Source organism: Chlorocebus sabaeus, chromosome 9 (genome assembly GCF_047675955.1).
Source record: "Chlorocebus sabaeus isolate Y175 chromosome 9, mChlSab1.0.hap1, whole genome shotgun sequence".
NCBI lineage: Eukaryota > Metazoa > Chordata > Mammalia > Primates > Cercopithecidae > Chlorocebus > Chlorocebus sabaeus.
Window position 1 is genome coordinate 46572831 of NC_132912.1, and position 142795 is coordinate 46715625.

The 142795-nt window shown below is 51.4% G+C and overlaps 1 protein-coding gene, 1 long non-coding RNA gene and 1 pseudogene across 4 annotated transcripts; 2 read left to right on the forward strand and 1 right to left on the reverse strand.

The window, feature by feature from the left end:
* Positions 1 to 4236: 4236 nt before the first annotated feature.
* RASGEF1A (RasGEF domain family member 1A) lies at positions 4237 to 73962 on the reverse strand. Of its 3 annotated transcripts, none has more exons than XM_037986556.2 (13): positions 73743 to 73962; positions 15376 to 15579; positions 12731 to 12853; positions 11366 to 11503; positions 10345 to 10566; positions 9859 to 9933; positions 9363 to 9455; positions 8781 to 8883; positions 8623 to 8702; positions 7687 to 7878; positions 6646 to 6769; positions 6146 to 6218; positions 4237 to 5939 (listed from the first exon to the last, which is right to left on the reverse strand). In XM_037986556.2, the coding sequence occupies exons 2-13, from the start codon at positions 15571 to 15573 to the stop codon at positions 5915 to 5917; spliced, it is 1446 nt and encodes a 481-aa protein (XP_037842484.1). In that variant the 5' UTR covers positions 15574 to 15579; positions 73743 to 73962; the 3' UTR covers positions 4237 to 5914. The 3 variants fall into 3 exon arrangements, with proteins under 3 accessions (XP_037842484.1, XP_007960633.1, XP_007960632.1); XM_007962442.3 differs by lacking the exon at positions 73743 to 73962 and adding an exon at positions 39313 to 39571; XM_007962441.3 differs by lacking the exon at positions 73743 to 73962 and adding an exon at positions 38834 to 39111.
* LOC140712383 (uncharacterized) lies at positions 39477 to 50219 on the forward strand. The gene is made up of 2 exons (XR_012093956.1): positions 39477 to 40154; positions 40341 to 50219. It is a non-coding gene; the product is annotated as an uncharacterized lncRNA (long non-coding RNA).
* Positions 73963 to 139870: 65908 nt separating the features above from the next.
* LOC103215758 (ubiquitin-like protein NEDD8 pseudogene) lies at positions 139871 to 140309 on the forward strand (annotated as a pseudogene).
* Positions 140310 to 142795: the final 2486 nt, after the last annotated feature.

Sequence of the window (142795 nt, forward strand, 5' to 3'; positions counted from 1 at the left end):
TCATTGAGTTATTTTGGGTAAATCGTAATTTTCTAGGAATTTATACTGATAAATTTGAAAATTCAGATGAAATCAATATCCTCTTATTATCTCTGTGATATGTATAAGATCTATAGTGATATCCTTTTTTTCTCATTCCTGATATATTTATGCTTTCTATTTTTTCTTGATCAGTTTTGCCAGGAGTGGGCAGATTTTTTTCAATCCTTTTAAATAACCCTTACCAGCCATGTATGAGAGATCAGTTGCTTTACATCCTCCCCAACACAGTATTTCCAGTGTTTTTAATTTAAACTCTTTAATTATAATTTCTAATGGGTGTGTACAGTTCTTTTCATCTTAGTTTATAATCCAGGAATGATATCAAGTACCTCATCATATACTTATTGGCCATTTAGATATCTTCTTTTGTGAAATGCCTGTTGAAGTTTTTCTGCCTTTTTAAAAAAAAAAAAGTTTGATTTTTTTTTTTTAGTTGATTTGTAGGGGTTAATTCTGAATTCTGAATTTGAGTCCTTTGTCAGATTTGCATATTACACATACCTTCTCCTAGCAACGGCCTCTCTTTCAGTATGTTAATGTTATCTGTCAGTAAACAAAAGTTCTTAATTTCAATAAAAACCAATTTTCTTTTATGGCTACTGATTTTGGTGTCCAATTTAAGAAACCTTTCCTACTCCAGAATTTTTTAAATTCTTTTTTTGACACTTCATTGCATTGCCTTTCATATTTAGGTCTGTGATCCATCTGGAAATCGTTTTGTATATGGGTTGCAGTAAGAGTCAAGATCCATCCTTTAGTTTTTCTTTTAGGGAAGGTCTGTGGATAGCAAACGCCATTGAGTTGTCTGTAAATATCTTTATTATCTCTCATTTAATAAATAGTTTTAAAAAGTAGAGAATTCTAAATTGGCCATTATTTGTCTTTTTAGCACATTTGAGTTACTACTCCACTGTCTCTTGGCTTCAGTTATTTCTGCTGTGAATCATCAGCGTAACAGCCATCATCCATTGAAAGCAATCCACTCTCTTCTTTTCTGTTCTGTGTCACTATGATACATCTGTGTGTGGGTTTGTTTTTTTTCTGGTCCTGCTTAAGATTCTTTGGGTTCCTTGGATTGTTACTCTGAAAAATTCTCAGCTGTTTTCTTTTCAAAAATGATTTCTGCCTCATTCTCTCTTTGCTTCTCTAACTCTGATAACATGTTAAAACTGTTGTGCCCTCCATGTCTCAACCTGTTTCTTGTTTTCCAATGCTTTATGTGTTAGATTCTGGTAATTTCTTCAGAATTATGATCAGATTTGGAAAAGAACCAAATAGAGCATCTAGAAATGAAAACTACAATAATTGAATTTTTTAAATCCAACAGATGGGTTGAACAAAATTAGACACAGCTAAGGAGATTTTTTTTAAAAACTGGAATATAGGTCAGAATGTTTGTTTCTACTGGATGTTTACGGGCAGTACAGGTTCAGGGCCAGTTCAAAGAATTCTCAGCTTAAAGTTTGTTGGACCAGTGTTGATTTGTGCTGCAAAATTTTGTGAAGCTCACTGATTCATCGTTATCAATTATCAAGGTAAAATTTCCCTGCCTCCATTCAGTGCTGAGGTTCAAATCAGGGAGCTTTTCCTAGCTCCCTCGGTGGGGTTTGGGTGGAGCGCCTTATTTCAAGCTCACGGCTGCACTGAGGGGTGGCTCTTTGAGATGCCAGCTTTATGGGCTGGGGTCTCCTATTTGATTCTTCATCTTGAGGCAGGCCCTGGACGTTTTTCTCTACCCCTGTGGACTTGAAAACAGAAGTTCATGGTCCTTACCCTCAGGCAAAGCAGGCTCCAGAGCTTCCCTGACTTCTCTGGCTCCCTGCCTTCACTTGGATTTTTAAATTTGGTACAACTTTATCTATCATTTTCAGTGGGCACGCACTTCATCTCTCACACTGCCAGAAATGGACAAGTGATGCAGTTTACTTTCTTACACTCTTCCCTGCACTGTTGCTGAACCACTCGGCCCTGCTGCTGTAGAGCCGTACCTGAGCGTCTGCACCTGAGCATCCTGGTGCTGTGGGGTAGATACTTGTGAGGTGTTCGTCAGCCCCTCACCTTCCTCACAGTATCTTGACTTCCTTGTTGGGAGTAAAGATTGAAATTGTGTTAACATCATCTAAACTGGCCTGCAGATGGATTGTAAGTTTTGCCTCTTGAAGTTTTGAATGCAAATTTGTGGGAATTCTTTCCCATTTATATTTCTGTGCCGGTTGGATTGAACAGTGACTGTAGTGAATGCTAACATGCTTCGTATTGACCAGGACCCCAGGTGTTCCTTTGAGAAGGGAGCCTTTGCTTCACTTTTCCCAAACGGTGCTGTGGCCTTTTGCAGAAGTGCTGCTTGGCGTCCCCAGCACCAGGGCCAGTCCACAGACAGCACCGACTATGCTGACAGTGGACCAGGTGCCTGTTCTGTCTGCCTTTGCTTCTTTGAAGACTTTGCTTCACTTTTCCCAAAAGGTGCTGTGTCCTTTTGCAGAAGTGCTGCTTGGCGTCCCCAGCACCAGGGCCAGTCCACAGACAGCACTGATTGTGCTGACAGTGAACCGGGTGCCTGCTCTGTCTGCCACCACAGCCCTGCAAGGGAGATCAAATGAGAACATGGAGGCTATAAGGTGAACAGCTTGTCCAAGCTTCTCCAGCTGGGGGCTGAAGACCAGTGCTCACTCCAGGTTCCCCAGCTCCTTGTTCCCTCCCTGCTGCCTTGTGCCTCCCTGAGTAGCAGGGCCTATGTTCACGTATGGGCATAGTAGGTGTGTGTCACAAGCAACGTGTGTCACAGAAGTCTCCATGGCTTAGTACAGATCTTTAGCTTATTCTGCTACATCTGACACTCTGACATCCATTTGTTCCTGAAACGTGTGTGAAGGGTGACATTCAGCCATCACACAGGGATGTGCTGGTCACAAGGTATACAGACTGTCACCCACCAAGTGCTTCTCGCACGTACTGTGCGGCCCAAGGCTTGGACTAGGCCCCCACCATGTTGCCAGTTCAGGAGGTGTGTGGAGGGGCCTAAGAATGGACATTCAAACATGTTCCCAGGGACCCACACTTGAGAGCCACTGCCCATGGCAGAGGATGGCCCGCCCAGCTTGAGGTTGTATCCAAGGCAAGGGCAAATTATGCACTCCCCCTTCTTCAGAAGAGGCAGATGAACACTTCCAAAAATAACTTCACCAGGAAATTACAGATGCCATTGGATTTAAAGACCTAAAAAATATCATTCACTAAAAGCTCAAGCATCATATCCATGTCCCCATTTCCTCCACAGACACCTGAGCACCTGTCCTTTACTGCCCACTGCATGCGGTGGCAAGGCCCCAAGGCCCAGCTTCCGTCCAACACAGGGGCCCCTGGCTGTCCAAATTCATATCCCAAATTCAGCCCCTGGGTCACACTGGCCACATCCCAGTGGACAGGACCCACATGTGGTTGGCAGCTGCTGTACTGGACAGCACAGATACAGGACATTCCCTTACCCCAGAAAGGTTTCTGTTGGATGGTGCTCATCTCGTGGGAATGATGACACTCAGCGCATAGTGAAAGATGAGCTGAGTTATCCCTGGGGTGCAGTCCCCACCTAGTCCGGGCCTGAGAACCGCGGGAATGGGCAGGTTGGAGGAGCAGAAGGGAGTACCATGTCCTGGTTCTGAAGCCTTAGTTCTTTTCCTTCAATTCTCGAGCTCTCATGTGCCCCCCAGTGAACCCCTCTTCTCTGTTACTCTTGTGTATAACTCATGACACCAGAAGCAGCCCCTCCAGACCTGCTTTCTGCAGGCTGCCCCGCAGGACTGCGTCCAGGGGTTCCCCAACCTCCCCTGCCCCAGAGAGGCCATCTGACTCCTCTGCAGTAACACAGCCCATACAGCCTAGCTTAACTAGGTATCCTGAACTTACGTGACCATGCGACCATGCAATACAGCAGCCAGTGATATCTTTTTGGAGCTCACATTGAGGAAAGTAGGACTAAATGTGCCTCCTATAGCTTTTTTCGAGTCTTGCCTTATCCAGTGGAAAGCCCTTTGTTAGAAAGTGTTGCCAACTGGAGACAAAAGTCCCTTGCCCAGTCCCTCCTGGGAAGGCCACAGCAAGCCTGGCAGCCTCACCCTCCTCCCTGCCCCAGGGGACCCACGTCTCCAGCCAGCAGCAGGGCTGCTCCCTCACCATACACACATAGCAGGCAAGGGAGGGGAGTGACGTGTTCTTTTATTGAAGCAAGTATGTCCAGTCACACCAAAACTGACATCCTGCATTATGGTACAGCTTCATACTCAGAGTTCATCTTAAATACCAAAACATCAAATCAGGGTATGTATCAAATTGGGAAAATAAAGTAGCAAACATAGACACTGTTTCAAGTAGGTACTAGAACTGATCACCCGTGAAGTGCACGTGGATGTGTACAGAAACCATTCTAAGGCTGTATTCCAAATATATATTCTCAAGTTTTAAGCCTTTCTCATCTCAAAGACATAAACAAAGCAATATGTACTATCAATATACAATCTGTACTAGCTAGAACCTCAGAAAGTGCAAACACACTGTGACAATACAGTGGAACTATTCCTGCTCCACCCAGGACCAGAGGCATGGGCAGCGGGCCTAGGGCTGCCTCCTCCCCAGGCCCAGCCTCTCCCAGTGTCTTCAGGCTCTCCCAGGAGCTTTGGGAATTGGGACCTGGCCCATCCTCACCCAGGCTTCCCCATTAATCAAGGCTCCTGCAGAAGCCGGGAATGCAGAGAGGGACGAGGGTGCGGAATTCCTGCGAGGGAGACGGTCTGCGTGGATGGACCTCACGCTTTCTGAAGGACAGCTGTCCTGTGCCATGGTCAGTAGTGCCCAGGGCTCACACCAGGAAGTCAGACATGGGAAAATGGAGTGTGCTCCTCTAGCTGGGTGTAGAAAACACCTCTCAGTATTGGGCAGTTTTATCTGAATGAGCTCCAGCAGTATGGCCTGGCGAATTTTGTTTCTAATTCCAATTAGGGGCGCTGCCCACCCAGGTGGGAGGAGGGCTGTTGGCTCCCTCCCCTCTGTAGGTAGGTTTCAAGGCTAGCTCTAAATGTCACCACCCTGGAGTCAGCCGTGTATTTTTCTTCATCACAGCTCAGTGTGTCTTTCAGTCGCAGCCCAAAAAACTGACAACTCCATGCTTCCCTCCCTTATTTTAGATTTCCTGCTTTCTAAAATGTAGTTGAAGAATGATTTGCTGGACACATTGTCACAGAAAATATGCTGCCAGGTGCCCCCTGCCCCTCCCTGACCCCACAAATCCCTGAAAGGAAAATGAAAATGTAAACTTTGGACAGCCTGTACTCAAAGGCTCACTTCCAGAAGTGTGCGGACGTGACCTCCCAGCCACCAGCCCTCCTGAGGGCAGGCACCCAGATGGAGTGGGACTCACCGCAGCCCGAACCACAGAGCAGGAAGACCAGACCCCAGTACCCTCTAAGGCACTAACCCCGACGTCAGAGACACTGGCTGGAAAGGCGTCCGAGCAGGCAGGGCTCACGTTGGTTTTGGTTGGGTTTTTTAAAATATTTTTTTCATAAGATGTTAATAATCAAAAGTAGAAAATAAAAATCTACATTTCATTAGAATAAGATGTTATCATGGATGCCATCTCCCATGATACTCTCCCCTCTCCCTCCCCAAAGCAGGGCCCTGCCCTGTTATTTAAAATAAACAAAAAAACTTTGTAAGTGCCAAAGGTTGATGCATGAAATAATTACCATTTTTTTTCTCATAAAAGTTATATACAAAATGGACCCCAACCAGTGAGGCCTCCTCATCTCAACCCACATCAGTCGAAATTTAAACCCAGTTAGTGCGCGTGCTTCCTCTGGCGTCGCGGGCTGCATCCGCCTCAGGCTCTGTTCAGGAGGGTGGTCCTAGAGGGGGACAGGGGACAGGCAGCACTCAGGCCCGAGCAGGGCAGCGGGTCTAAGCCATCCTCAGCCTCCCACCAAACATGTCCGGCAGCCCCGCACTAGGGACACGGCAGTGCCCAGGCCCCCTTTCCAGGAGGGTGACCCTTGTGCCCACCCTGAGTCCTCCCTCTTCCTCACAGACTCCCATGTCGCTGGCACTCTCCTACCTGAGGGTCTTCCAGCTGTCTTTTTCCATGTGGTTCTCAGGACCCTCACTTTCAAAGGAGGCGACGAAGAGAGCTGAAAGACAGGAAAGTCCCTCAGAGTCTGCGTCCCCATGCAGTGTCTGCCTGAACCCAGCTGTCCCTTCAAGGGTGCAGCCCAGGACAAGGGGACAGTGACCTCTGGCTGGGCTGAACACAGTTCTCTGCTGTGTGGGGTGCTCAGGCTGCCTGCTGGGGACTCTAGGAAGGTTCCTCGTGTTGCAGCTCCTGCCCTAACCCCATGTGACCCTCTCCAGTGGCCACTGGAAACTGAGTCTCTTGTCCTTCTCTTCCATCCATCCCACGACCCACCCTCATGCACACTCACCCATGCGAGCAGAGCCAGGCCTGTGTGGCAGGGAGCAGCCAGCAGGCCACCTCCCAGGGCAACCCCAAAGGGCACCGGGCCTGGACAAGGAGTCAGGTGGGGAGGGAGGCATGCTGCATTGGGAGGCAGCCCTCACCTTCCTCGCTGTAGATGGGCGCCGTGAGCAGGTAACTCTGAATCTTCTTGTCCTTCTCAAAGGGACACTCTACCTGTGTCCATGTCATGAACTCATGGATCTGTCTGGAGATCTCCCAAAATTTCTGAAGGGAGCAAAACCAACTGATGTTCATCTGTCACCTTAAGCACCAAACACTCGGTCAGGGCAGGGGACGCAGGTTTTGGCCTCAGTCTCCTGCCCACTTCACTGGTTCCAGCGAGATGGGACAGTGGCCCTGCACGCTGACCCCGTGGCCATGGTGGCATGCCATGCAGCCTCAGAGCCAGCAGGTGTCCCCCAAGGCCACTCTATCTAGCCCTCCACCTGGGCCATCAGGCCGGCAGCAGGGTCTCTGCCTTTCTGTGCAGGGACCCAAAGAAGGCCCTACTGATGACTCCAGCCTGAGGCAGGCACCCCATCCACACCCAGCCCAGTGGCGCCAACCAGAACATGTCGTGATGTCCCTTCTCTGGGACCTTCAGAGGGATCCCTGCTCCTGCCCACCCCTCACCTGTGTGAGGTAGGCATCCGGCAGCCCAGAGCCGCCTACACCTGCCCTGCCACCTATGTCCCACCCTCCCACCCTCAGCAGGTACCTTCAGGCCCACCAGGCAGGCTCTTCACTTCCATCTGGAATTCTCTGCCGCCTCCTCTCTACTCAAGTCCCTTCCTACCTAAACCCCTCCTGAATTCCAATCCCACAGGGGTGGACAGGGCTGTCTCCCTGTTGGGGCCAGGCTGGAACCACGGGGTCCTGGATAAATAAAATTCCCTGTGACTCCAAGCTCTGCAACTAAGCCATCCACCCAGAAGTACAGACGGGCGCACCTCAAACCTCGCAGTCAAACAGCACCCCTGACCCACCATAAGGCTTTCGGTCTTGAAGGCCCTTGTGAACCTCAGGCAGGGCTCAGGAAACCCACAGACCCTGACCCAGGGCTACTGCCTGGCAGCTCCAGTAGCTCAAGACAGTTTCCACCTGGCCTGCCCTGTGCTGGGACCCCATGGAGCTGAGCTCACCTTGAAGTTAATGTGCCCGTTGGGTAGGTGGTTGGTGTGGATTTTGTGCAAGAAGTAGATGTCCTTAACGAAGAGGTTGAACACAGGGATGACAATCTTCTCACGGCTGCTGTTGGCCATCTGGGACCTCTGCGTGGCCCCCTGCAGGGCTGTGCGGTAGTTGCAGAAGTTGCTGGACGGGTCCATGTGATGCTGTGGGCACAGGGAGGACCTGGTGAGCATCGCAGCCCCATGCCCCTCTGACCTGCTCAAGACACCCCTCTGCAGAGTAGGAGGCAGCAGACAGAGAAGGCACCTGGCCCCTGGGCAGCCTGGGAGTTAGCACAGGAGAGGGGACGCCCAAGGTTGCCTGGCTGAGCTCTGGAGCCAGGGCTTCGGAGTTCAGGTCCCGGCATCCTCTGGAAAGCCATAAAGAAGTGTCATTGCCCTGCCTGCCAGGCCTGACTCCCTCGCCCTCCTTCCTTTGAGACTTCCCTTTGCTCCTCTACTTAGATCAACATCTCCCAGACCTGATCAGCTCTACAAGACACATGCTTTGCAAAAATGGACTCTGTGATCACACACATCTGAGGAAGGCTGCAGGTGATCCTGTCTGCCGGCCTCTGGGCCATCTAGACAAGCCAGGACCTGGAGACATTGACCAAGGAGGAAAAGGCAGTGTCTTCCAACACAACCCCACTCTTGTCAAATTCTTGCTTAACCGCCTTCCACTCTGGAACTCGCCTTAGGCGATGCCGGGTCCGCCTGAAGTAACCGAGGACACCTTAAGTCCCCACTGCTGGAGGATGAACACGCCAGGCCAACTCAGCCAGCAGGTAGGTACTGACCACAGGGAGAGGACAGCAGCCCCCCACCCCCACTGTCAGGGCCCCCTTCGAGCCATTGCGGGACAAAGTGGGTACGGCTCGCAGCTGTGACAGGGACTCAGGTGCCTACCTCCAAGACATCAAACTTGGCTGTCTTGACCTTGGACCAAGTTTTCTTCAGCCTCGCCACAGGACTGAGGTTCATGCCAGCTGCAGAGGACAGCAGGTAGGGTCAGGGCTGGGGGGCAGGCCACGCAGCAGTCCCACCCTGGGTGCCCAGTCACTCACAGATGATGGCCATCATGGAGTTGAAGTTCCCAATGTTGAAGCACTCCCGGGCCACATCAATGAAAAACTCCAACATGCGGGTCCGGTGTTTCTTCTTCACCACCTGGAAGGTGGCAGGTGACCTCAGCACGGCGCTGCCAGGGGACAGCAGGAGCTGGGGCCACCGGGCAGAGGAACAGAGGGGCAGGGAGGACCTTGGGACTTAGCTTCTGGCCACAGTGGGCTGGTCCAGGTCTATGGCTGCGTCTGGGAGGCCCAGACATGCGCACAGCCTATGCTCAGGCTCCTCAGTCATCAAAGGGAGGGCACCATCTGCCCCAGAGGGCTGTGAGGGCCGGCAAAGCTTCACACAGGCAAGAAAAATGGTGCTGGGCATGGGGAGCACTCCATGGACAGGGTGTCTGTTGTCATTGAAGGAATTGCTGTATGTTGGGGTTGGGGGACCACCAAGGCCCTGACAATGCAACCGGGACTTCGTGCGTTCACTCTTAAAGTTCCATCATCTAACTTCTGGGGCAGGATCAGGGCCTCGCTGGGTGTGGGCATGGCAGCCACCCCACCATGTCTGCCGTAGGCACTTACCCGGCACACCTCAGTGGCCACCAGCATGCTCAGGCAGTTGAACCAGTTGTCGTAGGCCTCCAGGCTGTAGGTCTTGGTCAGGTCCCCTCGGCACTGGAAAGGACACAGCAGGTCATAGGGGGCCTGGAGGACCCTGGCTGGACAACTCAGTCCCCACAGCTGGCCCTGGTCCCCAGCCATGGCTCAGCCTACACTGCAGCAGCCTCGATCATGCCTGCCTGCTCCTTGCTGCCCAGTGCAGGGCTGGCAGGCCAGGCTGGCTCCCCAGCCCAAGTCTGTGACCTTTCCCAGCACTCATCATCCATGACCAGCACAGCCATCTAAGGCCTCTTGGAGCAGGTGCTAGGAGGGCCAGTGCCATATCCATCAGGGCTCATGGCCCAGCACTCCAGAGGCACTCGGGGCATGCTAAGTGAGGCCCAAACCCACCCTGCATGGAGTGCAAGTGCCAGGCAGACAGGGCTGGCAGGGGTGCCACGGGCCTTGGCCCACTTACCCTGTGGTTGTCCAAGGAGTCCATGTGGCTGACGATCTGCATCAAGTCCTCAGGGTAAATGCTGCTGACCCTGTCCTGGGGTGGAAGACAGCAAAGGGAAGGTGACAAGCCTCCCCTGGAGAAGGGACAGCACTGCATAGGCGTGGGCACAGGGAGAGGAGGAGCTGCCCAGGGCATAGGACCTTCACCTCCTCCCAGGCCAGTCCTCCATCCTAGGGCCACTGCAGTCCCCACTGCAGGACGACGCTGCTCCAACTCCTCCCACTAACACAGCACTGCTGTGCTCCTGAGGATGTGAGTGCCAGGCACAGAGGTGCCCGCCACTCAGATGGACACACACCTGGCATGAAGTGTAGCAGTTGGGACTGGCAGGTGGGCTTCCCTGATGGCTCAGTGTGACTAGCAGGGGCCTGCAGTGCTGTGCTGAAAGAGGCACTGTGGTCCCGCAGCCCCCGCCCCCCAGTCAGGGCATGAAGCAGCACTGACCAGCTCAATGTGAGTCAGCTGCTGGGCCAGCACCAGGGGGTCGCAGCACACGCCCAGGATGTCCTTCTGGGCGGCTGGTGGCTTGGTCTTGAGGATGGGCCCCTTGTCTACAGCCGGTGGCCGAAGCTTCTCGCGCAGTTCCTGGAGCTGGCTCCGGGCGGCCAGGGACAGCAACAGGCTCTGCGTCATCTGGGCAATGGCCTTCTTCACTGTGCCATTCTCCTGTGGGGTTGAGGGCAATAAGGGTGCCAGCATGGGCTGGCAGCAAGGCCACCACCACTGTGGGTAGGATCCATCTCACCTCCAGGGATGTGCCTGACCAGATTGAGGCTAAGGGCAGAGACAGGCTCAAGGCTGAGCTTTTGGGTCTGAAAAGCATGACTTTTTCAGAGGCGGCCCACTGAGGTGCTTCCTGCAGCAGTAGCGGCCCATAGAACAGTTCAAGGCATGGGAAAGGCTTCTGCCAAAGCCAGGAGTCTCTGCCCCCTAGGTGGGGGCAGCCTGGGATCCCTGGCTCCTCCTGGAGTACTCTGGGTGAACAGGAGCTGCTAAGCACAGGGAATGCTTCTACTGTGGAGGCCCAGTTGGCCCAAGCATCTCCAGTTCTCTCTCCACCAAAGGCAAGGGTGAAGACATTTGAAAAATGGGAGGCCTATTTAAAGCCTTACCGCCACCTCCTCTCACTAATCCAGGACAGGCAGAACCTTACAAACTCTCAATAGGCTCCCACTCCAGGGACAAGAACAGCAAGGGCCAGGAGAGGGTCGAGGCAATGATCGCCAGGCCTGCAACTGGGCTGCAAGGTCCCTGTGTGCAGTATCATGAGTGACCCTGGCCCACTGCTGGACAGCTGAGCTGTCATCTGGGGGAAGGGAGGTTGAATGGGGCCACCCAGCAACTCTCCTGGGGGAGTAACATGGAAGGGGACCACATACAGAATTATCCCCGAAGCCCCCACCCTCCCAAGGGCAGACCCTGACACACACCCAAGGACCCTGACCAGAGCCCAGGGAGCACTCACCTCATCGCACTGGGTGACACGGTGTGTGATGGCTTTCAGCTCGGCCATGGCCTTCTCATCCTGGAAGTCATAGGGGAAGGCCTCCGTCCACTCCTTCAGGAGCTGCACAATCTTGGCTGAGAAGGACTTCAGCTTGGCCTGGGGCAGCAGAGGATACAGAGTGAGGCCCCACAGGGCAGAGCAGAGGACAAGATGGTAAATTGTGCAAGCTTCCCACATCCCGGAGCCACACCCCAGGGCCTGTGCTGGGCACAGCCCCCAACTGCGTGCCACCTGCAGTTTGGCCAGACCTGAACCACCACAGGACTCCTGTTTGGTTCCTTCTTCCTTTCCCTTAAGTTGGCTTTCTTTTCACTTAAATAAACTTACATTCAAAAAACCTACCCCATCTATAAGGTGACAAAAAACTAATTCCATTTGCTATAATGAGAAGTCACCCATAAAAACAATACAGTAAAATAACCCAAGCCAAGCCATCCACTTAGAGAGCTCCCGTCTGCCCCCCGCGGTTGAAAGTAGGGCGACAGCGCTGAAAGGGGTGTGACCCTGAGGAGAGGCGACGCGCCCCCGCGCCCTAGTCCACAGGCACGCACGACCCCACCCAGCACAGGGCCTAGAGCATGGGGACTGGCCCTCTTGGCTGAAACGACTTCGACCCTCTCGGAAGATGCCCGCGCTGCCTCAACCCCCATGGAGGGGCCTCAACCCCCATGGAGGAGGGACTGTGCCCGAGGCTCAGTCGCCGCGCCCCCAACCTCCAATCCCCCAGAACGCACCACAGGCCAAGCCCCTCCTGCGCCCACAAAGACTGCGCCAGCCCACACCAGCCCACTCAGACCGCTGGACCTCGCCCCCGGCCCCTGCACCACACAGTCCGCAGCCCTGCAGCTTTCTTCGCCCACGTCGCACAGCCTCCAAACCACGGGATTACGCCCACGTTGCCGGCTCCGGCCTCCCCCTCCCACCACGCCCCTAACCCAACCCACAGCTCCATTCCAGACCTCACCCCAGCCTGGTGTGGCGCCACTCCCCAACTCAGACCCGCCCCACAGCCCCAGCCAGGCCACGCCCCAACCCTAGCCCTGACCCCGCCCCCAGGCCCCGCCAGCCCAGCCAGGCCATGCCTAACCCTAGCCGTGACCCTGCCCCGAGACCACACCGCCCCAGTCAGGCCACGCCCCAACGCCAGCCATGACCCCACCCCCTGGTACTACCCTGGACCCCACCCTACAACCCCAGCTAGGCCACGCCCAACCCTAGCCCTGACCCCGCCCCCTGCCCCAACGAGGCCACGCCCCAGCCCCTAGCCTTGACCTCACCTCCGCCCCCTGCCCCCGCCCTTGCCCCAGCCAGGCCCCAGATCACCTTTTCAGGCCCGGCCTCCAGCTGCTGCTTCTGCTCCACACAGATCTGCCCCACACGGGCCAGCAGGTCATGAGGGGGCATAAAGACCCGGGAGCTCAGGAGAAAGGTGAAGATGTACGTCCTCTGAAGGCAGGAGACGGAGAGAGGGCGGAGGGAGGGTGAGGCTCGGCGGAAGCAGGCCCCCCGGGGGCTCACCGCGCTGCTTCACCTGGCCCGGCTGCTTCCCAGGCCCAGCACCGCCCCTCCGGCGGCCATGCCTTCGCCTGCCCGGTTCCCTTCGCCTTGCAGGCCCTTCCTCCTCTTACTGCTACCTCGGCCCTGCCTACCTAGGAGGCACAGCTCGAGCCCCGCCTCCCAGCAGCTCTCCTAGGGCTCCTAGCAGCCTTCCTCCACTGGGATTCTCCCCCTCTCTGCCCCAAGCCACCATAGGGCTAACCCCAGCCTAGGACGTTGGTAGGGCTCCATGGGGCTCGCTGCGCCAGGATGCAAGCCAGCTGCTTCTTCAGATCCTCGTGGGCCGGGCTGGAGGTCAGCGGTGGGGAGGGTGGGGTATGCAGGGAGGTTAGCACAGGAGCAGGGCCTATCGGGAGCAGGGCTGATCCATGGGGCGGGGCCTCATCGGCAGGGCCGAAGCCCCATCAGCAGGGGCGGGGCCTGAGAAGCAATGGTGGTGGGGGTCCCTGCACACTCTCTGACCAGCTCTGGGCCTAGACCCTGACTGCCGGAGCAGGGCCCCTCCATACCACATCCACATGCCCTCCATCGAGATCCTCATGGGCTGGATTCTTGGGCCTTTTGTCTAATGAGGGTCAGTGTCTGTGGGAACTTCACTTTGGCTCCTGCTTGTGGACAGGGTAGACTTGCAGGTCAGGGAGACTGCCTGGGACTCCCTAGAGGGACTCTGCCCCACGTGGCTGCTGCAGGCTGGGCTGCCCAGGAGCCTCTGCCCCTACTCCCAGCCCAAATAACCCGGTTTTTCTTGCCCTAGCCAGAAGCAAGCCAGGTTGTATTTGCTGAGAGTACAGGCCTCCTGGAGCAGGACTCAGGGGCCTGGGCTGGCACTGCCCACCGCAGCCCCCCCTAGAGCACCGGGGACTCCTCCAACATCCTGCAAACTTCCCATGCCCTGCCCCAGGCTGTGCAGCATGGGGACTTGGGGGGTCAGAGCCAGCACATCTCTCAGGGTCCACCTTCTAAGGAGACAACCCAGATGTGGAGGAAAGGCCCGCCATGGAGCTCTTGGCCAAGGGCAGGGCACCCAAGGGGAGAGCCTGTGCATCTCCAAGGAGGAGCAGGGAGACCGTGTGTGTGTGTGTGTGTGTGTGTGCATATGTGAGTGTGTTCAGCTACCCGTGCACATGGGGAACGGTGGGGTGGTGGGGGAGGGGTAGATGCTCAGCAGAGGAGCCAATGCCCAACTGGACTCTCCTGCCACTGCCATCCCTCTGTCCTCTCCTGGGAAGCTGGTCAGATCCCAGGGCACAGGGACCACACTGGGTGACTGCCAAGTTGGCTCCTCTGGGGTAGGCCTCTGAGAGGGGTGGCTTCTCCAGCTGCGGCATGAGGCCCATGTCCCACAGACGGTCCTGCCCTGGACTACTTCAGGGCCTTGGGCCTCTCCCCTGGCTCTGCCCTGTGAGCACTCACTAGCCTGTCTGCACTGCCGTCTCCAGCCCCAGCCAAACCCTGACAGGGCTTACAGGACGGACAGAAGGACAGATGGAGGAGGAGGAGAAGTGGGCAACAGAAAGGCAAGGCCCCCTCACCCAAAGCCCAGAAGGCAGAGGAAGCCTGGCAGGTGGTGAAGCCAGGCTGACTGCAGCCCCGTTCATTGGAAGCTAGAGGGCAGCATCCCTCCCGCCCACCTCCCTGCAAGCTGTCTAACTCCCAGGCTGACTAGCAGGGCAGGGAGGGAGAGGGGGTAGCATGACGTGGGCAGGACTGGCCCTCCCAGAGGGTAAATGCTCAGCTCACAAGAGGGAGCTGGCAGGCCCAGTGCCACTGCTGCTAAGAGACATCACCCTCCAGGGGGAGGGAAGCCACACTTGACAAGGGAACGCTTTCTGTTCCAAGACTGTATCATGCCACCTTGAGGTGAAAAGGGAGGATTAGGGTTGTTGCCTAGGAACAGTCCCCGAATCAGCCTGAACAGTGCTCTGCTGACAGGGCACGGCAAGCCGGGCCATCTCCTCTTCATTCTGGACCACCAGGGTTTATGTACAAACCAGCTTCCCAGCTCAGCCCTAGGCTCCAGAACCTGGGCTGGGCGTGCCCTCACCAGGACCCCAAGTGCTGGCTTTGCCCTTTAAAACTCCTCTTCCTCCTTGGAGGCCCTGCTCAGAACTCAGGGCCTTGCTCGGCCCTTGTGTGTTTCTGCTTCCCATGTCCCCAGAATCATCTCCTCCTGCCTGGGGCAGCAGCAGGGAAGTCACAGCAGGTTCCCCCAGGCCCCCTGCTAGCTGGGGGTGTATGCAGAGCAGAAGACAGGGAAGGCCCTGGAGGTGGGCCTGGGCCCTCCACTGCCCTGCCCCTCCTGCAGCCCCATCCAGCTCTACCACTCTGTGGGGGCCTCCCTCCCACACCTGACATCTGCTGGAGCCCAGGTCACCCCATTAGTCTCACTCCACAAGGCCCCACGTACTCACATCGGGGTAATAATCCACTGTGGGAACAAGGTGCTCCATCAGGGCCTCCAGGGACCCAGAGATGAGGCGTCCATCTTGGAAGATGAGGTCCCCGGAGCCACCACCGGCCCCGCCTCCACGCTCCCCCATGCCAGGCTGCACCTGTCCACTACAGCTGGGCCCAAGGATGCTGGAGAAGACAACGGACGTCTGGGGCATAGTTTCCTGGGAGAAAAGAGCAAGGACATGAGGCATCAAAGGCGCCTCCACAGCTCCACAGACCCTCCTGCCAGGCAGCCCGCAGCCTGCATGCATGTGCACAGGGGTGCGTGGCAGGGGCACAGCAGTACTGGCAGAGGGCACCCCCATCCCAGGGCAGGGGCAGGCGGGCTCCTCAGTGGTCCCCGAACTGCTGCACATCTGATCACTGTGTCTTCAGCTCCCTGCGGGCCAGGCCTCATTCCAGGGCCCTGGACACTCAGAGCCAGCAGAGAAGAGAAACTCTGGAGAAATCGTCTGAGGAGGGACAGGGAGCCCTCGGTGGGCAGTCAGGGCCGCCTGGGGTGAGACGGCTGTGAACAACTGATGGGGCTAGCCACGCAGCTCCCAGGATAAGAAAGGAACACCCTAGGCATGAGGGACAGCGGGTGCCGAGGTCCTGACCCAGAGATGTGTGCAGCCGGGAGCTGGGAGGGCAGTCTGAGGACTCAGGGCCGGACACACAGGCTGCATGTGCTGCTTCGTGAGGTGGGAGCCTGTGGCTCTGAGCACAGTGGTCTGACTTGTGGTGGCTGCCGCGTGGACGGTGGGTCTTGCCACAGCCCAGGGAGAGCTTGCTCAGGCAGGTGGTAGCAGGAGTGGTGAGCAGGGCCACTCCACATGGTGAAGGTCTGGGGCCGAGCGGCTGACCAATATGAGGTGGGCGGGGCTGGAGAGAGATCTGGAACTGGCTTTGAGTGAATCTGAATGCTCCTGAGATGCAGATGTCTGAGCAGCTGGGCCTCCTGGAGGACTCGGTGCCCACACTGGGACTGTCCTCCATGGCATGGCCCGCTGTGATGGGACTCAGGGTCTCACCACACCCTGCAGCTGGGAGTTCTTGTGAAGCCTAAGGGAGTCTGAAGCCCTCTGGGCCTGTTTCCCCAGTGTCCCAGACAGCCAACCATGCCTGGGAGAAGCCAAGTGGAGACTGGGCAATACAGCATTTGCCAGCCTGAGAGCCAGGGGTGGCCTGCCTATGGCCTTGTCTGCACACAGAGCCAGCCTCACCCTCCTGGCCCTCAAGGGAAGGCAGCACAGGTGCCAGCAGCTGAGGTCAGGTGGAGGAGCCAGGCCCTCCTGCCATTTTGGCCTTAGTTTCCCCTCTGGGCAGAGCATGTTGCCATGATTACTTCAGTGCCATGACAGGACCGTGGGCCCCTGCCCTGTAGGGACCTTACAAGCAGAGAGTGGACCACCTGCCCGCTGCCCGCCCCCCATACACACACACACAGCACGTCCCTGTCCCTGCCACCAGGGAAAAAAGGGCATCCGGCCCAGATGACACTGGTTTTCCCACCGAACGCCTAAAGGTTTCCTTGGAATTCTTAGAAAATCCTTAGCAAGGAGAGCAAGAACGCAACCAAAGGCCCCACAATGAGGCTGGGTGGAATCTCCAGGCCCCCAGGCTCAGTGCTGTCCCCACTCCAGGGCAGGGAGGTCATGGTTCAGACTCACACAATGCTCCCCTCAAACTCAGGCCAGCAGTGGTGCCTCACACAAGTTAGAATGCACATTCTCAGGCCTAGCCCCAGACCTGCTGGTCAGAAGCTCAGGGTGGCTGCTTCTGTACTCCAACACACCCTCTACTCCAGCCCAAGAACCACTGATGTGAGCCAATCCTTCATTTTTCAGATGGTGAAACTGAGGCACAGTGGGAAGGAACTCAATTAAGGAAACTCCAGGAGTTCCAAGTCCAGCCTAGGTGTCACCACCTCCAGGAAGACTCCCTGGGTTTAACCTAGACTGTTGACCCACAAAGCCAGAAGTGGCTGTATCATTCACCTGTGTGTCCTATTGCTGGCCCAGGGTGGCACTCAGTGACCATTTGTGCAATGAAGTCATGAAGGTGGGCTCACAGACTCCTTGTTGCCTACAGCTGCTCAGCACTATCTCAGGCATCTTACCTGAGGCCAATGCACTCTGAGACAACTTCCCCAAGATTACAGTTCTGGGTTCAAAAGGTGACCAGCAGGTGGTAACCTTGGTCAGTTGGGCCTCCTCACCCCAAGCTCTTGGAGTCATCAGAGAGGGCATTTGCCATGCCACTGGCCTCTCCCACTGCAGGCTGCTCTGATCAGGAGGTAGTATGTGGGGGATGCACTCTGACACCCCACAAACTCAGCCCCAGCCAATCCCCCACAGGGCAAGGCCACTCCACGTCCAGCCTTCAGAGAGACCTGCCTCAGAGCCGGGAGACCTGCCTAGGAGCTGAGGAACCAGCCTGGGGACCCAGCCCACTGGTCAGCAGCCAGAGAGGGGCTGGGAAGGCCACATGGGAGCAGGTCACCTTCGAGGGTGGGGGCCTGGACGAGGAGCATGCAGGGATGTCCCAGGCAAGCAGGGGTTCTGCACATGCTCACAATCCTTTCGGGGAGTCAGCAGAGCCTGAGGGGGCCCGTGTGGAGCCGCACTGACCTGAGAGGTGGGGTGCTCTGGGTTCCTTCTGTCCTGCCTACCTGGAGACCCACCTGGGGACATGGCCCAGTGCTAGGTCTCCTGCATTCAACAGTTTTAAACCAAGACCCTGCAGGTCTGGGGGATGCCCCATGAGCCTCTACCCCCGAAAGCTCAAGCCTAGCAGGGCCCACCCTGCCCAGCCATGGAGCACTTCGAGGAGGGTCTCCAGGGCTCAGTGCCAAGTGGAGAGGCAGGTTCACTACATGGCTTTTCCCGGGCAGGAATCCTGGCCCCGCAACAGGCCCACTCCTTGTTCCTGGGTGCTTCTGGCCAGCCCTCGACCTTCCCAGCTGTGAAATGGTGATGATGACAGCACTTCCCCTGCGGGGTCCCCTGCTGGCCACCCCCACGCAGTCCTGAGGTCACTTGTTCTTGCACCTGCTTCCTCCTCGCCCCAACAGCAGGGATAGGCACTTCGATGTGCAACTGCAAACCTGTGTATCTGAACAGCTGTGTCTACCCCCAGGCGGCCCATTCCCAGGGAAGAACTGCACACTGGGCCCTTGGCTCCAGTCACAGCAATAGCGATCATGATACAGTGATGGCCAGGGTGCTGAACACTGAAAACGGCAATGCTAGAGTTGAAGAATCCCAGTTACTCCTCACAATCACCCGCTATGCTCCCAGAGAACCCTTTATTCCCTTACGCAGATGAGGGCTCAGTAACTGCCCCAGGTCACAGCCAGAGGGCAGCAGTGCCAGGATTCACACCGAGCAAGCAGCAGGGGCAGGCAGGGAGCCCAAGTCTGAGCCTGGCTCCACCACCTGTCTTGGCTGTATCAAGATCCTCAAACCCTCGGAGCCTTAATTTCTTTGTCTATAAAATGGGCACAGGGAGCACTACTTTAGGGGTTTGCAGGGAGGATCAGAGGAGCCCCTGTGTAAGGTGCTGGGCACCAGGTGGCTCCTCGCCCCCTGGAGCTGACTCCCACCAGCATGATTGCTCAGCACCTCTCCAGCCCACACAGGAAGCACTGCTTATTCCAGACACACTGGCCCTTTGTGTCTGAGCACTGTGGAGAGCTCAGGAAGCCCCCCCAGGGCTAGGCAGAGACAGGGCTGTGGCGGGCCAGCTTGCTCAACCAGCATTTGTGGGAACCATCACCTCCACCCCAAGTCCAGCTGGGGCTGGCCTGGACAGAGCAGGCCACCCTGACCCCAGAGAACCAGACCCTGCAGGGATGCTCTAAGGCCAGGTGTGGTCCCCGAAGCAGGAGCAGCACCTTCTCCTGAGCCAGAAACTGGTGGGATTGGGCCCCGTGCTCCCCCTTCAGGTAGCTCAGCTGCACACTAGAGTTCTAGACCCTTCCCCTACAGCCTCTCAGTTCCAAGTGTGGCTGCTGGACCTGCAGCTACAGCATGACCTGTTGCTTGTCAAAGTGCAGATCTCAAGTTCCAGGCCAGGCCTGCTGGGTCACATCTGCTGCTGAGCAAGACACCAGATGAATCATGTGCAGGTGAATGGAAGGCCCGGGAAGCCCACCTGTGTGAGAGCCTCAGCCTCCAGGTAAGCTGCACTGGCTAACCCAGGGCAGGGGCCGGGTACAGAGGCTCATGCCTGTAATCCCAGCACTTTGGGAGGCCGAGGTGGGTGGATCGCTTGAACCCAGGAGTTGGAGACAAGCCTGGGTAACATAGAGACCCCTGTCTCTACTAAAATTCAAAAAACAGTTAGCTAGGTGTGGTGGCACATGTCTGTGGTTCCAGCTACTTGGGGAGCTGAGTCAGGAGGATCACTTGAGCCCAGGAGGTTGAGGCTACAGTGAGCCATGATCATACCACTGCACTCCAGCCTGGGCAACAGAACCAGAGCCTGCCTCAATCAATCAATCAATAAACAAACCAGGGCAGGCCCTCGGCTGTAGTACGTGCACACCAGCACCACGTGGCGACTTTTCAAAGACACCGTGCCTGACCCCCACCCCAACAACTCTAATTTAACTGGTCTCGGGGGCAGGAGAGGCACTGGCATCTTCCACAGACTTCCAGGAAGCACGGGGAGCCTGTCTCCTGCCTCAGCTGCTGCCGGCTGCATCAGACCCATCTCGAGGCAGCAGACCCTGTGAAGGGCTCAGGAAGCACCCGCCCCCTTCCCCGGGGATGTAGGCACAGACGGGGCTGGGGCCAGCCAGTGTGCCAGACCAACGTCTGTGGCAACCCCCACCTGGAAGAGCAGCAGCCCCTTGCAGGGAGTTGGGGACAGGCTTGCACCCTACACTAGCCCCTCTGACTCCTTGGAGCAGCAGCCCCTTGCAGGGAGTGGGGGACAGGCTTTCACCCAGCAGTCCCTCTGGCTCCTTGCAGCCCCTCCTCTGTTCAGGCAGGAAGGAAAGCGCCTCCTAATTATAGAGCTAATCAACGCAGAAGAAACGTGCTCACAGCGAGGCGGGGAAGAGTGACTCACTGTCTCCTGGAGGACGCGCCTCACTCCCTTCTCACCTCCCACGCAGGGCCGGTGGGCACAAGGGCAGTCCAGAGGCCCAGCCTGCTGGTGAGAGAGGGGCCCTCTTCCATCTCGGGAGAGAGCCAGTTTCCATACTTGGCTTTACTTGGCTCTCTGGGGGCAACATTTGAGAAGGGGGTCCTCCCTGTATCTGAGCCCAAGTCATCCTGGCTGGGCCTTGAGGGTCACACTCCTGCCCTGCATAGCCTCAGCAGCACTGTGGGAGGCCTGGAGTGGAGACTGCCTGAGAGAGGCTGAACCTAGAGGCCCCTTGCCACCTGCCTGCCGGGATGCGCTGCAGCAGGCCAGAGGGGAGGCGGCACACAACAAGGCACAGGGCTCTCCCCAGGCCTCCACTACTCCACCTGATTGTGGCTGTCCCAGCCTTTTCAGGCTTGACCCAAGGTGCCCCACTTGGCACATGTGCTGCTGTCCCTCAGAGGATGAAGTGACTCATGGGGTTCTGCTGCTGTCCCGCCTTGGTCTGCCACAGGTGATACTATCCTGAGAGGCCTCCACAGCTGCACCCCATTCTCTCATGCCCTTGTCTGCAGCCCCGCACACCTGAGTCCGTTCCCGCAGTTGCAGATCCTGGGCCTGGGACTGCAGAGCATGCCAGAGAACAGGCTCTGTCCCCACACCTGCGGGAAGCCTCTGGGTGGCCCTGAGCCTGCTTCCTCGGCTGGACACTGGGTGTGGAATGTCTTGTCCCGCCTCCCTGCAGGGTTGAAGTGAGGTTGAAGTGAGAGACGGAAGCTAGTGCGGTTGTGTGCCTGGAGTGGAACCAGATATGTGGTTCTGTGCCACCCACATCTAGGCCTTGCCTCAATGGTGCCCAGTGGCCCAGCACTGGGTGCCACTGCTTCTGACCTGTGGCCTCTGACCTAGGCCCTTAGGACCATGGGCACACACGACACCACCAGCCCTGGGAGAGGCTGGGGCTGGGGCAGGTTAACACCTTGTAGGAATCCTCACCCCAGAGGCACTGTTTTGAGACACAGAAGTTTCACAGAGCCTCCCTAGAGATGACTGGGACACCAGCTGATGTTGGAACACATCCCAGCATCTCTCCACTCACTCCCGGCCTCCCGCTGCCCCAGACTGTGCTTCCCAATAAAGCGAGCACAGGCAACATTTCCCTGAGCTCTGATCTCAGGTCTAAGATGGGCTCTGAGACCTTGCACCCCACCCCGTAGAGTGAGTAGGGTAGAGGAAGGGCTGTCATCTGGTTTCTCAATCCTCTCTGACTCTAGAACAGTCACATGCTGATGGCGCCAAAGTGCCAGGAGGGGAGAGGCCAGGAGCCTGCATCCACATGTGGGCCAGGCCTCCCATCAGCGGTCGGCCTGGGGCAGTTCCTCCGTCCGTGTAAGCCTTAGTGGCACTGGCACCTGAACCTCATGGTGGCTGTGGGGAGGGCAGGGGTGGCAGGGACACACGTGGAGTGCACGAGTGCTCACACGTGGGGCGTGCTTCAGTGCAAGTGAACGCTGCTTTCGGGGCTCTGCTCAGCCTGGGTGAGGGACTGCGGGAACACAGCCCTGGATCTCTGGGACCTTTTGCAGTGGTATGTTCTGGAGCTCGGCCTCAGTACAACTCAGGGGAGAGGCACTTTTAGGGGACATAGCCTAAAACTTTAGCTTCTGAATATTCACAGCTCCCCCCACAACACTCACACACACAGGCTCACACAGGTGCACACATGCACACACAGATGCACATGCCCCTTCACACCAAGGAATACACTGTGCCAAGCACACAGCACTGAGAGTGGAGGGCACTATGTTAAGTGGAGCAAGCCAGGTACGAAAGATCAACGCTGCATGTTCCCACTCAGGTGGGAGCTGAAAACCTTGCTATCATGGAGGTAGACAGTAGAATAATGGCTACCAGAGGGCAGGAGCAGGAAACAAAGATAGCTTAGGCAACCAGTACAGACTCACATTTAGATAGAAGAAGTAAGTTCTAATATTCCATAACAGACTCAGGTGGCTATAGTTTGCAGCAATGTATTATATACTTCCAAAGAGATAGAAGACTTGAAATGTTCCCAACACATAGAAATGATAAATGCTCAAGATTATGGACACCCCAAATACCCTTCCTTGATCATCACACACCCCATGCATGTAAAAAATACATGTACCCCATAACTATGTAAAATACTACATATGAATAAAAGAAAAGAATAGCTTGGGGAAAGGAAAAAAGCATAGAAAGCAAGAATAGAAGCGGCTAGACTAAGGGTCCAGGGTGAGAAGAGGGGAGGGGGCAGCCAGGATCTGAGAAACTCCAACCTTTTAAGAAAGTAAGAGGAGGGACCCTATGCAGCCCCAGTGCCATGAGAGATCCTGGGAGAGAGAGGAAAAGAGGGATATTTTTGCCAAAGAGTATGAATGACATTCCTTTTTGCAGCCTCTTCAAGAGACGTTGGAGAGTTTTTTGTTGTTTTTTTTGTTTTGAGACAGAGTCTTGCTCTGTGACTCAAGCTAGGAGTGCAGTGGCACAATTTTGGCTCACTGTAACCTCCACCTCACAGGTTCAAGCGATTCTCCTGCCTCAGCCTCCTGAGTAGCTGGGATTACAGGTGTACACCACCATGCCCAGCTAATGTTTGTATTTTTAGTAGAGACAGAGTTTCACGATGTTGGCCAGGCTGGTCTTGAACTCCTGGCCAGTCTCAAGTGATCTGCATGCCTCAACATCTCGAAGTGCTGGGATTACAGGGTTTAGCCACCACACCCAGCCTGCTACCCAGCTTTCTAATGTGGCCCATGCCTGCCCCCCAGGCAGCACACAGAGAGAGGCCATCTGCCTCCGGCCTCATGTGTGCAAAAGCTGGATGCACTCCTCAGGAGGGGCTGCCACACAGCATGTACACCTTTCCTGAGCTGATGCACAGTCCTTCCCTCCACCCAAACTCCAGCCATGGGCTCTGAGACCTTGCACCCTGCCCCATCACCCAGGAGCCCCTGAGAGTGGCAGCTACGATGGAGGCCCAGTGGCTCCCAGCCCAAACCTGTGGCCTCACTGCAGCCAGGCCCTGATGTGTGTGTTGTCTTCCCGTGCACCCACTCATGTGTCCAGGCCTGGGCAGCAGCTGGGTCCCTTCCCACTCCCGAGTGTTCTTTCTGTGTCCTGCACTAAGGATGCCCAGCAATGAGGAGACCCAACAGAGCCACGGGAGGCCTGACACCACTGTGGCCTCATAAAAGACCCCCGGGGAAGGGGGACGCAGGGGTCAATGAGTAATGACCCACCCTGCCCCCCTTCAGGGGTGTGTTTACAAAGTATGTCTGTCCAGCTCCCCAAAAGGGACTGTGGGAGGAGCATCAGAAGGTGGCCCCATGGGGTAACTGGCCATCCTCCAACACCGCCAGCCCCACCACAGCAGAGAGTGGGGACAACAGGGCAGGAGGGGACAAAGTCTCCTGCACAGCCAGACATGAACAGGGTCAGGCCTCCGTTCAATTTCAAAGGGAAGAGCAGTCTAGGGCAGGATTCTAGCACACTGTCGGAATCTAGCACACTGTCGGAATTCTAGGACCCCTTCTGGATCCAGAATTCTGCAGTTCTGGAAACTTCCAAAGCAGGGATTAGCCTTCACTTGACTAACCTTGCTTTGCTTTAAGTGTGCATCATTAGGAGTTAGAGTGAGCCGTGTGCTGCCATTCCATGACTCATCTCAATGCAATTCTCCCTCATCCAGGGAGGCAGCCCGGACAGGCCCGTTTCTCAGATGGGAACACTGAGGCTCAGCTCACAGGACCCACGAGGCCGTAATGTGCAGGTCTGCCCAGGTCTGCCCAGGTCTGCCCTGCTGTTACTCAGACCTCAGCATTGCCCCTGAGAGTGCCTGGTGGGGGCATGGCCCCCTGAGCATCAAGTGCAGGCTGAAGCCCTGGCCCAGACGTGTGGACAAGCACACATTCCCATGACCTTCTGCAGACGATTCTGGGGACCGATGAGCTCTCAGAAGCTCATCCGTGGACCTCAAATTAAGAAACTCAGCTTCCTGGAAAACTGGGACAAAAACAGCCCTCAGGGCCCATCATGCATGAGTCCCAGGGATCTGCCAGGAGGTGGAGGAGGGGCTCGAGCCAGCCCCCTGCCTCTGCCAGCCTTGGCAGGGGGGCTTCTTTCTGAGGCAGCACGTGGGCTTCTATTTTTTAACCTACTCAACAAAAACGGAGACTATTTTTAGCTCAGCAAGCTGCAGGGCATCACAATTAGCAACTGAAAATTACACATCTCGCCTGTCTCCCCTCTCTTGGCTGGCGGAGAAAGCGTGCTCCTGAAGGGAGCTGGGGGCAGCCCTGTGCCATGACACTGGTCGGCCTCAGGAGGGGAGGGACCCACGCACCTACCTGGGCTGGGCTGGATGCATGCCATGGACCCAACAGAATGGGCCCTTTGCCCTTCAAGGGATAACCGGCCAGTTCTCCGAAATTATCGGCACTGGGGTGGGGAAGGAGGTGGGTGTTCCCGGAGCCCTATTCTTTGCCCATTCATTCATTCATTCATTCACAAGTGGTAATGATCCCTACTGGAGACACACCAGGGAAAAAAAAAACGGGGCTCTCTGGCCCCAGAGAGCACCCCACAGAGCCTGTGTGGTGCCACACATAATGGCCACAGATGGCAACATGATATTATGGGTTAAGAGAGAATCAGTGCTCCAACAGAAGAGAGAGAAGGTCAGGAATATGAGTGGGAAAGCAGTAACCTCTGCCTGGACTGTGAGGTTGGCCTCCCTGTGGAGGTGAGGCCTCAGCCGACTGGAAGGAGCTTCTGGGAAAGGACTAGCGGAGTGAGTAGACAGAAGGGCTGGCGCCAAGGCCTGGGAGCTTTGGCCCATTAGTTCTCTGGCAAACGCTCCCTGGGGCACCTCCTGGCTGGCTCACTCGCTCCAAAACACGCACTGACTGATGATGTGTGTGTTGGCCCTGCTAAACCTGGACGTGTGATGTGCCAGGGTCAGGGTCCCCAGCAGTGCCAGGCTGCCCCCCAACCTGGCCTGGTCCCTACCCTGCCAGGAGCAGGGGCACTGGAGCCACCAGCACCCCAGGCACATCCCACCACCACCACCATTTTCATCTGTACTCAGGGTCTGTGCCTACAGTGGGTGGGCCGCCTGCCCCACTCTGCGAGGGTCTGGGCTCCTCCCACCAGGACATCGGGAATGAGGCTCCCCTCCCCAGGAGGCTCTCCCAGGATGTAGCAGGTGATTCCTGATTCCCTTGGGGGACCACCTTACATAGCGGGGAGGGCTCAGCAGGGAGTCAGGTGCAATTTGTAAGTGAAGTGCTTGTTTGAGTGTATGGGAGGCAGACAACACAGTTACAAGATTCCTCGTGCAAATGCACATCTTTTGCTAAACCTTCAGTGGGCCCTTTGCCTCAGTGAGGATTTTGACCCTCTCCTGGATAGGAGACAGTGCTAGGTAGCCGGCCCAGCGGCTGCCCCCACCCAGAGAAGGCCGTCGAGATGTGGCAGTAGGCCACATCACAGGGAAGAAGCTGCCCACCTTGGGGAAGGTAGAGGGCTGAGTGTGCCCACTTGGCTTGAAGGCTCAGTCACCCTCAGGGAGGAAAGAAAGCGGGGCACTGCTCCTGATGGGATAGGAACCTGCATGGGGTGTCAGAGGAGGGGAAGGACGTTAGGGGCCTCCTCCTTTCCACGCACCATGCAGCAAGGACAGACCTCACCCCATCTCCCTCCCGAGCTCCATCAGCATTGGTCAGATGGCGGAGGCAGCTGCACCTCCTTTGCCACTCACCCTTCCCAACTTACACACCCTTCCTCATCCTCTGACCCTGCCAGTCCAGAGCTGCATTCCCAGACCAGTAAAAAGAGGCCTCTGGGGTCCCACCTGCACTGAGAGGCACGGTGGAGGGAGAGAAATGAGGTAGGGGCCACCCTCACCTCCTGGATGTCACTCACCGGCAGGGGAGCCCAAGTGAGGAGAGCCGATGGCCCACAGACCCAGTGGGGCTGCTGCACCCTCAGCTGGCGGAGCGTGCTGGGACCCGGCCCATCCCAGCATGAGGCTGGGGGACCTGTATGGAGCTGAGAGGAGGGGTGCCTGCCCCAGGCAACTCCCAGCCCTTCCATCCCCCTTTGGCTCCCACTTCTCTATCACCCCTGTCCTGGTGACCTGTGTCCCTCGCTCATGCTCCCTCTTCCCACACCAGGGCTACGGTGCTCTCTCCAAACTGGCGCTGCAGTCCCAGGCGCTGGATGACCCATCTCAGCGCCTCCATCCCCACTGCATCTAGGCCCTCCCGGCTCTGTGGAAGAAGGCTGGGTGGCCAGCCACAGACCAGCCCCTCCACCACCCCCAGGTCCTCCCAGCTCTGTGGAAGAAGGCCAGGTGACCGGCCATTGCCCAACCCCTCTGGACATCATCTATCCACAATGTGCAGGTGAGTGACACCTGCCTGGGAGAGTCTGGGGCTTTGTCTCCACCATTTCTGAGATTCTAGTGCCTGCTAGAGGGACTAAAGCCAGGACTCTAGAAGCCACACCCTGACTCTGCCCAGGTTGGCCCCAGGCCTGCCCTCGACAGCAGGTGGGTCACATCAGAGCCCCTTCCCTCAACCGGGATGTATCCACCTCCTCCTCCCTGATCCAGGGCAGGAAGGGATCTCCCCCAACCACCCAGCCAACACTCTTATGTCCTCCCCACCCCCAAACCCCAGCTCTCAGACCGTCCTGACTGCGCTGAAACGTGTCTCCCTTGACTCCAGGGAGCCCTTGTCCAATCTGCTGAGGCCAGCACAGCAGATGGGCAGGGGCCGGCTGCAGGCCCAGGCTGGATCTAGGCATAGGCTGGGTGTCCAGTGGTAAGGGAGTGGGCCCCACTCCAGCTGGGAGCCGGCACCCTCCTCTGTGAGATGCCACCTCCAGCACCTTCTTTCCAGGTGACCGTGAGCACTAAGTGAAGCCATGAAGCTCAGGACAGGCTCAATACCTGGTGGGCTCTGATGGCATCGGCACTGCAGAGCACTAGCGGTCCTATAGGTTATCCAGCTGCCTCCCTAGACACACAGCTCTTGGGAGCTGGTGCCGCCCCCTCCCTCATCCCACTTCTGAGTCCTTCTCACCTCCCATGCAAGGGACAGCCAGTGCACCTGCTGCAGACAGCAACAAGCGAGCAGAAGCTGCCTCCTGCTTCTACGCAGGTGGACCCGTTGACCTGGTTGCACTGTCCCGTCCCAGGCATGGGGGACTCAGAGCTGGCTCTGGTCTAGCGGTGGGTGGCGTCGGGGGTGACACTCCCCTGCAAGTCACCTCTCCAGTCCTCACCCTCCTCTCTCTCAACTCCTGTGGCCTCTGCAGCAGCACAGTCCTTGGAAGCACATGCTGGTCCCATTCCTGCAGCAAGGCAAGGAGCTCCCTACAGCCCCTGCCTCTCCATCCTCCAGGCCAGGCAGGCATCAGAAGGCAGGAGCCACACTGTTTCACATAAGCCAAACTTCAAGTGCTGCGAAGAAGGGCTGGATTTACCTTGGTGAACCTTCCAGGCTGGCCAGGGCAGTCCTGGGACCTGGCCAAGGGCCGCAGGCCGGACTCCAACAAGGAGGCGGCTGCCATGGGAACCAGCAGGACAGCGCCTCGCAAGGGCGCCCGCTCCAGAGGCCCGGCCACAGGCGCGACGCAGATGATTAAAGCTTTGTTACAGACACATGATTCATTTTTTCCTTCTGAATTCCCTTCTATTACCCAATACAATTTGAATTGACTGAAGGAATCTGGCCATCTCCTCTTCACACTCCTCAGATTCTGCCCAGTCTCCCTTTTCCCTTTCTGTCTAGTCAGCTTCTTCTGGGCCTGCTCAGGGCACAGAATGTCATTGTCCATGAAGAACCATTCTATTCTTGAGACTCAAGAGGCCCACGGATGCAGCAGGTGGGACCTCAGAGAACCCCTGCCCTTTCCCGGCAGGCGCTGGCAGCCTGGCTTCCCACTCCGGCTGCCTGGGGGTCCCTGTACCCCTCCCCTTGGCCTCGCTCCCTCTTGGGTTGATACCATCAGATTCTGCAGGGGTAACAAGAGCCTCCTGCAGACGGGTGGGCAGCCCTGGGCCTCCCAGGGGCAGAGCTGGGCACAGGCTTGGATGGGGTCATGTGCAAACTCAGGCAACCTTGGTGGTCAGTTCTGTCCTTTCCAGGGAGACCCTCAGGGTGCCACGGAGGAGGGGGCTGGGAAGCAGTGTGCAGATTCCACCCCAAGTGAAATCAGCCCTCTGGGGTCCCTGTCCTAGATGGGTTGTCCACTGACGATGGCAAGACAGAGTAGGGTGTCCTGCTGCTCATCAGTTCTGGGCAGTGGCCGGGGCACCTGCCAGCTCCACTAGGAAGGCACCAGCAACCTGTCCTGCCCAGGCCCACCCAGGCACACTGCCCACATCCAGCCAGCCCTGGAGTCAGCCCCGAAGCAGCAGCCCATGACCAAGAGAGAGAGACAGTGAGCGGGCGGGGTCAGGGCTGAGGGCCTCCAGAGGTGGGAAGGGATGGCCAGCCACGCAGGTCACACACAGACCTGTTCCAGGTGAGCTGCAGCCTCTGCCCTCCACAGCCAACTAGGGTGCTGGAATATAGAATAAAAACCATATGGTTCTTTTAAATGATAACTAATTAGGCTGAGCAAAGATCTTTCCTTTGTGTTTCAAAACAAATAAAAATCCATTTCCCTCACTTGAATTGCCATCCTCCTGGCAGATGACTGTGGGAACAGGGAGCTCTCTCTGGGCCAGTCATGGGGGTAGTGGCAGGGGCACCCAGCTCCCTGCTGGGTCACAGAGCCATGGGCATGCTCAGCCCAGCAGCCTCTGGGAAACAGCACCCAGACACACGTCCTGACTGCCACCCCCACGCTGTGGACACAGGCAGCTCTCCTGTCACATGCTGTGTATCTGTCCCCTGGCCCTGGGGGCTGGTAACCGGTGGTTAGACACTGGCCAGACCAGTACACAGGAATGTGTAATAATGTGTTGTGGTCCTTAGGGTCTCAAAATAAATGGCCAGGCACAGTGGCTTACACTTGTAATCCCGGCACTTTAGGAAGCCGAGGTGGGAGGATTGCTTGAGCCCAGGAATTCAAGACCAGCCTGGGCAACACAGGGAGATCCCTGTCTCTACAAAAAAATTAACCAGGGACAGTGGCATGCACCTGTAGTCTCAGCTACTCAGGAGGCTGAGGTAGGGGGATTGCTTGAGCCCAGGAGGTAAAGGATGCAGTGTGCCAAGATCGTACCACTGCACCCCTGGGTGACAGAGCCTGGGCAACAGAGCAAGACCCTATCTCACCAGGTGTGGTGGCTCACTCCTGTAATCCCAACACGATGGGAGGCCGAGGCAGGTAGATCACTTGAAGTCAGGAGTTCGAGACCAGCCTAACCAATATGGTGAAACCCCATCTCTATTAAAAGTACAAAAAATTAGCCAGGCGTGGTGGTGCATGCCTATAATCTCAGCTGCTCCAGAGGCTGAGGCATGAGAACTGCTTGAACCCGGGAGGTGGAGGTTGCAGTGAGCTGAGATCACACCACTGCACTCCAGCCTAGATGACACAACAAGACTCTGTCTTTAAAAAAAAAAAAAAAAAAAAAAAGGAGTACTTATGACAAGCAACTCAGCTTAGAGTGAAGTTGCTGAGCCCTCAGCGTGCACAGTGACAAGCATAGGTGTGGTGGACTGCAATGATCAGGTGATATCTGCTGTGGCCAGGCACCCCTTTGCCAGACCCAACAAGAAAGTGATGCCAAAAGCCAAAAGGCAGCTGAAGATGATGGCCAGGGACACTCCTGCAGAGGGCCATAAATACAAAGAAGCTGCTCATGACCAACTCCTTTCCGGGGAGACCCTCAGGGTGCCATGGAGGAGGGGGCTGGGAAGCAGTGTGCAGTTCTGCGGAAGCACTGCCCTGGAGAACTCCAAGGCCTCTTTTCCTTTGGAGGCCACCAGATGCCCTGCTGGGAGAAGAGCAGAGATCCCATTGCTCCACCCGGGGGTCTACGCTCCCTCTGCTCTGAGGGAACACGGACCTCGGGCAGTCAGCAGCTGGTCTCCCCTCCCCCAACACTGTGGTTCGCTCCCGCCTCTCTTATGACTGCCTGGGTGTGTGGAATATATTTGCATGATTGTTGGTGTGTGAAAGCGTCCCAATAAACCGTGAATTTGTAAGCATTTAATTGGCTACTGAGTCATCCTGAAATCTCCCTGCATCAATTAGTGCCACTAGGCTGATTCGAACCTAAGGCAGACACAGCCACCTCCACGCCTCCCCAGGGTGGCTCTCCTGCTGCTCCCCCTTCTCAAGATGAAGGAACAGAGGCCCAAAGGGCCTCAGTCACCAGCGCCAGTCTGGGAAACTGGGATTGGAGGAGCTGGGATTGGAACCCTGTCTGACGTGCCACCCAGGGCAACCAGCGCAGGGCTCGAGGGGAGGGAGAATGGTGTGACACGGTGACAGCAGGGGGAGCCAGCCAGGCCTGTGGGATGGACAGGGCCTGATCCAGAAGGAGCTGCCCTTGCTGCATTTGCGAGCTAGGCTGCAAGCGCAGGGCAGCGAGGTGGGATGGGGGAAATCAGGTCGGGGTCCAAGGGGCCTGTGCTGGATTCCAGCCCCCACAAAACTGCCCACAAGCCTCACCACTAATGAGTGCCGTGGGCAGAGGGCCTCCCACCTGCTGGGCCCTGTGACACCTTCTGGGGGCTTCTGAGGCCCTGCTCACCACTTCCCAGATGAGATACAGGTGTGGGGCTGAGGACAGGGCAGAGCTGGAAGCAGCCCAGGCCTCCTGCCTGCAAGATGGCCCTTCCTGTCCGTGTGGCCCAGGCACAGGGAGGGGCCAGGATGCTGTGATTTATAAGAAGACATACAGTCATGCGTCCATTCGCGATGGGGATACCTCCTGAGAAATGCATCTTAGGCGATTTCGTCATTGTGCAAACCCCACAGAGTGACTTAACACAGACCAGGATGGGACAGCCCACTACATACCCAGGCTCCGTGGTACAGCCTATTGCTCCCGGGCTCCCAACCTGCATAGTGTGTGACCGCACTGAATACTGGAGGCAAATGTAACACAATGGTAAGGATTTCTACAGCTAAACATAGAAAAGGCCCAGTGACAATATTGTATTATGAATCTCAGGGGACCACTATGTGGTGCATGACGCTGTCTTTTTTCCCAGCACACTCTCCTAACACTAAAGTGGTAAATGTGTGCTGTGTGCTGATGGACTCCTGGACAGCCCGGCTGGGGGCTGGTTGTCAGGGGAACCAACCATGTGATGAGGACTTTCACTCCCACCCCAGCTCTAGGGAGGAGAGAGAGGCTGAAGGTTGGGTCCACCACCAACGGCCAATGATGCAGTCAGTCACACCCACGTAACCAGGCCTCCACAAAATCCCAAAAGGAGCGGGTTTGGAGCTTCTGGATAGGTGAGCAGGTGGAGGGCCCTGGAGTGCAGTGCCTGGGAGGATGGGGAAGCTCCACGCTCCTTCTCACATTCCTTGCCCTGAGCATCCCTTCCTCTGACTGTTCATCTGTGACCCCTGTAAAAACCTGTGTAGTAAGTGGGTAAATGGAAGCAAGTGCTTCCCTGAATTATGTGAGCCGCTCTAGCAAATTAATTGAATCTGAGAAGTGAGTCCTGGGAGTGCTGATTTGCTGGGTAAGTCAGAAGCATAGGCCACAACCTGACACTTGCAAATGGTATCTGAAGTCGAGGGAGGGGGGTAGCCTTGTGGGACCAAGTTCTCAACCTGTGGGATCTGACTCTGCCCCCAATATTGTCCAAATTGAATTACAGGGCACCCAGCTGCTGTCTTAATGTTAGAGAATCTGGTGTCAGAATGTTGTGCTGAATGGCTGAGAGTGGAGAGTAAGGAAAACACTTTATTTATTTATTTATTTTTTCTCTAACCCTATTGGAGGTAAACTCCCAAGAACACAAAGCTATGCCCAGGAAATACAGTGAGCACCTCTTCATGCTGGATTCACAACCAGAAATTGCCCAGCAAGTGGTAGATGCCCAAGGGATGAAAATACGGCAATGCACGCTCTCTGGATAGGGGACCAACATATGTGAAAAACTGTGTCTAGAAACAGAAAGGCACATTCTACTGTCCAGAGTCTCTACCACATGGTCATATGTTATACCACCAATGAAACCCCATAAAGTCCCCAAACAGAAGTGTGCAGGTGAGAGAATGACATGAGCACAATGTACTACAGTTGGATATTAATACATAACTGATAAGCCAAAAAAAAAATACGCACTTCATAAAAAAATTCCCTAAATCATGCCTGTGTTAAAGATTCAAGCTCCAATTAGAGATGTCAGAAAAATAACCTTTATAGGAAACTCTGGTTGGAATTTGATATGGCCAAAGCTGTACTCAGAGAAAAGATCATAGATTTCAATAACATACTGAAGTAAACACTAAGCACTTGATTCAAAAAACTTAAAAAAGAGCTTCTCAACAAAATAGCGAAACAAACTGGAAGAAAAAATTGCTAAAAGGCAAATTAGATGACTTAATCAAAAAATAAAGTAGAACTCCTTATAAACTTCAAGAGCTGATTCTTTGAAAACACAGATTTCAAGGATAACCCTCTTGCAATTCTAATCAACAAAAGGAAAGAAGAAAGGGAGGGAGGGCCAGGCACCCTGGATCATGCCTGTAATCCCAGGACTTTGGGGGGCTCTAGTGACACCCTGTCTCTATTTCTTTAAAAAAATTATAAAAATTTATTTAAGAAAAGAAAGGGAGGGAGAGAAGAAGGAAGAAAGGAAGGACATGAAAAATACATTGGGCATGAAAAAAGGAAATCTAACTCCAGATACGTAGAAGAAAGTTTAAAACAAACAACTACCTAAATCTGTGGTAAATGATCTGCAAGAACTTTGAATGGTTATATTATCTAGAAAATATAAGTAACCAAAAATAAACTAAAAATATTTAGAACCCAAAAAGACCAATAACCGTAGTACAAATTAAGTTGACAGCCAACTAAGCCTCTAGAAAAAATAAAAGCAAGCCCTGGCTGAAATAGTTTCTAAAATGAATTATTTCAAGTCTTTGACGATAAGATAATTTTATATGATATATAAACTATTTCGGCTACACAATTCATATTGAAAAGGCTTCCTATTCATTTTATAAAGCTAAAATAGTATGATTTATAAATGTGACAAATGTCTTCTAGTAGAAAAATATGCATAAATTCTTACTTCTGAAAATAGTGAAAAATACCCTCAGCAACATAGCAACACATCAGTAAAATGAACTCAGCAGCATTTTTAAGCACAACAGAGCCTGACCCAGTGCGCTTTATTCCAGGAACAAGAGGATGATTTAGTTCATAAGAGTTAATAAGTCAACACATTAATAAGTCCAAGGAGGAAAGGCATTTGATGATTTTGGTAGATACAGGAAAGCCTCTGATGAAACTGAATATCCATTCGTGGTGTGCACTCTTGGCAATTAATGTAGGATTCCAGCATACTGTCCATGATGGCAAATACCTATTGAAAATATAGGGCCAATTTCAGACTTAGTAAAACATGAACGGCCTCCTCATTAAATGAAGATCAAGCCAAGGACAACTGCTATTATTTAATGTTGCACCTTTTAGAAAACACAGTAAGATAGGAAAACTAAAGATACATTAGAAATAAAGAAGTTGGCTGTTCCTTATGTGCAAGTAATATAATTAATTTCTTGGGTTTTCCGGGAAGCCAAACTAAAAATCTGTTCAAACTAGTAAGGTAATCAATAATCAATTACCTAACATAAACTTAAAAAATCAATAGCTTACCTATCTACCTCCCCTGGGCATAGGTTTCTGCACATAAGTCTGTGTGGAGCTGGTATGGAGATGCCCACACCAGTGGCAGTAGGGGGAGGTGTGCCTGTGTGTCTCTGTATGTGTCTGTGTGTCTCTGTGTTAGTGTGTCTCTGTTTCTGTGTGTGTGTGCCTGCGTGTGTCTCTGTGTGTGTGCGTGTCTGTGTGTGGGGGTCTGTTGCGGGGGGGTCTCTGTGTCCGTTTCTCTCTGTGTCTGTGTCTTTGTGCATGTGTGTCTTTGTGTGTGTGTGTCTTTGTCTCTCTCTGTGTCTGTGTCTATGTGTGTGCCTGCATGTGTCTGTGTGTTTGTGTGTCTCTGTGTCTGTGTGTCTCTGTGTGTGGGTGTCTGTGTGTGGGTGTGTGTGTGTCCAGGAATCTCCCAGCTCTCTAAGCTCCATCGCCATCACCCAGGAACACGATGTCCACAGTGGGCCTGCTCTGCCAACCAGCTCAGCTACCCTGAAGCCACTTTTCCTGGTCACCCACCCAAAACACCCCACACCACTGCCCCCTCAGGCTGGGCACTCTAGGAACATGCCAGTCCCTGTTTTAAGGACATCTGTTGTATGTGGCCCCCGGGATGCCCCCAGGGAAGTCATACTTAGGTTGGGGCCAGAGTTGAAGGCTGAGCCTCCTCACCCACAGGGAGGGGGAGGGAGAGGAGGGCGGCACTGTGACGCACACTCACTGGCCCAAGGCCGGGAAGGGGTGGCTGGCGGCAGTCACAGTGACATTTGGGAAATGCCAGGGGCTGGGTTCTGGCCCAGAAGGCGGGTGTGGGCCATGACAGGGCGGGGGTGGGGTTATTCCCCAAGCCTGAGACCACAAGATACCAGCTTTGCCAACAAAACTCCACTGGGCCAGTGGTGCCAGGGGCCACAGGGCCAGGGCCCAGCCAGCAGCAGGGGCCAGAAGAAGAAACAGGAGGCCGGGTTCGGTGGCTCATGGCTGTAATCCCAGCACTTTGGGAGGCCAAGGTGAGCAGCTCATCTGAGGTCAGGAGTTCGAGACCAGCCTGACCAACATGGAGAAACCCCATCTCTACTAAAAATACAAAATTAGCCGGGCGTGGTGGCACATGCCTGTAATCCCAGCTATTCGGGGGGCTGAGGCAAGAGAATCACTTGAACCTGGGAGGTGGAGGTTGCGGTAAGATCATGTCATTGCACTTCAGCCTGGGCAACAGGAGCAAAACTCCATCTCAAAAAAAGAAAAGAAAAGAAAAAAAGAAACAGAGAAGCTGGGGGGGGTCTTGGCTGCCATCCTCCTCCAAGACCCACACGATCCATAGGCGCCCACCTGACTGTCCCCGGGTTCCCTCAGGAGCCCCCAGGCCTCGTGTTCCATCAGCCTCTGAACTCCCCTTGTCCTGGAACCCACAGGGACCCAGGCAGCCCAGAACCCACACAGTGGAGCCCTCATGACCCAGGAGCCAGCTCTGACTCCTGACCTCCTGGCTGACCTCAGGCAAGACACAGCCCCTCTGGACCTCAGTTTCCCCAGATGTAAAGCAAGAAGTAGAGAGCCTATACGGGCCACTTCCTGCCCTCATCTTTGTTCCTTCCTTTCTTCCTTCCTCCTTCCTTCCAGAACTTGTTCAGTCAAGTCAGCATCCCTTGAGGCCCTTGTGGCCTATGCCACACATTCAGAACGGAACAGCCCATGGACCTTAGTGTCTTTGGGGAAACAGACACAACTCCATGGCATGGCATGATCTCTTCAGGATTGGGGGTCCATGCTGGGTGTCAGGGAGGCACAGCGGTGGGGAACTAACTCTGTAGGGAGTAGTCACGAGGGCTTCATGGAGGAGGTGATTCTGAGACCAGCTTCCAAGGATAACCAGGGGTTTTCCAGTGGATTAAGGGGGAAAAGGGAGGTTGACATGACAGTTTGGTCTCCTTCCTCTGGTCATTCACCAGCAGTTCCCTGGAGGGCGAGGCCCAAAAGCCCAAAGGTGTGGGGGATGCAGGCAGCTTCCCCTGCACTAAGTCAATTCTCATGCATCCCACCAAAGCCAGTGTGATACTCTCTCCCCCAGGCAGCCCTTCCTGACTGCCCGCCCCTCCCCCTCCAATGGATGGCACTGCTGTGGCCCACGCATCTGTGAGTGTGTGACCCTGGGTTGTGCTGTCCCCAGTGCCCCCTGCATCCTGGCCAGGCCTGGACCCCCAACACACAGAGGGGGCGGGCTAACATAAGAGGCCATGGGGTTCTGCTCTCCTTCCCCTGGCCTATGACCCGCTGAGGGCTAAAGTCCTTATCCCACCTCGGCTGGGGGAGCTGAAAGAAGGTGGCTCAAGTTAGCAGGCCCAGCAAGATGGGCTTTGGGCCTGGGCAGGCTGTACTGTCCTGTACTGTACCCAGGGCTGTACTGTCCTGAGCCAGCAGATGCAGGCGTGGGCAGTGTGGCCAGGAGGCAGGGCAGCAAGGAGCCTGCAGGGTGGAGCAGGCCAGGCTCTGCAGGAGCACACGCAGCCTAGACCTCTCCCTAGACTCTAGACTGCCCACACCCCTGCCAGGCAACACCTCCGGGGTTGGAGGTGTTGAACTGTCCCCGCTCCCACCTGCTGCACCTGCCATCTTGCCCACCTCTAAGGGCAACACCCTCCTTCCTGCGCCAGCCTGACTCTTTCCCATCTCAATGAAAACAGCCTACCCAGCACGATCTCCAGGTTCTGCCTTCAGAATACCCCGAGGATCAGTCCTTCCCTTCTCCTCCTCCTCTGCCATCTCCCAAGGCTGGGACTCTCATATGTCCCCGGACCACTGGGGTGGGACCCTGCTAGCTTTACCCCTCCCAGCAGCAGTCAGCAGTGCCATGGTAGCCCCATGGGGAGCACACCCTGCTCTGCTACCTCCCACTGCAGCCCAGTCACCCCGCTGGCTCTCCCAGCCATGCCACCTCCCTGACCTCACTGTCCCACCTCCTCATGGGCTCTGCTCCTGATGTCCCAGTCTCCAATCTGGCCCCAACATGCAGGCAGCTTCCACTTCAAAGTTCTGCCCTGGCCTTTTCCTAGTATGCACCCCACATAGCTCCCTCCCTCCCCTCCTTCAGCAGGTCCTGTGCACATGTCTCCTCTAGCCACTGTACCTAAGGCACAGACAGCCCCCTCTTCACTGGTGGTCAGCACGCTGGGCACCAAGTGTATCAGACCCCTGGTTGCTGGGGAAGTAGCACTGTCATTGCAGGTCCGAATGAAACTGGGTGGGGCCGTGGGGTCCACCTGTCTCACAGCAGTGACTGGAGTACTGGTCTGGGGTATTTAAATGCCAGTGAAGGGCCCTCCCCCCTCCCCTACCATGTGACCCCGTCGGCCTAGGTCCCTGAATGAGGGTGGCCTGGACCAGGGCTGACACCAGTGAGTGGAAACTGCACCGTGTTGTTGTGAGCCGAGGGACTTGGGGCTGCTCTGTTGCTGCAGAATGACCTGAACTACCTTCACTGCTGAACTCCTCACAGGCCCTGCTGGCTCTCCTACATTGCTTTTTCTCTAACCCTCAGCACCAGGTGGCACTCCACCCATTTTACCTACCCATTGTGCTTGTTTCTTTCCTGTGTGGGCACCGTGAGGACAACACCCTCCTTCCTGTGGTGTTTGGTTCCCTGCTGAACCGCAGTGCCTACACACAGCAGAGGCCCAATAAATGCGTGCTAAGTGAAGGAAGGAAGGGACAGATGAGTCCTGCATCTTTCACGTGGCCAGGCCGGGGCTCAGCTCCATGCTGTGGGCGCTCAGAACCCAGGGGGCTGCCGCACCCGAATCACACCGCCTTGCGCCTCTGGGAGTGGGTCTCCATAAACAGCATGAGAAATGCCTATGCTCCACGCTCAGGTCCTCTCCAGGGCCAGTTCTCCACCTGCGCCCCACAGCGCCCTCGCACCTGGAGCGTACACTCCTCAAAGCCCCACGCTGGGCTCCACTCTCCCTAAACGCACAGGCGCGCCTGGGGCTCACAAGGCACAGGCACGGCCGCCTCCCTCCCACGTGCCATGAATAAGCGCGCCCGCGCTTCCGCAGCCCTCCCCCGCCACCACCTCACACAGACCACACACCGTGGACCACCCCTCGCCCGGCACAGCCTTCTCGGAGCAACAGGTGGTTCTGCGCCCCTCAAGTAGTCCGGGCTCTTATACACCCGAAAGTGCCCGTTACGGACAGACCCCTCTGGTGCCTGCTGCTGGGGCGCCTGTCCCCACCCCTTCCAGGCTCACAGGCTGTGCTCTCAGCGTCTGCGGGCCGCGCCGCGAAGGGCACGGCAGAAGGGGCAGGCTGGGCGCCGCCCACCGGGCAGCAGGTGCTCCAGCGGGGACGCACAGAGGGAGGAGCGTGGGTCCTCATGACGGGCTCCCTCCCGCGCGAGTCGGGATGCAGGGGACCGTCGCACCCCTCCCGAGCCCGATAACGCAAGAACCCTGCCCCGCGGTCCCGCACCTGGGCCCGCCACAGCCCTACCTGGGGCTCCAGGAACATTCTGGTCACCGCATCTAGCGAGCAGCGGTTCCTCTGACCGCGAGTTGAGCAAGCGCCCACTCCTGCGCCAGCCCCTGCCGCTGGGCGCCTCCGCTGGAGGGGTGGGACCCGGGACGCGGGGAACCGAGAGGCTGGGCTGGGGACCGCGGGGTCCGGGCAGCGCAGAGGGGCCGCGAGGCCAGCCAGGAACGCGGGGCGGGGCCGAGGCTAGGAGCATGGCGCGGAGGTGGGGCAGGGACCTGGGGCGGCCTGGAGTGCTGTCAGGGGGCGCCGCCTGGGCTGGGCGTGCGCCTGGCACTAAGTGTGGGGGCGTCGTAGGTGCCGGGGTGTGGGGCTGGGCGGGGCGTCCGGGGTCGGCCGTGCCGGGGGTCTGTGCTAGCGCGCGGAGCGGGCGAAGGGGCGCAGCGTGGGTCGGGGCTCGGCTCGAGGAGGGGACGCCTCTCACCCCGCCCCGGCCTCACCTGATCGTAGACATCCACTACGGAACTACAGCAGGTGCTCTGCCAGCATTTGGCTTGAATGCCTCCCCTGACGGGGCGCTCACTCCACACATCTCTGGCCTGAGACCGGCGTCGCACAGAACTCCCTGTCCTTCCATTTCCTTGGAACGCGGGGGCCACGGCAGCTGCTTTTGTGGGAGGACTGATCTGAGCCACGGCGAGGGGTGGGCCGGGCACATGGCACAGTGAGGCGCCTCCCGCCCCCAGAGCCCCAGCCTCAGAAGCAATCTGTCAGGTGACGGGGCTCCCCCTCCGCGAGTCCCTGCAGTGGACCCCACTCCCTCAGAGGATGTGGACGGGAAAGATTCGCGGAACCGAAGAGCGCCCTCTCCTGGGGCCTGGATTGGAGCATCCAGCACCTGAGCTGGGTGAGAGACCCATGGGTTCTGGGGGGGTCCAAGCTGGCCGGCGGGGCGGCCACTAGGGAAGAGCGGGGTATGCTCAGGTTGAACCTCACAGAGAGGCTCTTACAACCCCGGAGAGCTCGCAAGCCATGGGCTGATGGACAATCGTGACCCTGAAGACATCTGGCGGCCCCGGGACGCCCATACCCTCACCCCACCTCCACCCCACGGCTCTTGCCCAGGCCTTGCCAGAGGCCCTCTGCCTCCCAGCTTATTTGCCTGCTCACTTACTAGCAGCAAGAGTACCTACTAGGCTGGTTCGATGGGCAGTTGTCTCTGTCTTGGGAAAGTAGGGGCTGTGCTGGGTCCATTCACTGGCCTCCCTCAAGCCAGCTCAAGGGCCTGGAGACAGAAGTCCTTCTCCTGGAGCACTGCCCTCTCACCCGCCCTTCTCTACCAGTGAGTGTTGGCTTGGCCTGGAACTGCTTCCCACTGCTCAGAGCATGCACTATACATTACTGCCTGGTATGCAGTGCCTCTGGGTGGGCAGTGCGGGGAGTACGAGGCAACCAGGCAGAAATGGCATAGTGGCCCTCCAGCTTTCACAATGTCCTCCCCCACTTTTGCTTCTGCATCTTGTTTCAGGCCAGCCAGAAGATGCAAAGCTCATGGTGACCTTGGCAGGTGGACAGGTGGCATCAGGATGGTCTGGGCCTGCAGGGCCACCCTGTCCCTTCAGGTGGCTTCATGGAGAGCACCAAGAAGGTGAAGCCTGGTGTCTTGCTCCTGGGGAAGCCTTCCAGGCACCTGCCCCTGCCTTCCTCAGCCCTGTACCATGGCCCTGCAGAACATCTCGGCCCTGGGGTGAACCCAGTGTTGTCTCAGGAAGTCCGTGTGAGCAGTTGGCCCTGCTGCCTCCTGACCCCAGAGCGAGCATCCCCTCTGCCTCCCTGAATGTGACACTCTAGAGGAGGTGGCGGATGGGTGGGCAGTCCCACAAGCCTTCTTACACAGTCACAGGGTCGCTTCCCATCGTGCTCATCCCAGATTGCACCAGTGTCACCCAACGACCTTGATAAGGCAGACATTTCCCCAGAAGGAATGGGGCCCTTGCCCCCGTCTCTGGCTGACACAGATGGTGCTATCTCCTTTACCCACCAGTGTGACCTCAGCATTCATGTGTGACCTGACCCACATCCTTCCTGGTGCCTGAGGATGTGAGGAGGCTGCTGTGCTGGGGCTGAGCCCTGCCAGGCGTCCTGCTTTACATCCCTGCAGCTGGGACTGAGGCCGTCCTGCAGGGAGGGCCGGTGGGGCCTGAGGCAGAATCCCACTGCCACTTCAGAAAGCAGAGAAAAAGCCAGATGTGATGGGGCCAGTGGCCATCTGCTGGGGCTTCATGGAGACCAGACACACAGGAAGAGGCACTTTCTCCAGATGCCTCCTCTAGCTAGGGGCAGGGCACAAGGCCTGGAATGGGGCTGCCTCTGACCAGAGCAACAGATGCTGCTCTGAGGATGGCGAAGCCTAGAGCAGGCAAGCTGTCAAGGTTCTGAGTTGAGGGTCTCAGGACAGAAGCCTGGACTCCCCTTGATATGATTTGGGTGTGTGTCCCCACCCAAATCTCATGTTCAATTGTAATCCCCAGTGTTGGACTGGCGGGAGGCGATTGGATCATGGGGGCAGAGTTCTCATGAATGGGTTAGCACCATCCCCTCAGCGCTGTTCTCCTGTTAGTGAGTGAGTGAGTTCTGGAGGGATCTGACTGTTTGAAATTGTGGGGCACCTCCCCCTTCTCTCACTTGCTCCTGCCATGTCAGACCTGCCTGCTCCCACTCTGTCTTCCACCATGAGTGAAAGCTCCCTGAGGCCTTCCCAGAAGCAAATGCTGCCACGATTCCTATACAGTTCGCAGAGCCGTGATCCAATTAAACCTCTTTTCTTTATAAATTACCCAGTCTCTGGTTTGTTTGTTTGTTTGTTTGTTTGTTTTGGAGATGGAGTCTCCATCTATCGCCCAGGCTGGAGCGCAGTGACATGATCTCAGCTCACTGCAACTTCCACCTTCTGGGTTTAAGCGATTCTCTTGCCTCGGCCTCCTGAGTAGCTGGGATTACATTACAGGCGTACACCACCATGCCCGGCTAATTTTTGTATTTTTAGTAGAGACGGGGTTTCACCATGTTGGCCAGGCTGGTCTCAAACTCCTGACCCAAGTGATCTGCCCACCTTAGCTTCCCAAAGTGCTGAGATTACAGGCATGAGCCACCGCGCCTGACCAAGGCCCTTCTTTATAGCAGTGTGAGAACAGACTACTACACTCGCAAAGGCTCCCTCTCAGAGTCCACCCTTGCTGTCTCCACACAGCAGCCAGAGGGGATCTCTTAGAACCTGAGTTAGAAGCTCTCTGACTCCCACCTCAATCTCAATGAAGGCAGAGTCCTAACAAATAGCCCCATCAGGGACCTCAGTGCTCCCTGCTCAGCCTTGACATGCCCTGCCCACCCTCGCCTGAGTGGAATGTGCTCTGCAGTGTCTGTGCCCCCCACCCCAACAGGCCACCTTCCCACTAACACAGCTGCAATGCCACCCTCTGCCCCAGCACTTTCCCGCCATGGAACGGTTTTCCTCAAGGTTACTGGGTCCAGCAGAGCCTTTCCACCTCCTGGTTCGTTCGTCTGCTCTCCTGAGAATGCGACCTCCATGAGGGCAGGATCTTTGTTTTGTTCACTGCTACATCCCAGTGACTGTAACATGTCTGTGCACAGAGGCACTCAGAACCTATGTATGTGCACGTGTGTGTGTGTGTGTAGACAGATATAGAGACACAGGCGTGGATACGATTTGGTTGTATATATCCAGCACAGGACTCATAACGAAAATATATAAAGAACTCATGTAAATCAAAAAAGTCAGAAGACTCAATATTTTACAAATGGGCAAAAGACTTGAAGACATATTTCACTGAAAGGCGGCTATCCAAGGGGTGATAGGCCTAAGAGAGCACCCAGCTCCATGACTCATCTGGGGAGGGCACTAAACTGCAGTGTGGCACCCTGCACACCCGGCAGCATGGCTACTATCAAAAGCCAGAAAATGCCACATGCTGATGAGATGGCACAACCCAAACTCTCAGCTGCTGGTGGCACGGCAGAGTCAGCTGGTGCAGCCAGGCAGGAAAACAGCCCAGTCATGCCTATGAACACCGACCACACCAGGACCAGAAATTCCATCCTGGATGGAGGCCGGGCAGAAACACTAGAGACTCACACCGAAGGACACACACAGGAGTGTCTGCAGCAGCCCTACTCACAAGGGCTTCCAACTGAAAATGACCCAAGCACCCCCCACAGGGGACTGGGTTTCCACCAAGCTGCGGCATGTGTCACTCAATGGAACGCTCCAGGCTGAGGATAACCCGCCCAGACAACCACAGGCAAGGGCAGGGAGTCAAGGACACCATGCACAAAGAGCATCTCAGGTTGGCCCCACGCGGAGCCAGCTCAGGGCCAGTGAGGGCACCCTCACCCCCAGAGGTCTGGGGTACTGCCCTGGGGCAGGGGCTGAAAGGGGCTGGATCTGAGTGTCCCCGCGTAGTCACCCCATGAAAAATCACTAAGTGTACACTGTGGCTCTGGCTCAGGCATGTTTCTGTGTGTGTTACACTTCAATCGCATGAAGAAAACTGAAGGAGAGAAAAATAAGAGAGAATATCTGGGCCGGGACAGGCAGAAGCTGTCGGCACCTCAGGGCCTATCTAGGTCAGCTGTGGCCACACCTAAGGGAAGAAGGGATGTGGAGGAAGGGGCCTAAGCCTCCCTCCGCTCATCCCCCCAAGAACAAAGGCGGAGTTAGGGCAAAACCCTCTTCTAAAAGGCACAGCCTACAGGGTCAAGCAATGGCAAGTGAGAGGCATCCACTGGTTTTGGAGGATGGAAGGTGGCCTGAGGCAGGTGACAGACCTTGCAGAACAGAGAAGCAGGAGCCCAGTGCTCCACGCGGGCTGACGAGGACCACGCCGGTGCTGCAGAGGCCCTGATGAGGCTCAGCCCATGGGGCCTTGGGTTCCAGGAGGAGGGTTAAGGGACAGAAAGGCTCTAGCCCCCGACCCTGCCCTGCTGGTGCCACCTCATTACCGGACCACACCACATTGTCCAAGAGCTTCGGGTCCAAACCCTGAGGGTGATGGTGCCTACCTCTCTATCCTCTCCAGGACATGAAGTGGGACCCATGATGCCAATTCACAAGGGTGTTGGCAAAACATGAAGCAAAATGAAGCAAGCCCTCAGTGAGCTCCAGAGGCTCCTCAGACAGCCCCTGCCTCCAATGGGGTTTGAGGGCTCGCACTGTCCCCAGGCTCAGGCCTGATGTCTGCCAGACTCAAGCCTCCTGCACACACAGCTACAGTCTGCAGAAAGGCCTCTCCAGGCTCCTTCAAGGCTGGTCAGCACCCCTGGGCAGAGGCCACTGATGGCCCCAGTCAAACCCACACCCAAGCAGACCCACAGGCTCCAGGGAAGGTTGTCTGGCAGCCAGCCCCGTCCCTTGGGTCAGTGGAGAACCCCTAAGTCTTCTGGAATTTCCCTCAGGCTATACCATTAGTGCTCCCTTTTGGAGAATAATGTTCCATGCACTGAAACACTCATGGCTTTAGGCAGAAGGCATGAAGGAGGGGGTGAATGGGAGTCAGCTGAGCTTTCTGATGTGCAAGGCAGCATCCTTCCAGGCCCCAGCATACCTGGGAAGGAGCCCACTGGCCACAGTGTCAGGCACGCCTCTCCCCAGTCGTCTGAGTCAGAGCCTCCACCCTCACACATGGGCACCTTTGAGAAGCACATCAAGGTACCATAGTGGATTTAGCCCTTCCACATCCTCTTCTGCCTCCTGGGGTCCACGAGTCTTTCCTGAGGCTCTTCCTGGGGTCCTGTATCCATGTGCCTTGGCCACCCCTCCTCAGCCACACTCAGAGCATCCAGGGTTTCAGCAAGGCAGGAGTGCGGGAAAGGCAGGAATGCCAGGCTGGGAGGCTTCCTCCAGATGGGGCTCTCAAGCCTGACCACACTGCCCAGGAGCTTGCTAAAAAGGCAGTGCACAGGCGACGTCCTCAGAGATCCTTCCTGCCCCCATTGGTGTGTGGGACTCAGTGCTAAGGGAGGTGGCAGCAGTCAGAACTCAGCTTGGGACGCAGGGCCTCTGGTCCAGGGGAAGGGAGCCCACCACACTGAGCGCCAGCCTGCCACATGCACAGGGGACAGTGGAGAACGCATCTAGGGATCGGGGGGACATAATGCATGGGATGAGGACACAGCATCATGCCCAGCATAGTGGGACCCAACAAGGGAGGAGGCTGCAGCCATGCAGGCAGGACGGGTGAGGGCCCGGGAAGTCACTTCCCCAAGATGAAGCAGGTCATGACCAACAGGGACCCCTCCCGTCACAAGGCTCTGGATACCCACCCCACCATATGAGCAGAGACCTGCACAAAGTGAGACATAGAAAATACCAATGAGAAAGACAGAAGAGGGACAGCACATGGAAATAGGGCAGGCCCAACCAGGAGCAAACTACTTCATGGTGACAAAAAGCTTGCAAGTCAAAGCCTTGAGTCATCACTTGGCACCTGTGAAATCTGCAAAACTAATGTTAAAGGTAATACAGAGTGTGAGCTTAAGTGTCAGGGAAAAGCCAGGGTCACTGGCAGCAAAAGGAGAGAAATGGACAGCAGGTATCCCCAAGCACCTCCCCGGAGCAAAGACATGGCAGCAGGCATCGTCTAGGGCATCGTGCATCCATGTGTGTTTGTGTGACCTTGTGTGCGCACGTGTTCATGTGCTTGAGTGTACCTGTGTATCTTAGGAAGTGCGTATGCACATGTGTGCTTTGTGCATGTGTGCAACAGGCATGGGTGTGTGTGTACATAGTTGCACGTGTGCATTACGAGTGTACATGCCTGTGCACGTGTGCATGTCTGCACCTGCGCCTATAAAACAGACAAGCATCCACATACCAAAAGTCTAATCAGGGTGCCTCCCTCCACTGGCCGGCATACACCCTCTCTCCATCTCTCCTGCCCTCCCTCCTCCTCTTCTCTCCATTTAGCCTTGTCAAGTGCTTCCCAAGTTCTCTCCAATTACTATGAATGGCTTCATGATAGCATAACACAGTGCATGCTCATCTTCTAAAACCAGGACATGAGGCATCCCTGCTCCCACTAAGACTGCACAAAGTTAAGGCTGGAACAGCAGTGGCCCACTCAGGGCTTGCCCCTCCCTCGGAGCCCTTCACAGGCTCCTGGAGAAGGGAGACTCAGAGGAGACCCTGCCTGACAGCTCACACCTGAGATCCCCTGGTGTGTGGGGAACAAAGCAGGGATGCTTAGGACCACAGGGGGGTCTCAAGGCCAGCCTGGCCTTGTGGGAGGGGCCAGCCTAACCTTATGAGGGTCTTAAGACCAGGCTGGCCTTGTAGGAGGTCTTAGGACCAGCCTGGCCTTGTGGGGAGTCTCAGGACCAGTCTAACATTGTAGGGTGTCTCAGGACCAGTCTGGCCTTATAGAGGGTCTTGGAACCAGGCTAACCTTGCAGGGGATCTTGTGACCAGCCTGGCCTTATTGGGGGTCTCATGACCAGCCTAGTCTTATAGAGGATCTCAGGGTCAGTGTGGCCTTCTGAGGGGGTCTAGGGGGCCAGCCTGGCCTATGGGAACTGGAGGCACCAGGCAAGGAGAGAGGCTTCTGTCTCCCTGGGCCCTTGGTTTCCACCTATCCTTGGCCAGCACCCTTACTCCTCCCCGACCCCGGAGGTTCCTAGTCTGTTCTCCTGCCTCACCTGCCCTCCAAAGGAGCCTCCAGCCATCATGGGCCCAGGCCCCTGAGCTGATCCCTGACCCCACTGTTGTGCCCCTAACTCCCACTCTCCCCCTTCTCCCCTCCCTTCTACTCTTTGCCTCCATTTCCCCTCAGCCTCTGCCCTCTCCAGACCACAAACACAGTCTTCCTGACCCCGACTCCTCCTGAGCTGCCTCCCAACCTCTCTTTTCTTCTCACCTACATTTCTAGAAAGAGTTGCTGCATCTGCTACTTCCCAGCCAATTCAGCCCCCTCCCTCCAGTCCCTGCTGTGTTCATCGGAGGCACCAGGCTAACGCAGGGCATGGGTTCCAACCAAGCCCAGGCCTGAACGCACTCATGCCAGGATGCCTAGCTGGCTCTGCTCTCCCCAAACTCGGCTGCTACTCCTCAGGGACCCCATGACACCCAGCCCCATAGAAGTCCCAGGGACCCTCCCAGCATGGCCCCAGCACCTAGACCACAGAGCTTCTCTGCCTGAATGTCCCAGGACCGCCATGGGATGCCTCCTCTCCCACAGGGAATAGAGCCCTGTCCTGTAAACACTCAGGTACAGGCACAAGGAGACCCAGCCATTGTATCTGTGGGCAGGGATCTGGGCTCAGCACAGCCCCTGACCTGCCCATCAGGGGAGTGTGCCACACAGGCCAAGGTGGCCGGGCCTGACGCAGGTGTGCCTTTCAGGGGGATTAGCCATCACAGATTGAGACCCGCCTTCAGGAGGGCTGATGCTGTAGATTGAGACCGGCCTTCAGACGGTTTAGCCATCGCAGATTGCGACTCGCCCTCAGGAGGGTTAGCCACTGCAGACTGCCATCTGCCTTCAGGAGTGTTACAGTGCAGATTGAGACCTGTCTTCAGGGGGGTTAGCCATGCAAAGTCAGAACTGCCTTCAGCAGGGTTAGCCATTGCAGATTGTGTGGCTTCCTACCCTTGAGCTGCTCAGTGTACTTCACCGAACTGCAGTACTTTGGATAACTCTATGACTACTGTTTTTGACCGTTTACTTATATTTTATTTAAGTTTAGTGGAGAAAGCCTGGGTTCCTCTTCCAGCCTCCTCGTTCACTGCCCCAGACCCATGTCCACATATACTCCTGCAACTCTGCAAAGACACCAGGGTGCTGTGAGGGTCCCGTGGGTTTCCCCAACTCCTCTTTTGGCAGGTCCCTATAACACGTTGTAGGGCAGGGGAGAGGCTGTCTGTGATGGGCAGGGCCCCGACTGCCATTCAGGCAAGTGGGGATACTGGGGGACCCTGAAAGATATCAGAGTGAGGCTGGTCAGGCTGGTAGGGCATGTGGGCAGCAATGCATCTCAGGGAGTCCTGCCCCCTCCTCCATGGGAAGGGCCCACAGCTGCCATCCCCATGAGCCAGAGAGGATGACACTCTAGGCTGGTGGAAAGGGACCTGATATGAAATGGAAATGAGGCAACCCACGAATGCACAAGTCTGCACGTGCTTCTGTGCATGTGTCTATTCCTAGAGCAGACACAAATGTTCCAGAAGTTTCTTTCTTAGTCATTCCCAGAATCACAGGCTCTCAAAGAAGGAGTATTATTCATTCTAATCGGTGGTGCCTGGAATGATGCCCCTGTAGTTTCTTCCCTTGCCCCAGACACCTGCAGCTACCTGGACAGAGCCCCTCAGTTCCTGGAAACTCCACATGTTCTGTAGCAGCTGCAGGATATTCCGCTGGGTAGGTGGGCTGCCACACATGTAAGAGGTCCTGTAGCAAAAGACACCGAGGTGTTTTACAGTCTTTGGCAACTAAAAACACTCCTGCAATGGGCATTCTTGACTTGATGAAAAGTTTTTATTCAAACGTGTGACCATATATAAAAGATGAACTCCTAACACTTGATGTGCTGGGTCAAAGGTTATGAGCATGGTAAGTTTAAAGAGACATCACAGAAGTGCTTTCAGTAGAGTATGGCCAGGTAGTGAAAATGGTGGAGTAAGGACCTCTAAAAACCCTCTCTTCCAAAAAAGCGACAAGAAAACCAGCAAAAAACAAAAAGGTCAGAATCTACTTTTTTAGAACTTCCAAAATTAATTTCCAAAAGCTTGCAGAAATCTTAGGAGGATTTATTCAAAAAACAACCTAATCTCAGTAAGAACTGCAAACTTTGTAGCACTTGAACTTGCCCTAGTCCCATCCCTGACTCTGTATCCCAAGTGCCTTGAAAAGTAAGACCCCATATTCATCATGAAAACCACTAGCACAACAGCCCCTGGTGGGAGAACAGCAATAGAACTCTTTCAAAGCTTCATTCTCAGAAACTATCGTTATTCGACCTGTCCAGTAGTTCCCATGGAGACCCCACTTACAAGGATGTCTGTATTTGACCTGACTCAGAGGTCTCAAGCACAAAAACCATATTCCCCAAGGTTCATTGTCAAAAACAATTACTGGTATTTAATTTCACAGATGCCTGAAGCAATAGATAACAGTGAAGTAAGCAATAGACTAACCAGAAAGCTTAAAAGAAAAGTTCAGTAATGACATGATCATAGGGGTTTTGAAAAACTGCAGTGCATTCCTGAGAATCTAGAAGGTCAAGTGCATGCTCAGGGCTGTGCACATGCTCAGAAAAGTACTTGGGAAACTCTAAGCACTCACTTCTGGCTGACTTCAAGGCTCTGTGCAAGCAGGAAGAGAAGACTAAAGCAGAGTTATCAACTGCTTAGCTGAGAGCTGAAAGCATACCCAAGCACACAGAGCCCCTTAGCAAAGACTGAGAACTTACTGGCTCCAGGCACTTAAGAAAATTTCTTTCCAATCGTTATTTGACCACTAAGATAACTGAGCAGAGATTTCAGTGCCACACACAAAAGAATACAGGCTTTGCAGAAGTAATCCAGAAATGTCACAAAACAAATAACCATTACTACAATAAACAGCAGCAGCAACAAACCCCAAAGAGTGGGGAGAATCTGATTTCCAGACTTGACTTACTAAACAAAAACTTTCAATCAGCTACTTTAAGTATATTTTGTAAAGACTGAAGGAAATGATGTTTAAAGAACTAAAGGAATGTATGGAAGCAATATATCAAACAGAAAATATCAATAAAGGAATACAAATTTATAAAAAAGAACCAAGCAGAAATTCTGGTGTTGAAAACTAAGTAAACGAAATGAAACATGAGCAAGAGGGCTCAACAACAGGTTTGAACAGACAGAAGAAAGAATCAGTGACTTGAAAAAACATCCATTGAGATTATCCAGTCTGAGGCACAGAAAGAAAAAAGAAAGGAACAAATAAATAGAGCCACAGGCACCGTAATGGACACTGTCATATGTATAAGAAGAGTCTCAGAAAAAGAGGAGAGTGCAAAATAAGGCAGAAAAAAAATTAGAAGCAATAATGGCTAAAACTTTCTAAATTAGATGAAAATATTATCTCCATATCCTAAAAGTTCAACAAATTCCAGGTAGATTTCTTAACAGAAACCATGAAGGGCAGAAAGCAGTTGGGATGACATGTTCAAAATACTGAAAGAAAAGAGGTGTCAACCATGAATCCTTTACGCAGCAAAACTGTCATTCAAATATGAAAGGGAAATTACCTGACAAATAAAATAGAGAACTCATCAGTAGAAGACCTGCCTTATAAGAACTACTAAAGACAGTCCTTCAGGCTGAAACAATAGGACAATAAACAGCAACTTGAAATCATGTGAAAAAATAAAGAGGACCAGTAAAGGTAACTTTACTAGCTTTATATTTATTGTTATATATTAGTAAATATAAAAGATAGTATAAACACATTTTTATGCACTTAACTCTATTTTTCTACTATTTGAATTAAAAGACAACTGGTCTATGACCATACTACCCTGAATGAGCCTGAATTAAAAGACAACTGCATGAAACAATAATTTTAAATATAGACTGATAAGCACACAAGGTATTTGTAAATTTTATGACAATAACAGCACAAAGGAGAGGAGAGGAGCAAAGTTTTTGCATACTGTTGCAATTAAGTTTGTATTAATCTGAACATTGACATGTACATATAACATATACATAGCTATATGTTAAGATGTTAATTATAACCCTACAGGCAACAGGTAAGAATATGACTCAAAAATATATAATAAAGGAAAAGAAAGTAAAATAGTATACTAGATAATATCTAAATATCTAACACAAAAGAAGAAAATAATGAAGGAATAGAGGAACAAAAATGGCATAAGACATAAAAAACAAATAGCAAATCCTACCTTATTAGTATTTACATTAAATGTAAACGAATTAAACACTCCAGTTAAGAGTCAGAGATTATCAGCATTAAAAAAACATGATCCAACTATATGACTTTCTAAAACAGACCCACTTTAGAGAGAACACAAATAAGTTGAAAGTGAAAATATGGCCGGGCGTGGTGGCTCATGCCTATAATCCCAGCACTTTGGGAGGCCGAGATGGGCAGATCATGAGGTCAGCAGATCGAGACCATCCTGGCTAACACAGTGAAACTCCGTCTCTATTAAAAATACAAAAATTTAGCCGGGCGTGGTGGCGGGTGCCTGTAGTCCCAGCTACTCAAGAGGCTGAGGCAGGAGAATGGCGTGAACCCAGGAGGTAGAGCTTGCAGTGAGCCGAGATTGTGCCACTGCACTCCAGCACTCCAGCCTGGGTGACAGAGCAAGACTCCATCTCAAAAAAAAAAAAAAAAAAAAGAAAGTGAAAATATGAAAAAAGACATTCCATGCAAAAAGTAATCAAAAGAGAACCAGAATGGCTTTATTAACATTAGAGAAAATAGACTTTAGGACAAAAATTTTTACTAGAGACAAAGAAGGACATTTATAACGATTAAAGGGCTAATTAATCAACAAAATAACAATTACAAACAAATATGTACCTAACAACAGAGCCCCAAGATTCAAGAAGCAAAAACTGATAGAATTGAAGGAAGAAATAAGACAATTCAACAAAAATAGTTGGGGAATTCAATAGCCCCACTTTCAATAATGAACAAAAACACTAGACCATAGATCAGTTAAAAAAAAAATCAAAAGACTTGAACAACACCATAAGCCAACTAGACCTAACAGACATCAACAGAACACTCCACTTAACAACAGCAGAACACATACTCTTCTCAAGTGCACAGGAAATATTCTCCAGAATAGACCTTATGTTAGGCCATAAAGCAAATCTCAATAAATTTAAAATAACTGACATTATACAAAGTATGTTCTGTGACCACAATAAAATAACAGAAGTCAATAGCAAAAAGAATCTGGGAAATTTACAAATACATGGAAATTACACAACATATTCTTAAACAACCAATGGAAAAAGATGAAACCACAAGGGAATTCTCAAATTTACTTAAGTAAAAAATACTATGAAATAAATGGACATGAAAACATAACATGCCAAAACTTATGGAATGCAGCAAAAGCAGTGCTGAGATAAAAAATATATAAAACTATAAATGTCCATATTAAAAAACAGAAAGTTCTCAAATCAATAACCCAACATTCCACCTTGAGAAACTAGGAAAAGAGAAGCAAATTAAATTCAAAAATAACAGAAGAAAATACTATAGAGTGGAAGTAAATGAAATAAAGAGTAAAAAATTTTGAGAAAATTAATGAAAAATCAAAAACTGGTTCTTTGAAAAATAAAATTGACAAACCTCTAACTACACTGAACAAGAAAAAAATAGAGAGAAGACTCAAATTAGTAAAATCAGAGAGGATATTACCACCAGCTTTACAGACATAAAAAGCACTATAAGGGAATACTATGAACAGCTGTTTGCCAAGAAATTCTATAAACTAGATGAAAGGGGAAAATTCCTAGAGACACACAAACTCTCAGACTAAAACTTAGGTCAGAATAAACCTATAACTAGATACTGAATTAGTAATCAAAAAACTTCTCATCCACAAAGAAAAGCCCAGGGCCAAAGTCACTGGTGAATTCTGCCAAACATTTAAAGAAGAATTAACACCAATCCTTTACAATTTCCTTCAAAAAATAGAATACAGAGCACTAACCAACTCATTCTATGAGGTCACTATTTGCCTTAATACTCAAACCAGGAAACAAAATCACAAGGAAAAAAACTATAAATCAATAAAAACCATCTATAAATATAGATGTAAAATTCCTCAACAAAATATTAGCAAATCAGATCCAACAGCATATTTTGTAAGTATTCATCATGACTAAGCTGTAAGTATTCAAGGAATGTAAGGTTATATCAACATACAAAAATCAATGTAATATACCATATCAATAGACCACATAATCACAATAGATGCAGAAAAATCATTTAATAAAATCCAACATCCTTTGAAGATTTAAAAAAATGCTCAACAAACTAGCAATTGAGGGGAACTTCATCAATCCAATAAAGGGTATCTGTGAAAAATCCAGAACATCATACTTTTTTTTTTTTTTTTTTTTTTTTTTTTTTTGAGACGGAGTCTCGCTCTGTCGCCCAGGCTGCAGTGCAGTGGCCAGATCTCAGCTCACTGCAAGCTCCGCCTCCCGGGTTTATGCCATTCTCCTGCCTCAGCCTCCCGAGTAGCTGGGACTACGGGCGCCCGCCACCTTGCCCGGCTAGTTTTTTTGTATTTTTTAGTAGAGACCGGGTTTCACCGTGTTAGCCAGGATGGTCTCGATCTCCTGACCTCGTGATCCGCCCGTCTCGGCCTCCCAAAGCAGAACATCATACTTAATTGTAGAAGATCAAAAGCTTTCCTTCTAAGATCAAAAACAAAGCAAATATATCTGCTCTTGCCACTTCTATTTAACATTGCTCTGGAGGTTCTGGCCTAGGCAATCGGATAATAAAAAGATAAAAAAGACACCCATATTGAAAAGAAGAAGTAAGACTATCTCTATCTGCAGATGATCTCATATATAGGAAGTCCTAAGGAATGCACATACACACACAGATGCACTATTAGAACTAATAAATAAATTTAGCAAGGCTACAGGATACAAGATCAGTATATGAAAATCAATTGTAATTCTATATGGTAGTAATGAACAATCTGAAAATAAAATTAAGAAAACAATTTAATTCGTAACAGCATCAAAGAGTATAAAATAATTATAAATTTAACGAAAGTATAAGACTTGTACACTAAAAACTACAAAACATTGTTGGGAGAAATTAATGTAGACTTAAATAAGTGGAAGGACGTCCCATGTTCATGCATTCTAAGACAATATTCTTCAGATGGCAATACTCCCCAAATTGACCTACAGATTCAATGCAATCCCTATCAAAATTCTAGCTGGCTATTTTTGTTGTTGTTTCACAAATTGACAAGCTGTTCCTAAAATTCGTGTGAAAATGAAAGGGACCTGGAACAACCAAAACAGTCTTAAAAAGAAGTACAAAGTTGGAGGACTCAAATTTTCTGACTTCAAAACTTACTACAAAGCTACGGTAACTAACTGTGTGGTAATGGTATAACAACAGACCTATAAATCAACAGAATAAAGGTGAGAGCCCAGAAATAAACCCACACCTCCATGATCACTCAATTTTTGTCCAGAGTGTCGTAACAATCTAATGGGGAAAGAATACTCTCTTCAACAAATAGTGCTGGGACAACCAGAGAGCCTCACACAAAGGAACACATTTGGACTTGCACCTCATACCATATACAAAAATTAATTCCAATGGATCACAGAAATAAATGCAAGACCTAAAACTATAAAACTCTTAGAAGAAAACAGGTGTAAATCTTTGTGACCGTGGATTAGGCAACAGTTTCTTAAATATGACACCAAAAGCACGTGCAGTAAAATTTAAAAAGAGATAAATTGGACTTGATCCATTGAAAACCGTGTGCTTCAAAGGACACTATCAAGAAGAAATGGAAAACACTACCCTCGAAATGGGAGAAAATATTTGCATACCATATATATTATAGCGTCTAGTATCCAGAATATATGAAGAACTCTTACAATTCAATGATAAAAAGATAACCCAATTAAAAATGGGCAAAGGCCCTCATAGACATTTCTCTAAAGAAGATGTACAAATGGCCAATAGGCACACTAAAATTGCTCAAAATTATTAGTTAATAGGGAAATGCAAATCAAAACCACACTGAGACACTACCTAACACCTACTGGGGTGGATATAATAGAAAAGACAGTAATAACAAGTGGTACTGAGGATGCTGAGAAACTGAAACTCTCATACTTTGCTGGTAAGGATGTAAAATTGTGCAATCCATTCAGAAAATGATTTGGTATAGTTGCTTAAATTGTTAAACAGCGTTACCATAGGACCCAGCAATTCCACTCTTTGTATTCCACAAAATATTTAAAAACCTCTTTCGATTCAAAAACGTGTACACAAATGTTCGCAGCAGCATTCTTCATATTAGCCACAAAGTGGAAACAACCCAAATATCCATTAACTAATGAGTGCGGTTTATCCATAGGATGGAATATTACACAGCAATAGAAGGAATGAAATACCAACATGCTACAACATTGAAGAACTTGAGAACAGTATGCTAAGAGAAGGAAATCAGACAAAAAAGGCCATGTTGCATGATTCCACTTATTCAAATATCCAGAATAGGCAAATTTATAGAGTCATAAAATAGATTAGTGCTTACCAGAGGCTGGTGGGTTGGGGAAGGGGCAGTTTGGGGGATAATTAAAAAGTTCTGGGCTGGGCGTGGTGGCTCACGCCTGTAATCCCAGCACTTCGAGAGGTCTAGGCAGGCAGATCACCTGAGGTCCGGAGTTCAAGGCCAGTCTGGCCAACATGGTGAAACCTCGTCTCTACTAAAACTACAAAAAAATTAGTCAGCTGTGGTGGCGCATGCCTGTAATCCCAGCACTTTGGTAGGCTGAGGTAGGAGGATCACTTGAGCGCAGGAGTTTGAGACCAGCCTGAGCAATATAGTAAGACCCCCAGTTCTATTTATAAAAAATAAGATAATTAAATTAAATTTAAAAAAAAAAAAGTGACCGAGTGCGGTAGCTCATGCCTGTAATCCCAGCACTTTGGGAGGCTGAGGTGGGTGGATCACTTGAGGTCAGGAGTTCGAGACCAGCCTGACCAACATGGTGAAACCCCGTCTCTACTAAAGATACAAAAATTAGCTGGGCATGGTGGCGCATGCCTGTAATCCCAGCTACTCGGGAGGCTGAGCCCAGAGACTCGCTTGAACCTGGGTGACAGAGGTTGCACTGAGCCGAGATGGCACTACTGCTGCACTCCAGCCTGGGCAACAGAGTGAGACTCGGTCTGAAAAAAAAAAAAAAAAGAGTTCTGGAATTAGAGATGATGGTTCCATTTGTGGATACACTAAAACCCACTAAATTGTGCACTTTAAAAGGGTAAAATTTATGTTATGTGAATTATATATTTTAATTTCTTAGAAGAAAAGATGACGATGGCCAACATTCCACGACCAGGACAGCACTCAATGCCCCTCACAAGCACCACAATCTAACAGGTGAGAATGGTCTCACTGCAGGCTTAATTTGTATTTTGTTAATTATGAGTAAGAGTGAGCTAATAAGGCATTTTTTTCTTGAATGGTGTGTTTGGGGTTTCCCCTTTATTCAACTAATCTGTAGATTTTTTTCTTATTCATTTCTCTTTGGCCTAAATATAAGGCTAGGTAATGGTATTCATTCATCCAATAACTGTATCTTGAGGGCTTAGGGTTGCCTCACTCCGTTCTAGGCAGTGGGACCCACAGAGTCCTGGGCCTCATGAGGCATAAATGGTCAAGGGGAAACACAAATACTAAACAGGGAAACACATACCAACTGGCAACAAGCGCTGTGGAAAAAACTAGAGCAAGTGGGGAGAGCCAGGAGTGGATGGGGGCGGGGCTCTGTTGGTGATAATATGGGCCAGCTGGAGAAGGCTCCTCAGAGGCGGTGACTTCTCACCCGCATGAAGCAATCCACGTAGGGAAGAACAGACCCCAGAGGAAACAGACACTCCAGGCAACAGAAGAAAGCAGAAAAAGCAGTTGTGAGGGAGAGAAACCAGGGCAGCTGCGTCCATCTGAGGAGCAGGACACCACGGCTAAGAATCAACCAGACTCTAAGAACAGTAGCCAAGACCCGCAGCCATCCCCTCACTGCCCCACACCTACACCATCGCCAGCTCCCACCTGCTGGTATGCTACCCACTTCCCACGTCTGACCATCTGTCTGTCCATCCTCCCTGGTAAGCCCTCATCCAAGCGGCCATCCGCTCTCCAATGCGGGGTTGTAGGGCCCCTACTCTACCGCAGCTAACCATGCTCTCCTGAGTCAGGGTCCTGGGGGAAAGGGGGTTCTGTTGGCCTCAGCTTCTGAAAGCACTTCCGCGGCTCCAAGAAGGAAGACAGTGCTTGTGATTTGGCCAGCAAGGCCCAGCCTCACTCTCCCTCCCCATTGCTGTCAGCTGACTCTGCTCCCCTAGGCACACAGCGGGCACAGGGTCCTGCCCAGGTCAGCTGACATCACTGCCAAGATGGGACTGAAATGTCAGTGTCTGCACACAGCTCAGACCAGCAGGGCGTCCTGGCCCCTGGCTGGCCCTGGGGCTTCCTGTTCCCCTTACCTGCCGACCAGGGCCAGTTCTGTGTCCCTCCGAAGGAGCCAGCTGGGAAGACCCGTGGGCAGGAGGGGCTGGGCCCCAGAGTGTTCCCCGATCCTCAGAGTCCAAAACAGAGAATGCTCCTGCCCCCCCACCGGCCCCCGCACCAGGAAGCTGCTGCAGCCACCAGGGTCTGATGCTGCCTAATCAGGGAAGGTGCTCCTGCAGGGACTTTCATGTGTGTTTCATGTAGATTTAAAAGCAAGATTATTCAGTGCCCTCCTTCGGGGAAGGTCCCCAGGGGAGAGGGCACAGTGCTCACAGCAGGGTCCAGCGGCCAAGGCAAGCACGCCACCTCTGTGTCTCCCAACAAGGGAGCTGGCAAAAGTCCTTTACCTTTCTGAACTTCAGTTTCCTCTTCTAGAAAATGTGGTGAATGACATGCGCCTGAGGGACCAGTGCAGCTCCCTGCAGGGCACCTCCTCCGGCACTGTGTACCCTTGGCCAAGGCACAGTCTCTCGGCTACGGAGGAGCACTGCCTGGGAGCCAGCTGCCCGGACACTGGTTTCACTACAGCTGGGAAGAGGAGGGCCGCCTGGAATGGGGGAATGAGGAGAGCCCCTGTCATGGACACACCTGAGCAGCTATGATGGTTTCCCTGTTGGGGGATGCAGAGACCACCTCCCAGGTCCACGTGCCATTACCAGCCATAGGACACAGTCGTTCTAGCTGACCCAGGACAGTGCCAATTTCACCTGTTGCTTGACATAAGTCACTCTCAGAAAGTGCCCTACCCCACCCAAGACTGCTAGAAACACATTCCTGGGCTCTGCCCCCAGGCCGACAGAATCAGAGTCTGGGGCTGTGGTTCTGAGGTTGGAATCGTCTGCCAGCTCAGTGGGAGACCCCAGCACACAGCCAGACTTGAGAACCCCCAAGTGTGGGGTGTGCCGAAGGGGTGGGCGGGGGTCAGGCACCCTAGGGGGTCCCTTCCACACTCCATTCCACAGAGTCTCCTTGCTTACATCTGCCCCTCACCTAGCCCCAAGGTCAGGTCAAATGTCAAAAGTACATGAGGGGCATCGTGGCTCCGCTGTTTTCCCACCTATCACCTGGTCAATGGCGGCTTCTCAGCTGAAAGGGGCAGAGAGGGCTGGAGGCTTGGGGGTGGTGGTCCTGGGGATCAAGGCTCAATGGACCCAGGCACCGACCGGCAGCCCTGCTGAAGCCAGAGACGCCTGGGTGGAGGTGGGGACGTGCAGGTAGGAGCTGCCCAGGGCCAGGCAGAGGCTCCAGCAGCAGTGAGCCTCACAGCTGAAGGGAATGTGTGAGGAGGGGCCTGGGCCTCGCTCTAGGGAGCGCCTCTGAGGCTGCAGGGCATGGAAGGCAGTGCCTATCCCCTGATGGAGGCAGGGAAGGTGCCAGAAACCCAGAAATCCAACAGGAAGGGCTGCAGGAAGAGGCCTGCTCTACTTGCTGGGCTCTGATGGCACTCTTCTGCAACCCAACTTCTGAGGCTCAGTTTACCTTCCTGCCACAGTCCCAGCATGCAGCACTGATCAGCCAGCAGCAGCCGCCTGGGGCCCTCATGAGAAGCACCCCGCGGGTTTGGCACCAGGTCCCTAATATCCCCCCAACATGAGGACTGCATGCTTCTCATCTGCACCCTGCTGCTGCCTGAAGCATCTTGTGGGGCCCCTCACCATCCTGGGATTTGCCCTTCAGCTGGAGCCCCCTAGGAGGCACAAAAGCTGGAGCAGGAACAGCGTAGCTTCCAGAACACACCCAAGCATGCCCAGGAAAGAAAAAGACACACAGATTGATTTACTGCTTCTGCTTTGCCACTGAGCACAAAGTGTCAGTGTGTGTGACAGATGAGGGTCACTGTGAAAATTGAGATGTCAGCCCAGAGCCCACAGCCACACCACCTCACCTCCAGACGCAGTCCAGGGTGGCACAGTCCTGTTAATTGTGAGCCCTGAGCAGACTGTGAAACATGCTTGTTGAGCGCTAGCTGGGGAGCTCGCACTGTCCGGACTGTCAGGAATCCGCACTCTCTGGCTCACGGGACACCTCTGCTTCTGCCTCCCTGTGCACAGCCACTCCTCCAGGACTGTGAGGGGGACCAGGTACTGCTGGACAAGGACCGGGCCTTCATCTGGCCCTCACAAGTACCAGTTCTCTCCTTGCTGTTGTCAGGTTCAGAGGGGACACTTGAAGGTGCTGTGCCACAGGGAGTCTCCCCAACAAGACGGAACCCTGGTGATGCAGAAGCAGGCAGACAGAGAGGCCCTGTTGGATGGTAGCAGCACCCTGAGGATACACAGGGTGGTGTCGAGCTCCCACCTGGCCCTGGCCACGGGGAGTGTTGTCAGAAGGTGAGGACACAGACGGCACCTGTCGCCACTGATGCTGGGATGACCAAGGGCAGTGCCTGGGGCAGGCCCCCAGAAGCAGAGGGGGCTTGGGGGCATAGAGGGCTGACCCAGGCACTCCTGTGTGTGCACGGCACTGCCACCCGCCCACATGGGTGTGTATACACAGGCACACTCCACACCATGGACACATCTTTAGTTTCAAGGGTGTCAGCAGGCAGGGCACAGAGCGGGCACCCCAGAAGGAGCAGACAGACCAGCAGACCCACCTCTCCACAGCCAGGCCTAGGTGGGCAGGGGAACCAGGTCAGGAGTCAAGGGCCTGGCCAGGCACTTGGAGTTGGAAGGTAGGGAGGAAGGGGTGGGCTACGGGGCTGCGGGACAGGCCGGGGCTCAGCGTCCAGCAGCCCTTTCTAGTAGGCAGACCTGCCTGGGAAGGGATGGCAGGGCATTAAACCACGGTCAGACCACCAGGCAGGCTGCTGGGCAGGGGGACCCTCCAGTGGGGCACGGCAGCCCAGGCACACAGCCAGAGGCAGGGAGGGTGGATGGGAGGCCTCGGTCTGCCACCAAGCAGGGCTCAGATCCCACATCTGCCATCTGCTACCTGCTGTGAGTCCTGAGTCCTGCTGTGTAGTCAGTGACTCTGCCTTCCAACCTCAAGTGCCTGGCCAGGCCCTTGACTCCTGCTCAGCCATGGACTCCCAGGAAGGGAGGGGACCTCACTGTGAAGCAGGCACAGTACACTTTCTTTTTGGAAGGTCTGATTTCCCCTCACCTGTCCCAAGTTCAGGGGCCTTTAGCAGAGGCAGAGGACCCTGTTTCAGGGCTCGGTTGCCAAACTCACCTGACTCCCACTGGCAACAGAGACCCTCTGCAGAGGCTTGCAGGCTCCCTCTGCTGCACGCCCAGTGATTGGCTGGCAGGGGGAGGCAGGACCCGAGAGAGGCCCCTGTGCCTCCTGCTCAGCCTCAACACACACCCACTGGGACCAACCGCTCCCCTGCACCCTGGCACTCATCATCCGTACCCCACTGGAACCCACAACCTGCTGCCAACAACCCCAGCTCTCCTCACAGAGCACCACACCCCATGCCTTCAGGACTATCAAGTTCAAAGCAGCCCATCATGGGCAGACCCCCATGGTCTCCTCTGTCCATGCCCCAGACAGAGGGGTTGTGCACACCCAACCCAGGGAGGGCCCACCGGCGGGGGTGCCCCCACACACTCCCACGCCTGCCACAGCAAGGCCACCTGCAGGAGGGGCCTAGCCAGGTCCAGCCTCCCTGGCACCCACCCCCACACTCCCCACCACCCCATCCTGATGTGTTCAGCGGGTGCCACAACCTCCAAACTGCCCTGTGTGTGGATTTGGGGTCCTTGTAGCTCCCCAGACTATAAATCCCTGGGGAGGGCTGTCTTGCTCACTTCATGTGTGGGATTAGGCTCTCAGGAGTGGGTATGACCCCGAAAGATGCCCACACGCTGATCTCCGGAACCCAGGAATGTTCCCTTATTCGGCAAAAGGGACTCTGTAGGTGTAATTAGGCAGAGGCTCTTGAGGCTGCTGGGAGATTCTCCTGGGTGGGTCCAATGTATTCACAAGTCCTTAAAGTTGAAGAATCTTTCCCGGCTACGGTCAGAGAAAGTGTGACGACGAGGCAGGGTCAGGGAGAGGGTGGCGTGAGGGGACCCAACACCTGTGGCTGGCTCGGAGATGTGGGGAGCCTCACATAAGGCCCAGAGGGAGGCTCCAGGGGCCCTCAGGGGCCAACAGCCCACAGAGGACAGAGACCTCATGGAATGAGATTCTGCCTGGAGCCTCCAAAGAGGCAGACCAGCCAGCGCCTTGACCTCGGCCCCTGAGACCCGACCCAGCCTCTGACCTGTTGGCCAAGATAAGCAGCATGTGGTGTTGAAGCAGCACGGCTAACCCCCACCCCCAGGCCTGGTCTACTCTTGCAGGCCCCGGAACTGACACCTTCACACCCAGGTCACAGCACACTGACACCCCGCCTCTGGGCCTCAGCTGAAGGCAGAAGGCTGGGTGGGGGCTGGGTGGGGGCTGGGAGTTCATAAGGCTATGTTCCCTGAGCAAGTGTCTGTGGTCACAGGCAACGATGAAAAGCGCTGCTGTAGCTCAGAGGTAAAACAGGTCTCTGTGGGGTGAGCTCCAAGCAGGGGTCCAAGCAGGGGCTCCTCCTAGGGTCCCCAGAATCCGTGACTAAAGGGAGGGAACAAAGGAGACAGTCCCTTTATGGCACACAAGCAATGACACCAGTGACTCCATTGGGTCTGACATTGGGACCTCCTTGTGTAGCTGGTGGCCCCAGGGCCCACTGGAGAGCCCTCTATCCCTGCGCTCCTGACATACTCAGGTGGGAAACTGGGGACTTTCCTTCCGGGCAGAGGCTCCCCATTCCCAGGCATCTGGAGAGGAAACTGGGAAGTGTGAGGTTTCCAGCACCTCCAGGAAGCCCCAGCCACCGCCTGGTCACTACCTGGCAGAGTTCAGCCCCACCCAGCTCCACCCCTCCGGCTGGTGTCAGGCTTGGCTGCAGTGGGAATGCTCAGCAAGGAGAGCAGGATCCAGGAAATCTCCCAAAGTCACTACGCTGCATGGCCCCACCCAGGCCCCGGCGCCCTCCAGGCCCCTCACACCACCTGGGCCAAGCTGCCCACCTAGGCTGCCCACTCAGCATCGCTCCTTCCTGCCCGGCCCACTGCCATCTGGGCCTGGACAGTGGAGCAGGCTGAGGTGAGAGAGCTGACCACCATCCTGACCCAGCCCCAGGGCTGCACCCTCGTCCAAAGGCTGCGGACAGTTGCCCCCAACTCCTCTTAGGCTGCAAGCTCTGGGGGCAGCCACATTCCTCACTCCTTGTCTCACAGCCCTGCCCAGAGCCTGCACCTGGATTAGGACAGGAACATCACAGCTCTGCCGTGTACCCTCTGCAGCCACCACTCTGAGGAGGTGAGGAGTGCCACTGGCATTTCATAGCAGCACAGACTGAGGCCAGAGACCGTAACTGTCTGTCCAAGGACACAGGACACTGGTCAGGGCCAGAGTTAAAACCAAAACCCAGACTCCCATGTCAGGGGAACCCTGGAGCCAGGGCTGGGGGTGCTGGGGTGGGAGCAGGCACGAGTGTTGGCTCAGGACCACCAGGTGGTGGGTGTGGGGCCCTTCCTGGGCACCCGTCACCCTTGGCTTCTCTGGGGTGGCTCCTGGCCCTGTCTGTCCACTGGTACCCCACTCCCCCAGAGGAGGGCCAATCTAGAGTGGGGGCACAGTGTGGTCTGGGCTTCTCCGACGCCTTCCTTCCTTTCTGGTTGCCAAACAACGTTAAAGCTGCGCACCTGTGACCAGGGAGCCCGTCTCGGCTTGACTGCTCTCTCCTGCCCCCTAGAGCTGCCACAGTGTTTAGATGGAGGCTGTCCCTAGCCCAGGGGGAGCACTCTGCAGGAGGAGGCCCCCAGGGGACCCAGAGTGAACTGACTTCAAGGAGCCCACGCTAACGACTGTCCTGGTCACACTGTGCCCCACACGCCACAGGTGGAGTGAGGATGCTGAGGGGCCCTGGAGCCAAGACAAGGCAGGCCAGGCAGCGGCAGGTGCTGCTGGAGGCCCCCCGGAACACACAGCAGCCTGCATCCAGGCAGCCAGCGGAGAGCTTGGTTCTTGATCTGGCTGCAACTGGCTGTGTCCTCCCTGGACCATGTGCTCAGGGATGGGACGAGGGCTGAGGGGCTTGTCACGGGCAAAAGAACGGGAACAGGAACCTCAAGGAAAGAAAGGGCTGGTGGGCTGGGGGGTGGGGGGTGGGGGTCAGGGGGGCGTGGGGAATCAACAGCCAAGGGAGGTGGGTGAAGAAAGTGAGGTGCAGCAGGTCAAAGACGCAGACCAGAGTGGCCTCTCAGGGGTCCCTGCCCACGTCATAATGCATGGGCTACCCCTCTCAGCTTCCAGGGCACTGCACACTCAGTGCGACTCTGGACCTCAGCCCCTTCCCCCACCCAGTCTCCCGTCCTTGGTTCTCTCCACGTTGGGGCTGAGGATGTGTTTGGTGTAGACCAGCGTACACCACGGCCACGCAGCAGTGCCCCCACTGGCGCCATCTGCACACTGACACAGATGAGTTGTGAAGGTGGCATGAAACCCCAGGCCTGTGTCCCCCGGCTTTCTTGCCATTCCCTGGTTAACGGCATGAGTCCATCTTGGGGCCCAGCTGGACCAAGATGGGGTTTCTCTACAACCAGAAACCCCCTTCCTCCTTTCAGAGTTTTGCTTGAACCTGGCCTTCCCAGGGTGACTGCCTTCACTGCTCCCTCCTGGCATCTCTCCCGCCTTCCTATCAGCCGAGTCATTAGGCTCGTTTCTGCCTATTTTCAGGTTGGGTCTGCACGCCCAGAGTCTGGGCCATGCCTGGCGTGCATGGCCTGCAGCGGGTGGGATTGTGATCTGACATATCTCCCCAGGTCAACTTTCCGCTCTCCAATGGTTCTGCCTGAGTCCATCTCTCAGGTGGAGGTGAGGATGACTGGCACCTTGCAGAGTACCTCACATGGCTCCAGAGGTCACAGCAAGGGGGAGGAGCCATGAGGCCTGGGTCCACACCCTGGACTGGCCACTTCTTGGTTATCAGCACCGGCAGGACTCTTGACCCCTCCAAGCCTCGCTGACACAGTGGTGACAATTTGCATGCCTGCCCTGGGCGCACTTGTGTCTAGACACTGCTCACCAGGTGGGCAGCTCATCAGCCACATAGTGCCTTGCCCAGCGAGTCCCACCAATGTGGTGTTTGGTGGGGAAGGAGGAGCACAGGTCTCACCCAGGAGGCAGGATTCTGGGACTGGGCATGCCTCTGCCCCCCAGGGGTGCCTCCATGGGCCTCTCCACACCTCAGTCCCATCTGACCTGCAGGCGGGTTCCACCAAGTGACATTCTCCTTCCTAGGAGGGTGAGGATGTTCTCAGATCCCGTAGTCCTCTGCACTTCCCCGGGGCCTCCCCAGGGGGTAGTGACTGCACACAGCGATGGGCAACAACAGGGTCCAGGGTCCCATCAGCAGTGCCCTCCCCGTTCGAAAGCAGGCCTGGGACTCACATTCTGCAGAGCCAGCCCTGGCACTGCATTACATTGCACTGGCCATTTTTACATGTGCTGTATAATGTCTGGTTGAGGCCAGGGGTTCTCCCCTGGGCTCCCACAGGGGTGCATGGCTGTCCCCACTAGCTGGGGAAAGGTGTGCCCCCTAGGACTGACAGACACTACTCCCATCATCCAGGCAGCCAGTGCTCTGGCCGAGGCACACAGCTGCAGCCTGGAGAGGGCAGACAAGGCAAGGCAGGGGAGGGCAGCTGGCTGGGCCATGATATGAGGGCCTCCAGTGTTACAGTTATGGAGGCTCAGAGACCAACCAGGCTGGGCATGTTTCCAGTGGGCATCTGGGGTGAACTCCTTTCCCACTCAGGATCCCAGGTGAAAGCTGCCTCTATACTACATGGCTCACTGCTACAGGGAGGGGTACCCTCATGGAGGCCTGCCTGCCGGAGCCCCCAGAAGCCTGCACCAGTCAGCTCTTCATTGAAAGACAGGGAGGCACAGTTTCATTTAAGCCTGCATCATCTGAGTGGGTGGGTATGGAGTGTCTCATCTTGAGGTGAGGGATTCTGTGAGCGGGAGGACCCCATGGCTGGCCTGGCCTGTCAGGAGGTTGAGGTGAGGGGGCTGTGGAGGGCGAAGTCATCCCTCCTAGCAGGGCAGCAGGAGGGTGAAGTCCAGCCTCGGTCACCACTTCCCCTGCCCCATGCCACCTGCCCTCCTCTTTCATGGCCAACCTGGTGCCCCACCTCCCTCAGGGCCACCTGCCACTCTGCGCTTAATGCCAGAGGGCAAGTGCATTTCCTTGGGGCAAAGCTGCAAGCTACACCAGGTGGCTGGCCCTTTGCGAGGAGAGCAGCTCTGTTTCGGTAGGCCGAGGGGCACCACCCGCAGGGAGCCTCAGAGAGCCTGGCAGGCTTGGGTGAGCTGCTGAGCTGCAGGCTTGCTGGATGGATGCCCCACAGGCCAGCCCCTAGGAACGGGACCGCCTCTATCTCCTCTTTGTGCCACCCACACCCACCATCCATCCACTCAGCACAGCCTCTCCATGCCTGGTGGGCTCTCTGGGCAGCTCATGTGCTGCCACCTGGGCTGGCCCTCCTGGCAAGCTGAAAGAGCTCACAGGGCACATGGGCCTCCTGACCACCAGGCCTGGGCAGGACAGCTGGGAGCCAGAGTGGAGAGAGGGCTGTAGCAGGGGCTGATGTGCAGGTCCCAGACTCCCCGGCCAGTGCTCCCCACCCTGCACTGCCTTCACTGGCCTGGGGCTGGCCCTGGTCTCTGGTTCCCCCATCTCTGGCCCATCCAGCCTGAGCCCCGGGTTGACAACATGACCATCAGTCAGTCCTTCCCTGGACAAACAAACAAAGCTCCTCTGTGCGCCATGCCAGCACAGCACTTGGTCCCAGGGCTGGCAGTCAGGAGCACAGAGAAGAACCCGCAGACACTCACAGTGACCCCAGGAAGACAGACGTCCATGCAGGGTGGTGATGCTGTGGGATGCAGGAGCAGGCTGGACCTGAGGTTGCATTCCAAGCCCCCCAGGGACCGGCTGAGGGCCTGTAGGCACAGCAGGTAGCCTCTTGCCTGGGGGTAGTAGCAGCACCCCCTGGGACTTGCAGCTGGGCCCTACCCAGACTTCCCTAGGGCTGTGCAGCAGCCATCCACACTTGCAGCCTTCTGCAGAAGACTGGAGTGCCAGCATCCAAGGGCTGAGCAGTGCACAGGCCTGACTCGAACTCCCCTGCCTCAGAGGGAGGCTGGCTGTGGGGTCAGTTGACACTCCGGAGTCCCCATGGAATCAGGCTAGACTTCCACTGCAACTGCACCTCCATCCAGCCTCCTCCCCTCCCTGCATGGTGCTTGTCATTCCCACACAGATGTCTCCTGAGAGCATACCCTCTCTAAGCCCCTTCTATCAGAATCTCCAGCCCAGGCACTAAGTCATAGCCCTCACAGGCAGGAACGAGATGAGAGGACACAAAACAAGCACTCAGAAGCCAGGTGCCGCCACTGCACGTTCAGGAGCTCAATAGCCCAGAGGAGCGGGGGTGTCCTCAACTCCAGGAGGTGGAGGTGCTCTCCAGTGGGACCATCCAGCTGAGCCCCAAGGTGGCAGTGTGCATTCAGGAGGCACACAGGCAGGGGAAACCACTCACAAAGGCAGGAAGGGGGACGGCCAACTCAGGAGCTGGACGGAGGGGCAGGGCAGGGACGGCAGGAAGGCTCGGGGAGATGAAGGGAAGCACCAGAGAAACACACCACCTGCTCTCTAACATGCTCCCTAGAGCACGGGAACGATCTGGCCTCAACCTCTGACTCCGCCCCTCTCTGCAGACCCCAGAGGCTCATTGGCAAAATCGGTGTAATGATGCTGGCATCAAAAAGAGGTGTATTAAGTCACATGTCAGTGAAACGCCCAGCAGAGTCCTTGGACAGTAGGCTGGTCAGGGGCCCTCCCAGCGCCTGGGTGTGAATGCACACACCCGGAATGAATGTGTACACCCAGAGCCCCCAGGCATGTGACTGTACACCACACCCAGGCCTGGACACCAGCAGGGTGGGTCAAGGGCACCGGCCTCCCCCCACCTGCTGCTCCTTCCTCTCCACTCTGTAGCCTGAGCCCTACCTGGCACTGGTGCTGTCCTGGAGATCCCCTCCTGTGTCTTCCCCTGACAGCATCCCCAGTCACCTCACATAAGACAGCTCTGCACTCGGTGCACCTCCGGACGCATCTGGTGTCCTGCCCTGCAGGGCTGAGAACACCATGCTGCCCTGGAGTCCAACGCTGGGCACCATGGCAGGCCAGAGAGACACTGTGGAACTCCGGTCCCCACAGGCAGGGCCAGGCGGCTCCCCAGACCCAGACCCCACGGAGAAGCCAGGATCCGTCCCCCTCTCAGGACCCCAGGAGGGAGACTCCCATGCCCACAGGAGGCCTGGCCACTGTCCTGCCCCTCCCACCTTTCCCACTGTGGGAGCCAAGGAGGGCACCTGGGTGTGGACTTCTCCTGTACAACTGGGCTCTCCAGAAGTCAGCAGGCAGCAGGGCATGTAGCCCTCGACAGCCATGACCCAGAGCGCGCAGCATTCTATTTTTTATCATTTAACCCCAAACTTTCGATTCCACTGTTTCTTTGACCCATCATCCAAACATGCGTTTCAAATTTTCTAAATATACGACTCTCTTAGAGTTATCCATTTTGTTATCACTTTCTCTCTTAATTGCACTGTAGTTGGAACACTTGGCCTGAATAGCAGCTTCTTTGACATTTGTGCGGGCATCTCCGAGCCAGCACTGACTGTGCAGCCTGTGCGCACCTACCAGTCTTGGTGGGTGCCTGGTGACCACAGCTGTGGGTCTCCCTTCCAGGCCCCACCAATGTGAGAGTGCCCTCCCCCTCGGCCCCACCCCCTCTTGGAAGTGGTTCTGGCTGCCATGGCCTTTCCATGAAGAACAGCTGAGACCCCTGGCTACACCTGCCAGGGCAGTTTACTATCAGCCCTCTCCACCACCACCACTCCCCATAGGGCAGTCCATCTGGCCCAGGTACCCGCAGGTCACCTCACAGCAGGTCCAACTCACTCCAGCTTGGTCAAGGTGAGCTCGGCTCCCAGAGACAACCAGGCCAGAGGAGGGAGGGGCACAGGGCATAGAAGGCCCTGTCCCCCTAGTGGGACCGAGCAGGAAGGGCCCTGCCTGCAATGGACAGTGTGGGCAGGACCTGGGCTCTCCCAGGTGCCACCAATGCTCACCTGGCCTGGCCTGGCCTGTGGGGGACTCCACTCCTCATCCAGCCACCCACTGCTAACAGCAATAATAAAATGAATAATTGATGCAGCCCCCTACCTGCTCTGAGTAATTAACTCATGAAAGCATCAGGGCACCGCCAGAACTCCCCAAGCTCCAACCTCATCCAAGCCCCATCCTCCCAGCTGGTCCACTCGCACTGCCTCTGGCCCATCCTTCCTCCCCCAGCTCTGAGGGCAGAGGCTTGGGTCCCAGCAACTGGGGCCAACCCTCCTCTCCTCAGCCAGCAAAGCCGGGGCTGCCCAGCTCTCACCCAGAGCCTGGCTCAGGGCTGCACATTACCTCCATCCAGACCACAGCCCTGGGAGAAGCGGGACCCAGAGGGCATGCCCAGGGCACTGGCCAGAAAAAGCTGGGCACAGAATTAGCCTGCAGAGAAGTCCAGGCAGGAGAAATCTGGACTTGGAGTCTGCGTCTGTACAGGGACAAAATGCAGATCCTCACCCTGGGAAGTACCTGATGCTGTGGCTGGGCATGTCTCCCCAGGCCCCAAGGAGGAGGCCTGCCCCAGTGCCCCAGTGCCCCAGTGCCCCAGCTGTGGCTGGGGTCCAGGACACACCCGGATGCACTCAAGGCTGCCTGACATTCACATTCAGCGGGTCACGGTACCAGAGACCTGGAGAGCCCCATGGGCAGAGAGCGTGGGGGAGGGTCCACCAGATTTGGGCAGCCTTGGTGGGGGTGGGGAAACAAGCCCTGCTGGTAAACCATCAGAACGCGCCCCCTCTCCTCTCCCAGCTCCCGCCAGCCTCCTCCACGGAAGCTACTCTTTGTTAACAGTGTTGCCATGGTAACCAGATCCAGGGAGAACTCTCTCTTCAAGGTAGAGTCTAAGGGTGACACTTGGAGAAACAGAAGTGGTGGTGACAACAAACAGGGTGCTGGCCTCCCAGCCCCGCCTCCCAGAATTCCTTCCTGGTCCAGGACCCCAGACACCATCCCCCCAGACTGTCCCAGGGCTCTCAGGTCGGCTTCCCTCTCCTCTCCTCTCCTCTCCCTGGTGTGGGTGCAGCAACATGGCCCAGGCCAGGCACCTCTGCCCCACCACACACAGTGGCTCAGGCACTTCCATGCACCTCCCATGGATGTTCGCTGAATCTGCCAGCATAGCCACTGTCTCGTGGCTGGGCTCCAACAGGCCTCGTGCAGACTGGACCCCAGGGGATCATAGACAAGTACACCCAGGGCGGCTGCTGCAGAACAGCCCCAAGCCCCCTGCACAGCAGGAAAGTTCAGGAAGGCACCTGAGGAAGACTGGGAGCCTCCTGGGAGGAGGGAGTCCCAGCAGAGGCCATGTCCTGAGTAGGGGAAGAGACTGCAGGGTAAGGAGGCCCCTGCAAATGTCCTGGCCAGGGAATGGCGGCCCGGCCCATAGAGGTGGCAGTGAGCAGGGAGAGGCAGAAGGGGCAGAAGAGAGGTCTGGAGTGGGGTGTGCCAGACTGGCTGACAACTCCAGGCAAAGGGAAGCTGGCAGAGGGGGGAAGGGAGAGCCAGCTGCCCATGTGTTCAGATGGGGAACCTGGGGCAGGCAAGGTTAAGGGGCATGATGATGTGCATCGTCACCTGGGAGGCGTCCAGCAGGCTCACACCTGACAGAGCCCAGAGGACAGGTGGGGGCTGATGGGAGCTGGAACCGGATGAGCATGGAGGAGGGAACAGATGCTATGGCTGGGTAAAGGGTTTAAGCCCAGGTCCTGAGGAACAGGGACTTTGAGCGTACCGGGACAGGAGGAGGAGAACCAGGGGCCACCCAAGCCCAGGAAATGGGTGTCTGGGAGGAAGGCAGTGGACGTCCACGGCCTCTCAAGAAGACATCCCTGGACTGAAGGAGGTGTGTGCAGATTGGCGTGGGTGGGAGTGAGTGGGAAGTGAGGATTCAGAGTGAGCAGAGAACATGTCTTCAAAGTCAACCCGCACAGGCAACCAGGGTGGGGACGGCTGAGCAAGTTTCTCGTTGTTTTTAAAAAAGGAAAAGCACCTGTCAACCGAGCAGCCACATCTTTGCATCCCACGTATGAAGTGCCCGCCCTGGACTGTTCTGTCTAGAGTCCCAGCCCAGGCCTCTCCTGTTTGAGCCGGTGCCGGCCTCTGCTCCCTGAATTCACAAAGAACCCCACAGCCAGCTCACAAGAGACAGGCAGGTCTTGGAGCCCCTGCTGGCTGCCCTGGGCAGCACAGGCCCACAGCACAGCCCCTACCCCAGCCTAGGCAGCGCCCAGGGCAAGGCAGGCAACCACAGGTGCAGAGGAGCTTCTCAGAACAGGATCACTGGGTGTCATCCTGAGTCATGCCCAAAAGCACCCATGTGCTTCCTGGGAAGCGCTGCAGCAGAGCCAGGGCCACCTGACTACTCTCCCTGCCTGGCTTCCCTCTCCACAGTCCACCAGGCAGGGATGGCCACAGCAGCAGTCACATCCCCACCCCGTCCATCACAGCACAGGCCCCACTTGGGTCCTCAGACCTGTCCACTCCTGGTCGGACACTCCTCACAGCCTTCTGTCACGGTGCCTGGAGCAGCCTCTACCAGCCTGTCCCAGGTGGTGAGCCCTGAGGCCAGAGCCCCTCTCCCACTCTGAGCAGGTCAGGACCCCAAGGGACTTTCAGGCTTCCCTTCACACAGTGCCCACCAAGCCACTGCTGGCCATACCAGTTGACCTTCCCACCCCTGCTCCCAGGCTGCTAGCTGGGGAATTCCTGGTGTCCCAGCGCACAGGGACATTCTGCATGGGCTCCTGGCAGCTTGCCACTCTGGGCCGGCCCAGAGCCCACTCTCACACACCCACAGCCCCAGGTTCTGTGCCCAGAAAGGGCCAACAGGGATACACCCAAAAAGTGGGCAGTGAGCCCTCTCCAGACCCCCGCAGGTCAGGCTGACAGCCATAGGGAAGGGCCTCTGACACCCCCAGCAGTCCACCAGTGGGTATCAGAGGCCCTCCTCTATGACTGTCAGCCCACCAGTGCCACTTCAGTCCCCTCCCTCCACACATCACACCCTTGCTAGGTAAACACTCATCTTCCCCAGCAGGGAGTGGGCAGGGGAGGGCAGAGGAGCCGGGAGGCAGGCTGGAGTGGGTGGGAGTTACAGGAGGCAGATTGGAAGCTCCAAGAGAAAAACAGCCAGAGCGCTGGGCCCAAGCAGACGGCCTCAGGAGAAAAAGGGGGAAGGGGAGGGAGGGGCCATCAAGGGGCAGCAGGGAGGGGTCGGGGAGATGCCTTGAGTCTCCTCCCCATCTGCTATCTGCTTGCCCCTGGGACTATCCCCAGCAGCCCAGCGCCCCTCCCCTGGGGTGGGCCATGCAGAGAAGAGCATCCCTCCACCAGCCCCTCTCCTGAGGACAGTTGGGGGGCCAAAGCCCCTGGCCCCATCCCTGCCTTGGCATAGCACCTTCACTTGACCTATTTGACAAATATGGCTTCTGTGAAACCCACGGTTCTGTTGCCAAAAACCAAAGGCCAACCAAAGCTGTCCCATCCTGCCCCTGGCATCATTCTACAGGTGGGGACCGGCGTGTTCAGGGGCTCCTGGCCACACTGTGTCCCAGTGTACACTCGCTCTCCTCCCTGGCTGGCCCCTCCCACTGCCGGGGGCCACTGTGTGTGTGGCTCTCCCCGCACCAGCCACTGTCCAGCACAAATGCCATTTATCCCTCCTCCTCCTCCTCCCCTGCCTGCAGTTGCTAAGTTACACCAAAAAACCCCTCTGCTCTGTGTGAACTGTTCCATTTCCACGTTTTGCCAGGTGGAAGGGAGCCATCCGGCTGGCAGCTCGAAGATGTCTCCCAGAGAAAAACAAACTCGCTGGCTGGCCTTCGGGCCAAGGCACACCTGGGATACCTGCTTGGTTCGCAAACCCAGGGGCATGTGCAGGAGGACACAGCTTCTCCACTTCACCAGAGAGCCTGGGGGATCCACACAGCTCACACCCTTCTCAGAAGTAGGGCCTGTGGGCCTGCTGCACCCACCTCGCTGGGTCACTACCAACCACAGCCCTAAGGACACGCACTGGCTGGAGGGGCAGAGAAACCACCCACGTGTCCCTGGCCACCCAGCCAAGGTCCTCCATGTCCCCCCGCTCCGGATCTCCCCTTCCTGGGCTGGGGTCCTGAGGTTCCAAAGCAAAGTGTCACTGGACACCAGGGTGGAAATGTCCTCAGAGGTCATCAAAATTGTGTCAGTCTACAGATGGGGAAACTGAGTCTCAGAGGCCTGCAGCCTGCCCGTGGTTCACGAATCAAGACCTGTGGCCTCTCGGGTGGAGGCCCCCTAGAGTCCCTTAGAGTCCAGGACACCGAGCTGGACAGGCTGGGCTGGCAAGACTGCATCCGGAGGAGGCAGGAGAACCCTGGGAGGGGGCAGAGGGACGCAAGGCCTCGGGGAGGCTCCCCTGCACCCAGCCTGACTCCTGTGTTTTGGAATCCTGCGGCCGAAGGCCATCGGGGCCCTTCCCGTGCAGGACAGTGGGAGAAGAGTGGCAGTGGTGGGGAGGGTGAACCAGGGAGGAGCTCGCTGCTCTGGGCAGGAAGGGAGAGAGTGCTGACCACCACCAGGTCTCTGCCCCCAGGTGGCTCCCAAGAGGCAGACTGCGGCCTCCCTGTAAACATCCACCAGGTCCACCACCCAGAGGCAGCCAGAAATGCAGGGCACATGAACCTGCCAGCGCGTCCCTCCACACACAGCAGGGGACTTCCGCCCCCACCTCTCACTCACTGACCCTCAGACCAGAACCAGCTGCACCTGCCCCGTCCCTGGGGCCGACAAGGCCCGGGGCAAAGAGAGCGTGGTCCTTCAAATGACCCTTGCCCAGCAGGGAGAGGGAGACACCTGGCATGGCCCTGGCCCTCTCCCCTAGATGCAGAGCTCAAGCCCCAATTCCTCGCCAAACAGCAAGGGCGTGAGATACCACGGCGGGGCCCAGAATGCAGAAGAGCAAATGGAAACTTCCAACTGCGCAGCCCTGAGCTCCTCCGATTCCCCAGCCCCCACCCCCATGCCAGGCTCCGGGCAGCGGACCTGCCCGCAGTGCCCACGCCCGCCCGCCGCGTGCGCTCCTGCCACGCCCGGCCCGGCCCGGCACGGCCCAGCCCGCCGGGTGCACTGCAGGGGCGGAGGGCTCAGGGGGTCCTGGCGCCGTCCAGCCCCGGGCGGAGTTCTCAGCAACTCCGCGCGCCGGGCTCCCGGCCGCCCTCCCCCGCGCGCGTCCCCAGCCCCGCGCCCAGAGCCCGCGCCCCGGCCCCACGACGGCCGCGTCGAGCCGGGACCCCGGGCCCGCGCACGCCCCGCCCTGCCCGCGCCGGCAACCAGAGGGCACGGCCCCGGGCGCGGGCGAGGGCCCCGAGGGACTGAAGGTCCGCGGCCGCTGCCTACCTCGGTCCGGGCCAGCGTCGCTCCCGCGCCGCCCTCGCGCCGCAATCGGGCCCCGAGCAGCGCGCGGCCGGCGCCGGCGGCGGCTCATGCTCGGCGCCCGGGCCCGCGGCACCCGCCCACCCGCGGCCGCCCCCGCGCTGCGCCAGCTGCGGGCAGAGCAGCTCCCTCCGCAGCCGGCGCCGGGGAGCGCGAGCGAGCGAGCGCGGAGCGAGCGCCGAGCGGGCACGGAGCGGGCGCGAGAGCGCGGGGAGCGGGCGAGCGCGGGACGCGGGACGCGGGGCGCAGAGGGAGGAGGGTGTGGGGCAAAGGTGCAGGGGGAGGTAGGGCGCGAGACGGGGCTCGGGCAGAGGGCACTGGTACAGGGCAGGCGCCAGGAGAGGGCGGCCAGGCTTTCATTTAAAAAGGATAAGGCATCACGCCTGTAATCCCAGCACTTTGGGAGGCCGAGGCGGACGGATCACGAGGTCAGGAGATCGAGACCATTCAGGCTAACACGGTGAAATCCCGTCTGTACTAAAAATACCAAAAAAAAATTAGCCGGGCGTGGTGGCGGGCGCCTGTAGTCCCAGCTACTCGGGAGGCTGAGGCAGGAGAATGGCGAGAACCCGGGAGGCGGAGCTTGCAGTGAGCTGAGATCGCGCCACTGCACTCCAGCCTGGGCAACAGAGTGAGATTCTGTCTCAAAAAAAAAAAAAAGAATAAGGCGGCAGATGAGCTAGGAGGCGATGCGGCCACCGCATTTAAAAGGCCCTCTGGGGACTCCCGCAGAGCTGGCAAAATTTTTGTCAGTGGCATCAGACCGTGAAAGTCCTTCTGTGGGCAAGTCCTGGCCCCTTGGGTTACTCCCCTTAACCATCACAATAGCCCTGTAAGATCGGTGGCGGGTTTGTTCCCATTGGACTGGTTGGTAAACTGATGTACAGGGAGTGCAGTGACCCTGCAGGGTCTCAGTGCCAGTAAGTCGCAGAGCAAGGCTCCAAAGCCACCTTGAGAGATTTCAGAACCACTAAAGCGGGACACAGGTCTTCTGGCGTCCAGTGGAACTTCCTGTCGCTCTAAAGGGTCACCTTCTCCCCGTGGCCTGACCTGAGGGTAGCCCGGAGTGACTCTTGCAGGCAGTCAGACGAGAGCCAGTGTGAAACAGGTCTGGGGCACGGGCCACGAAGCCCCCAGGTGGAGGGGTCTGTGTGAAAAAATGGGGAGGAGCCCTACAGCACCCCTTGAAGAGGCTGAGGACCTTGCTTACTCAGTCCTGTGTCTTGAACACCTGTATGCCAAGTGTAAGATGGGGCACTGGGATTCGGCTATGAATGTCTGGTTGGAGTTTGCATTCTTGTGGGAAGTAGGCAGTGAATAAAAACACACATAAATAGTCCATGTGTCAGATGCTGCAGATCCCAGAGAGAGGCCCAGCGGGGAGGGGGAGCAAGGGAAGAGTCGGGGAGGGGAGCTTGTAGGGTGGGGGATTCTTTTTTTTTCTTTTTAAGGGGAGGTCTCACTGTGTGGCCCAGGCTGGAGTACAGTGGCTATTCACAGGTGCAATCACTATGCTCTACAGCCTGGGACTTCCTGACTCTAGTAAGCCTCCTGCCTCAGCCTCCTGAGTAGCTAGAACTGTACTCTCTCACCACCGGCCTTCTCTGCTGGGTTGGGGATTTTATTTTGGGTGATCAGGGAAATCTTGGCAGAAAGCATCATATTTGAGCTAGGACCTAACTGGGGCAAGCTATGCTAAATCTGAAGAATGAACATTTTCAGCAAAGAGAACAGCAAATGCAAAGGCCCTGAGGTGAAGGATGCCTTAGAAGGAGGCCAGGTGGTGATGAGTGAGTGTGGTAGAGAGAAGCCTGAAGGAGCTGCCAGGTGGACCACATCACGAAGAGCCTGGCCAACCATCAGCCCTCTGTGGTTTTGACTCAGAGGGAGGTGGAGGGTTTGCACAAAGTAATATGATCTTACTATTTTTTACAAATAATATTTTATTCGGGAAGATTTCAAACACTTATAATAGTAATGGCTAAAAAGGTACATACAATAAACTCAATGGCCCAACTTCAACAATTATCAATACATGGTCAATTCTGTTTCATCTGTATGCCCATCTACCACTCCCCATATTATTTATTTGCTTACTCATTTTAAGTAAACTTTTGTAGCTTTTTTATTTTTTTGAGACAGGGTCTCACTGTGTCCCCCAGGCTAGAGTGCAGTGGCACAATCATAGCTCATTGTAGCCTCGAACTCCTGGACTCAAGCAATTCTTCTGCCTCAGACTCCCAAGGATAATTTTTTGTAAGTATAACATACATAGACAAAAATCATAAAGTTGTGCTCCATGAATTTTCAATAAGAATACACCCATTCAGTGAGAATATTAATAGCTCTCTGCACCTGAATTTTCACTGTAGAAAGGTTTTTAATGACAGGTTCATTTTCTTTAATATATATAGGACCATGTAGATGATTTGCTTCTTCCTATATAACTTTTGGTAAATTGTGTTTTTTATGGATTTTGCCCATTTTGTCTAAATTTTTAGATTTTCTGACATCCTCATATTGTTGTTCATAACATCGTTATATTAGCCCTCAGATGTATGTAGAATCTGTAGCTATGTCCCACTTGCATTCTGGTATTGGGGACTTTTGTGTTTTTCACTCTCTTTTTTTTGATCAGTCTTGCTAGGGTTTTGTCAACTTTATAATTTTTTTAAAGAAACAACTTTTGACTTTGTTCAACTTTCTCTGTTGCACTTTCTATTTCATGAATCTCTGCTCTTAGTTTCATTGTGTTTGTAGCTCTCCTTTGGGGGAGTATTAACTGTCTTTCTATCCTTCCTTCCTTCTCCTTTTTTAGTTTCTGAAGTTGGAGGGTAGGTTCATTGGTTTTCAGCTTTCTTTCCTACTGTATGGACTTAAAGCTATATGTCTTCTTGTTAAGCACTGCTTTACTCTCTCTCACAATTGGTGTTTTTTTCTCATTATCATTTTGCTAAAGAGACTTTTAAATTTCCATTTTGACTTTTCTTTTGGTGCATGACTTATTTGGGAGGACATTCCTTAGTTCCAAGTATTAGGGGATTTTCTAGCTACCCTCCTGCTACTGGGTTCCAATTTAATCGCACATCAGGCAGAGAGTATACTCTGTATGATTTCAATTTTCTGAAATCCATTGATACATTCTTTATGGCCCAGAATATGTTCTGTTTTGGCAAATGCCCCATGTGCCCTTGAAAAAGAGTGAATATTCTGTATATTTCAGTTAAGTCAGGTTGGTTAATCAAAGCCAAATCATCTATATTGTTGTTAACGAATTGGATCTCATATTCTATCAGTTCCTGAGAGAGGTGTCTGAAAATCTCCAGTATGGTCCCAAACTGGAAACAACCCAAAAGTGGCTGAATGGATAAACTAACTGTGATGCATCCATACAATGAACAACTACTCAGCAGTAAAAAGGAGCAAGCCATTATTCAATGCAACAACTTGAATGACTCTCAGATGCATTAAGCAAAAGAAGTCAGACTCCAAATGATCCATTGGACTTTTTTTTTTTTTTTGAGACAGAGTTTCACACTGTCTCCCAGGCTGCAGTGCAGTGGTGCAATCTTGGCTCACTGCAACCTCTGCCTCCCGGGTTTAAGCAATTCTCCTGCCTCAGCCTTCCGAGTAGCTGGGATTACAGGCTCCCACCACCACACCTGGCTAATTTTTTGTATATCTAGTAGAGATGAGGTTTCACTATGTTGACCAGGCTGGGCTTGAACTCCTGACCTCGTGATCCACCCGCCTCAGCCTCCCAAAGTGCTGGGATTACAGGTATGAGCCACCACACCCAGACCATTGGACTTTTATATGACATTCTAGAAAAGGCAAAACTGTGGAGCTAGAGAACAACTCAGTGGCTGTGAGGAACGAGTAGTAGGGGAAAGTGTTGACTAGAGTATTGGGAAATGTTTAGGCACCATGAAGAGTGTCCCTGTATCTTGATTTGTAGTGGCAGTCACATGACTATGCATTTGTCAAAACTTAAAGTAGCTGCACAGCAACAAGAGTGAATTTTACTGTGTGTAAATTGAAAACTAATTTTTTTTTTTTAGATGGAGTCTCACTCTATTGCCCAGGCTGGAGTGGAGTGGCGCAATCTCAGCTCACTGCAACCTCTGCCTCCTGGGTTCAAGCGACTCTCATGCCTCAACCTCCCTAGTAACTGTGATTACAGGTGTGAGCCACCACACCCAGCTAATTTTTTGTATTTTTAGTAGAGATGGGGTTTCATCAAGTTGCCCAGGCTGGTCTTGAACTCCTGACCTCAAGTGATCCACCCACCTTGGCCTTCCAAAATGCTGGGATTACAGGCGTGAGCCACCATGTCCAGCTGAAAAATAATTTTTAATCTCCAACATAATTAGGGGCTTTTGTGAATACTTTCTCATCGCTTTTTGTTCAGGTGTTGCCCATGAGTTTTTGGCTTGCAACTTCCTTTTGCCACCTCTGTTTTTACGGGGCAGGCACTCTTCCGCAGGAGGGTGTTCTGGCCACCAGATCCAGGGAAAGTGGGGCTGGGAGGCACATCTCCAAGGATGTCTCCCCAGCAGGACGCAGCAGTACTTTGAGTCTTGCTTCCTTTGGGGCTTGAGGTAGAGGAACTTCTGCAGGCTATGGAAGCTAAAACCTTTACATCAATGACACTTCAGACACCCACTGTTTACTGTGACACAGACATTGTCCTGCCCAAAATGTGTTCCCCCTTGAAGATCTCTCCAAGGTAGACCCATCACCACCATGGCACCGGTTGGCAGCATGGATCATTGATTGTACCAGGTCCTCTAGATCGCTGAGCCCCCACAAACCAGCTCTTCCTGGGATTTCAGCTTTCCCCCTCCTGATTCCACATGCCAGTTCATTCAGCTTTGTTTCCACAGAATGGATTTTCGGTTATTCCATACCAATACCCTATATTTCCCTGTTCCTTTTACCTTCATGTCTCCCACCTGGCAGAATTCCTGTGACAGAGGAATCCAACTCTGCTTTCTCCAGGTCTCCCATTAGATTTTCAGCACTGTAGAGCAGTGGTCCCCAACCTTTTTGGCACCAGGGACCAGTTTCATGGAAGACAATTTTTCCACAGACAGGGCAGGTGTGGCAGGGGAGTTGGGGGTGGTGGTTTCGGGATGAAACTTTTCCAACTCAGATCATCAGGTATTAGATTCTCATAAGGAGCACACAACCTTGATCACTCACATGCAAAACTCACAATAAGGATAGTACTCCTATGAGAATCTAATGCCCCCACTGATTTGCCAGGGGGCAGAGCTCAGGCGGGACTGCTCCCTTGCCTGCCCGCTCACCTCCCACTGTGCAGCCCCATTCCTAATAGGCCACAGACCAGTACCAGTCTGTGGCCTGGGGGTTGGGGACTCCTGCTGTAGAGGATATCATAGGGTCCTGCTATTATGCCAAATTCACAATAAATTCTTTAGTGGAACTGAGAACTCAACACTACTCTGTCATCCTGCTATGTTCCTGTCTCTCTCTCCCTGTCTCTCTCTTTATTGTAAAATGTGTCCTACATACTGAAGAACTGTGAAATGTAGATGTGCAGTCTCAAGAACAAACCCACCACTGGGGTGAAGCAGTGAGGCACAAGCCCTCCCCACCGCCTCCTCCCAGAGGTAACCACAACCCCGATGTTTATTTCCCTAACCCCTTAAACTTCCACCCCTAGATAGGTATGCCGGGTTTTGAACTTTTGGAAGTGGAATCATACTCTTTCTACTGTCACTTGTTTGTGTTGTCAATGTTACATTTGTGAAATCCACACATTTTGATGGGTGTAGCTCTTGTTCATTCATGCCAACTGTTGTTTAGTACTCAATGGAAATATAACACCTTCCCCCGCCCCCACATCCAGGGTTTCACTCTCCATGTTTTAGTCACTGGCAGTCAACTGGAGCCTAAAGATAGGTGAGTATAATACAATTAAGATATTTTGAGAGAGAGAGACCACGTTCACGTAATTTCTATGATGATATATTGTTATAATTGTTCTGTTTATTATTGGTGATTGTTGTTAATCTCTTACTGTGTCTCATTTATAAATTAAACTTTATCATAGATATGTATGTATAGAAAAAATAGGGTCGGGCGCGGTGGCTCAAGCCTGTAATCCCAGCACTTTGGGAGGCCGAGACGGGCGGATCACGAGGTCAGGAGATCGAGACCAACCTGGCTAACACAGTGAAACCCCGTCTCTACTAAAAAATACAAAAAAATAGCCGGGTGAGGTGGCGGGCACCTGTAGTCCCAGCTATAGGGAGGCTGAGGCAGGAGAATGGTGCAAACCCGGGAGGCAGAGCTTGCAGTGAGCTGCGATCCGGCCACTGCACTCCAGCCTGGGCGACAGCGCGAGACTCCCTCTCAAAAAAAAAAAAAAAAAGAAAAGAAAAAATAGTATATATAGGCTTTGGTATTATTTGCAGTTTCATGCATCTGCTGGGGGTCTTGGAGGGGACAGCTAAGGGGAGACTACTGTATTCTGTAGTATCCCACCACCAAAACAGTTGTATATGAGGTAATGCATATGTTAACCAGCTTGATTTCACCATTTCACAATGTATACATATTTTAATACAACACATTGTACACTATAAATACATACAATGCTTATTTGACCATTTAAGCAACTAATTAACTTTTAAAGGCACACTGTAATAGATTTATCCAATCTACTGCTAATAGACATTTGGGGCATTGACACATTTTTGCTATTATGAACAATGCTGTTATGAATATTCATCCATCCACTGAACAAATGTTTCTTGAGTACCTACTGTGAACTGGCCATTATTTTAGGCATGGGGATACAGCAGTGATCAAGACAGATGAAAATCCCTTCCCACAGGGGTATTCTAGAGGTGGCTGACTACAATGAGCAGGAAAAAATAGGGAAATTGTGTTTTATGTTAGAGGGTGGTAAGCGCTCACTGGGAATGAAAAGCAGAGAAGGTGAAAAGTACCAGGGTAGAGGCTACACAGCCCTGTGTTGATATATAGGCGGAGACTTGGGGTGAGGACAGTGTTGTGCAGCTGTCCAGTGAGAGCTCCAGCAGAGGGAGGGGCCTGTGCAAGGAGGCAGTGGGTGGGGCCACACTGAGACCAATGGAGAAGGGCCTGGGCAACCCAGGGCAACCTGACTCCCCAGGCCGAGGCCAGACCTCACAGATTAAGAGTGCCCTCACTGAGATACACACCACAAACTTGGAGGCCCCAGGCCACCTGCGCTTCTGACCAACTGGCTCCAAATTTAGCAGTTCCCCCTCGAGTGGAATTCACTGGAACATGCTCGGAACTCAGTCAGCACTCTGCTCACGATGACAGCTTCACCATAGCAGAAAGGGCCAAGTCAGGACCAGCCACAAGAAGAGTCTCAAAAAAAACGAAGAAGTCTCAAAGGATGAGGTCTGGGAGGGTCCCAGACGCAAAGCGTCCATGGCCTCTGCCAGGGAGTCAAGTACATCACCGTCCTGACACATCCATGGGTAACAACATGCAAAAGGCATTGCCGGTGAGAGAGGTTCGTCTGAGCTTGTGTGTCTAGAGTTGGGTTTCTGCGTCCAGGGCTTAGTTGCACAGGCATGACTGAGCGACCAGCACCACGTGCTTTGCGCTGCAGCTCCTCTCCCCAGAAGTTGGGATGATAGCGTGTGGCTCCAAGGCCCACCCTCTAATCACAGGGTTGGTCTTTCGGGCCTGACCAGCCCCACTCTGAGCCATCTTGGCATAAATTCAGATGTGGTCCGAGGAGTCCACCAGGAATAACAAAGACATTCCTGTCACTGGGGAAATTCCAAGGATTTAGAGGCTCCCATCCAGAAACCAGGACAAAAGCTGGCCCAATTCGTCATTCCACAGCAGCCTGTATGGCTGGAAAACAGTAAGTGTGGCCAAGAATAAAAGGAGGTGAGATCAGAGGGTTATGAGGACTAGACCCAGGAAGTACTGGGTACCTGTCTCCTGGTGCCCAGGTGCAAGAGTTCCCCAAACGTAGGCTAGAATTTGCAACTCCTGGGTCATAGGCAATACACATGTTCAACTCTTGGGAAATGTCCCATTGTTTTCTATAGAATAAAGACCCCCCAAATGTCTGTGTCCGAATCCCTGGAATCTGTGAGTATGTTTCCTTATATGATAGCAGGGACATTACAGATGTGATTAGTGGAGGACCTTGAGATTATTCAGATGGGTCGTCTCACCTCAAGGGTCCTTACAAGAGGGATACAAAGGGGTCTGAGTCATGGAAGGAGATGTGATGACAGAAGCAGAGGCCCAGAAAGAGTGAGACTGGGTGCAGTGGCTCACACCTGTAATCCCAGCACTTTGGGAGGCCAAGGTGGGCATATCGCTTGTGGCCTGGAGTTCAAGACCAGCCTGGGAAGCATAGTGAGACCCTGTCTCTACAAAAAAATACAAAACTTAGCTGAGCATGGTGGTGTGCACCTGTGGTCCCAGCTACTCCAGAGGCTGAGGTGGGAGGATCACTAGAGCTGGGGAAGTTGAGGCTTTAGTGAGCCATGATTGCATCACTGTACTCCAGCCTGGGTGACAGAGCAAGACCCTGTCTCAAAAAAAAAAAAAAAAAAAAAAAAGAAGACGACGAAAGAGAGAAAAAGTTTGAAGTTGTTCCACTGCTGGCTTTGAGGATGGAGGAAGGGACTAAAGCCAAGGAATGCCTACAGCCTGTGGAAGGCGGAAGAAGCACGGAGACAGCTTCCCTTCCAGCCTCCAGAAACAACCAGCCCTGCTGACACCTTGGTTTTGTGAGACTGATTTTGGATTTCTGACCTCTAGAACCATAAGACTGTGGATTTTTGTTGTTTAAGCCACAAGATCGTGGTAATTTGTTATAGCGGTAGGAAACTAACACACAATCTTTGCCCACCCCTCTAAGTGATGACTTCCCTACTTTGGCCAGTCTGTTGGTTGAATTGTGTTGTCTCATTGCGGATTTCATTTTTACTTTCCTGGTGATGAAAGATGTTAAGCATTTTCACAGATATCTGTTAGTCATTCGGGTTTACCCTTTAGCAAAGTGCCTGCTCAAGACTTTTGCTCAGTTTTTTTCCCCCATGGTTTTCAGCATGTATACAGAGTTGTGTAGCCATCACAATTTTAGAACAATTCTATCACCCCAAGAGGAAACACCAAACCATCTAGCTGTTCTTCCCACTCTTCCACCCCCTCCCAGTCTTTGCAACCATTGATCTACTTTGTCTTTATAGATTTACCTATTCTAGACAGCTCATGTAAATAAGAAGTATACGACATGTGGCCTTTTGTGTCTGGTTTCTTTCACCTTGCATAATGATGATTTTCACTTTTTGTAAACTGACAAATTTAAATTGTATACATGTATTGTGTACAACGTATTGTTTTGCAGCATATATGTATTGTGGAATGGCTAAATCAAGCTAATTGACATAGGCACTACCTCACATACATGTCATTTACGTGTAATGAGAACACTTAAAATCTACTGTCTTAGCAATTTTCTTTGTTTGTTTAATATTTATTTTTTAATTAATTAATTTATTTATTTATTTATTTTTGAGACGGAGTATTACTCTGTCACCCAGGCTGCAGTGCAGAGGCGTGATCTTGGCTCACTGCAACCTCCACGTCTCGGGTTCACGCCATTCTCCTGCCTCAGCCTCCCAAGTAGCTGCAATTACAGGTGCCCGCCACCAAGCCCGGCTAATTTTTTGTATTTTTTCTTTTTATTATACTTCAACTTCTAGGGTACATGTGCATAACGTGCAGGTTTGTTACATATGTATACTTGTGCCATGTTGGTGTGCTGCACCCATCAACTCGTCAGCACCCATCAACTCGTCATTTACATCAGGTATAACTCCCAATGCAATCCTTTCCCCTTCCCCCCTCCCCATGATAGGCCCCGGTGTGTGATGTTCCCCTTCCCGAGTCCAAGTGATCTCATTGTTCAGTTCCCACCTATGAGTGAGAACATGTGGTGTTTGGTTTTCTGTTCTTGCGATAGTTTGCTGAGAATGATGGTTTCCAGCTGCATCCATGTCTCTACAAAGGACACAAACTCATCCTTTTTTATGGCTGCATAGTATTCCATGGTGTATATGTGCCACATTTTCTTAATCCAATCTGTCACTGATGGACATTTGGGTTGATTCCAAGTCTTTGCTATTGTGAATAGTGCCGCAATAAACATACATGTACATGTGTCTTTATCGCAGCATGATTTATAATCCTTTGGGTATATACCCAGTAATGGGATGGCTGGGTCATATGGTACTTCTAGTTCTAGATCCTTGAGGAATCGCCATACTGTTTTCCATAATGGTTGAACTAGTTTACAATCCCACCAACAGTGTAAAAGTGTTCCTATTTCTCCACATCCTCTCCAGCACCTGTTGTTTCCTGACTTTTTAATGATTGCCATTCTAACTGGTGTGAGATGTTATCTCATTGTGGTTTTGATTTGCATTTCTCTGATGGCCAGTGATGATGAGCATTTTTTCATGTGTCTGTTGGCTGTATGAATGTCCTCTTTTGAGAAATGTCTATTCATATCATTCACCCACTTTTTAATGGGATTGTTTGTTTTTTTCTTGTAAATTTGTTTGAGTTCTTTGTAGGTTCTGGATATTAGCCCTTTGTCAGATGAGTGGATTGCAAAAATTTTCTCCCATTCTGTAAGTTGCCTGTTCACTCTGATGGTAGTTTCTTTTGCTGTGCAGAAGCTCTTTAGTTTAATGAGATCCCATTTGTCAATTTTGGCTTTTGTTGCCGTTGCTTTTGGTGTTTTAGACATGAAGTCCTTGCCCATGCCTATGTCCTGAATGGTATTACCTAGGTTTTCTTCTAGGGTTTTTATGGTATTAGGTCTAACATTTAAGTCTCTAATCCATCTTGAATTAATTTTCATATAAGGAGTAAGGAAAGGATCCAGTTTCAGCTTTCTACTTATGGCTAGCCAATTATCCCAGCACCATTTATTAAATAGGGAATCCTTTCCCCATTTCTTGTTTTTCTGAGGTTTGTCAAAGATCAGATGGCTGTAGATGTGTGGCATTATTTCTGAGGACTCTGTTCTGTTCCATTGGTCTATATCTCTATTTTGGTACCAGTACCATGCTGTTTTGGTTACTGTAGCCTTGTAGTATAGTTTGAAGTCAGGTAGCGTGATGCCTCCAGCTTTGTTCTTTTGACTTAGGATTGTCTTGGAGATGCGGGCTCTTTTTTGGTTTCATATGAACTTTAAAGCAGTTTTTTTCCAATTCTGTGAAGAAACTCATTGGTAGCTTGATGGGGATGGCATTGAATCTATAAATTACCTTGGGCAGTATGGCCATTTTCATGATATTGATTCTTCCTATCCATGAGCATGGTATGTTCTTCCATTTGTTTATGTCCTCTTTTATTTCACTGAGCAGTGGTTTGTAGTTCTCCTTGAAGAGGTCCTTTACATCCCTTGTAAGTTGGATTCCTAGGTATTTTATTCTCTTTGAAGCAATTGTGAATGGAAGTTCATTCATGGTTTGGCTCTCTGTTTGTCTGTTACTGCTGTATAAGAATGCTTGTGATTTTTGCACATTAATTTTGTATCCTGAGACTTTGCTGAAGTTTCTTATCAGCATAAGGAGATTTTGGGCTGAGACAATGGGATTTTCTAAATATACAATCATGTCATCTGCAAACAGGGACAATTTGACTTCTTTTCCTAACTGAATACCCTTGATTTCTTTCTCTTGCCTGATTGCCCTAGCCAGAACTTCCAACACTATGTTGAATAGGAGTGGTGAGAGAGGGCATCCCTGTCTTGTGCCAGTTTTCAAAGGGAATTTTTCCAGTTTTTGCCCATTCAGTATGATATTGGCTGTGGGTTTGTCATAAATAGCTCTTATGATTTTGAGATACGTTCCATCAATACTGAATTTATTGAGAGTTTTTAGCATGAAGGGCTGTTGAATTTTGTCAAAGGCCTTTTCTGCATCTATTGAGATAATCATGTGGTTTTTGTCTTTGGTTCTGTTTATATGCTGGATTACATTTATTGATCTGCGTATGTTGAACCAGCCTTGCATCCCAGGGATGAAGCCCACTTGATCATGGTGGATAAGCTTTTTGATGTGCTGCTGGATCCGGTTTGCCAGTAGTTTATTGAGGATTTTTGCATCGATGTTCATCAGGGATATTGGTCTAAAATTCTATTTTTTTGTTGTGTCTCTGCCAGGCTTTGGTATCAGGATGATGTTGGCCTCATAAAATGAGTCAGGGAGGATTCCCTCTTTTTCTATTGATTGAAATAGTTTCAGAAGAAATGGTACCAGCTCCTCCTTGTACCTCTGGTAGAATTCAGCTGTGAATCCATCTGGTCCCGGACTTTTTTTGGTTGGTAGGCTATTAATTATTGCCTCAATTTCAGAGCCTGCTATTGGTCTATTCAGGGATTCAGCTTCTTCCTGGTTTAGTCTTGGGAGAGTGTAAGTGTCCAGGAAATTATCCATTTCTTCTAGATTTTCTAGTTTATTTGCGTAGAGGTGTTTATAGTATTCTCTGGTGGTAGTTTGTATTTCTGTGGGGTCAGTGGTGATATCCCCTTTATCACTTTTTATTGCATCTATTTGATTCTTCTCTCTTTTCTTCTTTATTAGTCTTGCTAGCGGTCTATCCATTTTGTTGATCTTTTCAAAAAACCAACTCCTGGATTCATTGATTTTTTGGAGGGTTTTTTGTGTCTCTATCTCCTTCAGTTCTGCTCTGATCTTAGTTATTTCTTGCCTTCTGCTAGCTTTTGAATGTGTTTGCTCTTGCTTCTCTAGTTCTTTTAATTGTGATGTTAGAGTGTCAATTTTAGATCTTTCCAGCTTTCTCTTGTGGGCATTTAGTGCTATAAATTTCCCTCTACACACTGCTTTAAATGTGTCCCACAGATTCTGGTATGTTGTATCTTTGTTCTCATTGGTTTCAAAGAACATCTTTATTTCTGCCTTCATTTCGTTGTGTACCCAGTAGTCATTCAGGAGCAGGTTATTCAGTTTCCATGTATTTGAGCAGTTTTGATTGGGTTTCTTAGTCCTGAGTTCTAGTTTGATTGCACTGTGGTCTGAGAGACAGTTTGTTATAATTTCTGTTCTTGTACATTTGCTGAGGAGTGCTTTACTTCCAACTGTGTGGTCAATTTTGAAATAAGTGTGATGTGGTGCTGAGAAGAATGTATATTCTGTTGATTTGGGGTGGAGAGTTCTGTAGATATCTATTAGGTCTGCTTGCTGCAGAGATGAGTTCAATTCCTGGATATCCTTGTTAACTTTCTGTCTCGTTGATCTGTCTAATGTTGACAGTGGGGTGTTGAAGTCTCCACTATTATTGTATGGGAGTCTAAGTCTCTTTGTAAGTCTCTAAGGACTTGCTTTCTGAATCTGGGTGCTCCTGTATTGGGTGCATATATATTTAGGATAGTTAGCTCTTCCTGTTGAATTGATCCCTTTACCATTATGTAATGGCCTTCTTTGTCTCTTTTGATCTTTGATGGTTTAAAGTCTGTTTTATCAGAGACTAGGATTGCAACCCCTGCTTTTTTTTGTTCTCCCTTTGCTTGGTAGATCTTCCTCCATCCCTTTATTTTGAGCCTATGTATGTCTCTGCATGTGAGATGGGTCTCCTGAATACAGCAGACTGATGGGTCTTGACTCTTTATCCAGTTTGCCAGTCTGTGTCTTTTAATTGGAGCATTTAGTCCATTTACATTTAAGGTTAAGATTGTTATGTGTGAACTTGATCCTGCCATTATGATATTAACTGGTTATTTTGCTCGTTGGTTGATGCAGTTTCTTCCTAGCCTCGATGGTCTTTACATTTTGGCATGTTTTTGCAATGGCTGGTACCGGTTGGTCCTTTCCATGTTTAGTGCTTCCTTCAGGGTCTCTTGTAAGGCAGGCCTGGTGGTGACAAAATCTCTAAGCATTTGCTTATCTGTAAAGGATTTTATTTCTCCTTCACTTATGTAACTTAGTTTGGCTGGATATGAAATTCTGTGTTTAAAATTCTTTTATTTAAGAATGTTGAATATTGGCCCCCACTCTCTTCTGGCTTGTAGAGTTTCTGCTGAGAGATCTGCTATTAGTCTGATGGGCTTCCCTTTGTGGGTAACCTGACCTTTCTCTCTGGCTGCCCTTAAGATTTTTTCCTTCATTTCAACTTTGGTGAATATGGCAATTATGTGTCTTGGAGTTGCTCTTCTCGAGGAGTATCTTTGTGGCGTTCTCTGTATTTCCTGAATTTGAATGTTGGCCTGCCCTACTAGGTTGGGGAAGTTCTCCTGGATGATATCCTGAAGAGTGTTTTCCAATTTGGTTCCATTTTCCCCCTCACTTTCAGGCACCCCAATCAGACGTAGATTTGGTTTTTTTACATAATCCCATACTTCTTGCAGGCTTTGTTCATTTCTTCTTCTTCTTTTTTCTTTACATTTCTCGCTTCATTTCATTCATTTGATCCTCAATCACTGATACTCTTTCTTCCAGTTGATCGAGTCGGTTACTGAAGCTTGTGCATTTGTCACTTATTTCTCGTGTCATGGTTTTCATCTCTGTCCATTCGTTTATGGCCGCCTCTGCATTAATTATTCTGGTTATCAATTCTTCCACTCTTTTTTCAAGATTTTTAGTTTCTTTGCGCTGGGTACGTAATTCCTCCTTTAGCTCTGAGAATTTTGATGGACTGAAGCCTTCTTCTCTCATCTCGTCAAAGTCATTCTCCATCCAGCTTTGATCCGTTGCTGGCGATGAGCTGCGTTCCTTTGGAGGGGGAGATGCGCTCTTGTTTTTTGAATTTCCAGCTTTTCTGCCCTGCTTTTTCCCCATCTTTGTGGTTTTATCTGCCTCTGGTCTTTGATGATGGTGACGTACTGATGGGGTTTTGGTGTGGGTGTCCTTCCTGTTTGTTAGTTTTCCTTCTAACAGTCAGGACCCTCAGCTGTAGGTCTGTTGGAGATTGCTTGAGGTCCACTCCAGACCCTGTTTGCCTGGGTATCAGCAGCAGAGGCTGCAGAAGATAGAATACTGCTAAACAGCGAGTGTACCTGTCTGATTCTTGCTTTGGAAGCTTCCTCTCAGGGGTGTACTCCACCATGTGAGGTGTGGGGTGTCGGTCTGCCCCTAGTGGAGGATGTCTCCTAGTTAGGCTACTCAGGGTTCAGGGACCCACTTGAGCAGGCAGTCTGTCCATTCTCAGATCTCAACCTCCGTGTTGGGAGATCCACCGCTTTCTTCAAAGCTGTCAGACAGAGTTGCTTGCATCTGCAGAGGTTTCTGTTGCTTTGTTGTTGTTGTTGTTGTTGTTGTTGTTGTTGTTTAGCTGTGCCCTGTCCCCAGAGGTGGAGTCTACAGAGACTGGCAGGCCTCCTTGAGCTGCTGTGAGCTCCACCCAGATCAATCTTCCCAGGGCTTTGTTTACCTACTTAAGCCTCAGCAATGGTGGGTGCCCCTCCCCCAGCCTCGCTGCTGCCTTGCGGTTAGATCGCAGACTGCTGTGCTAACAATGAGGAAGGCTCCATGGGCATGGGACCCTCCTGGCCAGGTGTGGGATATAATCTCCTGGTGTGCCCGTTTGCTTAAAGTGCAGTATTGGGGTGGGAGTTACCCAATTTTCCAGGTGTTGTGGGTCTCTGTTCCCCTGGCTAGGAAAAGGGATTCCCTTCCCCCTTGTGCTGCCCAGGTGAGGTGATGCCTCGCCCTGCTTCAGCTCTCGCTGGTCGGGCTGCAACAGCTGACCAGCACCGATTGTCAAGCACTCCCCAGTGAGATGAATCCAGTACCTCAGTTGATAATGCAGAAATCACCTGTCTTCTGTGTCGCTCGCGTTGGGAGCTGGAGACTGGAGCTGTTCCTATTCAGCCATCTTGCTCCACCCCCTCCGATATCTAATTTTTTCTATTTTTAGTAGAGTCAGAGTTTCACCGTGTTAGCCAGGATGGTCTTGATCTCCTGACCTTGTGATCCACCCACCTCGGCCTCCCAAAGTGCTGGTATTGCAGGCATGAGCCACCGTGCCGGCCTATTTATTTATTTTTAGAGACGCCTTATTATGTTTCCCCAGGCTGGTCTCTAACGACTGAGTTCAAGAGATCCTCCTCCCTCAGCCTCCCCAGTAGTCTCTTAGCAACTTTCAAGAATCAATACATGGTTATCAACTATAGTCATCATGTTATACAATAGATCTCCTGAACTTATTCCTCCTGTTGAACTGAAATTTTGCATCCTTTGACCAACATCTCCCCAGCCCCACCCACCTCCAGCCCCTGGCGACCACTGTTCTACTCCCTGCTTCTGTGAGATCAACGTTTTTAGATTCCACATGTGAGTGAGATCATGCAGCTTCATCTGCCTGTCACTGGCTTAGTTCACTTACTATAAGTCTTCCAGTTTCATCCACGCTGTCCAAATGAAGGATTTCCTTCTTTTCTAAGGCTGAATAGTACTCTGTTGTGTATAGGTGCCACATTTTCTTTACCCATTCATCTGTTGATGGACACTTAGTTTGCTTCCACATCTTGGCTTTGTGAATAGTGCTGAAAATAACATGGGTGCAGACACCTCCTCAGTGCAATGATTTCATTCCCTTTAGATATATACAAGGTAGTGGGATTGCTGGATCTTTGCTCAGTTTTCTATTGTTTATTCTTCTCATTGATTTGAAAGATTTCTGTATATTCTAGATGCTAGTATGATGAGAGTTAAATGTGTTAAAATATCTTCTCCCCCTTTGTGGCTTATATTTTACTCTCTTTGTGCTGTCTTTCTCTGCAAGAATGTCTTAACTTGTATAATAAAGTCCCCCGTGCGATTCTCTTCCTTTACGGCATAAGCTTTTCAGCCTCCTCTTCTCTAAATTCTCCAAACATTCCCAACCATTTCAAATCCTCCAGCCTTCCCCCAGCCTTCTCTCTATTCCCCTCCCTGTCAAAGAATGACTCTCCCTCTTTTTCATCCTAGAGAAATTTGAAACCACTGTTAGGAACCGTCTCAACTCTTACCCCCAAGTTCATACACTTACCTGCATGCTTCCCTTTTTCCTTCCCTGTTGCGGGAAGTCAGGGACCCTGAACAGAGGGACCGGCTGAAGCTGCGGCAGAAGAACATAAGTTGTGAAGATCTCATGGACATTTATTAGTTCCTCAAATTAATACTTTTATAATTTCTTATGCCTGTATTTACTGCAGTCTCTGAACATAAATTGTGAAGATTTCATGGACACTTATCACTTCCCCAATCAATACTCTTGTGATTTCCTATGCTATCATCTTCTTCGTAAACTGAGGAGGATGAATGTCGCCTCAAGACCCTGTGATTGTGTCAACTGCACAAATTGTTTGTAGAGCATGTGTGTTTGAACAACATGAAATCTGGGCATCTTAAAAAAAGAACAGGATAACAGCGATGTTCAGGGAACAAGAGAGGTAACTTTGAACTGGCCACCGGTGCGCCGGACAGAACAGAGCTATATTTCTCCTCTTTCAAAAGTAAATAGGAGAAATATCGCTGAATTCTTTTTCTCAGCGAGGAACATCTCTGAGAAAGAGAATGCGCCCTGAGGGTAGGCCTATGAACAGCCCCCTCAAGGCGTGCCATCTTTTATGGTTGAAGCCGAAGGGGTGAAATAAGCCCCGGTCTCCTGTAGTGCTCCCAGGCTTATTAGGAGGAGGAAAATTCCCACCTAATAAATTTTGGTCAGACAGGTTGTCTGCTCTCAAACCCTGTTTCCTGATAAGATGTTATCAACGACAATGCGTGCCTGCCTGAAACTTCATTAGTAATTTTAATTCCACCCCATCCTGTGGTCCTGTGATCTTGGTCCTGTGATCTCGCCCTTCCTCCATTTGCCTTGTGATATTTTATTACCTTGTGAAGCATGTGATCTCTGTGACCCACACCCTATTCGTGCACTCCCCCACCTTTTGAAAATCGCTAATAAAAACTTGCTGGTTTTACGGCTCAGGGAACATCACGGATCCTGCTGACATGTGGTGTCTCCCCCAGACACCCAGCTTTAAATTTCTCTCTCTTGTGCTCCTTCCCTTTATTTCTCAAACCAGCCGAGACACTTAGGAAATAGAAAAGAACCCACGTTAAACATCGGGAGCGGGTTCTCCCGATACTTCCCATCATACAGGAGCACATGATCTCTTTTTTCTCATAGGTCACCCTCTCTCCCTCTGCCCTGGATACCATCCGCACCACCCCATCCTCTTTAATATTGTGCCATTAAGTATACCTTTCTAGGAGAGGGAAAAATAGTTTTCCTCTACACTTTTATGTTCTCAGCTGGGGCCCCTATTACAAAAGGCAGATTGACAAAAGAAAAACAGACAGAGGCTGATTAACATGTACATCTCATGTATACATCGGAGATATATATACACATATATGCATTGTATAGATATATACACTTATTGTGTGTGTATATGTGTGTATACACACACACACACACACACTTACATACATTGGAGAAACTCAGGGATGAGTGAACTCACAGAGGTGGTTAGAACTTGGGCTTACACACCATCTTCAGCTAAAACGAAGAAGAGTGTCAAGGAGGCTAGTTACAGGGATGTGACCAGGAAAAGCACAGCAACAAGCATAAGGTTTGGTATGCAGATTTCGTTCAGTGCCTCCTCCATTGATAAGAGTTTCATGATTTAGAGCCATCCTTTTCTTCCTGGTATAGACACAGACATCCTTACAAATTGACATTTTTTAAAAATAAATTTCCCTTATAAATAGGTAATTATTTTATTATTTATTTATTTATTTATTGAGATATGGTCTTGCTCTGTTGCCCAGGCTGGAGTTCAGCGGCGTGATCCCCGCTCCCTGCAAACTCTGCCTCCCCTGTTCAAGCAATTCTCCCATCTCAGCCTCCCGAGTAGCTGGGATTACAGGAGTAATCCACCACACCTGGCCAGGATTGTGATGTTTTCCATAAAGGCCGATACACACATACAGCAAATTTGACTGGTTACAGCTTGCTGTATGCCAAGGAAGATTGCTTGACTATTCTGTGAGGAGTGATGATCTGCAGGGGTCTCATCTCTGGCGCAGCAAAGCCTTTCCTAATCACTTACAAGAAGAAGCAGAGGCCAGGTATGCAGTCCTAATTTTCCTCCCCATCCCTTTTATCATTGCTGTCATTCATTTCACTTTTTATTTTGTCTTCATTTACCTTCAATTTTTATTTCACCTTCATTTACTCATTCTCCGATGCTCTTCTTTTCTTTCTTTCTTTCTTTTTTTTTTTTTTTTTTTTTTTTTGAGACAGGGTCTCACTCTGTCACCCAGGCTGGAGTGCAGTGGTATGATCTCAGCTCACTTCAGCATCCGCCCCCTGGGTTCAAGCTAGTCTCATGCCTCAGCCTCCCAAGTAGCTGGGATTACAGGCACACGTCACCACAGCTGGCTAATTTTTGTATTTTTAGTAGAGATGGGGTTTCACCATGTTGGCCAGGCTGGTCTCGAACTCCTGACCTCAGGTGATCCACCTGCCTCGGCCTCCCAAAGTGCTGGGATTACAGGCATGAGCCACCATGCCTGGCTCTAAAGGGGTAATTTATATTCTGCTTTTAGAGCTCCTCTTGAGCCTGCAGTTTCTCAAGGTAATGAGCTCAAAGAAATCCTCATGCCAAAGAAGCATATTTTGGGGTGTGTGAAATAAAGTAATTCAAACTTAAAGCTGTTGGAACTTTAAATCATTTTGGGCCTTGAGAGGAATGTGGCTATGCAGCCTGAGTCACATAGCCTGCAGTTGCAACTTCTGCTTCTTCTTTTTTATTTTTTTGAGATGGAGTCTCCCTCTGTCACCCAGTTTGGAGTGCAATGGCGTGATCTGGGCTCACTGCAAGCTCCGCCTCCCGGGTTGACGCCATTCTCCTGCCTCAGTCTCCCCAGTAGCTGAGACTACAGGCGCCCACCACCACTCCCGGCTAATTTTTTTGTATTTTTAGTAGAGATGGGGTTTCACCATGTTAGCCAGGATGGTCTTGGTCTCCTGATCTTGTGATCTGCCCGTCTTGGCCTCCCGAAGTGCTGGGATTACAAGCGTTAGCCACCGCACCCAGCCAGGACTATTTTATTTTTATAAGGTACTTGAACTTCCCATGAAATGATGTAGTGTTTTTATTTTGTTTTGTTTGTTTGAGATAGGGTCTCACTCTGCAGCCCAGGCTGGAGGGCAGTGGCACAGTCATGGCTCACTTCAGCCACTATGCCCAGTTGGCTAATTTTTTATTTTTTGTAGAGATGGGATCTCACGATGTTGCCCAGACTGGTCTCAAACTTCTGGGCTCAAAAATCCTCCTGCCTCGGCCTCCCAAAGTGCTGGGATTACAGGCATGAGCCACTGCACCTGGCTAGTACAGTATTATTTAAAAGTGGTCTTGGACTAGCTGAGAATATGTAGTACAAACTCTAGGGCAACCACTAAAAGAAAAAGTTTAAAAAAAGAAGTATAACTAATATACTAAGTATAACTATCAGCATAACTGATATACTAAGAAAAGAGAGAAAATAAATTGCTCAGTTAAAACCACAAAAGGCAGAAAAAGTTTGGTAGGCAAAAGTAGGAAAAAATAGAAAACAGTAGCAAGTATGGCAGATATTAATCCAACTATATCAACAGCTACTTGAAATGTCAATGGTCTAAATACTAACTAAAAGACAGAGATTGTCGGAGTAAATCAAAAATCAATTCCCAACTACATGTTGTCTATAAGAAATTCACTTCAAATATAAAAACACATATAGAATAAAAGAGATGGAGAAAGATATATTATGCTGGCACTCATCAAAAGAAAGAAGGAGTCGTTAAATTAATTATTTAATTTTTTTTTTTTTTTTTTTTTTTGAGACAGAGTCTCACTCTGTTGCCAGGCTAGAGTGCAGTGGCGTGATCTTGGCTCACTACAACCTCTGCCTCCCTGGTTCAAGCAATTCTCCTGTATCAGCCTCCCCAGTAGCTGGGACTACAGGCACGTGCCACCATACCCCGCTAATTTTTGTATTTTTAGTAGAGATGGGGTTTCACTGCGTTGGCCAGGATGGTCTCGATCTCTTGACCTCGTGATCCATCCGCCTCAGCCTCCCAAAGTGCTGGGATTACAGGTGTGAGCCACCTTGCCCGGCTGAAATGGACCAATTTCTTGACAGATGCAATCTACCAAAAATCACACAAGAAGAAATAAACAATCTGAATAGGCCTATATTTACTATATAAATTGAATCTGTAATTAACGACCTTCAAATCAGAAAGTACCAGGTTTAGACGGGTTTCCTGGTGAATTCTACCAAACATTTAAGCAAGGAATTATATAGTCTCTTTCACAAGATAGAAGCAGAAGGAACATTTCCCAGCTCATTCTATAAGGCCAGAGTTTCCCTAATATCAAAATCAGACAAAGATATTACAAAAAAAAAATCAGCTAGTTAAGAAAATATAATCTATACATATCCTTAGCTGGGTTCATGGAAACTATAGTAAGTGCAAAATTCTGAAAGCAAGAAACATGTGGGTGACCACTGCCCTCTCTCTGCAGTGGGGTCTCCTGCTCTGACCCAGTGGGTGGCCTTTACCAGAAAAAAACAGAATCTACCTGACATTGGATTGAGGCAGGTGCCAGGGTCAGTCTGCAAATTAGTTATTAGTAAAGCTGAATTTCTGTATTTTGAATAAATAGATGCAAATGGATCATCCTGCTTACCCAACATTGGAAACTGCTGCTATATTTGGGAACAAATAGTCACCAAATACCAGCCCAGTACTTAGTCTGTAACTTGAATTACTTTATTTATCACAACTCTATGAAGTGGATTCTAAGATACCACTCATTTATGAATGAAACTGGTGGCTGGGCGTGGTGGCTCACGCCTGTAATTCCAGCACTTTGGGAGGCCGAGGCAAACGGATCACTTGAGGTCAGGAGTTCAAGACCAACCTGGCCAACATGGTGAAACCCTGTCTCTACTAAAAATACAAGACAGGCATGGTAGCGGGCACCTGTAATCCCAGCTATTCGGGAGGCTGAGGCAGGAAATCACTTGAACCGAGGAGGTGGAGGTTACAGTGAGCAGAGATTGCACCACTGCACTCCAGCCTAGGTAACAAAGCAAGACTCCATCTCAAAAAAAAAAAAAAAAAGATATATATATACACACACATATATATACACACACACATATATATACACACACACATATATATACACATACACACACACACACACATATATATATGTATGTACACACCATGGCAGCCATAGCTGGGGCAGCATCCCCATTCTTTAGTTAGTGCAGTCACTCTTCTTATTGGACACAAATCGAGTGCGACCTTATGCCCCACCTTTGCAGTGACCCAAGGCTCCAGTCCCTTCGCAGAAGGAGGGTAGAATCCAGAGATGCCCCAGCCATCTTGCCTCTAGTTCTTGGATCTGAGCAGTAAGCGATGATCGTGGGCCTCTGCCAGTGGTTGATCAGGATTTCTTTCTATTTGGTGTTGTCCCATCCTTTTCTGGAAGAATATCTTGAATATCCAAGTTTCCGATTTGTCAATGTCACACCTCTCCAATTTCTGGCATCGATGCATGCTTTTTCTATTTCTGTGTTCTGTTCTTGGCCATTTCAATGGAAATTTGGAAAGAACTTAGAGGTGCATGCAAATGTAGCCATTTTATCTGGAAGTCTCTTGCATCAAGTACAAAAGCTAAATGTTCTTCTTGCCTCTAGAATGTGATCATGGGCAAATTTTCTGAACTGAGGCATTATTTGTCTCATCTGGGCTAATAATGGCTTTTACCTGAAACTATTGTCTAGAGTGTAATTCTGTCAAATTAGTGGAGGCAGGAGGAGCTGGAAGGTAGAGGAAGGTAGGATCTTCCAAATGCTCCCAGGATGCACTTCTCAGTTCACCCCAGAAGTGACCTATTCCAAGGCTGCTGTTTACAAGGCCTCTTTCTAGGGTTAAGGTTTTCAGTGTGAGTTCCGTGAGCCCTTCAGGAGTGGGAAGAGACTGAGTATGAGACTCCAGCGTCCCCCATTTTTTCCACTTCACCCAAGCAGCTTCATGAGAAGATCTTTGCTAGGAACATGGTCCAAATCCTGGTTGGACATTTACAAATGATGTAAGCAGGACTGAGCCAGGGGCACCATTCCAGAGTGGGAAGGGTGCAGGGGCTCCTAGGTTTCAGTCCTCGCCCTAAGTCAGGAATTCCTGAGCCAGGAGCCAGGAAGTCCTGTCAGACCTGGAAGGACCCTGTCACAAGAGGTGGTGGGGAGTCCTGTCCCCTCTGTACCTGAGGGTAAGGTACACTTTGTCTCCTTAAGGAGATCCAGTGTCTCTCATTTCACAGAAGAACTGGGGATGTTTCTATTACATGGAAAGTGAAAGAGAGCAACATCAAAGCAACACTTATTTAGGGCAATGGGCAAGACTGATGTCCCACCACCCTGGAGAGCTTCTGCCTCTGAAGTGCGGAATGTGCCCCAGCAGCAGCTGTGCAAGGAACGAGTCCACCTAGGGCTCTCAGCACCCGCTTCTGAGGCTGAGGACAGCCAGGCAGTGTCAGACATCTGCTGTTGTGAAGGCTCAGGATCCTGCAACTCTGTAGCCTAATCCAACTTTCTAAGAAGGTTGGAACCCCACTCTGTCTGAGGGTCCTTGGCTGCCAGCCACAAAGAGTTGCGCTGTTGGTCAGCACCGAGGACAGCACTTGGGGGGCGGCGCTCCGGGAAATTCCTGGATGACGAATACCAGGACAGAAGGACCTCCTTCCCGACAGCAGGAAGGATCAGGCTGAGGGTAGGAGTGTGCCCAGGTGCCCTGCAAATGCCACAGGCAACTGACGAGCCCTTTCTTGTCATCAGCCAGTGTTAGGATTATCTAACTGCACCCTGGGGGCTAGGAGGCCAAAGGCTGAGTGGAAGCCAAGGGAGGGTTGGAGGGCAAGATGACCTCCCTGGACAGAGAGATGCAATGTGTTCCCCAGAATGGCAAGCCCTGCCTGACGAGCACAGGCCAGCTCTGTGGCTCTACCTCCCGGCCCAGGACACACCTTCTCTCTCTGGCCTGCCTGCTCACACTCTTGACTCTGGGGTGCTGTGCTTTGCAAGGGTCCTTGGTGTGGAATGGAAATACCTTTACTCATCCACCTTTATGTGGAGAAATCATGGGAGCAGCAGGGGCCAATGCAAGAGAGACAAGGCCCCGCTGGGGTGAGGCTGCCCAGTCCTGCCGCAGGTGCCAGCATGGCTGCTGTGCTGGGGCAGATCTCCATTCAAAGGGAAGCTCTCTGTTCCCAACGTCATCACATCATCGAGTGGTGGGAAACTGTTCCCTCTTTGCCCCTTGAGGGGCTGCCCTCTACTGACCACTTCCTGTCCCCCACCCACGAATCTTTTCCTGCATCCTCTCTGATCCTCACAGCACCCCGTGGGCTGGGCGCTGCTGTTGTTCCCATTTTGCAGGCAGGAAAGACAGAGAGGCCAAGTGACAGTTGGTGAGTGGTGGAGCCAGGACTCTAACCCAGCTCTGTTTGCTGCCAGCCTCCCTGTGTTGTGCTGCATGGCCCCAAGGGTTCTGCGGTAAAGTTCACACCACAGCTGAGCTCCAGGGCCTTCCTTTCTAGGTAGCCAGAGGCCATTTAGATTTGGGGCTGGGCGCAGTGGTGCCTTTAATCCCAGCACTTTGGGAGGCCGAGGCAGGTGGATCACCTGAGGTCAGGAGTTTGAGACCAGCCTGGCCAACATGGTGAAACCCTGTCTCTACAGAAAATACAAAAATTAGCTGGGTGTGGTGGTGCGCAACTGTAGTTCCAGCTACTTGGGAGCCTCAGGCAGGACAATTGCTTGAACCCAGGAGATGGAGGTTGCAGTGAGCCAAGATCACACCACTGCACTCCAGCCTGGGTGACAGAGTGAGATGCATCTCAAAAACAAAACAAAACAAAAAATAGATTTGAAGGTCAGACCCAAATGGCATTGCTCGGTGCTAGGCTTACAAGGTTCCTGTGCCCTGAAACTGAGAGTCCCTGGAGGAAGGCCCACATTAATGCACACATACTCATGCAAGGCCAGCCAAAGGGTATGACAGTCGTGTCTCTCTCACAACCCTGTCCCACAACCCTGTCCTGAGCGAGGATCCCACTGAGAAGTGTCTGGTCCAAGGTACATACTTCAGAAACATGACCTCCTTTCTGGCTACATGTTGGAGACCCAGGAACTCAGCCTGGTTCTTTTGGACACTGAGTCACCAGCAGGTCTCCAGTCAGGGGCTGTGAAGGTTGAGCATGGGGGCCTCCCTGGCCGCATGGGGCTGGCATCCCAAACTAAAAGGTGAGGGGATCCAGGGGCACATGAACCAGAGGCAGAGAGAGATGCGGGTGCTGTGAGCTAACTCCAGTCCTAGCACTGCCACTTACTGTCTGTGTGAACTGGGCCAAGTCCCTTGTGCACCTGAAAAGCAGTTTCCACATCAGTAACAGGGAGTAAACTGAGGGCACCTCTGTGAGATAAAGGAGGAGGGAACACCAGGAAAGTGCCTGGCAATGCCAATAGAGCACACGAACACATGCACACACACGCATGCACACCCCCCCAAAAAAAATACCCTTAATTAGCCCAGCAGAGCAAGCCGTCATAGACTGGGTTTTGAATGGTAAAAATAGTGGTCTAAGAGTGGTGAGCCCCCGGAGGCTAACAGCATTCCTCAGGAGGTACAGTCCGTGTCCCTCTCGTAGGGGGCACACTGGGCCTCCTTAAGACAGTGGGGATGGTGGGTCCTTGAAGAAGAACATGGGGCCCCGTGGACCCCGCCATCTGCTTCCCTTATCTCCTTGGCCCAAGCTGGCATTGGTCAGGAGAGTCTGTGGCGACCCCCTTCCCATCTCCCCTCTTTCCCATCTCCTCTCTCTTCTAGAAAGAAGACAGAGGGAAGAGGATGCGCTGCCTTCCTGCTAATGGAGGGGGAGGCTTGAGCACTCTCTTCTTTCTAGAGGTTGATGCGTTTGTCAGAATTCAACTTCTGCCCCTGCTCACAGATTAAATCACTCATTTCTAATCGGGATGGAAAGCTCCTGCGTGGGTGCCACTGTGCATGGCATTGTGTTTCAACTAAACGGATCATAACTGATCAGGAAGTGCTCCCCACACTTCCGATGCTTCCCGGAAGCAGCCAGCAGATACCGGGTTGCAGGAAAGGCTTAAAGCAAAGGCCACTAAAGAAGCCACAAGGGGTTTCCAGGGCCGGGTCAGACGGTGCTACCATACTCCATGCACAGGCGGTGCGCAGCACAGGGCAGCCTGTCAGCGCACACTTGCTGAACAAATGAATGAATGAATGGAGGGAGGAAGCAGGAGCAGACATGGGAAATGCAGAGAAGACTCACATTAGTTTAGCTAGGCAAGATGGCCCTCAGGTCCCGGAACACCCTCCTCGCTGGGGAGGACAGGCAGCCATTTCACAGAGGAGACAGCCTGAGGGATAGGGAGGCTGGCTGCAGCACATGGCAGAGACAGGCCAGAGCCCAGCCTTCTGCCTGGGCTTGGATGGGTCATTGTCAGGCCTCCAGCCATTCTGCCAAGAGGATTGGGGTTGCGGGGGGCTTCCTATAGTGACCCCAGGAAAGGAACAACAGCTGGCCCTGGGGGTGGCCCCTAAACTCCTGCCTGGGCTAAGGGATGGGAGAGTAAGCTTCTGCCTCGTCTGAGGGCAGAGGGTGGCTTTGCTCAGTGAGCTCCCTGCAGCTGGGCCACTGCTCCTGATTTTCATGCCTTGTGTGACCCCACCCTCGCCGGCCCTCCTTGAAGGCAGTGGGGCAGCTGAGCCTCTCCCCCGTGCTCTGGGGCTGACTTGGTGGAGGGGATGGCACCAAGGGGCCGTGGATGCTGAAGCGACCTCCCAAATCTACTTGCAGCACAGCTGATACTACGTGATGAAGCCAAGAGCGCAAACTGAGGCCCGGTCAAGCTGGGGAGAGGGGACAGGAGATAGAAAAGGATTCTTTGAGAGGGAGTGGGAGTGGGACAGGGAAAGAGGAAACAGAAGCGGATGTGGGGAAAGAATAGTCCCACACCACCGAGGACTGTGGGGTGCTGTGGGCTGCTCCACAGGGTGCGTGTCTGTGCACGTGTCTGCGAGGGCACCTGTCAGTGTCTGGCGTATGTACCGAGTGCAAGGGTGGCACACTCAGGCGCAGTCGAGCACCCCCGCGAGACAGCAGAGCTTGTTGGAGTCTCTGGAACCCAGAGTGGGGAGGTGCTTGGCCTTCTCTGTTCCGGTGAGTCCCCACAGACCCTACAGGCCTGTGGCGCAAGCACTGCCCAACCAGCCCACAGGAAGGTGTTGAGACCCGGTGATACCTGAATGAACCACAGTGCACAGGTGCCTCCCAAGCATGCCCTGTGTTCATTCCCATGTTGGCCTTTCAGAAAGGAATGCTCTACCCATTTTACAGAGGACAGGGGGAAACCAGTGAGGTCAGTTTTCTAGTCCCGTATTACCACAAATGGGAGGCTGAGCCAGGAGGATCCCTTGAGCCCAGAGGTTTGAAACCAGACTGGGCAACATAGGGAGACTCCATCTCTACAAAAAATTAAAAAGTAGCCTGGCGTGGTGGTGCATACCTGTAGTCCCGCTACTCAGGAAACTGAGGCAAGAGGATCACTTGATTTTGGGGAGTCTAGGCTGTAGTGAGTTGTGTTCACACCACTGCACTTCAGCCTGGATGACAGAGAAAGACCCTGTCTTCAAACAACAACAACAACAACGAGAGACTCCTGGGCTGTGCTGCAGGCTCTGGGAGGAAGCAGCAGAGGGGCCTGGGCTCTGAGGGCTTTGAGACCCTGGGCAGGAGTTGGGAGTCAACCCCTGTACTCCTCCTTCATTTGCTCCCTGACAGGGCGGAAGTGCAGGCATTTGGGCTTCAGAGGCCAGGCAGAGTCTGGAGCAACCCCAGGCAGCAGAGCCGCCCCACTCTAGGCAACCCCTCCAGGTGAGCCCACAACTGACCACAAGGCTTGCCCTTCCCCCATGTGCCTTGGGCAGAAGAAACAGAACAATCACACTGGTAAACAGGAAGTGAAAGGGCAAGGGAGATCTCAGTTGTGAGTCACTGTGATTTAAACACCGAGGCAGACAAGTAGCACAAAAGAGGAAACCAACACATCTCATGGAAAACACATTCCGGGACCCAGAGCTAATGCAACAAAGAGAGTAAGACTTCAGAATAAGCGTAATTAATATCCACAGAGAGATGTGCGTAAATAGGAAGCCAGAACATATTCCACTGCGAATCTTGACAGCATCCAGATTGGAAAGGAAGAGGTAAAACTCTCTCTGTTTGCAGATGACGAAATCTTGAATATAAAAAATACTAAGGAACACACACACACACACACACACACACACACACAGAGCTAATAGCAAGTTCAGCAAAGCTGTAAGGTGCAAGGTGAATATGCAAAAATCAGTCATATTCCTATACACTAGCAATGAACAACCTGAAAATTAAATTTAAAAAACAATGTTAATTTGGAGGGACATCATAACAAAATGCCACCAACTGGGTAGCTTATGGGTAGCTTACAAATGTATTGTCTCATAGCTCTGGAGGCCAGAGGTCCAAAATCAAGGTGATGCAGGGTTGGTTCCCTCACAGAAGGCAGTGGGGGAAAGCTCTGTCCCAGGCCCCTATCCTTATTTCTGACAGCTTCTTGGCTTGTGGCAGCAAAACCCCAGACTCCACATGCAGTTCTCCCTGTGTGCCTGCACCTGTGTCTGTATCCAAATTTCCCTCTTTATAAGGACAGCAGTTACATTGGATTAGGGCCCACCCTGTTCCAGTGTGACCTCATTCTAAGTCAATTATTTGCATCTGTAGTTACCCTATTTCCAAATAGGGTCACATTCTAAAGTACTAGGAGTTAAGACTTCAACATATGAATTTTGGGGAGATATAGTTCAACCCATAGCAAATTCTGTTTACAAGGGCATCAAAAACAATAAAATATTGACCGGGCACTGGGACTCCCAGCACTTTGGGAGGCCAAGGCAGGAAGATGGCTTGAGGCCAGGAGTTTGAGACCAGCCTGGGCAATATAGCAAGACTCCATCTCTACAAAACACATATACATAATTTGCTTCTCAGGAGGCTGAAGCAGGAGGATCACTTAAGCCCAGGAGGTCAAAGTTGCAGTGATCCATATTGGCACCACTGCACTCCAGCCTGGACAACACAGCAAGACCTTGTCTCAAAAAAATTAAAAGAATGAAACATTTATGCATAAATTTAACAAAAGAAATGCAAAACTTGTAAACTGAAAACTATAAACACAGTTGGAAGAAATTAAAGAATACTTAAATAAATGGAAAGACATCCACATTCATGGATTGGGAGACTTAATATTGTTAAGATGGCAATACTTCTTACAGATCTCTGGGCTCGCAGAATCCATATCAGAATCCCAGGTGAATTCTCTGCAGAAAGTGAGGAGCTGTTCTGAAAATTCATCTGAAAATTCAAGAAACCCAGGATAGTTAAAACAATCTTCAAAAAGAAGAACAAAGTTGGATGATTCACAATTCCTGATTTGAAAACTTACTACAAAGCTACAATAATCACCAGGTATAGTGGCTCACAGCTATAATCCCAGCACTTTGGGAGGCTGAGGTGGGAGGATCACTTGAGTCCAGGAGTTCAAGACCAGCCTGCTCGACATAGGGAGACCCTGTCACTACAAATAATTTAAAAAGTAGCCAAGTGTGGTGGTGTGCACCTGTGGTCCCACCTACTTGATAGGCTGAGGAAGGAGGATTGCCTGAGCCAGGGAGGTTGAAGCTGCAGTGAGCTATAATCCAGAGCCACTGCACTCCAGCCTGAGTGACAGAGCAAGACCCTGTCTCAAAAAAATAAAATAAAATAAAATAAAATAACTTTTAAAAGAACACCAAACCAAGCTGGGCTTAGTAGTACATGACCATAGTCCTAGCTACACAGCAGGCTAAGGCAGGAAGATCACTTGAGCCCAGGAGTTGGAGGAGTTGTATGCAATGATCATACTTGTAACAATAGCCACTGCACTCCAGCCTAGACAACACAGAGAGACCTTGTCTAAAGCAAGCAAACAAACAAAACCCAAACAGAAATTACCAACCACTTAGAAATGGGTGACAGAACAGAATGTTCCACTTTTTAAACTTGTGAAATGTTTCAAAGCAATATCCCGAGAAAAGTAGAAGCCTTAATACGTTTATTAGAGAAAAGGAAGATTAAAAATAAATGAACTACTACCTTAGTTCAAAAACAGGAACACCAACATTAAAATAAGCCCAATAAAGTTGAATAAAGTGATTGATAGAGAAAAAAGCAAGGCTGGGTGCGGTGGCTTATGCCTGGAATCCCCCTACTCCTCACCTGTGAGAGGTGGAGGTGGGTGGATCACTTTAGACCAGGAGTTTGAGACCAACCTGGACAACATGGTGAAGGCCTGTTTCTACTAAAAGGCAAAAATTAGCCAGGCATGGTGGTGGGCGCCTCTAATTCCCGCTACTTGGGAGGCTGAGGTGGGAGAATGGCTTGAACCTAGGAAGCAGAACCTGCAGTAAGCCAAGATCGTGCCAGCGCACTCCAGGTTGGGCAACAGACCAAGACCCTACCTCAGAAAACAAACAAAAAACAAAACAAAACATACAAACAACAACAACAACAACAACAACAAAAAAAAACAGAGAAAAAAGTAGAAAGTTATAAAATAGAAATAAATGGGAAAATAGAAATTCAACAGGAAAAAAACTCACCCTTAGAATGTAGTGAGGCTGTGAGTTTGGACGGAAGCAGGTGAGGCTCAGGGCTTTGCATGAACGTTCCCAACCTGGGTGGTGCAACCTGGGCAGACGGTCAGGAGAAGAGAGAAAACACAGACAGATGATGTGGGGAAAGATGAAGTGGGTGAAGGAAATTAGCCATCGTGGCCCAATATGTATGAGGAAAGCTTTGAAATCATAGGCATCATGGAGAAATGTACAGGAAAATACAAATTATCAAAATGAGTGGGGAAACCCCAGTAGACTTAAGAACTACAGGGAAGGAAAAGGACAAGAGAATACAAGGTTTATCTAAAATACAGTGTCATTTGTTCAGACAATGTGACTTTCTACAATGTCTAGAACATTGAACTAACAAATTATAAGAATAATTAGGACAAATTCAACTATGTGGCAAGATCTATCTACACAGAGCCCACCTAACTATCAGCAATGATCAATTACAGCATAGAAAAGAAAAATGTCATTCATGATAGCAACACTGTTACAGCACATAGAGGGGGAACCCAACAAAAAATGAGCAGTACTGATGTGGAGAAGACTATAAAGTGTAGCATGTATTGCACGAATAGAGATATACTGTGTTCCTCAGTGGAAGACTGAATATGGTACAAATGTCAGTTTTCCCCTAAATTGGCATTGAATTTAAATTTGGCATCAATTACAATCAAACAGGATTTCCCCTATGAAACTGACAAGCCAATTAGAAATAGAAAATGTACAAAAAAAGACAAGTGTGAAAAAGAGAAGAATGCAGTCGAGATTCTCTGTGATACACAAAATATGCAATAAATGATTTTAATTGAAACAATATATAAAAATAAACATATAGCCAGCCTAGACAACATTGGAAGACCCCGTCTCGGCCTAAAATAATAATAATAAAAGAAATCATCTAGGTGTGGTGGTGTGCACACCTGTAGTCCCAGTTACTCAGGAGGCTGAGACAGGTGGATCGTTTAAGCCCAGGAGTTTGAGGCTACAGTAAGCTATGATCGCGCCACCACACTCCAGCCTGGGCAACAGAGTGAGACTGCCTCTAAAAAAATAAAAAATAATAATAAATAAAATTTTAAAAAAGAATAAATATATAAAATACTCACTTTAAAAAAGAATAGTGTCCTGAAATAGGCCCATGCATTTAGTAACTTCCTATAAACTAAAATAATGTAAAAATATAGGCTATTCAAAAAATGGTTCTGGGTTGACTCACTACATTTGTAACATAAGATAGAGAGCTATCTCACACTAAAACAATCCAGATGATGTATTAATCTAAACTATTGTAAGAAAATTATAAAACCTTCAACTCATTTGATAACGAATGAAAGTTAAAAAACGAAAATTACAAAACTGAAAGAAAATATGCAAAAATATAAGTGAAGAAAATATAAAAGGATATATATTGAGGTAGAAAAGTCATTCCTTTTTTGAGATGGAGTCTTGCTCTGTTGCCCAAGCTGGACTCCAGCGGCACAATCTCAGCTCACTGAAACCTCCCCTTCCCGGGTGCAAGCGATTCTCCTGTCTCAGCCTCACGAGTAGCTGGGACTACAGGTGTCCGCCACCACACCCAGCTAATTTTTGCATTTTTAGTAAAGACAAGGTTTCACTACATTGGCCAGGCTGGTCTCGAACTCCTGACCTCAAATGATCCACCCACCTTGGCCTCCCAAACTGCTGGGATTACAGACGTGGACCACCACACCCAGCCGATAGAAAAGTCATTCTTAAGACATGAATTACAAAAGCTAAAAATGAAAGATTAATACATTTGACCACATCAAATTTAAAACAAAAATATTCTATAGAATAAAAAACACTAGGCAAAGCAGGGTAGCTCACACCTGTAATCCCAGCATTTAGGGAGATTGAGGCAGGCAGATTGTTTGAGTTCAGGAGTTCAAGATCAGCCTGGGCAATATACCATCTCTACAAAAACTAGCAAAAAATAGCTGGGCATAGTGGCATATGACTATAGTCCCAGCTACTCAGGAGGCTAAGGTGAGAAGATAGATTGAGCCCAGGAGGTTGAGGCAGCGGTGAACTATGATGGCACCACTGCACTCCAGCCTGGATGACAGAGAGAGTCCCTATCTCAAAAACAAACATACAATCAAAGACACTAATTGCAAATCTAAAAGGCAAGTTACAGTGTAGAGGAAACATTGGTGACAGATATACCAGGAAAAACAATCCCTGATACATGATTAAGGAAAATTCAACAACTAAGTAGGGAGACGACATAAACAAGTAAATCAAAGAAGAGGAGGCACAGGCAACTAGGAGCCATGAAAACATGCGTAATCTCAAGACACAGGACATATTTTTCACTCGTCAGTTTGGCAAAAACTGTGAATTATGAAAATGTTTAGGATTGATGGGGTGTAAATAGGTACAGCATTTCTGGAGGGCAATTCGTCCATAGCTACTAATGTTCCCCAGAGTCTAGCAACATGCAAAAGTGTAAATAAATGATCCCTATTCAGCAGTTTAGAAATGAGGTCATCCTATATGCATTAATATGAATTACATTGCTAAGTGGAAAAAGCATGTCACAGAAGCATGAATCCACGGGACACTTTTCATGTTATCCATTTGTGTTAACTCACAGATGAAGCTCAAATTACACAAAAGTGAATTAAGCAGAAGCCCTCAGGAGGGACCTACACTGGAGGGTTGCCCTGTCATCTCCAGGGAGGACCCCAGGCTTGGTAGCAGAGAGCAGGTGGCCTCACAAGGACTGCTACTGCATTTGAATGATCTCCCTGCTTTAATTGCCAGAACAGGTTTGTGTATTGTGCATACAATGGATTCCTGGGCTGTCTTCTCAGGTCACAGAATCCCTGGGAGACATAAAGAAGAGGCGAGGACTCAAATGCTCTGCCAATCATTGGGGGTAACTTGTCCCTAGGGCAGAAGAAAGAGCTGCCTCTTCGTCCCTAAAAACATATTTCTCTTCCTTACTAATATCACGGGGTTTGCGGGGAGCAGGGAGAGAGAGACTGAGTGAGAGGGAGGCGCTGGAGTCCCTTTCTGACTCTGAGACAGTAATGCCCAGGTTTTGCACACTATGCCATCCACTTTGCCAGTAGGACTGGTTGGCGTGGCACTTCTGACAGAATGTCTGCTGTCTTTCTCCAGATTCCCTTCTGTGCCCTTCTGCGAGGCTGAGGCTGGTGCTTCCTTGATCATACCAGCAAGTGTCAGCAGAATGTTCTGGACACCATCCCAGACACTGGCTTCTTCCTCGTGGTCCTTCAGTGATCTGTTGGAAACACTGAGGGCTGGGGTCGTCCAGTCAGCTCCCAGGTCAAAGTGCAGAATCACCTGCCGCCCGCCCAGCTCCTGACTCTGAAATGCTGAGAGTGAACACCGATTCGGAACAGATGAAAGGCACTGCTTCTCTCCCATCAACTCCACACACCCAGTGATGACAGAAAAGGGCAGTGCAGTCTTCTAGTGACCCTTCCATGTGATGAGGCAGGTGCAACCCAATTTTAGATGCTCTGAGAGGTTAAATCAATTCCCCAGGGCACACAGCCATAAACGGCAAAGACAGGACTTGAACTCGAGACTGTGGTTCTGAATAGTGCCCTGTCTACGCTACATGACCAACAGGGCATTTCTGGAGGGCTTGAGGCTGCGTGTGTCAACCCCTGTGAATCGCAGGGTGACCAGGAGCAAAAGGCCTGCCACAGCTCAGAGCCCCCAGGGTCTTGCTCTGGGCCTTCTCCTCACTGGACCAGAGCAGCCCCATCAATGAAAAGATCATGCCGTACTCTAGGGTCTCTGACAGTCCTTGAGCACCACGGCTCCATGATTAAGAAACTCCAGAAAGAAAACTGTGAAGTGCGGCTTCACTTCTCTGCATCTGGACTCAAGATGGGCCTCGTCCAACCTGACGATCCTGGACTTCATGACTGGCAAAAGGCTGTGCCGCTGAAGTTTCCTGAAGTAACCCTGTCCGATCCGGGGACAAGCCCTACAGTCCTCTGGATCCAGGGAACACCTGTGAGCAACAGCCTCTGGGCTTGGACAGCCGATTCTGCCCCTCATGTGGACGGCTGGCTCACTCCCCCAGAGTCCCCAATCCTAGAGGGAGAGATGGAAATAGGGAGGTCTGGGTCTGTCCAGCAACCAGGACAGGCACCTCCTTCTCGATCCTGGAGACAAGCTCAGGGGGTGAGCACAGAGTGGGGCTTCCCAGGGTCGAGAAGCTGCTGCCGGTGGGGCAAGAATGGACAGATCACCTGAGGTCCTGTGGTTACCCCACCCACCCCACCTGTGGTCCCCCCATCTCCTGTGGTGACTCCACCCCTTCCTGCATCCACCCAGCTCCTCCTGTGGACACCCCACATCCTCCTGGGGACATCTCACCCCCTCCTGGGATCCTCTTACCCCCTCCTAGGTTCATCTCACCCCCTCCTGGAAACATCTCACCTTCTGTGGTCACCCACCCCCTCCTGGGGACATCTCATCCCCTCGGAACACCTCACCCCCTCCTGGGGTCACCCACCCCCTCCTTTGGCCCTTCTTGCCAGTCTCACTGACCTCTCAAGCCCCCAGCCTCTCTGTGGTCCCTTGAGCACCCCGAGTCCCTGTACCTATAGCTAGACCTGGACTCCAGGGCACTCTGGCTTCATACCCTGCTGGGCTCGGCCCTGAGTTCCCCCCGGAGGACTGCGGCACCCCTGAGTCGTTGCTCACCTGGCCCCAGAGCTCTATGGAGCCGCTCCTCTCCTCCTCACAGGGCTCGGAGGAGGGGCCTACAAGGTGAGTGGACAGCCAGCCATGGAGGGTGCCACTTGCTGGGAGTTCCTGCCATCCCTCCGGCTGTTGGGGGCCTGCCTTCCCTGTTGACAGCAGGCTGGGGATGGGATGGGCTTCGGCAAGGAGGTCTGAGTGGCCGTGGTCTGGGCACCCCCAGGCAAAGCTGAGGGGCCGGGTGCTGGGCTCCCTTGGCTCATCGCCTCCCACAAGCCTGCAGGTCCCAGTGGTGGCCTCTGCATCCTAAGGCTCCGGCTGAGGGGACTTGCAGTAGACAGTCTACATGGGTAAGAAATAGTCCTCTGGGTCACCAGTCACAGCAACACGTCTTAGCCTGAGTGGGCTGGTGTCAGACACAGCTAGTGGAGGTAACTGTGGGCCCCTCACCATCTCTCCTTTAGGGATGAAGAGGGCCTTGCACCAGCAAAGTGAGTAAGAAAGAGCAGTCCCTCAGGAGAGCAGGGAAGGGCAAGGGATGGCCGAGCCAAGGGCAGTGGCTGGGAGCCACCGAGGGGAAGGGGGCGGGCAGTGGAGGAGGTGGTCATGAGGCTGGGAGCTGTGCCAGTGTCCAGGAGGCCACACCCCTCCGCCTCCTCCCACCCCTCCCGGGAGGGTGTTAATCCATACATCCGGAGATCCAGAGAGACCAAGTGATGTTGCATTCCTGGCTGTGTTTCTTTTTTATTTTCTGTTTTTGGGGTTTTGTTTTATGGGTTTTTTTGAGACAGGATCTTGCTCTGTTACCCAGGCCGGAGTGCAGTGACATGAACATGGCTCACTGCAGCCTTGAACCCTGGCCTCAAGCAATCCTCCTGCCCTCAGCCTCTCAAATAGCTAGGACTACAGGAGCACATCAATACACCCAGCTAACTTGTATTTTTTGTAGAGCCGGGTCTCACTGTGTTGCCCAGGCTGGTCTAGAACTCCTGGCGTCAAACAATCCTCTCATCTCAGCCTCCCAAAGTGCTAAGATTATAGGTGTGAACCACCACGCCAGGTCTGTGTTTCAGTGCAAAATAATATCATTACATATCTTTCAAATCTCTCAGGAATGATGAAATTTTGCAGGTGCCTCATTTGATGAGGTTAAGGATTCCATCTTAGATGTGCAGGCAGAGGCCATGTCAGCAGCACAGGCCTAAGGCACGTAGAGGTGGATGGCATGGCCGAGGGATCATAGACTGGGTGCACTGGTCAGGAGTAGGTGAAGTAGGTGGAGCCTACTGAGGGGAGGGCGCAGCCACATAGAGAAGTCCTGTGTCCCCACCCCTGCCCCAAGCTCCTCCACAGGTGTCCCAGCAATAGACAGGTTGGTAAGAGGCAGGCTGGGCTTTGTATGAGGAGAGGTGGAGACATCTTCGTGGCCTTACCCTGGAGGAGGGAGATCACCACCTGGTGAGAGACTGTCGGGCCGGACTGCTGGGGAAGCCTGCACTCCATCTAGCGTCAATGAGAATAGTGTCTCCTTGGAGGCACAGGCTAATCATACAGGGCACATTTATCTCAGCAAACATGAAGCCCAGTCACAGAGATTTGAGTGGAAGAAACACAGATTTCTGCTCCCGTTAATTTCATGCTTGACTTAACCATCCTTACGTGATTGTGGCACTGGTGACAGTGCACTGGGAACACTTCTTACTTTTCTTCCTCAGGCAATCCTTCTCTTTCTTTGTCCCAAAGATTCAAACTCTTGCTTTTAACTCAAGTTCCGTGTCTTAGGGATTCATGGGCATCATTGTGGGGATATGTTTCTTTTGCCTCTCCTGCTGGGTGCGGTGGCTCACACCTGTAATTCCAGTACTTTGGGAGGCTGAGGTGGGTAGATGGCTTGAGCCCAGGAGAAGACCAGCCTGGGCAATATGATGAAACCCTACTTCTACAAAAAACACAGAAAAATTAGTCGAGTGGGGTGGCACGCACCTGTAATCCCAGCCGCTCGGGAGGCTGAGGCAGGAGGATTACTTGAGCCAAGGAGGTTGAGGCTACAGTGAGCTATGATCACACCTCTGCACTCCAGCCTGGGTGACAGAATCCTGTCTCAAAACAAAACAAAACAAAACCTATAATAGTAGGTGCTCAATACATGTTTATGTTTTAAAAAGGAATATCATGATCATCCACACTTTTAGAATGATGAAATTGCGGCTTGGAAGAGTAGGATATTTGCCCAAGGCTATTCAGCATGTAGGTGGCAGAACAGGAGTGGGAATTCAGATCCCTCAGACCCCAAAGGTTGAAATCTGCCTTTGCAGGTGGGAATAGTTCCCCCCCTCCTCAACAGCCACTTCGGACTGAAGGTGGGAGTTAGGGAAGAGGCATTTGGGGAGGACATAAGTAAGAACTTGTGAGCAGGATGGGCTACATGGTTTTGAATAGACTGTGATTTAGGCTGCACATTGATCTAGGCGCTCTTGACTGCATTTCCAAAGGTGGCCACACATGCTCTTTCCACAGTATGACCTGGACACGCCTCCATCGAGGAGTCCAAGTCCCCACCCCTTGACCTGGGTGGTCCTCAATAATTGCCTTGACTCATAGCGTGTGACTTCTGAGACACAAGGCCACACAGCTTCATCCTGGGCCTCTCTTGGGGCAGGTGCCTTGGGATCAACTGCAGTTGTGACGCCTGGCTGCCCTGAGGCCACCATGCTGGGGAGGCCACACAGGGACTCTGCCAGAGATAGTGATGCAAACACTCTTTGAGGCAGGAGGATCACTTGAACCCAGAAGTTCAAGACCAGCCTGGATAACATACAGAAACCTCATCTCTGCTAATAATAGATTAGTTGGGCATGGTGGTGTGTGCCTGTAGTCCCAGCTACTGGGGATGCTGAGGTGGGAGGATCGCTTGAGCCCGAGAGACTGAGGCTGCAGTGTGCCGTGATCAAGACCCTGTCTCTAAAAACAAACAAAAAAAGAAATACCCTTTAAAATACTATCTCGGCTCTATTTTTCTTGTGCCTCTTTTTGCTCCCATTTCCAGCAAAACATGCTCAAAAATTCATCTACTTTCATGATCTGTACTCACTCTCATCCCATCACTCTTGAATCTATTCCAAATCATTTCTTCAACCAGAACTGGTCTTGTAAGGCTTCAGTGGCACGCACAACAGCCAATTCTTATTTTTTTTTTTTTATTTTTTTTTTTTTTTGAGATGGAGTTTCGCTCTTTTCACCCAGGCTGGAGTAGTGGTGCAATCTTGGCTCACTGCAACCTCCACCTCTCAGATTCAAGTCATTCTCTTGCCTCAGCCTCCTGAGTAGCTGGGGCTACAGACATGCGCCACTACACCCGGCTCATTTTTGTATTTTTAGAGACAGGGTTTCACCATGTTGGCCAGGCTGAGTCTCGAACTTTTGACCTCAGGTGATCCACCCACCTCGGCCTCCCGAAGTGCTGGGATTACAAGGCATAAGCTACCACACCTGGCCCGCAGCAGCCAATTCTAGAAACTAATCCTTAGTTCCCTATGACGACGTAGCCTATCAAGACCTATCTGTATGGGCTCACCCCTGCCTTCCTAAGCCCCTCCTTCCCCTATGTCCTCCTCCTCCACAGCCCCTCCTCCTCGGCCTCCCCACCTGTCCCAGGATACCCCTGCCCTGTTGCCTCCCCTCAACCCCCTTTTCTGGTCTCCCCACCTCCCACCCCACATTGGCATGCCTGAGGCTCAGTCCCCAGCTCCGTGCCTCCCTCTGCATCCACCTACTCTGCGATCTGTCCCTCTCTGGCCCTGCAGACACAGTGCTATCAGGTCCAGACTCACACGTCCAACCTGGGCCTTGCTGGCTGGAACCAGAATCCCAGCCACTTTGGGGTGATGATCTGTGGCCGACTGCCACTGCTACTACTTGAGACCATCACTACAACAGTTACTACTGTTACTGCCTGAGACTGTCATTACAGCAGTTACTACTGTTACTGTTTGAGACCGACATTACAAGACCAATGTAGAAACGATAACAAAAGACAAAAGTGACTATATTAAGGAAAGGCTAGCATGGGGAAGAAGAAGAGAGAAGCAAAGGCAGCGGCCTGAGCTTTTACAGCACTTCGTATTTATTGGGTAACAAGAGCAAGGAGGAGGAGGTAACAATTGGTCAGGTGCTTAATTGATCACAGGTTCCTATTGTTACTAACAGGCTTCAATTATGCCTAATCATAAGAAACATTTGTGCGGCCTCCAACATCTCCTTCTTTTTGTTTTTAAATTAATTGAGCAAGGCAATTGCAGAGTGTGCAGCCCTTAATTGCCAGTTGGTGATCCAGCTTCATTTTTCTTAGCCCTTATTCAAAATGGAGTCACTCTGGTTTGAATGCTTCTTACATATTTCCCTCTTCCCTTTTACAAGAGAACCCTTAATCCTAAGGGTTGCGGAAAGATGAATGTCCATCTTCTGCAACTTATTCATGCTGAAGAGGGGCGAAGATACTCCTGCCTATTAGGTTCTCTTGTATTCAGGGTAGAGGGGAGCTGTCAGAAAGCACTGGTCCATTAAGCATCGATTGTACCTCTGAGTTCCAGCACAAGGTAAAAAACCCTGATGCTCCAGCAGTTTCTCAGCTTCCTGTGTGGTTTTCTTGATCTGTCCCCATGTCATGGGGGTTGGTGTCAGCGTGACTCTGGTCAGACCTTGTTCTGTTTTCGCATTCAGATTCAACTGGCTCATGGCTTGTACTGGGGGAACCAGGCCTGTAGTTGGAATCCATGGGTCCCTCCAGTCTCCCTTTCCATGGTCGCACACATCTTGAGGGCACCCACACGGTTTGTTCATCTCCTGCAAAAACACAAGCGTACTCTCTACCCCGCATTAGTAAATCTACAAAAGCAAAGGTTTTTGTGGCTGTAGCCAGGAGGCATGCCATTGCTGAAGCATCTGTAACTCCGCTTCTGCCTCTTTAGCCAATTGCCACGGGGTAAAACTTTCCACTGATAACGAAAGAAAGGCTCTTTCTGATTAACAGAAGACACAGAAAAAGCAAATGGAGGCTTATCCTTCTCATAAACAATCCTCAAGATCTATTACCACAAGAGACCGGTCTCTTGCTCCTGTATCCATAAGCCCACAAAACTTCCTTTCTTAAATCTACACTGCACAATTGGGTCTATGAGATGCTATGGGTTGTGATACATTTCTCTCCTAAAAGTAACTCCCCAATCCCTGACCTCCTCACCTCTTCTTACTTAGAGAAGAGTACAATTTACAGGAAATAAGCAACAACTGAGCAATACACTCTCCTGGTTCAAAAACCCAAAGATCTTGTGACATTACCACTACCTGAATTTCTCCATCACAATCAAAATCAATAACTCCTGGACCTGTAAGTTAAGACAGCCTTTACCAAAATCAGTCCCATGTATATTGTTAGCAAAGGCCCCCAAATACCAACGGGAATCTTAGCGAGTTTGTTTCTTTCAATTAACATAATTTTTTCTCTAGGAGATCTAATCCTGCGTTTCCAGGTGTTCCTGAGGAGAGGGAATCAATGTGCCTCTGGAAACCCACCCCTGAAACACAGTTGTGGCCTGGACAGGGAATGCCCTCATAGTTTGAAGTGCTTGGGTCCAGGTCCCCTTTTCGCTTCCCGTGCTATTTTGATGAAATTTTGAGTGGCATTGATTAGCCCAATGATTTCCTTTATTGCAATGAGGGCAAAGTCCTGGTGTTTTTTCTGTTGAGAGGGGAATTGTGCTATAAGCTCCCTTCTGCCCAGAGGTCTGGCGGTGTTCCTTTTTGAAACATCCAATTTTTCTACACTTGACATTGTGTAATTGACATTGTGGACCTCCCAAGTAGAAAGCAATTAAGCACCTTCAGTAGAACAAAGGTTAGTCTTAAGACCACGTGATTAAACAAATTAGTTAGATAAACTCCCTACACTCCTTTGTTTCTACTCTAATTTATTTAACTAAAGGTAAGGGGATTAGGCTGCCTTCAGTCAGATTTATTACCAAAGTTATGCAAACTCTCAGGCCTTCCAAGAAGGTTTGTGGCTATTATAACTAAAATTTTTCCCACCAGCCTGACTGAACCCCCATATCCCCCCCCTTTTTTGTTTTCTGCATCAGGTCTTTTGCATTGGAGAGCGCAGATGTGTGCAGCAACAGGTTTGTCAGGCATGGCAGTCATTGCTCTTATTCCAGATTTGCATCCTAGAATTAGCAAATAACATAAAACAATCATGAGTACAATTAGCAACATTCAGTTCCAGTCAAAGAGTGACCCCCAGGAGCAGGGATCTAACCAGGAGAGATGATTTTGCATACCCTTCCATATGGCTGTTTGTTGGGTGTGTAGACCTATGGTGTGAAGGGATTCTAAAATTTTTGTTTTAAGTTGCTTCACGTCTGCTGTTAAATTGTCACGAAAGGTTCCCCAGAGGTGTTGTTTCATCTCATCCCAACTAGGTATAGATTGATTCCATGGTAAAGAAGTGACACAGATATGTTTATGCTCCCAGTCAGAGTTTAATTGCTGTCGGAATGCCAGTGCATCTTGTCGCCCCCCCGCCCCCCATATTCTAAAGCAGCCTCGTGGGCTTGCACACGTGCAAGAATTTTTTGATCTATACCTTGCTGTAAGAGAAGTTCATTAGACACATTTTTGGCCAGATTATCTACAAAGGCAGCTGTTTACAGTGACTCAGTAATAGATGCAACAGCAACGCGAGCAGTTGCCAGGATGACTATGACTAAGACTATAAAAGCCGTAAGTGTAACTATGAATCTTTTGTGTCTGACATGGGACAAGGTACGTTCTAAGGTGGCAAGGACAGAGGAACCTTGCTAACTGTGTGTCAGATTGACTAGTAGGAATGCCTCAGATTGTCTCCTTAATATCATGACACTAGTAATTTTTAAATTAGATATATTGTGGTGAATATGAGGCAAACCAAGACTGTCCCTGCACCCGGGTCACAAACGTGGAGTTTTGAGGTGTAATGGAAATGTTAGTTCTCATAAGGAAAACATATGGATGGGTAGAGCAAATCAGGCACTGATCAGTGTGATTATGAATAAAGGTTATGGTATAGTTGTGACTGGAATTATGACATGTCCCATGCCAGTTGTTAAGGGAGGTGCTAAGATGTCCCAGGCGCCGTAAGATTCCTTGGGGTGGCATGGGCTTTACTTAAGGTCTGGGATATCCTATCCCCCCATCGGCCCAAATTATAGGAGAACGAGACGTGGCTATGAAACTGTGATTGATGCTATGATGGATGAAGACATTAGTAAGGCTGCCCTACAATCGGCCATGGGGGTTCCAGTCTAAGATGTTATAATTGCGTAACTGCAGGCTATGGGCTTGTCTCCCGTGACAGACCTCCCAGCTAAAGTGGAATCCATTACTTTCCTGGCTTTGTTCTTTAGCACAGGACGGAATGTTTGGGAAAGTGGTATTGATTGCATTGCCCAGCTTGAGGCTTCCTGCAGCTAAGAATGCTAAGGCATTTCCTTTACCATGATGTAGCCATACTTGTTTTTGGGCAGGTACACAGTAAGGGTTAGATCCTTTATAACTTACATACAGTGGGAGGACAGTGAAGTGATATGTAGTGTTATCTGGCACCTTAGTCCAATGTGTGCCACTATTGCGGGACCTCACTGGGGGTAAATCTATTCCTCCTAACCAAGCAGTCACGTTATTATAGGCTGGGAAGGGAGTGTCTGCCCAGGTGACAGGGCGAAAGAAAGGTGGGTCTAAGATATGAGCCCAGTACAGTGTAGTAGCAGGAACAGGTTGCAGACAAAGCGAGAGCATAAAAAGGATTAAAAAAAAAGGATTACCTGATATGAGTTGCAATGTACAACAGAAAACATAGCAAGAAACAAATTATCTGGAGTAAATGGTGTTTGCGTCCAGAGCAGGATTCGTTCAGCCTCCTGAGTTGTCCTCTTCAGCATCCCCGAGGTAACATGTGGGCCTCATGTCATCTGCGGAAGCCACATTGTCCGGGGCTGTGGGTCTTGCAGGGTTAACTCCTTTATTTCTGGTACCGGATTCGGTCCTAGCTACACCATGGTATGGTTTGATGCATCATGCTGGAATCCAAAGAGGACCTAAGGGGGTGTGGACACAAACATACCCTCTTCCCCATGATAATAATTCATTTGGACCACGCCATTTATTACTGTTCACATCTTTCCATAAAACTGCAGGTTTTATGCCTTGAGAGGTTTTAGCAAAGTGCTTTTCTACAGCTGATTGAAATTTGTCATCTAAATTTTAAAAATTAGGGGTAAATAAGGCTTGTGCCAATAGTGTTGCAGGGTCTTTACCCATACTCCCCTTTTGTTTTTTGAGCATATTTTTAACAGTAGAGTGTGCCCATTCTACTATTGCTTGTCTTTGGGGGTTATATGGGATGCCTGTGGAATGTTGGATATTCCACGTGTGACAAAATTGTTGAAATCATGAGCTGGCATAAGCCGGACCGTTATCAGTCTTAATTTTTGCGGGTTGTCTTATAAATGTAAAAGTTAAAAGATGTTTAATGACATATCGAGTGTACTCTCTAAGCAGAGCATGTGCACTAATTAAATGAGAGTATCAATGGACACATGCACATATCTTAGTTTTTTTAATTTAGGATGTATGTAACATCTGTTTGCTATAACTGATCAGGTTCTAGTCCTCTAGGGTTAACAACTGTTGAAGGAGGGGACGTGCCTGTGAGCTGGCACTCTGGGCATTGTAGGATAATTTGTTTAGCTAGTCTCTGTGTAAGTTGAAATTGTTTAGATAAGTTTGTCCAATTTTGGTTGAAAAATTGATGTGATTAGGGGCTTGATCAAGCAGTGATGTCATAACCTGAAGGTCTGCTTGTTCATTGCCATAAACCAATGGGCCAGGCAGTGAGCTGTGGGCTTGAATGTGTGTAATAAAAATAGGATGTATACCTTGATCTAGCAATTGCTGAAGTCAAAGATAAAGAGCACACAGGGCTGGCTCCACAGTAGACTTAATTAGTGCGGTCTCAAGGTTCTGTAGAAAACGCACAAAGTAAGCAGAATTACTAACTATATTGATGGGCTGAGTTGAAAAAGTTTCTAAGGCCAGTATCAGAGCCCTAATCTCAGCTCTCTGCTAGTAAACAGACTTAGTGAGTGAATTGTGTGGTCTCTACTAGACTGCCACTTTTCTGTGTTTACTAGACCCATCAGTAAACAGTGTTAAAGCATCAGGTATGGGGGAATGAACTATTTTTGTAGGTAAAATATTTACTAGACTTTTTGGGAATGACGAAAATGAGTGAATTTTAAGGGCTGTTAGAATATTATCCATAAAATGAATAATCTTGCAATCGGGAAATTTTTTTTCACTAGGGAGCAGAGCTTGATTTTAATTGCTCCTTAACTAACTCATGGGACTTTTGTAATTTCTCTCCCTTTAGAGGTTACTGTTTTGCTTAAATTGGATTTGGAGAGTCACGCTAGGGGTACGAGAAAGAGAACAGTGGCCATTATCAGAAACAGGTTTTTCAAATTCTTAAATTATACTTAAATCTTAGCATAGAATTATACTTTGTGATGTCGCTCCTCTACAAGGAGCACTCAAAAATTTTGCCCTGCGCCGCCTGCGGAGCTGGAGAGCTAAGCAGGCGGGTCCTGGGACAGCGACAGCGTTGCGCTTGCAAAGGCGCCCCTTTTTTCTGTGCCGCTTTTCGCCTGTGCGACGTCCTCCCCCAGCCGCTGCGGGCTGGGCGGACTCTCTCGCGTGCCTCCTGACCCGCCCTAACAGGCTAACTTCTGCGCCTTGGGTCTGGTTCTTTGTTGCAGGTGCCACCCTCCATGCAGAGTTCCGGGGAGCACTTGCTGGCTTAGGTTTTCCGAACTTCCTCCCCGCGGTGCTTTCCCTTCTACTTACTGCTTGCTTGCTCCGCCACCCCGCGGTTCGGGCCTCTAATGCCTTTTCTTAACCCTTTATGTACCTGATTGCCTTGCGGGTCTTGCATTAGGGGTAAGCTAAGGGCCCCCCTTCTAATGCCGCTTGCCTACGACAGGGTCCCATAGCTGGAGCATGTTTCTTGTCTTTTTTCCTACTATTGGAGGATCCTCTTTGTTATTTTGCCCCGGTGATATTGGGCCTAAGGAAACAGAAGGCGATAAGGCGGGTGACGGTTCCTCCTCCTTCCCCTTTTAGGCTCTTGCATGTATAATGGAACCAGGGTTCCTCTAATTAAAGCCCAAAGCGTTAAAGCTGTTACTGGGACCTGTTGCCCTTGTGCATAATGTTGTTTAAGATTTCTCCCCACAGGCCCGGAGGGGTGGCCCATGCCTATAATCCCAGCACTGTGGGAGGCTGAGGTGGGCGGATCACCTGAGGTCGGGAGTTGGAGACCAGCCTGACCAATATGGAGAAACCCCGTCTCTATTAAAAATACAAAATTAGCTGGGTATGGTAGCGCATGCCTGTAATCCCAGCTACTCGGGAGGGTGAGGCAGGAGAATTGCTTGAACCCGGGAGGTGGAGGTTGTGGTGAGCCGAGGTCGTGCCATTGCACTCCAGCCTGGGCAACAAGAGTGAAACTCCATCTCAAATAAATAAGTAAATAAATATTTCTCCCCACTTGTTCCCAGAGCTTCATGTTTAGTGTGCCTTTTTCAGGGAACCATGGGCTTTGGGATTCAACAGTTTGCATTAAGTCCCTTAATTGAGCCTGTGAAACTGATGGTCTGCTAGCCTTAAGCAACTGTTTCAACACTTTTTTATACTGTTTCTGTTGAGCTAACTGTTGTCCCATGATGAAATCTCAGCATGAACTATCTCCCCAAAACTTGGAAATGGAAATACCCAGTGGGCACCAATGACTTACTGATTACTCACTGACCACATGGTTCCTTTTTCACCTTCCTTCACCCGCTGTGGGGGTCTGTCCCGCAGACCCTGACCCAACTATGGATGAATAAAGTACACTGATACACAGATATTCTGCTTTGCCAGTCCAGCTGAGCCTCTGGGCCGCTTACAGAGTGCTGTAAACAGTTGCCACTGCTGCCAGAACAGCTAGCGAGACTCACATTTATTCAGTAAAGATTAATTGACAAAGGTTTGAGTCAACACCACTAGAGGGTAATTGACACTGCAGACCTCCCAAGTAGAAAACAATTAAGCACCCATGGTAGAACAAAGGTTAGTCTTAGGACCACATGATTAAACAAGTTAGTTAAACTCCCTACACTCCTTTGTTTCTACTCTTAATTTATTTAACTAAAGGTAAGGGGCCTAGGCTGCCTTCAGTCAGATTTATTACTGAAGTTATGCAAACTCTCAGGTCTTTCAAGAGGGTTTGTGGCTATTATAACTAAAATTTTTCCCACCAGCCTGACTGAACCACCACAACTGCCCACTACCGTGACCAGGAGCCACAGGCAACTGATGGACATTTGAAACACGGCTGGCCCAAATGGAAATGTGCTGTGAGGGTAAAATACACACTGGATTTTGAATACTTTGTAAGAAAAAAAAAGGATGTGAAATGTCTGGTTAATAACTGTTTTATGGCTGGGCATAGTGGCTCACACCTGTAATCCCAGCACTTTGGGAGGCTGAGGTGGAGGATCACTTGAGACCAGGGATTTGAGACCAGTCTGGGCAACAAAGGGAGAGTCAATTCCTACAACAGCAACATTTCTACAACAGCAGCAAAAATATTAGCCAGGTGTGGCACATGCCTGTGACCCCAGCTACTCTGGAGGCTGAAGCGGAAGGGGGAAGGGGGGAGGCTGGTGGCCAGCTTTTATTCCCTTATTTGTCCCCGTCCACATCCTGTTGATTGGTCCATTTTACAGAGTGCTGATAGGTCCATTTTACAGAGTACTGATTGGTGCATTTACAATCCTTTGGCTAGACACAGAGTGCTGATGGGTGCGTTTGCAATCCTCTAGCTAGATATAAAAGTTCTCCAAGTACCCACTCACCCAGAAAGTCCAGCTGGCTTCACCTGTCACTAGGGAAGCTGAGTGTGCATATGGGTTCCACACGCTGCTGGATTCTGTGGCCCCTGGGCACTCTGGGGCCACACTAGGAGCCCCCAGACAGGGCCCTCTGCTCCTGGTTGAGGGTGGGGTATCACTCCATTCCCCACCTGGAGGACTGCATCTCCAGTGTAGCCTGCCAGCCTGCAGTGCCATCACCGTAGCTTATGGCGATGACAAGGCTGAGGCTTCTGAAAGGTCTGTCAAGGGGCAGCAGAACCCGCGCAGACCCAGCTGCTAGGCCACGGAGCCTCCCCACTGGCCCTGCCAGCCACGCTGGGGCCTCTCACCTGCGCCTGACCTGCTCCTGGGAGGGGGTTTCTGCACCTCTCTCCCGCATAAAATTCCTCCATTTTTGGCCAGGCATGGTGGCTCACGCCTGTAATCCCAGTACTTTGGGAGGCCGAGGCGGGTGGATTACCTGAGGTTAGGAGTTCAAGACCAGCCTGGCCAACATGGTGAAACCCCATCTCTACTAAAAATGCAAAATTAACTGGGTGTGGTGGCACATGCCTGTAATCCCAACTACTCGGGAGGCTGAGGCAGGAGAATCACTTGAACCCAGGAAGTGGAGGTTTCAGTGAGCTGAGATAGCGCCATTGCACTCCAGCCTGGGCAACAAGAGTGAAACTCTGTCTCAAAAAAGAATTCATCCATTTTAGGTGTAAATCAATAATTTTTAGCTAGTATATGCAGTTGAGCAACGCTCACCACAATCCAGTTTTCAGGCACTTCCATCAGCCCCTGACCCCATCCCCACACCACTTTCTGTCTCTGTGGATGTCCTTCTCTCAGCACTTGATGCAAATGGAATCAGATCATATGTGGCCTTTTGCCTTTGGCTTCTGTCACTTAGCATGACCTTTTAAAGGGGTGTCCATGCTGTGGCATATTTTTTTTTTAATTGCAAATTATTTCTTCCTCTCAGAGAAGGCAGCTGCACCCATTCCTGAGCTTGCAAGAGAAGTGTTTTAATTTGGGGGGCAGGATGCCCCTCTTCCTGCAGCCCATTCTGAACCTGCCCTCCCCTGCCCTACTCAGCACACCTCCCCTTGTGCACATGGAGATTGTCACACTCTTCAGATCTGATTCTGGAGAGGAAAGGAAATGTCAGCTTTGTGTCACTATTTTCAATGGAAAGACCATGAGACATCTACTCCCCAGCCCAGTCCCTTGTCCTGCACTGATGTCTCCAGGTGTGGCCCTGGGCATCTATGTGTTTAAAATGCACATGGTGGACAGAGTTGACAATGGAAACTCTGCTTTCTGTTTAACTCTTACGTTCCCTCTTATTTTTTCAATTGAGAACTAATCTTTGAGTTAGAAATTATGACATTCCCAAGTTCTAATTTTTTTTCGCGCTTATGTGTCACATGTGGCTTAATAATTCTTTAGCAATTGTACATCTCAGTCTCACAATTGGCCTGATGGATTAACATTTTGTTTACTCAAATAATTATGCTTGGATGATAAATTCGCCTGTTAACACTTCTTTCTTAGCAATATGCTCACTGACAATAGGGCTCTTTCACATGGCTGTGTGCTCACTGTGTGGATGGGATGGAATCCAAAGGTCCCATCCTCCCGACCCAAGCAGCGCATGTGGTTTCCCAGTAATCTCTGTGACACAAAACCTGAGAGACGGAAAGGCCCACAACATGCAGTGTCGTGAGTGGACACTTTTCCAATTCTGTTTCACACTTTTTTGGTCAAGGAATGTGTTTGCACATGCATGGAGAGAGGAAGAATGTGTGATACACACATGCATGCTATTTATGTACTGACACCAAGGGTATTAAACACATATTAAAAATAGAAAAGCTGACGTTTGGAGCTTGTCTTTCTGCCTCTCGTGCTGCCTCTAGGATTCCCCTAGGATGTGGAGGTGGAAACAAACACTTTCCTGCTGTGGGAACAACCACAGCGTTGAGTGTGTCCCACCTCCTTTCCTAAAGCCAGCCTGGGCATGCCCACAGGGGCAGGGGGCCCCGAGGAAGGGGCAGTCTCGTGGTATGCCAGAGAAAAACGCAGGAGACAGCTGTTTCATTTGGTAGTTGTTCTCCATACATGATTACAACACCTGCAAACCTCGGCTAACTATGGCACAGTGATGTACACATCTGATCTCGTGCTTGATTTTGAAGGGGATGCTCCTAAAGTCTTAAATGTGGCAGTTGCAGATCTTGGTAGACAACCTTTAACAAGAAAAGGAAGTTCGCTTATAAATGTAGTTTGCAAAGAGGTTTTGTCTCTTTGTTTTTCTTTCATGCATCCACCAGATAGATCATGCTTTGAGGGCTTTTTGTGGTGCTTTAAAAGCACTGTAATCTGGTTGTTTTGGGGGTTTTTTTTGAGACAGCGCCTTGCTCTGTCACCCAAGCTGGAGTGCAATGGCATCATCTTGGCTCACTGCCACCTCCATCTCCTGGGTTCAAGCGATTCTTGTGCCTCAGCTTCCCGAGTAGCTGGGATTACAGGTATGTGCCATCATACCCCACTAATTTTTGTATTTTCAGTAGAGACAGGGTTTTGCCATGTTGGCCAGGCTGGTCTCGAACTCCTGACCTCAAGCGATCCACTGCCTCAGCCTCCCGAAGTGCTGGGATTACAGGCGTGAGCTACTGCGCCCAGCAGCAATGCACTCTGTTTATTTTTATGGTGGTTGTCCTTAAGATCCACACTTACATTTATTTACTTGTATTTGTTTCATAAATTTAACAGTTGTCTACTTCTTTTCTGCCACAAAAAGAATTTTACAAAATCTCAAGCCCCTCCCTTTGTCTCTCACCCCTGTATGTGCTCTGCCTCACTGGGAAGGTTTCACGTATACTTATGATGAGCAGGCTCACAGCGCTGTATCTTAGCCTGGGTATTATGTAAAGAGACACCCATTCCTCTGAGAACTGAAAAAAGAGAACTTCGGTATTTTCTTTTTCTTTTTTTTTCCTTTTTTTTTTTTTTTTGAGACAGAGTCTCACTCTCTCACCCATGCTGGAGTGCAGTGGCATGATCTTGGCTCACTGCAACCTCCATCTCCCAAGTTCAAGCAATTCCCCTGCCTCAGCCTCCTGAGTAGCTGGAATTATAGGCACCTGTCACCGTGCCTGGCCTTTTTTTTTTTGCTCTGATGCCCAGGCTAGAGTCCAGTGGTGCGATCTCAGCTCACTGTAACCTCTGCCTCCTGGGCTCAAGTGATCCTCCTGCCTCAGCCTCCCAAGTAACCAGGACCAGAGGCATGCACCACCATGCTTGGCTAATTTTTCAATATTTTTGTAGAGATGGGGTCTCACTATATTGCCCAGGCTGATCTTGAACTCCTGGGCTCAAGCGATCCTCTCGCCTCAGCCTCCCCAGGTGCTGGGATCACAGGCTGAGCCCTCGCCAGGCCTAAATGCACATTTCTAGCTCTGAGCTGTCTGTTGATGGCCTTTGCCGTTTCCTTCTCATTTTCCTTTTTAGTTATTACATAATACTTGTTGATTATAGAAATTAGAAAAAACAAACAAACTAGAAGGTGGAAAACAGTGGCAGTCACCTAAATTCCCAACATAGAGCCACATTACATGTTTCACTCTGTGGCCTTTCAGGTTTCTCTCAGATGTTCACCACATAGACCTGATGTGGAAATTGCCACACTGAAAATGGTGATGCTACATGTTTAGATATTGAGATGATCTCATTAATTTCCTTCAGATATTAACTTTAGGAAATGCTCCTTACATAAACCCCGATGCTCCAATGTCAACATGGAAAGGAGACATTCAGAGTAGAGGAACAGCTTTCATTGAAAGCTTGATTTTGTTCTCAAATTAACCTTAAGGATGACATGATCTCTTCCAAACCAGCACAGACACGACTATAGTCCATTCTCCTCTGCTGGATGTGGCTTCAGGATTTTCCCATCTTTATTTCTTTTTAAAGTTTGAGAAACATAAAGACTTGCTTATGAGCTCTTCGATTATTTAAAATTATTTGCTGTGTTAACAGACACTGGAAAGGACATGAAAAAATAAATTTTAATTCCTCCAAACAGTTTTATATTAGGTGATTATTTTTTACTTTTTTAATTTGCTTACATCATACATAGAAAAACAATCATAGAACTCATCTGAAATACCTACTGTCGACGGGGCGCAGTGGCTCACACCTGTAATCCCAGCACTTTGGGAGGTAGAGGTGGGAGGATCACTTGAGGCCAGGAGTTCGAGACCAGCCTGGGCGACACAGTGAGACCTGGTCTCTACAAAAAATACAAAAATTTGCCAGGTGCGGTGACTTGTACCTGTGGTCCCAGCTACTCCTGCTTGGGGGTTGTGGTGGGAGAATCACTTGAGTTCAAGGCTGCAGTGAGCTATGATCCCGCCATTGCACTTCTGCCTGAGTGATAGAGCAAGACTCTGTATCTAAAAAGGAAAAAGAAATATTGCTATTGGCTGGGCATGGTGGCTCAAGCCTGTAATCCCAGCACTTTGGGAGGCCGAGGTGGGTGGATCACCTGAGTTCAGAAGTTCAAGACCAGCCTGGCCAACATGGTGAAACCAAGTTTCTAAAAAAAATACAAAAATTAACTGGGCATAGTGGTGGGCACCTGCAATCCCAGCTCCTGGGGAGGCTGAGGCAGAAGAATTGCTTGAACCAGGGAGGCAGACGTTGTAGGGAGCTGAAATTGCACCACTGTACTCCAGCCTGGACCATAGAGCGAGACTCCGTCAAGAAAGAAAGAAAGAAAAGAAAAGAAAGAGAGAGAGAGAGAAAGAAAGAAAGAAAAGAAAGGAAAGAAAGAAAGAAAGAAAGAAAGAAAGAAAGAAAGAAAGAAAGAAAGAAAGAAAGAAAGAAAGAAAGAAAGAGAAAGAAAGAAAGAAAGAATCTACTGTTGTTTATTTGTGTTTCCTTCTTTGTCTTCCTTTCATTCCCTTTTTCTTCTTTCTCCTTGCCCCTCCCTCTCTCCCCTGCTCTCCTTCTTTCTCTATAGGATGGACCTGAGAAGGCAGACGCTTCTCCGCTGCTTGGTGGCAGAAGGGTAGGGCTGAGCTGTCTGGCAGACTATGAAGTCTGGTTTAGGGTCTTTCAATGTGGGGCTGGTTAGGATTAGAGTAAGGGTCAGAATACAGCAATTTAGAAGTGGCAAACACAGCAAGGTGAGGGTTCAGAGAGCCCTAGGGTTAAACTTGTTTCTGTTTTCTACCGAAGAGTTGATGGGCCTTTCTGGCAGTTGCTGGAATGAACGATGAAGTTGTCTCCTAGAAAGCAGGGCTGCGCTGGGAAGGCGGCCCCAAAGCTATGGCCGGTGGTGCGGATGCTGAGCCATGGGCTCGACCTTGGCGCCCCCCGTGGTCAGAGGACAGTGCCGGTGAGGGGACGATCCGTGCAGTTCCCCACAGCTGAGTGCCGTACAGGGCGGGCGTTTCAGCCCCGGTGCAGTTCCTCTGCTCCCCTTGCTGGATGATCATTTTGGGATCATTTGCAGGGCAGCACCTGCACAACAGCATTTTAAATCAAACACTGGGCCAGGCGCGGTGGCTCATGCCTGTAATCCCAGAACTTTGGGAGGCCGAGGCAGACAGATCACTTGAGGTCAGGAGTTCGAGACCACCCTGGCCAACATGGTGAAACTCTGCCTCTACTAAAATACAAACATTAGCCAGGTGTGGTGATGCGCACCTATAATCCCAGCTATTTGGGAGGCTGGGGCACTAAACGAAAATCACTTGAACCTGGGAGGCGGAGGTTGCAGTGAGCCGAGATTGAGTCACAGCACTCCAGCCTGGATGACAGAGACTCTCAAAAAAAATAATAAATCAAACACTGGGCTGGGCATGGTGGCTCACGCCTATAATCCCAGTGCTTTGGGAGGCTGAGCTTGAGGTCAGAAGTTCCAGACCAGCCTGGGAAACACAACAAGAACCCGTCTCTACAAAAAACTTATGTACAACTCTAGCTCACTGCAACCTCAAACTCCTGGACTCAAGTGACCTCACCTCAGCCTCCTGAGTAGCTCAGACGACAGGGTTGCCACCACCCCAGCTCATCTGCAGCATCCCAGTCATCAGGTAGGTCTAAAGCAAAAGAAAGCGGTAGGGTCCTGTAAGGCCTGTGAGAGTGAGGCCGCCTCCACCTGGGCTCCACCGGTTCCCTGCCACCTTCCAGGCTCAGTGACAGCCCAGTGCAAAGAGCAGTTCCTGCCAGAACCCCGGTACTGCTTAGGAACATCAAGACAGAGAGGCTTCCATTTCAGAGGCTTGGCCTGTTGTGGCTTCTGCTCTAAAAAAATCACCTAATGGTTGAGTCCAGTTGCCCAGGAACAAGAGATTGCAACCAAGCAAACCTGGGTGAGTTCCATAGAAAACTGAACAAGGGACAGGTGCTCCGGTCAGCATGCTTCCCTGCTTCAGCCACTTTGAGGGTAAATCACACGCGGGACCAGCCCCAGTCCACACCGTCTTGGCTATCCCAGGACCACAGCGGGCACAGACCTGGCCCCTCACTGACAGCACCCCCACCCCGACCCACAGCAGTGCCCCTCATGGAGCCTTGAAGCTACAGTAGGGGGCATTCGGTGATTCATGCAGGTCCCTAAGTGAGCCCCAGAAGACCATGGGGCCCTGGCCTGCCTCCCACACCCCTCATCCCCAGCCCAGGCCTGAGGATCCCCACAGACGCTGCCCCTTTAGGAATGGGAGCAAAATGGGACCCAGAAAGAGTCTGTCTTAGGCCTTCCAGAGCAGGATGAGTCTCTTCCGATAGGTGCCTCTTAACGCCCCCGGGGTCACGGACCCTTGGAGAGCTGAACGAATTGGCTATCTCAGAAAATGCACTTTGTCACCTGCACACACAATTCTGAATACACCTACCTTGCACACCAGCATCAACGCGATTTCACAAACCAGGCTCCATAGGCCTCAAGTAGAGACGGGTCCTCGAGGTAGACTTGTTTCTGAGGACTGCTAATGGGCCCCTCAGACCCTAGAGGAGGCAGCACAGATCAGACCTGGTGCCTCCCAGGATCAGACCGGCGGCTGGCAGCCTGGCAACTGGTGGGGAGGAAGTTTTTACTGAGCCACGAGCTGCTGGCCAGGTCCAATGGGGAGACAGTCAGAGGCTTGGACACGGCATCAGTTCACTGCCAGACTGCCCAGTTCCTGGTGATGAGGATGTCTACTCATCACGATGACAACACTCAGGGCAGCTGGGCCACGTGCTGGACAGGCCAGCGTTCAGTAGGGGTTAGGCAGATGGTGCACAGGACAGGCTCATCCTGGGGAAAGGATGTCCATGCCATTTTGCTAGCCTGGAAGTGCTCTGGAAGGAGGACAGAAAACCTGCCTTAGCTAGGGCATCCCAGGGCATTGAGACAACACAAGGACAGGCGTGCGCACCTCCAGGAGCAGGCAGGAGGGGGCTGAGGAGGGGCTGGGGGCTGTGGGCCACAGAGGCAGGGGATGGCTTGGGGCTGAAGGTGACTCAGGACAGAAGAAGCTGGGCTTCACTGGCAACCCCACTGGCCCTGAGCACTCCCACCTCCTGCCCTGCTGATCGTCAGCCAAGTGTTCTGGAAAGAACAGCGTGAAAGCAGAGCCAGCCAGAGAAAGCCGAGTGAGAGTTCACAGAAACAGCAAGAAGGGCACAGTGTCAGAAGGCAGGACCACCTCTGTGACCTCGGGGGCAGGGCTGCCCTCTGCGAGGCAGACAGGGATGAGCCTGCGTCTGCTGCCCACCCCGCAGCGCCTGAGCTGAACCCCCTGCACCGCCATGAACACACATCTGGCATCAACTAGCTCGCCGCCCCTACCCCCCTCAATCTGCTTTGGTAGAGAAGAGCCTGGGTTCAGGCTGAGCACAGGCTACACTGACCCTGCCCGTCACCTAGGGAGACTGGCGGAGGTGGCAGCATGAGGAAGTGGACCCCAGAGAGCACAAGTGACAGAGGTCCCAGGAGCCAGAGGATGGGGCTGGACGTTGACTCACAGTGCCTGATTTCAGACGCTGGGTTAGCCACATGCTAACTGTGCAATCTTGGACAAGTGACTCCACATCCCTGGGCTTCCTCTCACTTTTTCAAAACTGGTGGTTGTAGGCATTGAATGAGTTAAAGCACCAAGTGCTCAGAACTAGGACAGCACAAGGAGTTATCCAGGGCTGGTTCTCCTGATAGAGAATGTCCTCGATGTGGAGGTCGTGAGAGAACTTCATTAACCTTTGGGGATCCCGCGTCCTCACAGCTCCATCCTGAGGCTGCCTGGGATGCCGATGCTGTGCCTTTGTCAGGCCCCAGCAGGCGTGCCAGAATGAACTACGAGTCCTCAGACCCGGATCCCTTTGGTAGAACTGCTAGGATGAATGCTGCCCGCACTGGAGTGTGCAAGCAGATTGCCTTGGGGAGCGTTAAAATAACACAAAACAAAACTATTCTTGAAAAAATTACATTTACACTAAAGTGCGCCATCCCCTGGAGGCCAGGGGAGGCCCCTCTTCAGGCCCAGATGCTATTCTAGGACCATGATATTTCCATGAAAATGTGACAAAGTACTGCCTCAGAGACCCCCACCCCCCCACCAGGGGAAGCCTGGGCCTGGGACCCCTTCAGTAGGTGTCTGCAGCCCAAGTCTTCCTGGAGATGCTTTTACACTGCTTGGTCTTTGAAATATTTCCATTTTGAGATGTTCTTCTCTGAAAACTCCTCCTCATTCAGAGCCTGCTGGTAGCTGGCCCTGGAGCATGGAGGTCACAGTCTGTCTTGGCACAGGGACACAACCTGTATTTCGGATGAGTGGACAGTTTTCTGTCATTTTCCCTGCACTTCTTGTCTCCTGTCTTTGTCTAGATGATTTTTTGCTTATTCCTTTCTATTTCTGCACATCTTGTTTTCTCTTTTCTTTCTTTTTTCTTTTTTTGAGATAGGGTTTCGCTCTGTCACCCAGGCTGGAGTGCAGTGAAGCAATCAGCTCACTGCAGCCTCCACCTCCCTGGCTCAAGAAATCCTCCCACCTCAGCCTCCCGCATAGCTGGGACCACAGGTGCACACCACCACACTTGTCTAATTTTTGTTTGAGTTTTTTTGGTAGAGATGGGGTCTCACTGTCTTGCCCAGGTTGGTCTGGAACTCCTGGGCTCAAACGATCCACCAGCCTCAGCCTCCCAAGGTGCTGGGATTACAGGCATGAGCCACCATGCCTGGCCCAGCTAATCCTTTTCTTTTCTTTCTTCCTTTCTGCGAATCGAAGGCCTTCTCTGCCATTCACCGCAGCACTGTGCTTCCTGCCTTCCCTGCCCTGGGAGCCTCTGCAGGCCAGAGCTCCAGCGAGTGTAGCCTTGTGACTATACACCTGAACTGCCTTCCTTCCCTGTGGCTAGAACTTCCTTCTGGATTATCGCTGTGCACCTGGACTGGCTTCCAGAGGCCTTGGGTGATTCCCTGAGCGAGGCCCATTCCTAGCCTTGCAGGTTTTCGGAAGGTAACTTTGCTGCTTTGGCCAGAATGCCTCAACCTGGCAGTATTCAGCAATGTGGCATTTCTGTGCAGATAGTTTTAAACTTTGGTTCAGTTCATTGCTTATTCATTTGATGTTTTAAGGAGCATGGAGCCCCAAGAATAAAATGGTAATAAGTGAGGACTTCCTGTTCTGGTTCTGCATGTAAGGAGCTTGGAAGATATCTTTCAGTAGATATCTGGCACTGGGTTCCCTGCAGCCTACTCCCAAGGAAATCGTTTCTGAACTGGGCTTTTCCAACCTGGAGCTTGGCCAGGCCGCATCCCCTCTCCCCAGAGGTCCTGCCACCTCCCCGCACTCTCAGGTTTGCCGCCGGTTTGCAGTGATGGCTGCTCCCTCCGCCAGTGTCACCTGCTGTTCATGCAGCATGTGGCCGCAACTTCTGGTCAGTGCTCTGACTCACCTGCCTGTGTTCCCATCATTCTGCTGTGGGCCGGGTCTTCAGGATGATCCTTTGCTGGTTCCTCGTCCCTACGTTATCTCCAAAGGTAAGTTTTTCCCAAACCAGGTTTTTGCAGGACGTTTGTGCTGGGGCGGTCAAGGGCTGTGTTCTAGGCTTGTGCAAGCTTTGTTACAATTCCAGTTTGGTATGTGGTCATTTTTCTCACTTTAAAGGAATAAATGAGCGTGGGTGTAGTGGCTCAAGCCTGTAATCCCAGCACTTTTGGAGGCTGAGGTGGGAGGATCACTTGGGCTCAAGAAGTCAAGGCTGCAGACAGTTGGGATGGTGCCACTGCACTCCAGCCTGGATGATAGAGTGAGACCCTGTCTCAAAAAGGGAAAGAAAAAAAGGAATAAACAAGATATCATGTGTGAGAGAGGTTATAAAGGTAAGGTATAAATAATTAATAGAAAGACTCCGCATAGAAAGCAGGACATGTCATGTCCTCAGGTGACCTCTGTGTGCCTGAGCCTGAGTGGCCTCTCAAGGGTGCAACCCCAAGCCTTGGAGGTGAGTGCATCCCCTGACCCATCCCTAGACTCCACTCTCGTCCTTGGTGTGAACTGTTTCCTTGCTGCTTGTTGCGGTTTTATTTTGTGTTATGCCCTGAAAAAACACACCAGAGGGTTTCATGTGCCCTCCCCTTCCTCTGTGCCTGATCTTGTCCCTGCCTCACTCGGCCAAGGGGCCAGCCTCTGCAGACATGCCTTTGTGATGTCATCTTCCCCGTGATCAGACACTAAACTCAGGAAGTCACCAAGACTGGCGGCATGGCTTTACACCCAAACCATCTTGGTTCTTCACGGACAGCCAGATCCCTCACCTCACTGCCCGAGATGGCAGCCACATGAGACAGGCCCTGAAAATAACAGGTACCATGGTGTCCTTGACCTTTAATTAGCTCCACATTTTCTACTTGCTACTCACCGAAGAGCTGACCTGCTGACCTGTTTATGCAGCCCACAGGGTGGAAAAAGTTCTAAAATCTAAAAGTGAAGCTCAGAGGCTAATTTTGTGTATGCAAAATGTACAAGATATGAATAAAGTGTTATATTAATAAAATGCCCTAGAAATCGTACTCTTTCCAGAGGGAATGGGAAGGCCTGGGGCCATGTCCATGTCCTGGCTGTGCTGTGTGCCCCTGGGGAAATCCCTACCAAATCACTCTGGGTCGAACCTCATGAGGGGTTACTTCTCCCCTCGACTCTTCTGTTGCCAGCTACTGTCATCATTTAACCAGGTTGTCAGGTCACCTCGGGGTAGATGGTTTCTGCTTTTCTGCCATGCTTGCCTGGAGACTCAGTTTAAGCTAAAAGCTAGAAACTGTATCTCCAACAGAGGACTGTCTCAAAGCCAGGGTGGAAAGAGCCGGATTGGACACTCAGCAAATGACACCAGGAGGACATGGCTGGTGGTGCAGGCATCTTCGCACCAGATGTTACCTGTGAGATTGTGCCCAGGAGCCGAGCGAGGGTTTCTAGGACCCTCAGGAGGGAACAGAAGGAAGCAACTCCCCATGACTTCATGGCTGGCTGGGATACAAGCTCACATTCGGGAAGCCACAGAGGGGAGCATCTTGTCACTTTGTGCCTTAACACTGCGGTGCCCTCAGTATGGGGTGAGCAAAATCACACCTTTTCTAGCAATAGGCCCTCACACTGACTGACAAACAATAATGGTGTGGCTTCCCCTACTCGTGGGAAGTGCGTGGGTGGAGAAGAGAGTGCACTGAGTGGGTAATGTCCGAGCATGCCTGCTGCCCCAGCCTCCTATCCCGCGGGGGAGATGCCTGGGGTCCAGCTCCGGACACATGGCAGTCCAGCTTCCCCAGGGACACCCCTGTGGGATCATCCTCTGCTTCAGGCCTGAACATCATCGCCAAGGAGAAATCTCATGTTTTCAAGAAGTCCCTGTGGTGGTCAGCCAAGACAAGGCTTCTGCTTTGCCCACAGCAAGGAAGGATGCTGAGGAGGAGTTTGAGAGCCAGGCTGAAAACAGTGAGGTGGATGCAGGAGCCAGCTGGGATCCTGGCAAAGGGGATGGAGACAGAGTCGTAAGCTGGCCGTGGCTTCTCTGCATTTCCAGTTTGCTTTTCTATAGAGTAATGATAAGAGAGCCTCCCCACTGATGGGTCGGTTGTGTATTTTCAATGAGTTAATATGTGCAAAGGGACGGGCGCGGAGGTCAGGACTTCAAGACCAGCCTGACCAACATGGTGAGAACCCATCTCTACTAAAAATACAAAAATTAGCCAGGTGTGGTGGCATGTGCCTATAATCCCAACTACTTAGGAGGCTGAGGCAAGAGAATCACTTGAACTCAGGAGGTGGAGGTTGCAGTAAGCCGAGATCACACCACTGCACTCCAGCCTGGGCGACAGAGCGAGATTCTGTCTCAAAAAAAAAAAAAAATTGCAAAGAGTATCAAACAGTGCAGCGTCATGAGTGAGCTCATGCTGTGGCCCCTCATTTTCATTTAGTGCCGCTGGAGACCTGGAGGAAGAGGGTCCCTTTGAACTTTGGTGACCAACATCCATCCATCTCAGCTCTGTCCTGGAGGTCTGCTGAGATCAGGGGTAAGTGCTTTGCCAAGGCCACTCGCTACAATGTGTCTCTGGAACAACATCCCCTTACTGCCACAGCTCGGAGCTCCTGCTGGAGCCTGTGCCTGTCTGGACACCTCCCCACCACCCCCCACTGGAGAATCTAACATTCCTGCCTCTGTTTTTGCCTCCAGTTCTTCAACATAGAATCTCTGCTCCCAGGAGCAGTGTGGGGGAGTAAATGGCCGTGGCTGAGCTTCACTCTATGTGGTTAGACGTGAGGGTGAATTCCAGGCAATCAATGGACCTGGAGTGAGCCCTGGAGATCTGGATCCCAGTGCCCCTCTGAGAGCCATTGCCAGGCACATTACTAAGTGGTCCACAAAACTGAGGTGTCTGTCAGAGTGCTTGAGTGGATTTTAAATGTAGAAGAACAGCAGCAAGAGGATCCCTTCTTTAGACTTTTGCAGTAGTTCAGGTGAGACAGACCAGAGCAGGAGCAGTGGAGGTGGTGGGGGCAATGAATTTAGATTTGAACCAGAGAGGACACGGGAAACAGGGTCAAGGTCTGGGCCTCCGGGTAAGCCTGGCACCTTTGCTGAAATAGGGAACACGGCTGGAGGGTCATGTTTTTTTTTGTTGTTGGTTTGTTGTTGTTTTTTTGCGGGGGCAGTGGTGGGAGGTGCTTATCAGTTGTCAGGCCTCTGAGCCCAAGCTAAGCCATCATATCCCCTGTGACCTGCATGTATACATCCAGATGGCCTGAAGCAACTGAAGATCCAGGAAAGAAGTGAAAATAGCCTTAACTGATGACATTCCACCATTGTGATTTGTTTCTGCCCCACCCTAACTGATCAATGTACTTTGTAATCTCCTCCACCCTTAAGAAGGTTCTTTATAATCTTCCCCACCCTTAAGAAGGTTCCTTGTAATTCTCCCCACCCTTGAGAATGTACTTTGTGAGAGCCACCCTCTGCCCACAAAACATTGCTCCTAACTCCACTGCCTATCCCCAAACATATAAGAACTAATGATAATCCCACCACCCTTTGCTGACTCTCTTTTAGGACTCAGTCCGCCTGCACCCAGGTGAAATAAACAGCCATGTTGCTCACACAAAGCCTGTTTGGTGGTCTCTTCACACGGACGCATGAGACATCAGTAATTCTACTTCGAACATGCTCAATTTGAAATGGGCATTAGATATCTGATATGGTTTGGATCTGTGTTCCCACCCAAATCTCCTGTTCAATTGTAATCCCCAGTGTTGGAGGTGGGGCCTGGTGGGAGGTGATTGGGTCATGGGGGCGGAGTTCTCATGAATGGGTTAGCACCATCCCCTCAGAGCTGTTCTCCTATTAGTGAGTGAGTTCTGGAGGGATCCGACTGTTTGAAAGTGTGGAGCACCTCCCCATTCCCTCTCTTGCTCCTGGTCCTGCCATGTGAGACGCCTGCTCCCGCTCTGCCATCTGCCATGAGTGAAAGCTCCCTGAGGCCTCCCCAGAAGCAGATGCTGCCATGCTTCCTGTACAGCCTGCAGAACTGTGAGCCAATTAAACCTCTTTTCTTTATAAATTACCCAGTCTCAGGCCTTTCTTCAGCAGTGTGAGAACAGACTAATATAGCATCCAAGCATGATGTGTGTGAGGCAGTTGGCTGGTTGAGCCTGTGTTGACAAAAACAGGCTGGAGACAGCAGCTTGGGGAGTCAGCATGCAGATGGAATTTAAAAATCATGGCTCGATACCTTCATTTAAGGAGGGCGAAGAGATCAAAAGAAGGGTCCAAAGCTGGATGGAGCCTGCACCACTGCCACCACAAAGGTGAGAGAGTGAGACCCAGGGAGGCCCCCTGAGAAAGGCTGAAGACCAGGGAATGCTGTCTCAAGTCAAGTGAGGAAAGGGTTTCAAAGAGATGGTGAGGTCCACCAGAAAGCAGGGCAGGGTATGGGAGGGAGATGGCTGACCTGGAGATTCGGAGACCGTGCAGTGACTGGTAATACTGAGGTCCAGAGTCTCGTGGGTGTTCACAGTGGGACAGAGGTGTTATCATAAGGATGGCATATTATAAAGGATGCTTCCAGGTTCAAGTACAGGAAATCCTGGCCAAAGTGGCTTAAACAACAGGGTGTTGGCCAGGCATGCTGGCTCATGCCTGTAATCCCAGTACTTTGGGAGGCCAAGGCGGGTGGATCACCTGAAGTCAGGAGTTCAAGACCAGTCTGGCCAACATGGCAAAACCCCTTCTCTACCAAAAAATACAAAAATTAGCTGGGCGTGGTTGCATGCACCTATAATCCCAGCTACTTGGGAGGCTCAGGCAGGAGAATCGTTTGAACCCAGGAGGTGAAGGTTGCAGTGAGCCAAGATCGCACCATTGCACTCCAGCCCAGGTGACAGAGCAAGCCTCCATATCAAAAAAAAAAAAAAAAAAAGAAAGAAAGAAAGAAAAGGCTGGGCACAGTGGCTCATGCCTGTAATCCTAGCACTTTGGGAGGCAGAGTCAGGTGGATCACGAAGTCAAGAAATCCAGACCATCCTGACCAACATGGTGAAACCCTGTCTCTACTAAAAATACAAAAATTTGCTGGAAATGGTATGTGCACCCGTATTTCTAGCTACTCAGGAGGCTGAGGCAGGAGAATCGCTTGAACCTGGGAGGCACAGGTTGCAGTGAGCCCAGATCAAGCCACTGCACTCCAGCCTGGCGGAAGAGCGATACTTCATCAAAAAATAAATTAATTAAATAAAAATACAAAAATTAGCCGGCGTGGTGGTCTGCTCCTGTAGTCCCAGCTACTCAGGAGGCTGAGGCAGGAGAATTGCTTGAACCCAGGAAGGGAGGTTGCAGTGAGCTAAGATCCCACTACTGCACTCCAGGCTGCGTGATGGAGTGAGACTCTGTCTAAAACAAAACAAAACAAACAAACAAACAAAAAAACAGGGTGCGATCTCTGGAGTCTAGAGGCCCAAGGCGCCTGGGTTGGATATCTCTAAACCACACAAACTGGGTGATGGGGTTGGCTTCTTTTTTTTTTTTTTTTTTTTTGAGACGGAGTCTCGCTCTGTCACCCAGGCTGGAGTGCAGTGGCCAGATCTCAGCTCACTGCAAGCTCTGCCTCCCGGGTTCACGCCATTCTCCTGCCTCAGCCTCCCGAGTAGCTGGGACTACAGGCGCCCGCCACCTCACCCGGCTAGTTTTTTTTTGTATTTTTTAGTAAAGACGGGGTTTCACCGTGTTAGCCAGGATGGTCTCGATCTCCTGACCTCGTGATCCGCCCGTCTCGGCCTCCCAAAGCGCTGAGATTACAGGCTTGAGCCACCGCGCCTGGCCGGGGCTGGCTTCTTAAAGATGCTCTTCTCTCCAAGTCATGGATGGCACCAAAGCTCCGCACGTCATTTACCAAGGCCACTTTCCCATACCACACACAGAAAGTCCTTGGTTTCTGGTCCTGCCAGTCAGAATTGGGCGGAACTGCCAAGTTGGCCCAACTCTACTCCAACCCCTGACAAAGGGAACGGCCTTTGGGAGGCTCCGCTCTTCGTGCACTTTGCTTAAGATGCCTGAAGAATGATTACTTTGAGGAAGAAAGGAAGACTTTTAGGGAAGAAGCGACTTTGTTTTCGCGGTCAAGGAGTGAAAGCCCCAAGAGACCAAGGTAGACGCTGAAGGAATCCGGGAAGATGGTAGAAGCGGTGAAGAGACGCGAGGTGGGGCCAAAATCTCACTAACCAAGAAGGAGAGCTGCAGGGGCTTTGGAGGACCTCTTTTCTCGCAATCGTGGCCCCTCCGCGCCTCACCTGCCCCTTGAGAGCCTGTGCAGGGGTCTCACGCGCGAGTTCGGCTACTCAGACCCAGCCAGTTTACCGTCACCATGGCAACAGTGCGTCCTGGGCTGGGGAGGGGCCCGGACTGCCGGCGCCTAGGTGGAGCATTCCGAGCTAAGCCAGTGATTGGCCGTCTGGGCGCGGGGCAGGGTGAGTCAGTCGGAGGGGGCGGGGCTGAGGCTCTGGTGAAGGCCCTTTGGCCTGGGCTTGGCAGAGGGAGAGGACGGATGCCCCTTCTTGCTACTCCACTGGGGCACCACAGAGAGCGGGGATCCTGCAGAAAGCAAAGACGTCTCAGCGGCTTCAAACGCACTGTTTCCGGGCAATGTCACTAAGGCCAAAGTCATGCCTCCCACTGGACACTCCTGGGCTCCCGTCCTCCCTACCAAGAAACTTTCTCTGTGAAACCCACGAAACAGCTAGAGATGGAGCCCAAAAGATAGCCAGGATAACAGACGACAGAGAGGATGAAGGCCCAGCAGGACCTGGCGATTATAACGCTCTGGCACTAGGGTGTCTAGAATGGGAAGCCCCGAGGGACTAGAGTGGGATGAGGGGGTGGTGCAGGCCGCCCACCAGGTTCCCTCTGGGCAGAGCGGCAGGGCCCCGCGCTTCCTGAGCGTTCACGGAGGTCTAGTGGCCCCTCTGCCTGAAAACCTCAGTCTGTTTGTCAGGAGGAGTTCGGAGCATATAATTTTGGGGAGCCATTTTCTTCTAGGGAGTTCACTTTCCTGTGTGGGGTGGGGGAGGAAGACAGCACATAACTGAACGACAGATGAAGATATATTGCAAAAGAAAATTGTTTAAGTGTTTAATCAGACAATGAAGAGAAACCCAAAACAAAACCTTTTCAAGGAAGTAAGGTACACAACAAAAATGTCTTGGAAGAAGCATCAGGGCTTAAAGATAAGTGGAAAATCGGCTTGCTTTTTGGAGACCAAAAGAACAGATTTTTTTTTTTTTTTTTTTTTTTTTGAGATGGAGTCTCACTCTGTCACCCAGGCTGGAGTGCAGTGGGGCAATCTCGGCTCACTGCAAGCTCCGCCTCCTGTGTTCAAGCCATTCTCCTGCCTCAGCCTCCCTAGTAGCTGGGACTACAGGCACTCGCCACCAAGCTCGGCTAATTTTTTGTATTTTTAGTAGAGATGGGGTTTCACCATGTTAGCCAGGATGGTCTCTATCTCCTGACCTCGTGATCCACCTGCCTTGGCCACCCAAAGTGCTGGGATTATAGGTGTGAGCCACCGTGCCCAGCCTGGTTTTTTTGTTGTTTTTTTGTTTTTTTTTTTAAACACAGAGTCTTGCTCTACTACCCAGGCTGGAGTGTAGTGGCTCAATTCTGGCTCACTGCAACCTCCAGCTCCCAGATTCAAGTGATTCTCGTGCCTCAGCCTCCCAAGTAGATGGGATTACAGGCACGTGCCATCACACCCAGCTAATTTTTCTGTTTTTAGTAGAGACAAGGTTTCTCCATGTTTGACCAAGTTGGTCTTGAACTCCTGGCCTCAAGTGATCCATCTGCCTCAGCCTCCCAAAGTGCTGGGATTACACGTGTGAGCCACTGCGCCTGGCTGATTTTTAAAATATACTTGAAAGCTGATTATCTATGAGCTGATGGCAATATTTTTTTTTTTTTTTTTTAAAGACAGAGGGTCATTCTGTCACCCAGGATGGAGTGCAGTGGTGCAGTCATAGCTCACTGCAGTCTCGACCTCCCAGGCTCAAACAATCCTTCCACCTCAGCCACCTGAGTAGCTGGGACCACAGGCGCACACCACCACAGCTGGCTAATTTTATTTTTTATTTTTATTTTTTTAGAGATGGGAGTCTCACTATGTTGCCCAGGCTGGTCTGGAGCTCCTGGGTTCAAGCGATCCTCCCACCTTGGCCTCCCAAAGTGTTGGGATTACAGGTACGAGCCACCATGCCTGGCCCCAGTTGCAAGATTTTATTAAAATTTGTATAGGCCAAAAATTTAGAGGTTAAAAGACCCTCCTGAGGAAGCTAAACAAAGTGCAGACAGGTACAAAGTTGAACTCCATCGGCTCAAAGAAAACAGTGCCTGGCAGAAGATGCCGGAGCAGTTGCAACAGGAAGCTCCGTGCCAGTGGGAGCAGACCCCTGAGTGAGAACTTCTGGGGCGTCTGTTCTAGAAGCCTTGCCTTACAGAAGGGATGATATGAAATTGTGAGCAGTAGCAGCGGCGGCGACCGAAGCGGTAGGAGCAGCAATGTATCCGTGTGCAGCCCCAAACTGGAAAGAAGATGCTAATTAAAGTGAAGACGCTGACCGGAGAGGAGATTGACATTGACATTGAACCTACAGACAAGGTAGAGCGGATCAAGGAGAGTGTGGAAGAGAAAGAGGGAATCCCCCCACAACAACAGAGGCTCATCTACAGTGGCAAACAGATGAATGATGAGAAGACAGCAGCTGATTACAAGATTTTAAGTGGTTCAGTCCTTCACCTGGTGTTGGCTCTGAGAGGAGGAAGTGGTCTTAGGCAGTGATGGACCCTCCATTTTACCTCCGTACCGTGTCGCTTATAATGAGGCATCATATATCCTCTCACTCTCTGGGACACCAGAGCCACTGCCCCCTCCCCTGGATGCCCAGTATTGTACATCTACTGGTGGGAGACTGTGAGGACCCCAGGATTCAGTATTCCTGGCCCAGAGGGCGCTTGCTGGCTATTGGGTGTTAGTTTGCAGTCCTGTGTGCTTCCCTCTCTTATGGCTGTGTCCCTGGTTGTCAATAAAATATTTCCTGGTCTCCTGGAAAAGAAAAAAATAAAAAAGAAATTGTGAGCAGTTTCAGCTGTAGGCAGCAGAAACTTGGCCCAACACCAGACAGAGAAGATAAAACATCAGAGGAGAGAGAGGACAGATGTCACCCAGACAAATTCTTTTTTAACAAGGGTTGAAAAAGGAGGCGGCTAGTTCCCATGCAGTGTGAGCCATGGGTGGTGGGCAGGATCACAGCACACTGCACAAGGCAGAGGCGAGACGTGAGAATGAATGCAAGCCCTTGCTGGGAGCTTCCTTGACCCCATCAGTCGCAGGCTGGGGCACTGCAACAGAGGCAGACTGCATATGGACCCTCACATGCCCACTCCACAGCTCTGTCACAGGCCTCTGCAAAGACCTCCTCTTGCCTCGCCTTCTCTTATTAGTTTCCTGGGCTGTTGTAACAAATTACCACAAACTTAGTGACTTAAAAGAACAGACTAGGCCGGGCGCGGTGGCTCATGTCTGTAATCCCAGCGCTCTGGGAGGCCGAGGTGGGCGGATCACGAGGTCAGGAGATCGAGACTATCCTGGCTAACATGGCGAAACCCTGTCTCTACTAAAAATACAAAAAATTAGCTGGGTGTGGTGGCGGGCGCCTGTAGTCCCAGCTACTGGGGAAGCTGAGGCAGGAGAATGGCGTGAACCCAAGAGGCGGAACTTGCAGTGAGCCGAGATCGCACCACTGCACTCCAGCCTGGATGACACAGCAAGACTCCGTCTCAAAAAAAAAAAAAAAAAAAAAAAAGAACAGACTAGTTTTTTATCACAGGTCCTGGAGTCCAGAACTCTGAAGTGAAGGTGTCAGCAAAGCTGCACTTTCTCCAGAGCCTCTAGGGTAGAACCCATACCTTGCCTATGGTGGCTGCTGGTGTTCCTGTGCTTGTGGCTGTACACCCCGATGTCTGCTCCCACCATCACGTGACCTTCCAACTGTGTGTGTCTAATCTCACACTACCTCTCTCTCACACAAGGACACTTATGATGGCATTCAGGGCCCACCCAGATAATCCGGGATGACCCTCACCTGAGGATGCTTAAATGAATCACACGTGCAAAGACCCTTTTTCCAAATAAGGTCACATTCACAGATTTCAGGAAGAGAACATGGACACATTTTGCAGGGGGGCATTTTTCAGCCCACCACACCTCCCAGTCTTTCTCCTTCTAGGCCCCTGATCACCAGCCCAGCCGTCAGCCCCTGCCCATCAGTTTCATGTTTAACCTCAATCTGCTTCTTTCCACATAATGAATGATGGGTTCTCTGTCACAATTTCTGCCCATTGGGAGGACTTTCCCCCACCACTGTTTTTCAGGGCCGTCCCATGGCAGGCTATAGCACAACAGCATTTGGGGCTTACACCCACCTATCAAGCCATGACCCAAGTTTGGCCCCTTTACTCCCACTTCAACCCCGGTTCTGAGCTGAGTGAGACAGGGGCACGATGCAACGTTTGCAGACAACATAGGGCCTGGGCCACCTGCTTGTGCAGCTCCTGGCTGCCATGTGGCCTTGCTCTGGCCCAGAATGGAATGCACCATCACCATCGTACTGTGAATGGGGCTGTTGGGCCCACCACTGACTTTATAACTTGGGTTCTAGCCGAACCCAGCTCAGGATGGGCAGTTCTGGCTGCAGAGTCGCTTGATGTCTCTTGCTGGGTGTTCTGTCTCCATCAGGGCCTGGTAGCATGCTGGGAGCTGTTCTGGTTGGGTTTGGTTTTTTGGGTGATATATGTATGATTATCAGTTACAGACAGTGTGGTCTTGATCCAGAACCCTAAGTGTCTGTATTGTGATTCTCCCATGGGAACCTGCTGTAAACTCCAAATGCCCTCTTTTTCTACCATAGATATCTCATATACAATAAGGTCTGCTGGATCTTATGATGCAAGGAGCAGGGTTGCTGACCCACATCCTGAACTTGCTACAGAGCCCTTTCCAGTTCTGGGCCCAAAGCCTTCATACAGCTCAATAAGGTGGCCAGAGCAGCATGCCCACCCATGGGGTTTGCTACCTTTAAACCCAAGGGAGCCTAATAAGCATTGTGCTTTATTCTTGTTGGTGGGAGGTATGAGATGTAATCACTTGTCTTTTACTTTGGAAGGAATGTCCAAGCATGTCCCAAACCACTGGAATCCTGAAGTCTCCACAAATGTGTTTAGCAGGTTGGAAGATACAAGGTCAATATATATATCAATCGATTAGGTACACAAAAATAAACTCAAAGTGCATTCAGAGGCCAAGCAAGGAGAATTTCTTGAGGCCAGGAGTTCGAAACCAGCTTGGGCAACATAGTGAGATCCCATCTCTACAAAAAG

Excerpts from the sequence above, each read along its gene's own strand:
- RASGEF1A (XM_007962441.3), bottom strand. Across the intron at positions 11,504-12,730 it reads TGGAGGCCGGGCCTGAAAAG|GCCAAGCTGAAGTCCTTCTC; the intron begins GTGATCTGGGGC and ends CTGCTGCCCCAG. Across the intron at positions 6,770-7,686 it reads ACGGGCACATTAACTTCAAG|AAATTTTGGGAGATCTCCAG; the intron begins GTGAGCTCAGCT and ends TGCTCCCTTCAG.